A 143401-nucleotide genomic window follows, 5' to 3' on the forward strand; every position below is an offset into this window, starting at 1 on the left:
TCAGCAGCAGTGTATCACCCAGACATGGGGATATGTGAGCTTCTGTGTTGTTTTACCTCTTTGTTGAACTCCTGCAGCTGAATCTGAACACCGTTCTCATCCCCCTGCTTGATGCACTGGATAATCCCCTCCAGGTCCACGTCCATGCTTCCTGCGCACACATAAACACACACACACACACACAGGGACAGAAATAATCATTCAGGCCATAACAAAATTAAAGTTACACAACGACAATAATGAAGAGGATGGTCAGTGACAGCGGTTATGCATGATTACACTCATAGCTACAAAAAGACACATCCCGGTACGGTATATGCTTGGTCTGTTATTCACCCAGTGGAAATAAAAGCCAATAAATGTGACATTAAAGAGCAGAAATGATAGACTGTCAGTAAAATAGTCATCCTTCCATCTTATCTTCACTTTAACAATATACGTTGGATCACTGATAAATGCCTCCTAGCTAATGAAAGCGGAATCTTGTCCATACTAAGATGTATTTTTACACACACAAGAAAAGACTGCAAACAGATTACAAAAGTTTAACTCCATATGCTTTTATTAACTTACCTTAATCCGCCTGGTGATATAACTTAAGTCTAAGATAATATACCGTAGGTGGGCCAAAATGTCCTTAAGTGCTTCACCTTGCCTTCCAGTGTTTCTCAGTCCACGTATGCACAGTATAAAATGCTCTACCTTTGAATTTGCTCAATTTGCTTTCCAGTAACCCTCATGCACTCAGCATGTCCCTGCATCTCTATCTCTCTGTCTGTCTCTCTGTTATTCCCTCTCTCTCTCTTTAATCCAAGAGAGATGCAGGAGCCATGGCGTGGTTATGGTTATAATCCACTAATGGACTCTAAGCTTATATCTCTCAGTGCTGACCCTCTAACCTACAGGTTTCCAGACTTGTGCTGCACTGTGTGTGTGTGTGTGTGTGTGTGTGTGTGTGTGTGTCTCTCTCTCTGTGTCCAGCTTTAACACACTCTTTCACTCAAATCTCTTAATAGCTTGGGAATAGCTGACATAACCATTAAGGTTTTGTTTTTATCACGCCTCTCGAGCTGTTGCCTAACCACACTGGTGCTACTGATGGCTCAGCTGAACCTTGACAAAAACACTGCTGAGAAATGTATCTACAGAGTCAGCTAACATGACCTCAATATTTCTCAGCTGATAGCTTATAGGCCGGGAGCCAGGTCCAGCCCTTAGGATGTTTTCTGCTCCCTTTTTTTTTAAACTATTATTTCCTGTTTGCCTGTATCTTCCGCCATAATAACCAGTGGCAAACCCTTGATTCAAGTGCAAATTCAGTTATGGCTTTTGGTTTTAGTGTGCCCCCCTACCCACGATTTTCAGCAGAACCATCTGGTCACCCTGATGAAAACATTCTGGGGATGCCACTGATCACAAGTTAATAACGGACAGTTATTAAGGCAGTTCCAAAACCTCCTTTTTGGGACATGTTCCTGGCAAAATGATGTAAATGCAAATATGAAGGCACTACAGCATGAATATCGTACTATATAATGACAAAAACTCTGTGTGTGGGTGTGTCTGTTCCACGTTTTTCTCCTCACTGACTTGGTCAATCCATGTGAAATTTGGCACAGCGGTAGAGGATCATGGGAGGATGCGAATGAAGCAATATTACATCAATTGGCCAAAGGGGGGCGCTATAGCAACCGATTGAAATTGCAAACTTTGAATGGGCATATCTCATGACCCGTATGTCGTAGAGACATGAAACTTTGCACAGAGATGCCTCTCCTCATGAGGAACAAATTTGCCTCAAGAACCCATAGCTTCTGGTTATACAGATTTTCCGCCATTTTGAATTTTTCTGAAAAACACTTAAAATCGATCTCTTCCTAGGAAGTTTGACCGATCTGCATGAAACTCGGTGAAAATAATCTAGGGACCAATATCTAAAGTTCCCTCTTGGCAAAAGTTGGAAAACATACTAAAATTGAGCTTCTATAAGGCAATGAATATTGCGGAGGGCGTGGCTCATCACATAAAGGTGTATAACATCTCAAGGGTTTCACCGATCACCATGCAACTTTGTAGGCATATGACCACACATAATCTGAGGGGACCCCTCTATTATTGACCTCATCAAACAAAATGGGGGCGCTAGAGAGCTAATTTCTTATCTAGGCCTAACCGCCATATCGATTTTTTACTAAACGTGGTAGATATGTAGCACAGGACGCCTCAAGGTGACTGGAGAAATTTAAGCTATGTCCCATGTTTGACAAATGATACCATTCTACCACTATTGGCAATGGTACTACTGTACTTTCAATGAAGCAATCGTACTATCAAATTCACAAAAACTGTGTCTGAATACATTGCTCTTCTTAATGGGTTCAGTTGACTATTTAATCTGCAATTTCCTGTGACCTGTATCCCAAACACACACCATGTGAAACTGTACGTGGACAACTGTGCACTAAATGGGTATGGACTAGTTAATAGAAGTTTGAAAACTGGGAGGAAGTATCCTGAAACTAAGGGAGAGGAAGTGAAATAAGATTCTTGGGCTTTCTACTACGCTATCTTAAATAAATCACCAAGAAAATCCCCAAAGACCACTTGAAAAATTCTCATGAAAAATGATTTATAATCAAAAATGACTCGATCAGCAAGTGATCACATACAGCATGTCAGACCTTACATGACTATCGCTCATGCCCATCTGCCTAGGTGTGTGTGTGTCTAAGTAGGTGAATGTAATGAGCACTGTATCAGATTCAGGCTGATGATGAGGATATGGTTTATACCAGTAGTTTTCCAGTTGTAATGCATTGTGTAACCGGTGCACATAGAGTTTCCTGCTGTGGAAGTTTTGGGTATACTTGTGTTTTAAAACCTGTGTGCCAGGATTCATGTGTTCTACTTGTTAAACATTTTTTACTTGTATTACACAACCTTCTCTCTTTTTTGAGAATATTACTTAGCAATAGCCATATTATTTTAGTTTGGTATAACATTTGCCTTAAATTTGTCACCTCCAATACCCGGTTGTGAATTACCTCAGAGTGTAATGGTCTGTGAATTAAAATTACCATGTTGTGCATCGTTTAGATAATTGTGTTCATTAGTAAAATCCTACAATTTATTTTTAATTATTTTGAATACATAAGTTATTTGTCCAATTGAATCAGTTAGTGTCCTCTAAAACTTATAAATAGATTTAAAATTAATCAAAATTGACCCACTGGTAGTTAAAATACAGCATCAGGGGCGGACTGGGACTAAAAAACAGCCCTGGACTTTGACTCAGCCCAGCCCACAACAACCAGTGCGCATACAGTATGCGCTTCCTTCTTCTTCAATTTGATTGGCAGCCGGCCGGCTCATAGATATCTATGGGCCGGCTGGCATCCAATTTAAAGGCTGCCACCTAGCGGACTGGACGTGGAACAGTAGATTATCAGGGAGAAAAAGGAAAAAACAAACAAAAAAAAAGAAAAAAACAGTGATGACTGCGTGGCGGCCGTCGGGCGTCCTGGAGTACCAGCCATTCTGTGATTCTCCAGAACCTCCAGATGGCCAGTCTGCCCCTGTACAGCATCATCTGGTTTAAAAGGCCATTTTGAATTATAAAGACAGATTCAGCATGCTTAATAATCCCCCAAACCACTCCAATATTGTCCAAATCGGCCACACAGTTGCTGAATTATTATGCAAAAAGGTGGTTAAGCTAATTAATGCTAATTATGCACATTTCAAAATATATGCAGGACCATTTATAGCATTTTCTAAATGCTGTGGATCCATACTGTACATTTCCTACTTTGGGGTACACAACATTTGCAGGTACACAATGCTGGTAAGTAGACTATCTGGAAGGCCAGTAACTGAACATCCTGTTTTTAAGATAGAAAGGTCATATTGGGCTCAAATTAAAGCTTACGAACCAAGCAGTATCTTCCTGGGGTTAAAAATGAAGCCAACATTTACACACCAAAAACTGCGGTTTCTCTAATGGCCACTTGAGGTTGGCTCTAAACAAGTCGGTCTCCACAGACCCACATGTTACAATGCCCAACTTTACAGCGGAAATAAACATGTTTACAACCAGTTTTGGTCTCTATAGCTAATTCTAATATGCATGACAACTGTACAGGGGTGAATTTTATTTTTATTTATTTGTGTAATACAGCACTTTTATTTTATTTTTTTATTTTATAACCAATGGCTGATGTCATGGTAGCTTTGTGCATTCATTTATGCACCCTTTGTTATAATCTTGGGAGAGTTTTCTATAGACAAATGAGGCAGTTACATTCCCCATAACATACTGGGAAATAGTAGTTTCTGATGAGACTTTTCAAGCTGACAGTAATTTCTTTTGTCTTTTTGGGAATTTTCTCTGTGGTATTTCAAATGAAAACAACAGAAAGCCCCAGAATTCTTTTTTGCTACTTCCTTCTTTGTTTCTGGATACTCCCTGCCAGATTTCATATTTTTATGACTTTTTACACAACTGTAGTGCCTTTATATTTTCATCTACATCATTTTGCCAGAAATATATCCATAAAAGGGGTTACGGGCCCCTGAATCCAAACAGCCCCGAGGTGAGGGTGATTGTTATCAACTTGTGACGCCCAAGGTACAGGCTAACAGAAAATAGTGAAAATATATAATGGTGAAAGCGGAAAACATCTTGAGATCTGGACCTGGCTCCCAGCCTATTATAGCTTAAAATGTCTTTTTTTATTGGCCAAAATCATACTATCATGTAAATAAAAAAAGGTATAGTGAATTACACACTGTGTGAAAGTATTTTAATGCTGTTTTTGTTTGGTCCCACACGGAGGAGCTATTTTTATGTTATGACATACCAGCCATGAAGTCTGACAAGGTTATTTATCTCTTTCACAATATGTGCGCATCATGTTTACATTGCAAGTAAACTTTAAAATGTTACTTTATTCACAAACTACAGATGGTACCAATCTGTATGAAATCAGCTGCAACAGAAATCAATCTGCAGCAAAAATATTGCTCAAATTCAGATTTTATCCCAGTAAATCAGATGTTTTTGTTTTCAGCTTGGCTAACCTACTTCCACCTGCTATACACAACGTCCTGTAAAGATAAAGTTCAACTTGTTGCAAAGTGTCTTGACTGCCCTGAGAGACGACCTGTGTGAGAAGATGGCATATGAGTGAATGACAGGCTTTCCTGGCAGGATGCTCACTCTTGTGCCCGGTGGGTAGAGGAAACAGAGTCAGGAGGCTGAAGTGGTCGGCCGGTGGCTGCAGGCTTACAACAACAGGATGCGCACTACGTCAGCGAGAGCGGGAGAAAAGTCAGGAGGAGTCCTGACAAAGTGCTCGCATGGAAGCGGACGCATATTCCTTCAAGATGAATTAGACACTTGAGATGTGGGATATCAACAAGCGCGACAAGAGACCAATGACCCTCGGTGACCTTTCAGACCAGTGGGAGAAAACAAGCATATACTGACGTATGCATTCCGGGACTATCTGCTTTAATCATCCTGACACAGACTAACATCATGACTAGCCATCATTGCTGCTGGGACACAATATACCGCATGTAGCTTAAACTCTGCTGACCTCTGTCACTGGAATCTGTTTCAGACTGAGTAGGGGGATATCCATGTTTTTGTTATAGTGTGTGTTTGTATGTCATAAATCATTTATTGAATGCTTAATTGCTTATGAACGGTAAATGGAGGTTTAAGTTAAGTGTTTACAAATTGATAAATAAAAAATAATTGCATATTCATAGATTCTGGATGTATTTAAAAATGTCTACAGGAGATCTTGAGTTAAAGAAGTAGCTTATTTCACTGCTGGAAAGATGGTCTTTTCATAAACTAGGCTGAAGTAGAAAGATGCAAATACTGGTGCCATATGACCAGAGAGAACAGAAAAAAGGGCTGTGGCATTCACTTTTGCTAAAAAGGTAGAAAACCTACAACTACCAGAATGCACTATGACACACTGGACTAATAAGCGCTCCTGCTGGTGGGTGACGTACCGTTATTTGCTCGTATAGTTAAATGGTGAGCTAAAATTTGTCTCTGAAAACAATTTAGGTGAGAAATAGGCAACACAGTGACAGAATCTGGGTGCATATTGATCAGCACTGCTTAGTTTAACTGTTTGATCTAAGTTTGCTCTGAGTGTGGAAGAGAGAGAGGGGCATCTCTCGCTCTTGATCCGCTTCTTTACAGTTTATCTGACTGAAAATGAGGTACAAACTGTAGTTCGAGAAACAGCCCTCAAGCCAGCAAAAATCCGATGTCATGTTTCGCATCATCCTGGGGAGCAAATGAGCGGGCAGATCTGGGCGCTGACAAGATGGAGGGAAGATTTACCCACATACTACCCACATTGTTATGATAGAAAGCTGGTTGAAAATCGGCAAAGTATCCCTTTAACAAACAAATGTGGTCATTACACATATTCTCCAGGTGAATTCCAGATTTCATTGCAGGGGGCAGAAAAAGATCCTGAAACTCTCCAAGAGAAAAAAGAAACAACATTAATGTAGCACTGCAACTAATAATTATTTTTGATTGTTGATTAATCTGCCTGTCGTTTTCTCATTTAATCAAGTAATCATTTGGTGAATAAATGTGAGAAAATGGTGAAAACAAAATGGCAGCCACACTTTGCTGAAGCACAAGATGAGCAAATATCTTTTGCACATTGGTCCCTATCTGGTTACGTTGTATGTTTGTGTTGTTTAAAGCAGTAGTACCCTGCCTCCAATCCAAATTTCTCCCAAGGGAGACAAATAAATGGACTTTGACTTTGACTTTGAAGATGATATTATTGAATTAAACTTGGGAAAGCTACTTTGCTTGGAAAATTACTTAATTATCTGATTAATTTCTGTCTTTTGTTTTAGTCCTCATTAGTAACGTTTTCCTTCTATTGTAGTATGCATTTATTTGGGTTTAAAATGAGAGTGCTCATGTTTTTCTCACAAACCCCTGATTTGCTCACAGATAGGCTACAGCAGGTGCACAGGAACAAGTTTATTGTGAGAGCCAAGACTTTGCTTTCTTTTGGCACGTACTGTAGTCTCTGCCGTCATGCAAGTCGGTTGTAATCGTAAAACAACAACACTTAGTGTATTTCATTGCTTAATCGTGAAATCACAAGACTGACTCAATATTCCACCGCTAATGCTGTAGCATGCACGCGCGCCAGTGATGACTCAGTGCACTGCTCTGACAACACAACCTGCCCAGATGGCTGTCACAGGAAAGGTTCACAATAGAGCCGAGAGGGGAAGTTGTGATTAACAGAGAGGGTCGGAGGCTGGGAGAAACAGAGTGTGGAGCTTGGAAAAATGTGACACTGACTCCCTATGGATTTACAGTATTATTAAAAGATTAAAAATAATGGGATAATTTCCTAGAGAGATGATAGAATGTGGCTTTGTGCCAAACCTGAAAAGTTTATCGTTTCTTATTCTATGACCATTTATAAGTGGGCTAACGAAGCTTTGAACCACTCCTGTCTGCTGTTATTGCATCACATTATCTGTAAAATTAGACTTATTATGTTTGAGGAAAGGTATAAGATCAAGAAGTTGTTTTTGAAACTCTGCTTGTAGCGGGATGTGAGTGAAGGACATTTCAGGAATAAACATGCTGACGGCAAAAGTGACTCAAGGGAAAAAGGCACAGGAAAAATGGGGCGATAAAGAAAAGCCTGGAGGAGAATTGGGGTTATTTTGGGCTCTGCAGGCTTCCTGCAGGTGATGGAAATGAAAGAAAGATTTTCTGGAACAATTGCTCAGCAGCAAGTGGAGTGAAGAAGGAGAGGGATGGAGGAGGATGTGGAGGAGGAGGGGGGGAGGTCGGTGGAGCAAAGGGAGAACGCGGAGAATCAATGTAAACATCTCAAAAGGGACAAGGTCACCTCGAGATAAGTACAATGTTGTGCTTGGATGCTTAAAGGTTGTTTATGTAAGTATCACAGCCCATGTAAATAGACGATAAAACTGCCATCATAACTGATTAATTGCAAGTGTGGGAGTTGTCTGACAGTATAATGACTACGCTACAGACACACCCCCTCACCCTGCCATCAACCTATAAAGGACCAGGAGCACAGAGAGGTGGCAGACTTGGACACCCAACAATCAAGAGACCACGAATGGTTCACTCAAAAAGCCACAGCGGGTTTTGGAATTATCTTGGTGGTAAGTTTCATCCTGCATTCACGTTTATGATATTTTATACAGATCTCTACATCATAGTTGTCTAAACAATTATTTGTCTGTATCATTACGACTAATATCGATTTGTATAGACCATTTGACAGGATGTTTTCCTCAGTGTCACTCATGGTTTTTCTGCCACAGGCAACTGCGGTATGGAGATAGCTGTTTTGCTGCTGCTGACTGTGCCTTTGAGTGCTGCCACACCACTAAGACCAACTCACAGGTCAGTGAAAAACATCAGTAAATATACAGCTAATGATGTCGGGGAAAATACTTACAGTAACCATAAAAATGTGTCACCCACTGCCTGCTAATCTATAAATGGAATATCAACACTGCCTCAAAAAAAAAAGAGGAATTTAGGCAGAAAGAAGGGAAAAACTGGACTATATGTTAATTTATCTGTGTAATACAGTATTGACAATCAGAGTTGTTTGGTTCACGTGATGCCTATATTAATAAATACCTTTTTCTGATGGACCAACAGGTCAGACAACGTCCTCCCAGGGGACGCCATCCAGGTTTCAGAGGTGAAAACACCAGAGGACACACAGGAGCAGCATGCTAAAGCACTGAAGATCGTCCCATTTCATTCAGAAGACAAACACCTAGACCTGGAGGCTCTGAAAAACAGGTGCGAAAGAGCATATATATATTCAGAAATCAGGAATATTTTCCCCTGGGGGACAACTGTGATACGTTACAGTCAATCTGATGTATTGCATAGAGATATATAGGAGCAGAAATGAAAAACAATGAATAAAACTAGAATGTTACAGTTTAGAAATACAAAATATAATACAATATAGCATGAAGAAAGGCATGTATTTATATCGCTTAGACAACCTCTGTAGTGAGTTAATGATGCAGGATTACTGCAGCATAAATAGTATGGTGTTTATTTCAGTTCTACTAATTATGGCTGTTAGCAAAACCCAAATTTTACGTTTATTATTTAAGTGAAAACTGAATAACATTCTGTAAATATATGTGCTTAACTTCAATTTTGTCCCCCCCTTCTACAGCATGCCACTGAAGTTACGTCTACGGCGTGCACCTCAGCGTGGATGCCAGCTCGGGACATGCCAGGTTCACAACCTGGCCAGCGACTTATACCACATCAGCAAAACAAAAGACAAAGAGGAGTCAAAAAAGGCCAATGACCCGATGGGATTTGGTAGATAGGGGCCAAGAGGGATGGCGGCACTTAAGGACTAAGGAGGTGGAAAGTTCTCAACCCAGCCTCCATCTATTTACAACCAAATATTTCTGTATGATCTGACTGACTGGTACTTGTTATTGATTTATGCTCATTAAGCACATTGAATGTGGAAGTGTTAATACTATGTTACTTTTTAAAATATAAATTCTTCTATATTTAAATGCATTGTACAATAAATATTTAATATAAAGAAGTGTGTGGCGTTCTAGTTTATGCATATTTGGGTTAACCCGCAAGGGCCATTAGAAATGGACTCCTACAGGTTGAATGCTGCTTACACAAGCTCTTTCAATGGATTATTAGATTTAGCTTTTTAGGAAACGGCAGAGGGGCTTTGAAACATAATTCCTAGACTCAGAAACTGGCTTATATGCAGGTGCTCAGATTTTCCATTACTCCCCCCATTAAATAAAAACAGAAAAGTTGCAGTTGACTTTTGTTTTGGCAAAATTTAGAACATTTACACCATGAACTGATGCAGAAAACACACACATTGGTGCATGAAAATTCATCAGATGAAGGAAAGTAAGTCTTCAATGTTCAAGATTCCCCCCTCCCAAGTTTAAATGAAACCTTTGCTCTTGTTTATAAGGATTACATATTAAATGAAGTATATTTCTCTCACATGCTGATTAAAATGTGATGTTGGAAATGTTTCGGTGTGTAAAACAATCTGGCCTTTATCACTGTAGATGGTGTGGGGACTAATTGAGGCATCTGACCCACTTGCCATGGTGTAAATCCAGACCTGACTGTGTGATATTTTTAGGCAACCATGACAGTAACAAAATGGTCAGTGCACATTGCACAAGCTTCTGTCTTCAGTTGTCATGTCTGCTACAGCTGTGTTGAAATATGTGTCATCAATGACCAGGGGTATTTTCCTCCTAACTTCACCACATCAGATATTTCTCACCAGGAGATGGGCATCTAAATCTATGTTGTAAGGGGATCATAATCAGCATTGGCTCAGATCACACCCCAGGTATGAAATATCTGTGGTTTTGGGTGGCCCCTCCTATTTTCAGAGTTTGGAGGCCTCCTGTAAAAAACCACACCCTCACCTGTGTGGTGTCTCTGCTCTACACCTTGTTTCCTCTCTGGCTGGCTGGCTGCGGAGGAAAGTTTGGAAATGGCCTTTTCATTGATTAACGCTCATTCAAAAATGCAGCAATCCAGGAAATAAGCATTGTCACTGGAAAATGGTCAGGAAGAAATCCTGAAGTCGTTTCCCCTACTATCTCTTACTGAGTGGAAGAGAAAGGAAAAAAAGAACATGAGGGACACAGGAGGAGAAGGAGGCGGCGGAGACAAAATCTGTAAATCTGAGAAGGATCAGGTGGGTAGGCTTTTTATTTAAAAGTCTCCTGTTGTGATATCATTGTGGTGCTTTGTCAGACAATTTAATAAAAGGAAATTTACAAAGTGGAAGCGGTGAGGAAAGTTGCGGCTGGCAGTTATCCCGTGAGGTTCTGAGTCACCATGACGAGCGATGGTCAATCTGCTTTGGGCAGCACGTATCTAATAGTCCTTTGGGGGTTTAATACTCACTGTTAAAGAGTCTTGAATGACCGAAGCCACTATAGGGTTGCAACTGTGCGTGAACCGCCCCGCATTTGTCCTAGCTAAACCGAGCTACGGTCTGCTCGTATCTGTTGACACTGTGTGCTCGTCAAACCGGCGGAAGTTAAGCTAGCTTAAAAAGGCACTTTCGACCGTTTAACAACGTAACGTTATGCTTAATGGCTAACATTCCGGTCATTGTTAATTACTTAAGAAAGGCTTCGGTGACTCAATTTCTAACTTAGTCGTTGCTTAAACGTTTACTTGCGTTATCTCTGACGGTAAAAACAAAGGCAAGAGCACACCCATTGTATGTTCAGTAACAGTTCCCTAGCGTTTCATAAGCTAACGTTAACTATATTTAACGTTAAGCTAACCTAGTTAACTTTGTACGGTAAGGTTTATGCTTTAAGTTGAAGTTTTAACGTAAACAGACATGGCCACCCTTAATATTAACACCGGCATCCAAAAGATACAAACAAAATACGATATAATATAAGTAAAACATGTCTTAACTGCAAATACTTTAACTCGACAAGCACAGGTGTTGCTAATAATATTAATCACGGCTGCATTCCATTTAGGTGTGCCAGCCCCAGGGCTCTGGTGTTGTGCCGCTGGTTTACTGACGGCGCTCCCTGGCACAGCTAAATGGAACGCAGCCATCGTGTTAGCCGTTGATGTGCTTTTCCTGATTATACTCAGTGGCGTCCCCAAGGAGGACGTGCGGTGGGGCATGATACAATCACGGCCCCCTCTCCAGTGGCCCACCCTGGTGAAAATGATGAGAGGCTGATATCACTGCTTTAATTAAGAGGATTATTATGACGCACTTGAGGCATTCATAGCTTGACGGTAAGGAGGCTAACTAATGCGCTAAAGTTAGGCTAAATTTGGACAAGGGAGCAACTGGCATTTTCAAAGGGGCCCCTTGAACTCTCACCTCAAGATATTTGAATAAAAATGGGTTCTGTTGGTCTCCGGATACCCACGAGTCTCCACTAAACTTGATTAGTTTTGTTTCCAGTAAATGTTTTGTTCCTTACAGTCAGTGAACTTCAAACTAAAGCTGTAAATTTGTCTTTTTAAGGAAAAGGACAAGCCTATTTAAAGAACAATGAATCACCTGGCATGCATAGATATGAGGGATGAAATTGAATTGATCAAACAAAGATCAAACAAAGATGCATTTGAGCTATGGGATGGTGAACATGTTACTGAGCTTTAATTTAGGGAACAAGCACAGTTGGTATTTTTTCTTTAGAGGCCGTTTACACGTACACGGTGATTTTGATAAACGGAGACATCTTCCTTCGTTTGTGCCCTTCGTTTACACGCAAACGGAGATTTCTCCTCTGAAAACGAGTCTTTCTAAAAACTCCGGCCAGAGTGGAGATTTTGGAAAACTCCGGTTGCGCGTTTGCATGTAAACTGAGATAAACGCAGATAAACGGAATTATAGGCAGCCCACGTCACAGTATGCGCCGGAACTTGCGCCTGTGTAAAAAGTGCGACCTATGTTGCTATGGTGACAATGGATACATGGAAGGCTTGAGCTTCTCCTTACACTGCTACCTACAGGTTTGGCATGCTCTTGTGTATATATACACGGGTAAGTGTAAACGAAGATCTTTTTGAAAACGGAGACGGTGAAATGTCCGTTTATGAAAATAGCCGGCAACGTGTAAACGGCCTCTTATAAGCAATGTTTTTATGTGTATTCAAAATCATTATTAATTGATTAATTGATTGTTAATGTTACCAATATAGGATTAAGGAGAGTGCTTATAATTTGTAACCCTAACTGATATATCTTCCTGAGACCTGAACTTTTGTTTAGTATTCATTTTTAATTTCTCCTAGCTATTTGGGATTAGTAGGACCTGATAAGTATGAAAAAATAACATTGTCAACAATAATAAAGCCCCATTGTCCTCATATGAGATAATAATTAAGTCTCAATGTCCTTGAACGTGACAATAATTAAGTCTCACTGTCCTCGAACGCGACAATAATAAAGTCCCAGTGTCCTCAAACGAGACAATAATTAAGTCTCACTGTCCTTCAACGAGCTGATGAGAAATTCCCAGTGTCTTACAATGAGTACTTCCTAATTAACAGTGTCTTAGCTTGTTACTGTTGCTAAAATTGGTAAAAGTTGTTGCCATATCAAACTACAAACATTATTAATTATAAATAAACGTAAAAGATTTAACCATTAAATGTGATCAGGTTTTGGACCTTGCCGTCTTTGTGTCAGGATCGGCTGCAGACTGACTTGGCAGAGATGGCTGCCATCTTGCTTTTACATGGATTAGTGTATTGTGCTCTTACTGCCACTAGATGAGACAAAAAAGGACGAGGACAACAGGTGTAAGTTAAGCAGAATGGAGTTTAAAGTCCAGTAAATCCAAAATGTAATGTCCTCATATGAGGACACAGGGTCTCAGGAGGATATAATGTATTAAAACAAGATTGTTGTGGACCTCATGTTACCTGTACTGGTATTAGTCTATGCACATCAGATAATTACTAATATTAGCTGTAAAATAAGAAACCAAATCTGTATGTGATTCATTAACTCTCTATATTGACTTAGTTTTTAGCCAGCCTTTGTACTTCAACTTCATAAATAGATTCCTGACATTCAGTTACAGCGTTTTTGGTGTGCCACCTTAAGATTTTCAGTGGTCCCATCTGGCCCCTATGAAAAAATTCTGGGGGCACCACTGATTTTACCAGTCAAAATGTCCTGTGAAACACATGTATTCCCATTATCATATTTCTGTTGAGATGACAGTGGATTAGATATTAATATTTTGAATATATATTTTATAGTGTATCTTTAAATTCAAAGTTGTAAAGAGAGAACAGAGTCCCTTGAGGCTCCTTTGTTTGACAAGTAGGTTTGTATTTGTACTGCAAAATGTACTGTATGCACTAATGATACCTGCACAGGAGTAGCCTATGTGCCCACCACACACATGCACGCAAACTCGAGCTGAATCTACAGCACCGTGTCAGAAGTCACAGCCAGGTGTTCAGGCACTGCATATCTCACTAGCGTAACACCTCCTCCAAGCCAAAGTCAGTGTTTCTCATTTAACAGTTTCCTACACCATGAAGCAACATGAATTCCAAGCGCAAAAGGGTAGGGATGGAGTTAAACCTTTTAAACAGCGTGTCCGAAATTTCAGTGTGTTAACCTGTTGAAAATGTTTTCAGAGTTGGATCCCCAAAATCATCAAGAAAAGAGTGTGCACCACCTTCGTAGAAGATTCTTTCAGGTACTGTGAACTCTGTGGAGCACATTCCTCCGTGATAGTCACTCTCTGTTTACTGTTGTGATGCATCAAAGGATGATCGTGTTATCACATGTATTATCCTCTCACCTCTCTCTCAGTAATGGCGCGCTGTGTCAGTGTGGGGGTGCGAGAGATGCCCATGGCTCTGTGGCTCTCGGTGACTATTTCAGCACAGCGATTGTCAACCACTGGGACAGCGGCCAGCACTCCTCTGAATACCCGACTGATGCTTTCGGAGAATTGCAGTTCGCAGGAGCCAGCAAGAGGCATAGCTATGTGGGTGGCCTTTCTGTTTGCCTGATAAATGTTCTCTGAATGGCTAATTAAATGCTTCATCTCTTTTCTTTAACCGATTGCTACACCTGAACAAGCAAACATAATATACTGACAGTGAAGTTACATATCTGTACTGTGAAGCTCCTCTGCTTTATCGTAACTTAAGCATGTGTTTTGATACTAAAATGATCACAATTTATCATTTTTAAGTCAAAGTTTGTTGTAAAATGTGATCAAATATCCATTTTGTCTCTCATGGGGACCCTCAGTTCCTGCGTCTGTCATGGGACACCCCCGCGTCTATGGTCTACACCCTGATGACAGCCCACTGGGGTCTTTCTTCCCCCAACCTGGTGGTTTCTATAGTGGGCGGAGAAGGCAGGACAAAGGTGAAGACTTGGGTGCGGGAGGTACTCAGGCAGGGACTGGTGAAAGCCTCACAAAGCACAGGTAAACATAATGTAACTCTGAAGTAGCTAAACCACCACTTCAGACATGGCTACGAATGTGGGTCATAGGTTACATGCCAGTTGTGAAATCCATATACGCTTTTTACATTGTAACTGTTAGCTTTAAGTTGTGAATCACTTTGTTTGTGGTCAGCATGTGATGTCATGACTTTACAGACTGTTCCCCTTGACCTAAAATACATGCTTTGACTGGCATCTACAGAGCTTAAAAAGTCTTAAGAAACATGGGCGCAAATGCTTTGGTCTCTTTGAAGCTGTGTTTGCTGCCTCATACCAGTTTCTTTCTCTTTCTCTGATGTCAAATGAATTCCAGACACCTTTTAGAGCTGAAAAAAGCTGCTACTATAACTGGTTTGTTAGCCTCATATGAGCACATGCATTTCAGTTTTGCGTGTTTTTGCTCATGTAAAAATTTTCATGTAAAGTCCAAAGTTGCAGGCGTTTCCAAGTGACTAATAATGATAAATGTTGAATCAACACTTTCTTGGAAGATGCAGAACCTCGTGGTGGACTTTGCGGGAAAAACACAGCTGTTACAAACTCTAGTACCATTGCATGTTATGGCTCTCGGGGGTCCGATCCTAATTCGGTACTACAATGGCCATTTCCTCACGACTACCGTGCCAAGTGCAGGTGGCAGAGGATTATAGCGATCTCCTGTCATTTGAGGTCATTTAAACAAGCTGTACTCTCAAAGGCTACGGACCAAAGCAAAGGTAATTAGACTGGTGTAAAAACATGGAGGTGTGTTGTTGATACACGCTGTGGAAGGACAGTGCGTAATATTGCAGACTATTTGTAAATATTATGTAAAATGACATGCTTTCAGAAATTAAAATATAGATGTGTGAAATCATATTAACCTAATATGAAATAAAGAATATGTCAGCCATTCTACACACAGCTAGTACAGCGGTAATTTAACCATTTTCCAGGTGTTGAAGTTCAGCTTTGAACTGCGAAACTCTGCCATGACATTCCTCTTTGTCTCAAGAAACTACAAAAACCACGCAGTTTATCTTTTCGTCTCACATTCTGTGTTTGATTGTTGCACCCAGGTGCGTGGATCCTGACAGCAGGCTTGCGTGAAGGCGTCGGCAGGTGTGTTGGAGAGGCGGTGAGAGATCACGCCACTGCAGCCTCATCGGTGTCCCTCAACAAGGTGGTGGCGCTGGGCATTGCTCCCTGGGGCCTGGTGCACAACCGACAGCAGCTGATCAACCCTCAGGTTGTCACGTACTATAGTTACAAATATAACTGATTATTCCAAATAAAAACACAAACATACAGGGCCCTATCTAACACTCGCGGCGTACAGTGCAGTGCAACTATCATTGCTAGTTTCAGACCAATGCAAATGGAAAATGTACTTGCACCCATCTGTGTCCCCATGGGCATGTAGGCCTTAAAATTGGGAGTAAGAGATAGAGATTGAGCCATTGATTCAACAAAAACCTGCCGTTTAACCTGGATTCTTCCTCTTCCAGGGCAGCTTTCCTGCTAAGTACTACGTCCAGAACACGTCCCGGGACTCCTGCTGCCTGGACAACAACTACCAGGCCTTCCTCCTGGTGGATGATGGAAGTGTCGGACGCAGAGGAGGAGAGACGGGGTTCAGGGCCAAACTGGAGGACTACATCTCCCACCAGCGTACAGGCATCTGGGGTGAGAGATGGGATAATAAAATGAATTGTCTCGCATTGTATGTAGAATCGTAGAGGTGTAATTGCTCTCCGTGGACTCACTGAAAAATATGACAGGAAGTAGGCCTAAAAATTATTGTCTTGGTTGTTTTGTTGTTCCTTGGAATTTCTGGTAAAACTGGATATGCGAAACCAGTCATCATGCAGATAGAAGAATAACGCATCACTTTCGTTTGCTGCTATTGTCTCTGGTTGCCCATACTAATATTCCAAGGAATGTATCTATTTGTGTGAACTGTATGTAAAGAAAACTAAAGATGTCTCAACTGTACAATGCTCCCACAACTGTAAAATTGCTGTTTGGCCCTCTTGTGGTGATTTTTGGTTAGTGCATGTGACGATAAGATGAACCTCAGGTACGCCCTGGACGAGAGCCGCTGCATGCCACTGCAGGAATTTCAAACACGGCTCCTCAACATGTAAAATCAAGCAGAGATTTGTCAAAAATTTAGCAGGGTGCTCTGTCTGTGTCTTTGCCATCTGGAAGCTTTTGTGTCACAAGAAAAATATGCAGTTTGATTGTTGTCAGTGTATAAACATAATCAAAATACCTGCATTAAAGAGAAGTTGGTATAAGCAAAGATTTTACCAATGCACACTTGCGAATTAACTGTAAAAATGTTTAACTTGTTTTTTAGGCAGCGGCAGCATTGACATCCCTGTCCTTTGTATGCTGGTGTCTGGGGAAGCCAGCATGCTCGAGGTTTGTTGATTTCCACAAAAAAATAATTAAGTTAGTTTTTATATTATGCCTTTGATTTCCATAAAGAAATGCTTCGCTCTCTTTCCCTAATTTCTGTCAGAGAGTGGATCTGTCCCTGAAAAACTCCATGCCCTGGCTGGTGCTGGCTGGCTCAGGAGGCCTTGCCGACTTTTTGAGCGACGTCTTGGCGAGTCTGTCGTCAGCCACGGTCGTCCAGTCCTCTGGTGAGGGAGAGGGCGAGGCAGGCCCCAGCGTGGATCTGAAGGACAGAGTGGCAGATCGGATTAAGAAGCACTTCCCGTCTGAAGCGGACTCGGACAAACTAGTTGAACGGGTGAGTGGTGTGTGTGTCGTCATTGTGTGGCTTTTAACACGCTGAACAGGAAGAAGCTGTTTGTTCAACAGCTGCCAGCTTCGATTGCCATGCAATAGAACATTGATATTCATAGTCTCAGAGGCTTTCATATGTACTTTGTGGCATCTTGACCTTTCTTTGAATGCTCTAAGGTCAAGATTCCAACTTTACTCACGCAGGATATTTTGCAGTATCGTAATGGGCAGGTTGCCAACAAACTTGCTGTGTGTATTTCTGCCATCCCAAGTGGATGAAGCCTTTATTTCTTCTACCCTCAGGGCAAGCTCACATGTTAAGCCTTGCTGCTGCTGCTGAGGCTCTGAGAACAGCAGGATTTATCAGTATGCCGCTCATGTCACCCAACACTGTAATTGTTGCATGTAATGTAAACATTTATTGAGCCGCCACTGGGCCTGTAAACTTCAAGCTACTCCTTGTCCCAGCACATTCCTGAGAGCGCTGGCTGTTATTTAGCTGTTCCTGTTGCTGTTTACAATTACCTCACTCACAAGCTGTTGTTTGGAGGTCAGTTTCAGTTTTCCCATGGCGTAACAGGACTATTTTTGTAGCACAACAGACTGTGTGTAGCCAATTACAATTACATTTTAAAAAAAATGCCTTTATACTGATCCACATGATCTCCTAGGGACATATGTTGTCAAACAGCCTCCCCTAAACCACCCTTACAGAAACTACAGGGTTACAGAACTTCCAGCAGCAAGCCAGCATCAATGACTTATTGACCACATGCAATGGCGTATTGTGTTCGACATAGAGGACGCTCTGTACAAACGTAAACTGCTCAAACTAAGATAGATATTTAATATTGTCATCCAGACGTTAAAAAATGTAAAGGTTACATTGTGTTTAGTATCATATATACCCTTCTCTCATCCCTAGAAAACAGTAAATGTCATCATTTGATTGTAAAGCATTGTAAAACCAAGCAGATTTTATAACAGTATTGTGAAAAACAAGAAGATCTTTTACGAAGAAAAAAGAAATGAAAGAAGAAGTGAAAGAAATGCCACCAAAGCAGCTTGGGGTCAAGTTCTATTTTTAAGGTACACTATGCAGGATTTTGTAAACACACTGGTAAATCAAATTATAAGGAAAAGCCAACCCCCGATTCACGCTCGTTTGGCATTTCGCTTCACTATAACTGCATTTTTTTGCAGCGCTGTGTCTCTTGGATGCCCGCTGCTTACAGTCTGGCACCTGGTTGCTACCGCTTTATAAAGCCCTGACCTCACCTGAGCGCTGTGGGGGTACATGCCCATAGATGTGCCGAGCATAGACAGTAAGAAACCACAGGCAGAGGGCAGAATCAGGGCAGAAAAATACACTGCCACACACTGAGTGGGTCATAAGTAGTCATTGGCAACAGGATAATACACAAATATTCAGCTGAACAAAAGCAGCACATGCAGATCAAATGCAAGTGATAAAAATAAACATGAAGAACATAAAATGGAAGTAGGGTTTTCCTCCATGGTTACGAAAAGTTCCTGTTTCCTCTCGGGAGAGAGAGAGAGAGAGAGGGAAGTTCGTCCCGAAGCTTGGTGCTGCACTTATACCCTACATTTTAATGAAGGCGACTACAAACAGCTGCACTCTGCGATGGAGTTGGAGTCTCGGGGGTCCAGTTTGTGTGATGGAACATCATCAACACTGCATGCTGCCTTGAAAGAGTGTGGCGGGTTATTGACTCTTCTATCAGTGTCCTAATGATTATTAAATCTTTAATGTAATCAGTGGTGTGAATTGCTCTCTGTTGAACTAGGTGTGGCTGGATAAACACTTGTAATCTTATTCTTTTCTAGTCATGGGTCGTGTTGGTTCTTAGATTTAAATGCCCTGATACAATCTTGAAGTGTCAGACACACTGCTCACTCAGCATGAGGAGGCATCCACTTAACTATATCAGGGATATGACAGTACCCTTTGTTACCAAGTCTTTCTTTATCCTTATGCGTGTCCTTTTTAATCTCTTTATCAGCATCACCAAGTGCTAATACAGCTGAAATTCCTGCTTTTCTTGTCTTCAGGTCCTGAGCATCTACCAGAACAGAGACTTCATCACAGTCTACCACGGAGAGCAGGAGGGCCCAAATGAGTTTGATACAGTCCTGCTCAAAGCGCTGGTGGGAGGTACAACTCATTCCTGTTTTGAAGAGTGCTGTTTTAAGAGGCAATGGGTCTTTGTTTAAAGGGATAGTGTACCCAAACATGAATATTCAGCCATTATCTACTCACCCATATGCTGATGGAGGCTCGGGTGAAGTTTTAGAGTCCTCACAACACTTCCCGGAGATCCAAGGGGAGAGGGGGTAGCAGCACAACTCCACCTAATGGAGGCTTACGGCGCCCCAGATTCAAACGTCCAAAAACACATCATTGAAACCACAAAATATCTCCATACTCTAAAACTTCACCTGAGCCTCCCTCGGCATATGGGTGAGTAGATAATGGCTGAATTTTCATTTTTGGGTGCACTATCCCTTTAAGTTTGTGGTGTGATTTTTGTGTTTTCCCCCCTTTTTCACCAAATATTCCATACACATACTGACAAATACAAAAAAGTAGCAACAGATGTACAGAGGATACTAAAACACAAAAGGGTGCACTAAATTGGAAAAGTGGGAAAAAGATCAGCATCTCAATGATTTGGATCATTCCCTCATTCTTGTTTTTCTTGTTGCCTTATTCTCGTCTTCTTTATGTTCTATTTTTGTGTTCTTTAGCAAGTAAGCAGCGTGTGTCAGTGGATGCCAGCCCTTACAATGAAGAGCTGAAGCTAGCGGTCACGTGGAACAGGGTTGACATTGCCAAGAGTGAACTCTTCAATGGAGACATTCAGTGGAGGGTGAGGGGAAAGAGAGAGAGATACTACCACTGTAAAGTAGATGAATAATGTGTGGTGTATTGTGTTGGTATGAAATAAGTGAGAATGTCTTGACCCTATACTGACATGTTTATCCAATCCAACAGTATGAAGACTTGGAGGACTCCATGACAGACGCCCTGGTCAACGACAAACCTCAGTTTGTGCGTCTCTTCACTGAGAACGGCCTCAACATCCTGGACTACCTGACCTACGGCAGGTTGGAGAGCCTCTACCGCTCGGTGGCCGATGGGACGGTGCTTTATCAGCTCCTTCAGCGCCGTCTGGCGGAGCGGCTGGGAACTGCAGCCCCCGTGCCAACGTCAAACCTGTCGGACTCGCCTTCCAGAGTGGCAACAGAGAACATACAGAGTGGCCCGGTGACGGAGATCAGCCTTTTTGAGGTGTGTTGTGAGGGAGACCGCCATGCCTAACGTCTACTTTTACAATCAAAGAACCAAAGAAAACAAATTTTTACACGTACACTTTTGTTTGTTTGCTCCTCCACCCCTTTTCCTCAGGTTTCAGGGGTGCTGGAACTGTTGATGGGTGACGTCTGCCAGCCATTTTACTACGATGCTTTGGGCTTAGAGCAGATGACATCCAAGAGGAGAGCTCTGAGGGTACTTTTTTTTCAATATGTAGACATCTATTAAAGCTAGTGAACTGCTGTAGGGCTTGTGAAGACAACAGAGAATGACATGATCAAATTGAACCCTCCTTCCCTGCTTCTCTTCATCCCTCAGCGTGCCAGTAAGCTGCTGCGTGGAGACTGCTTGTATCGGGAGAAGCGCTGCCTCTTCCCCTGGGCTTCTCTCTTCATCTGGGCCGTCCTCCAGAACCGCAGCGAGATGGCCACTTTCTTCTGGGAGATGGTAAAAACCTCTGAGACTTACAGAAAGCCAAAATATGTTGCTGCTTTTTGAAACCAACAACAGGCCTTTGCTGTTTCTTCCAGGCAGGGGAGTCGGTGCTGAGTGCTCTGAGTGGCTGTAAGATGCTGAGGGAAATATCCAAGCTGGAGGTCGAGACTGAGACCAAACTGTCCATGAAGGAGCTGGCCCAGAGGTTTGAGAACCTGGCACACGGTGAGAGCATGAACGCACCATCCACCAAAGTTTAATTATACAAAATAGTTGATAAATAAAAGTGCAGGAATGATGACGAGGTATTAAACTTCACAGCCTAATTGCTCTAGTGTTATTTGGCCACTCCTTGTTTTAAAGTTGTGTAATGAACCAGTGTTTCAATGGGTAGGTATTTAAATTCTTTGTCAGATAAAGCGGTGCATGCATGCCCACTGTATAATGATTATAACTGATTTTCAGAAAAAAGACCAAACTTTCTCTGCACTTATCTCTCCTCAGACGTCTTCAGCTCTTGCTATCGGAGCAATGAGAGTCGATCGTTCACCCTGCTGATCAGGAAATCTCCAGTTTGGGGTGGCACCACTTGCCTCCAGATGGGCATGGGTGCTGATGCACGACTTTTCTTCAGCCACGACGGAGTACAGGTGTGTCACTGTTTTCACACCTGTGTGACTGTCACATGACAAGACAACAATGGAGCCAAGTAACTGACTTTATGTAGGCAGTATAACCAGTTCTGTTTATGCTTGGTCTTTTTTTAAATGTTTAAAAGTATATCTCATGTTTGATTTGCCAGATTTTCTGGCTGAAGCTTATTTCTTTCTTTAACTTAAAATAATTAAAGAAGTTAAAGCCTTCCTTTTTATTGAAGTACATTCTCTGCCAATAGGTAATTTGTAAATGGAGCTTAAATAGGCTACATTCACACTGCAAGCTTTAGTGCTCAATTCAGATTTATTGCTCAGATCTGATTTTATTTTTGTCTGTTCACATTATTTTTTAAATGTGGCCAATATCAGATTCCACTGTAAAGTGGTCATGCTCATGTGCACAAGGACAATAACATGCAGCAAGCTGTCTTATGAAAGTTAACATGGAGGCCACTGAAGTCAGCATTTGTGGTTTCATTCATAAGTTGATAATAATGGGGAGGTAGAGTGAGGAGTGGTGGGATTGTGACGTGAATGGTTTCACTGAAACAGATTTCATCCCAACTTTCAGGATGTCAAGGGCTGCTTTCAGCTTCATCTGTCCATCACAGCTGTTTTCCATGTTTGTATTAACAGTTTGACTCCGGCCAGCGCAGAATTGTGATGAATGTTGATCTTTACTTTTTATTTGTTTTTGTGTATTTTGCATTGTTTCTGTTATTGTATTTTTTGTATTTTATCTTGTGAAGCACTTTGTGAGTCCTCTCTGTGAGAAGTGCTATATAAATAAATAAATTTACTTACTTACTTACTTACTTACTTACTTACTTACTTACTAGAATGATAGACACATGAATTCCAAGGTTGCATTGCAAAAAATCAGACCTGTATGTGATTTAGGACCAAATATGAAAGTGGCCCAGATCAGATAGGATCAGATTCCATGTGATTTTGTGGTTCACATCGTTATGAAATAAGAAGATCTGAGTCGGTATGATTTGCCTGCAGTCTGATTGTAGCCTAAGTCTTTTCTTCTTTTACTCAAAATAGTTAGTGTGACTGCAAATAACAGCACTTGGGTATAATTAAGGAATAATTGTGTAAACACTACACATACAACAGAGCCGGCTTTCATAGAGAGCAAATTAATTACAGTTGGTGAAAATAGTCTAATGCTCTCTTTTCCTTCAGTCTTTGCTGTCCCAGATCTGGTGGGGGGACATGAAGAGGAACACAGAGGTGTGGAAGCTCCTGCTCACCTTCTTCTGCCCCATCCTCTGCTACACCAACCTCATCTCCTACAGGTAAAATCCACTTTAGTACTTATTTATTTTTTTTATGCTTCTGCGCCTGCAATAGCCATAGCTGGAGGCATTATGTTTTTGGGTTGTCCGTCCTTCCTTACATCTCTCCCACTTCTTGTGAAAGCGAGATCTCAAGAACGTCTTGATGGAATTTCTTCAAATTTGGCAAAAATGTCCGCTTGGACCCAACAATGAATCGGTGAGATTTTGGTGGTCAAAGGTCAAAGTCAGTGTGATCTTGCACCCGTCTCATTCTCGTAAACAGGATATCTCCAGAACACCTTAAGGGAATTTCTTTAAATTTGGCAAAAACGTCTGGACATGGATGTAAACTGTAAGAGAAACTTGCTGGTGTGCGACGGCGTACAACCTCATTAGCATTAGCTTTCAAAAGATTCAGATTTCAGGTCTGATACTTAACAACAAACTCCACCTCACAGGGAACAAGAGGACCATCACCAAGACGATGAGGGGAAGCCTAACGAGGACGGGATGGGCAGGGACAACGACAGTCTCTACGGCACCACTGTCTTCTCGTTCTCGGACATCAAGCACATGTAAAAAGTCTAAATAAATTCTTAAGTGATGTGGTTTCTGCCTTTCACTTATCATGCTAATGCAAGTGAACAGGATGCACTGGTGTCACAGTCTTGAATGAACATTACTTCAAAAATGCTTTTTCTATTGTGTTGATTGATTGAAAATATGTCATTGTTGTACCAGTGAAGCTGACGCACAAGGTCCAATCACTCCCAGAACAGCAACCATTAAAGGTGAGTCCTCTTTAAACGCAGCACCTTCTAAAAAATATGCATAAATGAATATTTTAAGCAGCCGTGACGAATGTAAGCAGCTCCTAATCCATGTCTGATAATCTTCCCTACAGGCATACCCCAGTCACGCAGGCCACCAAAGCGTCCGTTCATAGTGTCAAGATGGCGAGAGTTCTGGTTTGCACCCGTCACCTCATTTTTGGGCAACGTCCTGATGTACTTCCTCTTCCTCCTGCTGTTTGCGTACGTGCTGTTGGTGGACTTCAAGCCCCCGCCACCCGAAGGTCCGGCCATCACTGAGTATGTGCTGTACTTCTGGGTATTCACCATCGTGTGTGAGGAGATCCGGGAGGTAAGTGTGGAGACATCATGCTTGTTTCATGCATCTATGTCACATTTAACCACTGCAAAAGCAGATATGGCATAAAATCACTTCACATAAACAGCATTTATAAAGTATTTGGCTGTATTTAATGTTCTGTTTGTTTATGGGGTTTTTTTTCTTCTCAAAGACGTTCTTTCTGGGGACGATGAGTTGGCGTCAGAGAATGAGAGTGTACATTCAGGATGTGTGGAACAAGTGTGACCTCACCGCTATCTCGCTGTTCATCATCGGAGTAATCTGCAGGTACGGACAACAGCTACACACAGGGACTGTCTACAGTGTATATTACTACTGGATAATGCCAAAATCGTCCACAGTATTAGCTCAGCTGACAGCCTTTAAAGTGTAGTTATATCAAATGACCACTAGATGGCGGTGTTATCATACTGTATCTGCTTCCCTATGTGTTTTAGGATGTTCAAAGTGTCATACGGATTTGGCCGAGAGTTCCTGTGTTTGGACTACATGGTCTTCACCCTCCGTCTCATTCACATCTTTGCCATTCACAAACAGCTGGGACCAAAAATCATCATTGTCAGCAAGATGGTGAGAAACGTCACCACAAGTTCACATCATACCAGTGATTCTTAGCAGGATGTTTGTATTACAGTGATGGAAAGACAACTGTTTGCTCCTTTTCAGATGAAGGACGTCTTCTTCTTCCTGTTCTTCCTGATGGTGTGGCTCATGGCATACGGAGTAGCCAATCAGGCTTTGCTCTACGCCTACGACCCGAGCTTAGATCGCATCTTTCGCCGGGTTTTCTACAGACCGTACCTGCACATCTTTGGACAGATCCCTGTGGAGGAGATGGATGGTAAAAGGGCATCTTAAGAGAATAAAAGTTACAGTTTTAAATAATAATAATAAAAAAAAAGAATAATGTTGCAGCCTGTACTGGACATTTTTTTATATCCATTCCATTCCATCACTGTTATTGTGATGTGATAGCAGATTTATTTGATACCTAGACATGTACAATATTTAAGTTTATTTAAGTGCTGCACTTGGACAAGAAACTAGATTTTAGATTTACTGTGCTTTACCTGTACTGGGACTGATTCCTGTATATAATAGCAGAAAAAAAAGTTAAATCACAAATGATGAAATTAAAGTCAAACTAACAATGACAGTGAGAAACTAGTGAAAATAAAAATAAAATAAGAGCTGATTTATACCGTACCAAACTCACACATGTAACGGGAAAAAAATAAAATGAAAAGATGGGACATATTTTAATCTTCTCTATATTTTTGTGTCTGTTCCAGTTGGAAAGACATGGGACATGGAATGCACGCACAACATTACAATGATCGAGAACGGTGCAGAGCCGTGCAGGACGATGTATAGTAACTGGATAGTGGTCATTCTGCTGATTGTTTATCTGCTGGTCACCAATATCCTGCTCATCAACCTGCTCATTGCCATGTTTAGGTAAAGAATAAGATTAAAGTCAGTCCGTCTCTGTGACCTCACTGACACTATTGCTCACCTCAACTCTCTCTGTTGCCTTTGTGTCCACGCAGTTACACCTTCTCTGAAGTGCAGGCGAACAGCGACATCTACTGGAAGTTCCAGCGCTACAACCTGATCGTCCAGTACCACTCCCGCCCCTCCCTGGCTCCTCCTTTCATCATCCTCTCGCACATCAATCTCTTTATTAAGAGGCAGATCCGCAAGGTGCCCTCCGTCAAGATCCACCACTTTGGTCAGTAGCGAGTCGAATTATTGTAACATCAATTACATCGCCTTCAGCTCAGCTGTTGTGGTTCCTGCTTTGTTCAGGCTGACGTGAATGACAGCAGTGATAAAAAGCTTTTGCCTTCCTCTGTTAGTATTACAGTTAAAAGGGAAAGCAGCCAACAGGCTAATGACGTGGGAAACCATTCAGAAGGAGGACTTCCTGACCGCCCAGAATAAAATCCAGAAAAGCAGCGACTCAGAGAGGCTCAAACGGATGTCTGTCAAGTGAGCACATCTTCCCAAACTAACACTGCACTAGCAAATTACCTGTTTTCTACCTCCATCATACTGAGGTGAATGTGTCCTTTTTTTAGGGTGGATGGTGTGCTCAAACACGTGACTGAAAGCAGAGACTTTGAACACAGGCTGAGGGCTTTGGAGAACGAGGTAAAACTAAAGAACACTTTTCAAACTGAGCTCATCATCTGTGGCATTTGTGTCGCTCTTGATACAGACTGCTATAAAAGAGCCTGTCTGCTCAGGCAGCCCTTCCTGTGTAAGGGTTAAATAAATGTCATCCATCTCGATATAGCAGGGCTGGGTGCATCATGACAACTACAACACTATGTTCTGATACTGATATCACAATGTGTGTTTATGTATAGGAAAATCACATACTTGTTAGGACAATACGCTTATTTGTTCTGTTGGTGAGAGTCAGATAAGAAGAAAATTACCACTCTCGTCTGTACAGTAAATGTGGAGCTACTACACAGCCCACAGAAGGTTAGAGTAGCTTAGCTTAGCTTAGCTTAGCTTAGCATAGTGAGGGTAAACAGCTAGTCTAAAAACAACAATTGACCATTTCAGCAGGGGTTATGTGCCCGACTGCTTCTTGCTTAGGACCAATAACTTCCTGGAATCTCCGCTAGTTGCCTGGCAACTGTTCAGAGCCAAGAAATGTGCATTAAACATACATTTGTCTAAATAAACAGTATGGTTTTGGATGCAGAGAGCTGTAATTATCATGTCACTTCCTGAGAGCCTTGTAACCACAGTAACCTGGTAATTTAAAAACACTTTTGAAACTATATTCAACCAGCTAAGTGAAATCTCACATTTCGTGCATACTTAGGCTTAAACTGAAGCGGTATTGACATCACAGGGTGTCGTAGTTGCTGTCTGTTGTTCTCTATCACATTGCATTAAGGCAGTGGTTCCCAGCTGGTGGGCTGTGGTCCAAAAGCAGGTTGTGTGTTCATTCTGAATGGACCGCAAGTCACTTTCAAGTTTGTAAAAAAAAAACAAAAAAAACAAACACTTTATTCAGTGTTTAAGGTTGCTTTATTGTCATTCATCATGTACATGCTGAACGAAATACAGTACTCAATCCTCAGTGGAATAATGAATAAATAAATAAAAATAAATAAATAAATGCAGTATATACCTAGAGAATCTAGCAGCCCACCCTGAAATCCAATCTTATAATTTAAGTAGTACTATAAATATGTATATTAGGCTACAAAAACCCTTAAAAAAAAGTACTGAGGCAGGAGCCTGGTAATGTTAAACACGTAATACTAAAAAAATACACTAAAAAGCTCATGCTGAGGCAGCAGCAGGTATGTCTCTGGGGTACAGTGAGTTACTACAGTGAATTTTTGGCACATAGCTTTTATTTTAAAGTGCTGTTTCCTGCTGTAGAGTGACTAGGGGAAAGGTTGTGTACAGAGACAACAAACTAGCTCGTCGACATGGCTGTCGTCTGTGTGGACCTTCAACTAATGACTAAGGAGAAATCTGGACCGTGTGGCTGGACCAGTTGGGAACCACTGCGTTAAGGGATATAGCGTTGTGCCCAGTGTTTGCATACTGTAGTATTTAACCAGAAATAGTATAGTTAATATACTATGTGATATAATGTACAACTTCAAAATACTTACTTAAATACATATGTAAAAATCTCACATACTGTTTTAACATATTAAATAGTATGGAGCTACATTAGGGTCAAAAGTTTTGTACTTGAAAAAATAAAAGTTGAAACTGAAAATTCATGTGTTGATCTTGAATTTTGAAAAATACAACAATGTATTCAAAATAAAAATAAGTGTATGAAACGTTTTTTCAGGTTAAATATAATTTTGATTCACTTTGGTAATTCTTTTGAATGAAGAATTTATTTTCACTTTTCACTTCTATATATATTTTGACATTTGAGGTCTTATTTTTTTCAGTTGCATGTTTTATCTTTTCAGATTCAGATCTTATTTTTTTACAGTTTCAAATCTTATTTTTTCACTATCAAATCTTTTTTTCACTTTCAGATCTTTTTTTTTTTTTTTTTTTCACTTTCAAATCTGTTTTTTTTTTAGTTTCAGACTTTTGACCCTGATGTGGCGTGGGGGGCGTGGTATCAACTGAGAGCGGTGTGGAATCATGAGTGACAGTGCCTTCATGGAACGCAGGAACTAAAAAAATTCTGACTCAACACTTATATACACCATATTCATGTGACTGGCAGTGTAAAAATTGATGCCACTGACAAACTTCCATTTAGAAATCTGTTTTAGACAGTACTGAGCACCAATTGCGGTATAAGAGAGATAAATTATGCCAGATTTTGCAGTTCAACAGCCACATTTTAAGTGCTGATATGTCCGATTTCCACATAGCACTGTGAACACAGCGTAGTGTCCGTTTTGCTTGCCATGATGGCGTCCAGTCGGTTGGGTCAGTCTGCTGGAGCCCATACATCCAGCACACAGGTGAGAAATGTTAACTAGGTTTTGGGAAATCATAACAAATATTAAGGTGTCGTTTTTGTGACAACATACATTTTTTTTGTGACGTCTTTTAAGTGGCGAATTTGTCAAAGCTGGAAAGTGTGATTGTCCACAACTCCATCATCACGGCCCTGTGGATGCTTCCTCATCCAGTAAACGTGTCCCCTGGATGAAACCTTTGAGCTTGGGGAAAAGGAAACAATCCTAAAACACCTCCCTACTCACCTGACCTGGCTCCAGGTGATTTTTTGTGGCACCAGGTGAGTAGGGAGGTGTTTTAGGATTGTTTCCTTTTCCCCAAGCTCAAAGGTTTCATCCAGGGGACACGTCTGGATGTGGAAGCATCAACAGGGCCGTGACGATGGAGCTGTGGAAATGTATGTTGGATGTATGGGCTCCAGCAGATTGACCCAACCGACTGGACGCCATCATGGCAAGCAAAACGGACACTACGCTGTGTTCACAGTGCTATGTGGAAATCGGACATATCAGCACTTAAAATGTGGCTGTTGAACTGCAAAATCTGGCATAATTTATCGCTCTTATACCGCAATTGGTGCTCAGTACTGTCTAAAACAGATTTCTAAATGGAAGTTTGTCAGTGGCATCAATTTTACACTGCCAGTCACATGAATATGGTGTATATAAGTGTTGAGTCAGAATTTTTTTAGTTCCTACATTCCCTGAAGGCACTGTCACTCATGATTCTACACCCCTCTCAGATGATGCCACGCCCCCCACGCCACATCAGGGTCAAAAGTCTAAAACTCAAAAAACAGATCTGAAAGTGAAAAAAAGGATTTGAAAGTGAAAACAAGATTTAAAAGTGAAAAAAATAAGATTTGAAACTGTAAAAAATAAGATCTGAATCTGAAAAGATAAAACATGCAACTGAAAAACATAAGACCTCAAATGTTAAAATATATATATAGAAGTGAAAAGTGAAAATAAATTCTTCATTCAAAAGAATTACCAAAGTGAATCAAAATTATGTTTAACCTGAAAAAAATGTTTCATACACTTATTTTTATTTTGAATACATTGTTGTATTTTTCAAAATTCAAGATCAACACATGAATTTTCAGTTTCAGATTTTATTTTTTCAAGTACAAAACTTTTGACCCTAATGTAGCTCCATAAAATAGTATGTTAGTATGGAATTACTTATTTGGTTTTAGTATGGATTAAAAACAAGGTATAATATATGTTTCTCTTCTTGTTAAACTGATTCGGAGCTGCCATATGGATGTACATATGTAGCGCACAGCTTACGCCACTAGAGGTCAGTCTCTGTTCGTGCAACACAGCTGAGCTTAGAAAGAAGCCAACTGTGAGAGGTGAAAATAACATTACAGGACAAGTAAAGAAAAATGCCTCCTAGTTAATCAATTAAATATGACTCTATGGAATCATGAAAACATCGCCACATATAACTTTATCTTAAGATGACATCTTACAACTACAAAAGCAGTCTTATTAGCCACATGCTTTTATTCAGCTACTAGTCTGCCACCGCCACCTTAGACTGAGAGCCAGGTCCCGCCCTCATGGTGTTTCTGCTACCTTTTTATCATTACTATTTCCTGTTAGCCTGTATCGTGGGCCGTCACATGTTGATAATAAGCACCTCCAACTCGGGGCTGTTTGGTCTCAGGGGGCCTAAATTTTCTGGTAAAATTATGTGAATGCAAATATTAGGGTGCTACATCAGCATGAATAGTCATACAAGTATGAAATTTGGCAAGGAGTTTCCTGACACAAAGGGGAAAGTAGAAAAATAAGATTCTGGGGCTTGCTGCCATTTTATTTCAAAATATTGCACACAACATCCCCCCAAAAAAAACAAAATATGACTATCTGTTTGACAAATTTTCATCACTTTGTGTTTATATTACTAATTTCATTTTGAGCCAAGGTTGACCTTTCTGTCTTGAAAATTATACTTGCTTTTGCCTAAATTTGTCACTATATTTGTATTTATATCTATAAATGCATGATATTCTATGGGCCGTAAGTATTTAAAACCAGCAGGACTTCTCTAACTAGTTGCATGTTATACACACAGCAATATAGGCTTGACAATGTCATATATGCTACAATAACTTCTATCACCAGCAGCTCAGCTTTAAGTTTTTTTTTGGTTTGTTTTTTTTCTCAAAAACATCATATACCGCACACCCCAGTGACATGTAAGGACGGCATGAAGGTGTGAAAAAATAGCTACAGCCCAAGCCAAGTATAATGTGTAAAGTAGTAAGATGCAGAGGTGGTGATAGCTGGATTTGGTTACCGTTACACAGAGCAAGGCAAGCTGTTCCACCCTGGTACCAGTCCTTATGCTAAGTTAAGCTAACTGGCTGCTTGTGGTAGCCTCGTATTAACAGGCACACATGAGAGTCGATCTTCTTAGCCTGCTCCCTGCCATAAAGCAAATAAGTGTTCCCAATTGACAAACTTTTAAGGAAATGCATGATATTAATTGGCCATTTTCAGCTCCAAAAACCCTTCTGCTTGTAGCATTAAGACAAAATCCCACAACATGATTGCACTGATGTTCAAAGCTTGGGAAGTGTCAACACAAGGCCCCAGCCCGCTGCATGGTGATATTGTTACTGTATTTTAATATGCAGCTTTCTGCTCTTTTGATCCTCCTCCTCAGATGGAGTACTGCTCAAGTGCTCTCAGCTGGATCGTGGATACTTTGGCTCAAGGCAGCACATTCAAACCCCCTCGGCCTCCACCTACGCTTAAAGGTACAAAGTCAGATCATGCAAGTTTCTTTCCAGGAACAAGTGAAACTACATGCTCCAAGTCATGGGTTTATTTTCACCAAGCTTGCGTGACTAGTTTTCTCTTTATTTTTAGTGCCGTTAGCCTCAAGTCATTTATACTTAACATGCTTTGTAACACTTTCTTCCTCTTCACACAGATTCGTTCCCGTCCTCTTCCAATTCCACCTGATTCAGCCTCTGTGGTGCCTTTACTTGCTCAGGGTCGGTATACCTCGGCTGCTCCCCCAGTCGTACTGTTTGCCAGCCACGTTCATCACTGGACTCAGTTACGGAATAGTTTTAAATGTTCTCAACTACAAAAGCATGTAGCAGAGATCACTACTTGTTACAGTATTGATTACATGCCAAAGCTGATATTTTACAGGTGCAATCAATCTTATAAGAATGCCAAAGTCAAGTGTATATATTTATGATATGGCATGATATATTTTATGTTTTGTTTTCCAGTGCTATCATGTCTTTACTGCTGTTATTTTTAAGGTTTTTATAGAGGTTTTTACTGCGATACATGATATAGTTTACAGGGGTTACATTGAATGTCACTCATATGCATGTGCATATTGTGATACTGTTGTGTTCAGTTACTTTCTGGCAACCTTAAATGTTGAATCATGTATTTGTGTTGCTACATTACTTTATTCTGTTCAATAAATTGTATATACGGTGTAATGAATGAGTTATTTCTGTTACTGTTGTGTAGGGAAATTTGCTTATGCATTTTTGCTTATCCTGTTGGGGGTCGTGGGGGGGCTGGAGCCTATCCCAGCTGACATTGGGTGAGAGGCAGGGTACACCCTGGACAGGTTGGCAGACTATCACAGGGCTGACACATAGAAACAGACAACCATTCACACTCACGGCCAATTTAGAGTCACCAATTAACCTGCATGTCTTTGTACTGTGAGAGGAAGCCGGAGTACCTGGAGAAAATGCTGACATGGGGAGAACATGCAAACTCCGCACACAAGGGCTCCCTTTTGCTGTGAGGTGACAGTGCTAACCAGTACACCACTGTGACCATGGGTGCAGATCTGATGACAAGTTTGGGGGGGACACAATCAGTTGTGATTTTTTTTAATTGCACGCGTGCAAATCATGCCCACAGAGCGCTTGAGATTGCCAGCATATTTCACGATTTCATAGAGGCTCATCACCATCACCAAGTCATTCAAAAAGCACTACAAAGAGAATCATATGCTTACCTTTACTGTTTATTTCTCTTAAACAGCCAGTAGTACATGGAACCAGCCATCACCCTCCTTTTCACTGCTTCGCTGTTAGTTAATGCTACTTCTAGTTTCAGGGTCTCAGACATGTTATGTCCACTCACGTTTTCATCTCTCGCCTCTCACGGATTCCCATTTCTCCTCATCATCTTCCCTTTCTCCCAGTATATAGGACTACTGTATACATTTGTTCAATTTCAATCATTTAAGCTATTTAGAATTGGGGGGGGGGGGTGACATGTCCCCCCCCCCCAGGATCTGCACCCATGACTGTGAAGCCTGCCAAAGAACGGTATTATTTTTTTTCTAAATACAGCGATTTTGATAAAACAGAACAGTTTTTAAATTAATCTGTCACAGGAGAGATGGAGTGCTTTTTTGTATGATCCAGAGATACATTCTACCTAAAAGTCATGTGACTCTGAAAATACTGCTTGCATTTGCTCAAATTGTGCAACAACATTAGAGAGCGCCAAAGTTATCACCCTAAGACCTTGTCAGTCCCCAGAGGGTGAATGACGCACACCTAGGTGTAATCACTCACCTGATTCATGTGTGATCACTGAATGTTAGGAATGGCTCTTGCCTTGCCTCTGTAGGACACATTTCGGAAGGAGCCTTGACTTTGAGAAGCACTAACAGAGAATCAATAAGTTGCACACAGCTCTACAGTGAAATGAGATTTTGCCTCTTTTAAACAGTCAAATTTGCAGTTAAGTTGCACTTGATTGGACAAAATTGCAAGGTCACGCAGAATTCACAGGGCTGAATTTGCATTGAAATCCTAGAGTGACTGAATAATCAGTGTCAGTTACAGGTTAGTTAGTTACAGGTGCTGGTATTCGTCATGTATCCCCCTGTTCCCAGTCGGCATGCTAAGCTAAGCTAAGCTAACTAGCTGCTGGCTCCAGCCACGTATTCACTACACAAATATTAGAGTGGTATAGATCGTCTCATCTAACTCTTGGCAAGAAAGCAAATATGTGTCCTTCCCAAAACGCTGAACGAATCCTTTAATGATGAATAATCATGATTAATGTCTGGCCCTTCTTGTTTAGCTTATGAAACACTGCAGGCAAGAAAGAAATGAAACCTGGTGCTTTCGTGTCAGGAGTAACACACCCTATGTCTGTGAAAATCAAGTTGGTACAATGACAACTATTTAAATGCAAACTACATGTGGCACTAAATCATGCAAATTTAACAAGAGAATCACTGAAGCAAAGTGTGACTAGAACATAGGAGTGAGATAGTTGGGTGTACTGTAAAGAGAAGAGGATATGGATAGTTTAAAAGGTGCACCATGGTGCTGAGTTTCAGTTTGCCAGAGCTCTATTGAAGGTCACATAGTGGAGCAAGGCTATTGAAGGAGCCTTTACTGTAAATAGCCGGCTGGGCCACCTGTCAATCGCAGCAGCGGCTCACACCGAGAGAGGCGGTGTCATCACTTTTCTGCCTGGCTTGTCCTCTCGCTGCATGACGGCTGCATGTGCAAATATGTTCCCGTGTAAGTGAGCATGTGTGCAGTTTCTGAGTTTGATTTAAACTTGCCTCATTTCACACAACCTGCAACACCACTGTGTCAAACTCCCCCTCCTGTGTCTCTCACTGGTCTTCCTAATGAAATCCCTGTGATAAAAACATTCTGTGCCTCACATGTGAAGCATTTCTTTGCCGTGTCAGTTGCTGCACATGTGCACGTCGCCATCATCTCCATTTCCGTCTATTTACATCCATTCCATACATCATCCTGACATGTTCTCCTCTGCTTTGAGACTGGCAAGCAGATACTACCAGCACTGTTGAGACTGTGTCTGGGAGGTGTTGGTTTAACCTCATGGTTACTTTATAAGCCACTGTTAAAGGGTGCATTATTACTAATACTACTGTTTGTAATCATTTCTATTATTTTTTACCTCCAATGACCCCTTATTAAAATGTTCAGTAGAGTTGAGTGCACATGCAGTCCTGAGTTTCAGCCAGGTTTCATAATAGATTCAATTAAAGAGGAGAATGTATTGGTGCGCCTAATTACAACTCCAACGACTTTATTGGGCAGAGTAAACCGCAAAAGTCAGAGGTGTGGGAGCTGGTGAATACCATCGGTTCTTCCTCATGTGTCTCATTTAAAACTTCTCAAAGGTGCACTAATTGAGAAAAATCCTGTACCACCTACTTTGGTATGGAATAAGTTTGGAAATATTTAAAATGAAAAAACTGGGAAACAAAATCTTTAAAGTCTGGAATAAATGGATTGAATTTATAACCTCATTCTGAGCAGACTTTGTACAACTCCATTAATGTTTCATCTTCCTTTCCCCTCCTTGATAGGAATGGTAGAAATATACTCCCTTAGTACTAATGTAATGCTTTTTTTTAAGTAGGGGGAAAAAAATACAACTTTTCTGTCATTTATTTTAATTCTGCATTATTTTATTTTATTTCATATTATTTTATTAAAGTATTATATGCAGGCAAATATTATTGTAAGCATCCTTTCTGTATCTTTTTGTTTTATAAGACCAATATTTTTATTTTGTTTGTTTATTTATTTTTTAAATGATGCAGGTGCGATTCGGGAAAAAGACTGTTGATTCATTCGAAGGTCATCAAATAAAGCTGCTTTATGAGTGAACGGTCAACCAAACAAATCAGTATTTGACGACCAATCAGCTGTCTTTCTCCAGAATTGCATACTGCACCTTTAACTGTAAAATCATGTATTTTAATTTAATTTATTTAGTCTTTATTGGATCATTTCTTTTCTGGGGGATTCACAGGCCTGTTGAATTCACATGCAAGTAGGTAAAAAAAACAACATAATTAATAAATGAATAAATAAAACAAAAATAATGACAAGAGTAATAAATAATAGACATCATTGTATTATGTACCCACACCTTTATATAAAGTGTAGCACTATGTCAATTAAAACTTGCTCTGAAATTATTTAAAGTCAGTAATTAAATGTCTCCCTATGTTTTTTGACCTCCCCTCTCCCCTCCCTCCTGCAGTCTAACACCCCCCTCCTGTCTGCCCTAAGCACACACCCACCTCTCTAATACACTGGGTTAAGGGCATCAGGAGCATTCTTCCCGGACATGTGCCCCTGTCACTCATACACAGACAGGCACACAACCACACCACACACCCAGTTGTGTTTCCACTGTGTCCTCTGTGTTCCCAGCACAAGGCTGGCACTCTGCTCTGTTGGTCTTGTGAACGCAGCCCTCCTCCGCCCATCTGTCTCTGCAGCTTGGAGCAAAGACTTGAACAATATCACTGAATCACCTGCAGCTCTGTGACGTTTTCTGTGGATTTAATTTTTTTCAAGTGTTAAAAACCCACTGATTGTTTTTGTTTTTGGTGGAAGAAACAGAGCAGAGACAATCATCCAGTGTGGATTTGTAGTTTAGAAGAGGTCCTCTGTGTGGCTGTGTAAGTCTTCCAAAATGGCGCCCGTGAAAGGCTGGATGGTGGGGCTCCTGCTGGTCCTCCTGTGCCCGTCCCAGGTCCCGCTCCCTGGACTGGTGAGTGCCCAGGATGTGGCTGAAGCAGAGGAAGGCCTCCATGCCAGAGATGTTGAAGAGGTTGTGGCTGAGGAGGGTGAAACCGCTGAGGGTGATGATGACGCAGGTGAGGAAGTAGAACAGGTAGAAGAGGATGATGAAGGAGAAGCTGATGAACAAGAGGAAGAGGAGGGTGAGGAGAAGGAGGAAGAAGAGGATGCTGAGGAGGAAGAAGAGGATGCTGAGGAGGAGGAGGCTGCCGATGAGGAAGAGGAGGATGATGATGAGGGAGAGGAAGATGATGATGATGAGGAGAAGGAGGAAGCGGAGGCTGATGAGGCAGCAGCTGAGGATGATGATGATGATGATGAGGAGGAGGAGGAGGAGGAGGAGGAAGAGGCTGCTGAGGAGGAAGACGAGGAGGAGGAGGCTGCTGAGGAGGAGGAGGCTGCCGATGAGGAAGAGGATGATGATGAGGAGGAGGAGGAAGAGGAGGCTGGTGAGGCAGCAGCTGAGGATGATGACGATGAGGAGGAGGAGGAGGAGGAGGGAGAGGCTGCAGATGAGGAAGAGGACGATGATGATGATGATGAGGAGGAGGAGGAGGAGGGGGAGGCTGCAGATGAGGAAGAGGATGATGATGATGATGAGGAGGATGAGGCAGCAGAAGAGGAGGAAGAGGAGGCTTCTGAGGAGGATGACGAGGCAGCTGAAGGAGAGGAGGTAGCTGAGGAGGAGGAGGACGGTGATGATGAAGAGGAGAATGATGATGAGGATGGCGATGACTCTGAGGAAGAGGATGCAGCTGAGGCAGAGGAGGATGACGGTATACCCACTTTTTTATATGTGATTTTTCTATATATATATGAGTCATTGAAACACCAAACAAAACAGTTACTGAATATAAAGTATAACGGATGTGACTATTTCCTGGGCCCTCTGTGTATGTTCTGACTCCACACTAGCCTCCTGACATTGTCGGGTTTGTTGCAGCCGCTGTGGAAACCCTGTCACACATATCAGTCCTAAAATAGAGCGGCTTATCTGTGAGGTTGCAGGCACCCAGCAGTATCTAAACCATTCGTGCCTTTTGTTGAACCAATGTCGCTATTTTGAGACCCGGAACAGGTACTGTCGTGAAGGGAAGGTTCACATGAAGTAGAAACTGTGACGATATAAAAGTCAAAAGTGTTATTTTTTTGCAGTCTTGACACAAATTCTTTTAGATATATCATTTAAAAGATTGTGACCAAGTTCCACACCAAGCAGGACGTTTTACAGTGTAACAAGAGAGTCTACAGCCATGCTAGCGGCTCTGTGAGGCTGTAGCCAACAGCTAAATGCTCGGTAGCAGCATGCCCAGTCCCTTTACTAGCCCAGTGTGGCTACATATTTTGACAAATGAAGGCCTGTCTCAATTAGAGGCCTGGTCTGGTTGCCAAGAAGTTTTTCGGATGTATAACACCAGGCTGTTGGCTACCTCAAATTGACCTTTCCATAAGCCCCGCCCCTTTACGATGGCCCAGCAAGCTGTCGCAGTAAGCATGGAGTCCACACTGTAACTGTAACTGCACACCCTGAAGAAATATTATCATATTTTTGGAAAAATGAAAGAGTGATTCCAGAGAGAAGCAGACAGAGGGGTCTACAGTCTGTGTTTGAAGGATATATCCAGGATGTCAAAATGACTCAGCAGCAACAACAGGTTAAAAAGACAAAGATAGTTAGAAGCTAAAGCCGAACTATAGGCTACAGATCACAGTGTCAAAGTGAACCACCACATCACTGCTGATCGCCACAGAAGACAATGAATATAAAGGGAAACTCTGCTGATATTGAACCAGCTGTGTGGCATCGCAGTGTGTGCAGATAAACGGTATCTGGCTTTGCAAACTCCTGGACCTCAGCCGCTGGACGAATAGGGATCTCCAGGGGAAGTCAAACAACGTTCATCTGTGCACACTGCAATGACACACAGCTGGCTGAATATGAGCAAAGTTTCCCTGCTTCCCTTCACTGGTTCCTGTACAGCAGGGTCGGTCTTTCTTCACTGTTATAATCATTAAAAAGCAAAAGCAGCATGTGTATACATTCAGTAGGCTATATCTTCAGTAGCTAGCTAGCTAACCCTACACTTTTCAGGGTTTGATTTTGGTTTTGGAACAGGGAAGAAACGTATATCTTTTTATAACCTCTCCAGGTAACGAGTATCATTAATACACGACATGCCCCAGGCACAACATTTAGCTCCAAATCCACAACACCAGCCTGAAAATGAAGGAAATCTGAAACGACTGCATTAGAGTCAATGGAGCACAGCTGTGTTGTTGTCAGACCCTGGTCTTATTATTGGCCAGTCTGTGGGATATTTTGGCTTTATTTTTGTAGAGTGGAAATGCGTTGTCCTTCTTTACATACAGTCATATTCAGTGTGTTGGTTTTGTGTGTTTGCATGCTATTATTTGCTAATTAGCGCTAAATGCAAAGTTTAGCTGAGGCTGTCTCTAGTTTTGCTGGGATGTAGTCATAAACCAAAGTGATCAAGGTGATTAAGATTCATCCTCTGAGGACCATGAATGTCTAAATAAACCATCCCATAGTGGTTGTGATATTTCAGTCTTGACCAAAGTGGTGGACAAAATATTCAATGGTGGCATTGTTTCTAAATACGCAGTGATACTGATATATCTGCATCAAACTGATATTGGCAGGCTGATGTATCGGTCCAGCTCTAGAAGCCTCACTTGTTGTTAACTCTGTTAACTTTATAGATGAGCTTGAAGATGAGGACACAGCAAATGAGACAACTGAAGAGGAGCCTGCTGACGACATCCTGGAATACCGCTCTGGCTCTTTGTGTAGTGTGTGCTCCATCTGTGAGGTAAAAATTACGAGGACAAGACTCTTGCTGTAATGTGCTTTTCACAAATGGAGACTGATGATAACTGTACCTTGTGCTGACAAACTGTACCTTCCTCTCTTTCAGCACTGCTCTAAAAACTGCGACCAATGCCCCTGTGAAGACGGAGATGAGTCGGAACACTGTGAGATCTGCCAAGTGAGCATCTGTCCAAAAAACTGTCAATAATTTCAACATTTCAGTGAGTCTCCTCATTTTAACCCTTTTCAAAAAATGTCTTCCAGGAATGCTCATCCTGCTACATCTGCCCAATACTGTGTGACACAATTTGCACACCAGGTAAATGTTGGTGGCAATTAAGTATATTGTGCATGCACTGTTGTGTTGTTTTTCCTTTGTTTGTCAACTTTTGGTTAAATTTTGTATGCATTGCTTTTTTCCAGGTGGCCTTGTTGATGAGCTCAGTGGCTCTCTCTTTCAGTAAGACCTCTCACAACACTTCGATATTTACTTGTTTTCTTCTACAGTATTATTATTAAATTATACCACAGAAGGTAAGGATATATTGGGAAATGCTCTATAGGTTAGTGTTGGGTTTGCTCATGCCCTGACCTTTGTTTTGCAGGACTGTGGCTTCTTTTCTCTGAGCAACCCGGAGACTGCGCCCTTTAACACCACCCTGTGGTAGCATGAGGTACTGCGCCCAGGATTGGAGCTGTCCGGCTGTTCATACCTCTCCAGCAACATGAGGATTCCCACAAGAGCTTGTCATGAGTCTGACAGCTGACTGAAAAACAAAAACACATTTAGGTTTTAGCACATGTTTAGGTATGATTTTAATTTGTAATGAGAGCTGAAAAACAATTATAGAGTCTTTTATTTATTGAAAACAGCCTAGCTGAGGCTATTACATAATTTCTAAGGACTGTTTTTTTTTTGCAGGATCATTTTTGTAAAACAGTTTTTGTTGAGCTATAATTTTAGTAGGTCTATCTTGTTGGAGGGAATTTGTAGAAATGCACTGGAAAATCTGCTGCTCGTGCAAGAGCGTAACTTTGGTCTGAGAAGTGTTTGGTGGGAAGGCTGTAGGGTTCCTCTCCTTGGAAAAAATCAGCGATTTGCATCTCATTTTCGACATTTCTACATATATTTTAGGACTTCAAAATCTGGGAAATAATTATGTTGGTGTTATCATGCTAAAATCTGCCAGAATAGTGCTAAGTATATATGGCATTTTTTGAGTATATCAGAGCCAAATCAGAAGCCTAATACACACTTTCAGTCAGAATCTGACAGCTGGCCAAACAGTAGCATATTAAGCAAGATTTATGTTGTTAGAAAATAACGTGTTTTTTTTGGGATGGTATCACTTATTCTTTTTTTACAGCAAAATTTCACACATGTCAATTCAAAAACAGCTTCTACAATGCTCCCACTTCTCATCTGGTAATACATTTCTCCTTATCTGTAAAATTTGGTTCAATGTAGGCGGCATGTACATCACATGCACAGGTTATACCTGTCTCAAATTTGCTTCTAATTAGCTGTTTTTGCTATGTTTACTTTTAGTTTTCTATGACTTTGAAGGTATTTCTACGATTACTTTTGTGCATACGCTCGTGACGACGGCTCAGTTCTAAAACTGCAGTTGATGTCAAATAAAAAAAAATGTCAGTAACTTAAAATACAGCATATTTAACTCACAAATGTGCCTGTAAAATTAGGTATTTTGCTTTAGCCTTTGTGATATACATGTTGTAAATTCTAAATGGTGAATGATAATGAATTGGGTTTAGACAAAAGTTGTTCGGTGACTTTTAGTTTAGAGTATGAATACATTTTAGTGTAGAAAGAGCATAACAAGTGCAGTAAGCTACATGTATTGCTGTTTCTGGAATAAATAACATCTGTTCACCCTTTCACTGATTTTTCTTTTATTTTAGATTTAGATGTAAAATTTTGGGCTTTTTTGCTTCCATAACATGACTTCTTTCAGACTAGTGGATAAAAAAACGTCAAAAACACACACATTACTGTGTTCACTCTCGGTCAAATTTCTGTTCTGGAAAAAGCACCAAAAGCACATAGTTTATTAGATGATGCCTCATTTGCAACAGACTTGCAACACACACAAAAAAAACTGCTATACGTGATCAATTGTGGAAGTTTCATTGTGATATGTATTAGTTAAAAATTTTACCCTTTTTTTGGGCCTTAAAATGTATGGAATTTACTATATATATTTACAGGTGGCATGGTGGTGCAGTGGTTAGCATTGACACCTCAAAGCAAGAAGGTTCCTGGTTCAACCCCAGGGTGGGGAAGATTACATGTTCTCCCTGTGTCAGCATGGGTTTTCTCTGGGTACTCCAGCTTCCTCCCACAGTCCAAAGACATGCAGGTTAATTGGTGACTCTAAATTGGCCGTAGGTGTGAATGTGTGTCTGTCTCTATATGTTAGCATTGCAATAATCTGTCCAGGTGTGCCCCACCTCACACAAACCAAATTCTTTCCTATCTATATTCTGAAGGTTTTTACAGAGGGTTTTATTCAAATATTATTCAGAGCCTGATTTATATAACATTTATTTTCTAAAAACATGGTGAAAATGTTTGTTTTTTAATAGCAATGGGCAACATTTCTTGATTCATGGAGTAATAAAAACAGATATCCAAAAATACATCTGTCTTTGACTCAAAGTAAAACAAGGATGGTGAACCTGGCTTCATCAAAAGTTCAGATTTTTGTTCTGAAAATGTTTGCAAATCAGTGCATGATTATTGTGTCATTTGTTTATGTTAGAAAATATCCACACACAAGTGCCACTTGACACAAGATTTGTGACCACCACACCTTGATGGAAAGTGATGTCAAATCTCCAGCCAATCACATGCTGATTAATAAACGAGCTCCAGCTGCAGAGCACATGAAGCAAAGTGTGTGTGAGTGAACTCTCTGTGGCTCACTGGTACAGCGTGTCCTGCTGGGAGGTTTTCTGGTGAGTTTCTGTCCTGTGTCAAGATAAAACAAACTTGTTCTTCAGTGACTTGGTAAAAAAAAGGAGGAAAAATCAATTGAGCGTATCGTGAATCAACACAGACAGAGCCAGAGCTCTGTGCTGCGGAAGTTTTGACCTTTTGAGAGCAAAACATTGATACAGCCTTCTGACTTTTAGGTGTATTCCTTTTTGTTTCAAGGCCCAGCTGCCTCTCATTGGTAACCTTCTGAACTTTTGGAATATTGAAAATAAGACACACCCACAAAAAGGCTAAATACCAGGTCATCTTACTTTCGGTGTTATGGTTCATACTGATCTTGTCATCTACATATCTCTTGTGAATCCACCCATACACTTTGGATTCTTCTTTAACCACTGTCATTCCCTTGTTCCAAGTCACACTCCTTAAAACTCCCTGTACAGCCTGTCTTAGTTGTTTTGGAAAAGGTTTGGAGATGTCTGATAAGTATAAACAGAAAAAAAAGGCCGGCAGTCATGAGGTGTGGTGATGAGCGTGACAACGTGGTGAAGGGCAGGAAACTTGTTGTGTAGGTTCATTGGGGGCAGTTGTGTGTGTGTGTGTGTGTGTGTGTTTGTGTGTGCATAAACACACGGGCAATTACCATAAACACTGCCAAGTAAAAAAAAAAAAGATTTGACCCTGTCCAGGAAAAGTGATTGTCCTAAGTGTCAATGTTTTCATGGTAAACCTGCATCTGTCAGAAGATATAGTCAATAGAGACTTGAAGTCCTTCCCCTTCTGGAGATCACCATTGGACAATATTACGAAAAAAATGAATTTGCGGTTTGAACTGTCCCATATCTTACATGATTTTCAATTTATTAGATAACTTTGCAAGTCAAGAAAGTTGCAGTTTGTTATAGATTTGTCGTAGTACCATAGAATTTTGTGTAAAACCACTCAGTGAACAACATTTTGATCTCTTTGTCAACAATACCAACGAAGCTAACATTACCATGGGCCATGGCACCTTTCACTTTCTCTTACCTGATGTGATACATCAGCGATGCTTGTCTTCTTCAGCTGGGAGATGAAAGAACGAGCAAGACCCGTTGCTCTTGTCAGCACATCCTGGTGCAAAACACACAGGCATTATAGTTTCAGTGAGACAAAAAGTAATGATGTCACTAATGCAACTCTTGGGTGTTTCCACAGTCTAATCGCTCATACTTAAACAGTTTTAGGGCAAACTGACACTTTTTTTGTCTTGCAAAGTTAGCTTTTAAGCTGACAAATGTGTAATCTATGGCACAATTGATCTCATCCCTACTGGTCATGGTTTGACGTTTGCACAAAAGCCTCTGGCAGGCAGCTTTGTATCTTGATGCAAAAGGGGTCGGCGGAAAGTCTGACTAAGAGGGGGTCGGCAGTTAGGTTAAAGCAACAAAAGTACTTGTTTGGGGTCAGAAAAACACTAACAAGTGATTAACGACTCACGTGATTACTGGCTGTTGTGACAAAATAACTCAACATTGACTCTTGGTTTCACACGGGAAACAAACAACTGTCTCGTGGGTCAAAGTTCTGTGTCTCTTTGACCCATCCACCAAAGCAGGCTTTTGTGCTCTTTATACTACGACACCACAACAACGATAAAACTACAACATTAAGATATAACAAGATTCCATAAAGTTAGATCACATGTTTGACTTCATGTTTTCACCATTGACTACCAAATGTGAGTTTTTTGGCCCTACCCTGCTTACTCTGGCATTCTTATCTCTACCCTCACAAATCTCACCCCTCATACCTAAACCTAACCGACCCAGCCAACAAAGGCAACAAGTATGAGCAAATCGCATTACATTCTATGTGGACATAATAAGTTCCTATGGTGGTTTGTCAGGACTGTAATAGGATGCAAGACCACACAATTATCCAGATAAAGTGTACATTAATTGTCTCAGCCCTTCAAAGGATTTCACAAATTGGGCCGCTGAAATTTAATCACATCGCTAATGATACAAATGGCACCAAGCCAGCACACAGAAGGTATCTCGCATTACTGTGGTTGATAGTCAACGTTCCTTCGATGGCTTGTGACACTTGAAGCCTGGCATAATCCAGCGTGCTTTTTAGCTTCTACAGTGTTAGTTTGCACCCGTGAATTACAAGCTTAGTCTAGCTGTATCCTGTGTTTATAAGAAATGCAATGCAGATTGCTGTGCCATGTATTTATCTGGATCACACTTCTGTTCTATTGTTGCTGACAATCACAATAAAGGAAGTGTTGATTACTTCTTCCTTTTAACAAGGTTCAAACTGAAGACTTTAAGCGTATCCCTTGGACGCCAGCAATAATAATCATGTTTATCTTGTCGCCTCACAGCAAGAGGGTTCCTAGTTCGGACCTGGGGTGTGGCAGCCCCTCTGTGCAGAGTCTGCATGTTCTCCCCATGTCAGCGTGGGTTTTCTTCGAGTACTCCGGCTTCCTCCCACAGTCAAAAGACATGCAGGTTAATTGGTGACCCTAAATTGCCCGTAGGTGAGAATGTGAGTGTGAATGGTTGTCTGTCTGGTGACCTGTACAGGGTGTATCCTGCCTCTCCCCCATCTCGCCTGACTACATTTTCTAGCTTTCCAAGTTCACTTTACAGCCCACTGAATATGTACAGTCGCATTTCTCCACTGGCCCTGCCCACGAGTTCCCCCTCACCTCACAGAGGTCCTACGTCCTGTCAACAGTTTTACAGATGTGTCTTTTACAAAGGTGGCCTATGGGGAAAATGCTCTCTAGAAAGGAGAGAAAGGGGATTTTTTTCACTGCAATACCGCTAGTGGCTACAGGGAAAACTGTTCTGCAGCGCTGAGCAGCTTTCCCTCGGGGCCTGTGTGTGGCTAAAGGTTGTAGATTGATTGATGGGCTGATGGCGTGACTTTATTGGTTTAACCTGGGCATGTCATATTTTGTTTTATGTCTTACAGGAAGAAAGCATAATTGGATTTTGATTTTTGGTACAATATGACTAGGGATGAGATCTAAAAGGCATAAAAAAGAATTTGTTTCATCTTGACTTAAAGGCATTACTGATACTGTTTATTGAAATAAGGCTTAAGGCTAATGTTAAATTGTGGTTAACTATTACACCCGTATTTGGAGACAACATTGTGTTTGCTGTGTCATAGAACAGCAGTGACACAGCACCCCCCCCCCCCCCCCCCCCCCCCCCCCCCCCCCCCCCCCCCCACACACACACACACACACACACACATTTTACCAGATCATTGGCTTGCTCTAAACACCTGTATTTTGATTGCAGTGTCCTGTAAGAAGACCTTTAGACGTGTTACGTGCAGTTTAGCTTTAACATTGTACACACAGTGGGGGCCCCTCCCATCAAATGTCCCTCCCACTGTATATGACTGACCAGACGAATACTGGCACACTTTCTCACCTTCTCATCAATGAGGTGCCTGTTTGGACACTGACACATTTTTAGTGTGTCACCTTCACTCAGTTTGTTTTTTTAATCCTTAGGGACTTCAGGCTGGGATATTAAGGTAGGATGATTTGTCAAACTTTTAACACATGATTTTACTCTTCGACACATTTACTCCAGCATTATATAAGATGAGGTTTGCAACCAATCACAAATCACAAATCTCTTGATGCCTGCCTTTCAGCTGCTCCAGCAAGACTTGAGTTTATTTAGTGTCTTAGTGCACTTATATAGGATTCCAGTGCATTGATCAGTGGATATCAGTGTCCAGGCCTGAGGATGATGCAGCAAAAACACAACATTCCTATGGATATTTTTTGACTTATATATACAGTAGGGCTTGATCATGGAAGTATGCTAGCTAGACATCACAGAGGCAGTCTCAAAACGTGGTTACTTCAGACATGAAAAAGATGAAATGAATATTAAAATTCATGCAAATACTTGTGGTTAATAACCGGTTTCCCTTTTTGCTCCTGAAGATGCGTCTCCTCTCCTTTCTGCTGTGCCTGAGTTTGGTGGCTTCGGTAAAATGTGGTGAGTAAACACACAAATTTCTACTAAATTAAAATATTTGTATTAATGCTTTATCCATTTATGCTTCCTGTGGGATCATCTATAATTTGTGAGTTGATTATAAGGCAGGATGTGATTGAACAACCCTTTCCCAAATCCAAAAATGAGGGTGCTAAAAGTCAGATGTGTGATGTCATCAAGTAGAGAGCCCGGAGCTCTCCATAGACAATAAATTGGGAAAGGTGTTCTAGATGACACTGAGAGCACCCAGAGGAATTTCCTGAGTATATGGGTGTATTTTCTGTTTCAGAGCAGAGAACACTTTAATAGACTTAAACCCATTTCGGTTTTAAAAAGAAAGCAAACATTCTGTGGGTCCACAAAATCCGTCTCTCATTCACTGTCTATGGCGCAGCTCCAGACTTTATACTTGAGGGTATCGCAAGCTTGAGACTTTCCTCAGCCATGGAAGTAACATTGGAATTCTGAATTTAGGGCAGTGCAATATTATTTTGTTATATTTAATACCACACATCAAATGTTGGTGGCATTTTTACTGTGTAGCTGCTGAGGTTGTTGTCAGTTTTAACTACAGATGCTGTAGATCAGTGGTTCTCAGACAGTGTGCCGTGGAATTTTGAGATAACCACACATTATTATTGCAACATTCAACTGGGCCTATACGAAAAGTTATGAATGAATTTTTAATTGACTGTATTAGTATGTCGTGCACATCCATTCTCTAATATAGAGGTAAAACTTAGCTAAAAAATCTAATCTAATTTCACAAATCTTCACGGGGAACCAATTTGTCGCCGTTCGTGCGTGGGAATTGTAAATGTGTGACACATCAGAAGCCCTGATTGGCAGCCAGTGTGAGAGATGATAACAGTAAAAGGAGAAAGCTGTGAGTGGGGCAATGGATCGCTTTATCGTACGGAGCAAATTACAACAAAGCGTTGGCAAAAGCTACCTGTCTTCTTTTATCTGGTTTTTATTGTCTTATGTCGTGATAAGAGTGATAACACACACTATAAAAGCTACCATGCACAGATATAAATAAGATCAGATAAGATGAAATAAAACTTAATTGATCCCACACTGTGGAAGTTCACATGTTACAGCAGCTCAAATAGCACAGATAGAAAAGTAAGTTTAGAGGCAATAGAATACTGATAGAATAAAGATAAAATACAAAAAGATATATATTAGAATTAGAGAACTACAAAATATAAAGTACAAAATTTAGACACAAATATACACTTAATACTATTAACACTATATACACCTTCCACCGATGCACATATGGAAAAAAGAATATGTATATATGAATATATGTATGGGTATATATTGACAGCTGTACAGGATAATGTACAGGATAATTGTACACTGGATGTAACACATACATAGTGTGTAGTATTAAAATCAAAAACAATATAATGAATAAATAAGTATTGTGCCTTGAGATTTTGGCTTACATTCTGGTGTGTCTTTGGCACAAAAGTTTGAAAACCACTGCTGTAGATGTTGTACATCAGTGATTCCCAACCCAGGGGTCGGGGTCCCCTCAGAGGATCACAAGATAAAACTGACTGGTCTTCACATGATGACTGGGGTAGAAAAGAAAAAAAAGTTCTGTGTTTTGACTTCTCAAAATCTTTTGTGTGTGTGTGTGTGTGTGTGTGTGTGTGCGCGCGCAATATTTATTTAAAACTACATGCAAGGCAAGTTTATTTGCATAGCACATTTTGGCAACAAGGCAATTCATATTACTTTACATAAAACATCAGATGCATTGAGACAAAGTGCAAAAGATACACATTATAAAATGACATTTAAATACATTACATGCTTGAAAGGTTGGAAACCACGGGTTAAATATTTAGCAATGCATTGTATTTCATAATCTGTTTTGCAGTTGTATAGACCCTTTTAAGGTCGATGGCGCAATAGGAGTCTTAAAATGTTGTCTTGTTATGTTATGTTGGGAGGTAACAAGAGGAATACTGGATTTCTTTGTAATGCTAACTATTTAGCGCTTCAGCTAACATTAGCTTTGATTGCCAAACAAACCAACATAATACTCACTCTGAGTTTCCACGTCCAGGTTCGACTTGAAAGGTACCCTGGGTGCATTGGTTGTTGACACTCTGGGATGCCGTGTCAAGTAATTCCTGTTACATGCATCGTCTTCTTTCATCGGCATGATACACGGCTGGCCACCATTATAATCTACTGGCGCTCGGCGGTGTCAGGGGGGAACGCACTTCTGTTTTCACAGGAAATTTAACATTTACATAGTCTTTTTCAAAATAAACGCACTATGTCAGTAGTTGAATTGATGTTTTTTTCTTCCAACAACTAACATGTAGTTGGGTTTAGGCAACAAAGAACAGGGTTTGGCTTTATAATCTTATGGGGGATGCAAACACCCCTCTCCTGGGTGAAAGTAGGTGTTTGTTGGACCCATCCACCACCTTCGCCGCCTAACTTTCATTCTTGTCCTGCTGCATTCCCCCCTGACACCGCCGAGCGCCAGTAGATTATAATAGTGGCCAGCCGTGTATCATGCCAACGTAAAGGGGATGCTTTTTTCGTCAGTGTTTGATGCCACAAGTCACTGCCCAAGCGCTGGATTCCGATGACTTCAGAGCGAGACAGGGTTGAACAAACTGGAGGAACCGTTCAAGTGCCGTCTTCCTTTGTAAGATTGGCGTAGTAATCAACCACAAAGCTGGCCATCCTGTGACATCATCCATCCACTGAGTGAGAGCATACGTGTCGGCCAGTCTGGTCCTGTTGATCAATGTTTACTTATTCAAGAAACACTCGCAGTCCCGGAGAGTGACCTCACATGGTGCGTTGGTAAATTCAGTCTGATGCTCTACACTAAAATGAGAGACATGTTGGTCGGAGAAATGGAGCATTACATTTCTATATGAATTAATGAACATTTAAGTTAATCACACATTCACTCCGCTCAGCGCTTTGCTGCTTTGTTTCCCCAAACAATCTAAGAGTGCACTGCTCTGGATAACCGAATGGTACATTTAGACTGCGTTACAAATGTACAAATTGCCCAGTCTGTGCCACAGTGCGCTCCGGCACACGAAATGAGTATTTCTGGATGCACCACTTGCATCATCTTCCTCCATTGTCTAAAACAAGCCAACAGAACTTGCAAGCTAGAACTAGCTAATGTCTGTGGAGAATTGTTTTGCCTCCAGCTAAGCCCCGCCCACCAAAAAATGTCACACTGTTTACTAATAGTTAAAGGGTCTATAGCCTAACCTAAATCTGGTAGTTAAAGGGTTGATTGTTAGAATATGCTATCTTAAAAGGGGGCCACCCATCAGTCAGTACAGGTCAGTCATTTTGAAGGAGACACACACAGATACAGATTTCCCTGTGTGCTCTGTCGACGACCCTAAATGCTGCTCTTCACTGAGGTGTGATCATGTTCAAAGACAAACACATTTTAGAATTTAATTATAAAATGGATCAGTTCAAGAAAAACTCCACCTGTTGCTGTGGACGTCAAAAAAGTGTCACCTTTGCTCCCGAAACACAGAAAGAAAGGATGCAAATGTTCCTCCTGTCACGTACCAGTATCACCTGAGTGTAGCGCAAGCCAAATATGTGTTATAACTGCCTGTTTATTGTTTTATATGAACACCATTCATTTTGTATTCCATTTTAAATTACATTCATTCAACCTTTCTTTTGATATTGTCATACTGAGGCCAAGTTTCTATCTACTGTTTTATTGAAAGACATTTGAATGACTGTGTGTTTATTTCAATCATTTTATGACAAGGCCAAAGTGACCCTGGTTGGTTTTAGCATATCAGTTCAGTTCAGACAACTTTATTTATCCCAGAAGGGCCATGTGAAATTTGGCACAGTGGTAGAGGGTCATGGGAGGATGCGAATGAAGCAATATTACATCAATTGACCAAAGGGGGGCGCTATAGCAACGACTGAAATTGCAAACTTTGAATGGGCGTATCTCATGCCCCGTATGTCGTAGAGACATGAAACTTTGCACAGAGATGCCTCTCCTCATGAGGAACAAATTTGCCTCAAGAATCCATAACTTCTGGTTCTATAGATTTGCTGCCATTTTGAATTTTTTGAAAAACACTTAAATCGATCTCTTCCTAGGAAGTTTGACCGATCTGCATGAAACTCGGTGAACATAATCTAGGGACCAATATCTAAAGTTCCCTCTTGGCAAAAGTTGGAAAACTTACTAAAACTGAGCTCAACCTACCTCAACTACTAACGTACAGTTTTAGCCCACTAACTATCCCACTATTGGCAATGGTACTACTGTACTTTCAATAAAGCAATCGTACTATCAAATTCACAAAAACTCTGTCTGAATACATTGCTCTTCTTAATGGGTTCAGTTGACTATTTAATCTGCAATTTCCTATGACCTGTATCCCAAACACACACCATGTGAAACTGTACGTGGACAACTGTGCACTCAGTGGGTATGGACTAGTTGGTAATCTTTTGAGAAGAAATAAGTACAGCATAAACATTTTGCTATGATGGTTGTTTCATACAGTAGCCAGTTTTTTCTGGGGTCCTCGGTCAGTAGTCCTTGTATGTTAAACACTGTATGTTTGTAGGATGAAGGTTGAGCTTCAGCCTACACCTTTTTAGCCAGTATGTTTAGTTTTTCTTTTGGTTTAATGTGTTATTGTTTATTCTCCATTATGAGCATACATTTTGGAAAACTGTTAGTAAGCACATAGGTAAATTACTGCAGACTGCTATGATTGTTTAAATGTAAAATCTATAAAGTAGGTATAGCTGTCATAATGATTCTGAAATGTTGTGGGGTCAAAGCATAATACATCATCTACGTTATCCTACTCTGTGTACGTATGTGAGTCAACCAAAGTCCATTAATTCCTATGAGAGTCTCCATGATATCCAATGTGTTTGGGAAATTCCTCCTTCACTTTTTGTCTCTATACTGCTCCATGTGCATATAAAAAAGGAGCTTTCCATGTCTGTGGTAGAGTTTCAATTGGGGCTGTCAAACAATGAATTTTTTGAAATTGTGATTAATCACTGAATTACAGTAGTTAATCATGATTAGCCACATTTTTCATCACATGTATAAAATTCCATTATTTTCCATTTTCCATTACCATTTTCCATTAATTTCTAAACAGTTTTGAAGTCCATTTTAACAAAGTAAAGCAATTCTTACCAGACTCTACTGATTGCAAAATGCAAAAATGTACTTTATGATCTTGACTTTTAGACTCATTTCTTCTAAATCTGTGCTGCACTGCTACAACAACTTAGAGGTAGGAGACAACTTCAAAGACTAAAATACAGTGGGTTTTTTTTCTTTTGAAAGTATTACACTGTTCCACATTAAGAAACATGCAATGTACAAAATCTGCAGCACATTTCACTAAAGTGCTTAACAAAAAAAATAGTCCATTGCTCCGTTAACTTTGAGTTTATTTGAAAACCGCAAACAGTTTATGGTTCACAACAGAAAAACTGATGACTCAATCATCACTGTGCTACAGCTTGCTTGAACTAACAAAACAAAACAAAAAATATTTAGAATACTTGGTATGCAATTAGTTACCATACATTGTCATGTACTGTAGTAAACTTTTTTGATTTGGTCTCATCCACAGGTCTTTTGCAGTAAGCTCATTCATCCAAAATTGTGCTTTGCAGGCTTTGGCGTTATGGTTGGATGTGTATGCTCAGCTCATAGATGGTAGCTCAAACTTGAATTACTTTGATGTTTTTTTTATTCCACTTGACACAAGGTGCAAATTACTTTGGACTTGTAAACTGAGTTGTCTGGTTTTTAAAGTGAAATGAGACATTCAAAAGCACTGTGGCGTCATTATTTTCCATTACTGCTTCAACAGGAAGCTGCTGCAGCCGCTGTAAACATGATTACCTAACAGGATAAGCTGTAAATAAAATGAATGAATAAATTAGCCTAGCAGCTAGCGGAGTTTTCCTCTACTTATAGCTTAACAAATTGCATGTATCATTTATACTTTTTGTTATTCACCGTTGGTTTAAGTCACTGCATCAGCTGCATGCACATTCTGTCTGTCTAATTGAAACACAATTTAAAGTTACTACAGTGAGAAGTTAGCGGAGTGAGATGCGTGTCCTGGCAGGTCACTACATCCTGTTATATCTCATAATGGCGTGGTTTACATACGACATGTGTTTTGTCTGCTGACCCCTAATTTCTCCAAAATCGAAAATATTTATTCACAGCTGATTGATTCCAGTGTAATTAATGTTGTCTTCATCATTTTTCTTGGCTGCTTGCCCTTTTTGGCACCTCTGTGTTGGTTTCATTTTTCAGCTCTGGAGATGGCCACTTGGTAAAGCCATGGTTACCTTACTAACATTGTCGCTGTGGTAGAGACTTGTAAATTACTATATATATATATATATATATATATATATATATATATATATATATATATATATATATATATATATATATATATATATATATATATATAAATATATATAAATATATATAAATATATATATATATATATATATATATATATATATATATATATATATATATATATATATATATATAAAAATATATATAAATAAATATAACCTTAATAATATTTAGACAGGTGAATTATGTAAACATTCACCCCTCTTCAGTTGTCATGAACAAGAAAATTAGCCATGGAGACTAAACTGTCTTTTGTATCAGGCTGTAGACATGATTATTTTTGCTGTAAATTTGGGGATTTGAACGTGGGGGTCTATGGGGATTGACTGACTTCTGGAGCCAGCCTCAAGTGGCCATTCAAAGAACTGCAGTTCATTTTTTTTTAGCCCCTGAAGCCGCTGCAGTGGTTTAACTAGGGTGTGTAGAAGGAGCAAAAAGCAGCATGTGTTATGATCCGACCTTAATTGCATCGCAATTACCCGTAAAGATGCATTTCCTTGTTTTAACAGACTCTGTATTTTACACGGAAATATGGACACAAAGCAAAATTGTGGAAACAAGGCGTAAAGTAGCATAGAAGATGCCTTCAAGTACCTTTTTTTAAAAAAAAAAAAAAAAAAAAAAAAAAAAAAATATTTGAGTGCAGGTGACAATATTCCCCAGACAGAATATTTCATTACATAATGCTAGTAAATCCACATTTGGTACTTTTATATGAACAGTTGTATTCACAGTATGTTTGCTATGTTTCTGTTTCAGCTGCTGGAGGTGACTGGTGCTATGGTGGCTGCGGTAAGTACAGACAGATATCTCACGTATTGGATGAATTGGATCAAACTAACATCTGTCCACAGTAGCTGATGATATTAAGAGCTTCTCTTACTTTTACAGAGCACACCCCAAGCCACTGGGGAGATATCTCTGGTGCTTTCTGCGGAGGCCAAAGGCAGTCTCCTGTTAATATAATCCCCAGCCTTGCTCAGACTGACCCTCAACTGCATAACTTCACCTTCGTCAACTTCTCCTCTCCGCACACCCTCAAGTCCATCACAAACACTGGAAAAACAGGTACACCAACTGAGTATCCCAAGTGCTTTTTGTATGGTGTACTATGAACAGTAGCCTGTTTGTCACAGATGTTGGTACAGTTATACAAATTGTATGAAATATGCACGTAGCCACTGTGAAGTCATTCACTGGTTTGTGGACTCCATTTTGAAACCTCAAGTTTGGCAATTTGGCATCTTGGATTTTTGGAAATAGAAGAGGCCATATTCAGACGAGAGAATGGAAATAACCCTAACGCTAGCTGCTAGCTTGGTTAGCCTGGTGTATTTACAGCTAAGGTTAACAATGATAATGCTACTGCTAATTTTTGCTAGCGGAAAACAGTCTTTAAACTATTAAAACAAAATGTACTTACTGGAAAAGTTGAATGTCTGACTCCTCAAAAGGTCTTTTAGTACAACCAAATGGTGATAAGACTTTTTAGGTGACCAAAACGCATGGCCATGGGCATACTTGGTGAATCTGGGGTTATGCTCATAGACTACAATAATGGACATAGCTAGCCACTACCACTTCACTACCGAGCGTCACTCCAAATCAAGTTACACTCACAGCTGTGGAGGGCACTCCTGATTAAGGGGAAGTGTATGAAAGAGAAGCCAAACCATGGGACGCCCTCGCCACTCTACCGGAAGAAGGAAGCAGATGTAACCATGGATACCGGTAGATGCTTTGTGAAAGCAAAATAGAGCAACAGGCTATTAAAAAAACATTTAAATATTAATTAAAATGAGTTAAATTTAAAAAACAAACAAAAAAAACAAAAAACTTTAAGTCAGATAAGAGATACAGTGTATTCGAAGATTGATTAACTGCTTTGTTTTTTCTTCTGTCCCTGTGAACACATAATTATATACATTGTTTTAAATCATGAGAATGGGATGAGTGAGTTTTTATACAGTTTTGAATAGTTAATTTAAGCATATGGACGTGTAGGTTTTCATCTTTTGACACCAAACATTCTGTGAGTTTGTTTGAGACTGTAAAGTCAATGTGAGGAAAACAAATGTGAGTGTTTGATCTAAAATATTTTCCAAAGTAGAAAGATGGAACTCTTACAGTATGTTGTTTCCTCTATTGTGATGTTGCGCTTCCTGCTGGGCTCATCAGAAGCCTGCACTGATGCACACTCACTATCTAAGGGCTGAGCAGTCCACTCGCACTCAGCAATAATTGGTTTGGGACGGCCCTTAATATGGCGAAGCTTCGCGTGACCGCGCAAACAGAGGGGGAGTGAATAGGGCGAGGGGATAGGGGCCGGTTTGGGATTGGGCCTTGGGGTTCTGTGGGGATTGACTCATCCAGGAAGTCAGCCTCAAGTGGTCATTCAAAGAATTGCAGTTTTTGGCACCTGCATGTTGGCTTCCTGAGGTTACCACTGGGCACAAAGCCATTCACATGATAATTGATTGTGTACTTCAGTGAGATAGCCACCTTCAAAATCTGGTGTGAAAATAACTTCCTGGTGTTAAATACCAAAAAGACAAAAGAGATGATTTTTGATCCTAGAGAAATTGCAGCTCATGACCTGGTAATCATTGACAACTACGTTATTGAACAGGTGTCCTTGTATAAATACCTGGGCCTGATGGTGTCTAATAACCTAGGCTGGAGTGGTCATGTGGATTTCCTTTGTAACAGATTAGCTCAGAGACTACACTTTCTCAGAAGGCTGTTTGGGGTCCGAACCAAGATCATGCTACATTCTATAACGCTGTGTTAGCAAGTATCATAAGATACAGCATGGCAGCGTGGTTCGGCTCCCTCACAGTCCAGTGTAAGGCCAGACTTCAGAGAATGGTGACTACAGCTATGAAGATAGTGGGGAAACATGATCACTTCCAGTCCCTCCAGGCAATATATGAGGGAGCAGTTGTCAAGGGAGCAAATAAGATCCTGAGTGACCCTTCTCATGTTCTCTTTCAGGAGTATGAGCTGTTGATGTCAAGGAGGCGCTACAGAGCCAACAGGTGTAGGAGCAACCGGTTCAAATTGTCCTTTATTCCCACTTCCATTTTATTATTAAACAAACAAACAAACACCCCTCGTGGCAGAGCCCCTCCCTCCCCCCACTAGGGTAGTGGGGAGGCTTACTGCTGTGGATCCACTACCCTAGCCCCCCCTCCACCCCACCACCTGACCTCGGTCGGGTGGTGGGGAGGGCACACTGTGGTGGACCCACCTCCATTCTGGTAATTTTATATGGAACATATAACGTGGGCAAGAGGGGGGCTTATGGCTGCTGATCCCCTGCCCATCAAATTCCCCGTCAAATTCACTGTCAATTCACCGTTAATCACTGTTTACCATTGCTTATTACTGAATTCTCCTCAGTTATGCTAATAGGTGGTTGCCTGCTCACCTGCCGGCCCTGCAGTGCCCCCCTGGTTGAGCCGTATGTGCGCAGGGCTACTTATGCGTAAATGGTCTGGTTATTGTTGTTCTTATCTAGTGTTGTTCTTATTTGCACTATGGTCCCGCAACTGATTTAATATAATTTTAACTGGTTTACTGGTGTTTTTATTTGACCCCTGTATTTATTTGTTTTATATGCACTCACTTGCACTTTGAGACAGACCAGTGCAATACCTGTAGTTCCCTTGTTTGTAGCCTTACAAACTCTTGCAACAGGAGTCTGCAACTGTAACACACTCAGCGCACTATGTTGGCTGTATGTATGTGTGTCAGTAAAACTTATCTTAACTTCTGTATAAGCCGACTGTAACTATGTACACATGCTTCTTGATCTTTAGTGAAATGCATTTTGGAGGAAAATCAAGTTGAAGTGAGTGGAGGTGGACTCAATGGAACTTATTCTACAGTTCAGTTTCACTTTCACTGGGGCGACACAGAACATCATCCAGGTTCAGAGCACATGATTGATGGGCACAGATATCCAATGGAGGTACAGTATTGTTTGGCATTCATTATAAGCAAAATACTTCTCTTTATAAACAGATTTTTTTTATATATATACCTTGCTTTTGTCTCATCAATCCATGTAATCTTTTGCAGATGCACATTGTCAGTCTGAAGAAAGGTTTTTCTGTGGAGGATGCCACAGCCCACCCAGAGGGAATTGCTGTTCTTGGGTTTTTCATGAACGTATGTCCTACAGTTGGTATTATAATTATTCCAAAGACAAGTGTTACTTTACGCTAAACATTTAATAAGCAGGCATCGAAACCGCCACCAAAACATTTACAGTATAAAGTTTTCACTTGTAAAAATCTGGATCAAATTCATGTCTTTAGATCACAGGTCATGCATTGGCTCTCTGATAGCTCCATCTGAATGCAAACCATCCATTCAAATACTGATGACCTCCCTGAAACTAAGTTTACAAAACATACAGTGAAAAAAAAATTAAATTTCACTTTTATTTTTGCATCCATTTAAGTTAAAGATCTAAGCATGTTTTTTATACATGCAAAGGCTTATTTCTTTCAAATGTTGGTTGCAAATTTATTAAAAACTGTCATTGAGCACGTCTCATGCTGGTAAAACAGGACCATGACCGCACAGGTGTGGCTTGAAACAGTAAGAATGAAAAGCCACTCTTACTTTGCAGTTTCACATGACTAGTGCTACAGATGCCCCAAAGAATCAGTCAGTATCTGACTTGACACCATTTGTCTCATGCAGTGTGACACATCTCCTTCACACAGAGTTCGTCAGGTTGTTGATTGTGGCCTGTGGAATGCTGACCCGCATCACTTCAAAGGCTGCGTGAAGCTGCTGGATATTGACAGGAACTTTAGGCCGTGTAAGAACTGTGATATTTTCAGCTTCCAGGAATTGTGTACAGATCATTGCAAAATGGGGCCGTGAATAATTCTGCGACATGAGGTCATGGCGGTGGATGAATGGCATGACAACAGGTTTCGGAATCTCATCACGGTATCTCGGTGCATTCAAACTGCCATCAATAAAATACCCCTGTCTGTTGACCATAGTTGAAGCCATCCCGTACCACAGCATTTGTGAAAAGAGCGTTTCTCCAAAGCGCTAGATGCCATCGAAGGTGAGCATTGTTGGCTCTGTCAGTTATGACGACAAACTGCTGTCAAGGTGAGGACAGCAAGCATGCAGATGAGCTTCTCTGAGATGATTTGTGCAGAAAGTTTTCAGTTTTGCAAAGCAGTTGTTGCATCAGCTGTTTGTGTAAGTGGTAATATGCAGTTTAATCAGTGCCTTGATATGCAGCACCTGTCAGGTAGATTTATTTATCGTCTTGGAGGAGAAGTGCTCACAAACACAGATTTTACCAAATTTGTAACCACATTTTGAGAGAAATAAGTCTTCTGTGAAAGCAGAATAACTTAAAGCTGTGAGACAAAGGAGCAAACAAAGGTTTTGCATTAAAAATTTGTTCATTGTACATGCACAATGGAAAGAGTAAATTTACACATGATCAAACTAGTAATAAAAGTGTAATCATTATGTTCTCTTTCTTTCTCTAAGGCAACAGAAGATGGAGATATGCTGGGACCATGGGGCAATTTCACATCTCTCCTGACAAGGACCATATGTAGGTGTTTGTCTCTTGCATCATTATGGCAATCCAGCTAGTTGCCATAATTTGTATTGCTGTTCCTTTTATTACCTTGGCATGTGTTACATGTACACACCTTGGCACCTTGGTGCCAACAGCTGCCCTATCCAGTTTTGATGCATTTTCTCCATGCACAAAAACATCACAATGAGGGGTCACACCTTAGTGCTTGAAATATTTACCCTGTGGTTAACATAAGATGTCATGCAATTAAAAGTGTTGGCACTATGTGGAAGCACCTGAGGCAGGTTTAGTGCCAAACCAAAATATGGCTAATTGTTAGCTGTCTGTTACTTTCCTGTTCAACTGTTTTGAAATAGTTCCTCCTTCTGTATCTTATGACACATGTTTTCACAGGAGATCATACGTTCTGATTGTAAAGACATTCAGGTGACTAATTGGCGTAGGTGTTGTTGGGTTGAGATCTGCAATACTTTGACCATGACTGTTGATGGTGTGAAACTAAGCCACATCACTGCCATTTAATTACAGCCATTTTTGTTTCTCACATCTTTTTGCAGCCTCTGAAATTGAAATAAACTATACCATCTCCATCGATGACCTGATTGAAAATGTGAACCTCACAAAGTTCTATCGGTACAAGGGCTCCCTGACCACCCCCAACTGCAACGAAGCCGTCATGTGGACGGTCTTTCAAGAGCCAATCAACATCAACAAAAAACTGGTGAGTTGGCCATGTTTAGTCAACACATGCCCCTCCAGCACAAATGGAAATGTGAGAGCCTTTCAGACATTTGGAGTACTCGGATTTGTGGTGTCACAGCAGCCAAATCACACCACACACAAAGGCAAGGCAGCTTTATTTGTACAGCACAGTTCATACACAAGGGCAGTTCAAAGTGCTTTACAGAGCCATAAAATTAAAACATAAAAAAGATTTTAAAAAAAAAGGAAAAATTAATTACTGAATGATTTGCAATTTAAACAAAATCACAATTAAAGATAGGAAAAGTGCAGACAAGAGGAATAAAGATAAAAAGATTATTTAAAATGGTTTAAATTTGAGGTTAAAAATAAGAATGCAGACATTACAGGGTGGAGTAGGCTATTAAAAAGCAATGTTTTTAGCTTCGACTTAAAAGTGGTCAGAGTCAGGGCCTGTCTAACACCATCTGGGAGGTTATTTTAGGTTTGTGTTGCAACATAACAAAAATGCTGCTTCACCACGTTTTGTTCTGACTTTGGGACGTCAATAGGCCAGATCCAGATGTCCTCAGGGTCCTGTCATGTCACAAGCATGTCAGAGATATGTTTGGGTGCTGAGCCAGAGGGTGATTTATACACAAGCAGTGTAAGGATTTAAGAACTGGAGTGATGTGGTCATATTTCCTAGTTTTTGTCAGGACCCGAGCAGCAGCATTCTGAATGAGCTGGAGTTGCCGAACAGCTTGTTTTGAAAGTCCTACGAACAGACCATTGCAGTAATCTAATCTTCTGGAAATAAAGGCGTTATTCCTCTGACTCTAGCAACATTTTTAAAATAGTAGTAGGCAGATGACGTTTCGGATTTGATGTGGCTGTGGACATTTAAATCTAAGTCCAGGATAACACCAAGGTCTCTTGCTTGAGACTTAGTTATAAAAGAGAAGGGATTCGAGGTGAGAGCTGAACCTCTGTCTTCCTGTGTTCCAAACACAAGTATGTAAATACAGTGGAACCCGCTGATAGTGACAGTTACAGTGATCAGCTGCTTGGGACAGAATCATTCCCCTACAAATGCTGCCGACATTATCCTCTAATACTAATCTAGTAGCCCACTTACAGAGTTCATTTTAGGTCTTTCCATACTTGACAACATATAGAAAACACTTCAACGCAACTCTTTTTCTTTTCCCTTTACTCCCATGACAGTCTGCCTCGCAGTAACTCGCCTCCTTCCGGCTGTCTACCTGAGGTTGGTGTTGCGTCTCACTTAAGTTATGACAGGAGAATCATTTTCTCTCAAGGAAAAGCATAGTCTCCTCGAAGCTCGGGATTCAATGTCTTTATTATTCCTGAGGGGCAACTTATTGTGCAGTCAGCAGTATCGCAATATCACATGAAAGGCTCACGTCAGATAATTAAAGTAGCCCATGGCTTTTGGGACAAATCAGAGTTGTTTTTTTGCCTGTTTGTCCTGCAAGCTAGCATTTACCTGCTGCCACATGGAAGCAACCTGAACTCACTGAATGAGGTGTGACTGGGATCAGCCAGGACTGACTGGGCATTCTTCAGTGTTCTGATCACGGACACATTAGTCAAATCATTAGAAGTTGTGCCTACAATTTTGCTGCAAACCTTTACAATGCCCAGCAACATGTTTCTGTGCTTTAAATAAAAGCAGATAAAAAAAGGTGAGAAGTGATTCAATAAAACAGGAATAAAACATTTTCATGAAAGTACAATCAACATTAAAACATTAAAACTGAACGCACCCCTAATTATTTTATATTCATGTAATACATATACATATGTTAATAAGATAGTGATCAGGATGAGAAATAAAGCAAAAGAAAAACATAGAATTACCTGCCTGTATGCCTCCACTAACCAGTTTAGTTGCACTTACAGTTTATATCCATGTCCGTCCAGACTCATATGTAGCCAGACTCATATGTAGCTTCAAATATGGACGTTGCTGCAACCCCCGGCAGCACAGAAGATCTATACAATCAGCACAGACCCGAGATTAATGTCACCAATTCAGTATCTGACAAAATGTTTCCCCTTCTGTTCCTGAGTTATGATGTTTAGTAATGGCCAGAAAAGAGTGAAGCTGACCTTTTAAGATATAAAATGCCATCACTTCATTATTTTATCCTATTTGACATTTGTGTGAAATGTCATAACTAGTGCATGAATTTCTGAGTCATGGCCAAAAATGTGTTTTGTGAGGTCACAGTGAGTTTAGTTCAGTCCAAGGTGTGGTTTGTGCCTAATTCAAAGAAATTCCTTCACATCAGTCATTAGATTGTAGATTGTGATTGTGTTCATGAGAATGTGGTGGACAGACCTAAACCAGGCTGCAACCATGTGATTCAGTGTAGCTGCACCCAGTGGAACTGTCCCTCCCAGTTTCCTTGCCGTCAAGATGGCAGTGAAGATAACAAACAGGTGACTTATTCATCTGGTATTGTGTCTTACTTCAGTGGATCACAGCATATCAGGTATTAATCTGAGTCTGAACTGATAGAAATAAATAAATGGTACCAAAAAAAAAAACCCAACTAAAAATGAATATGTGGCTAAGGCGTCTATTGACAATCTCTCGCAGAGTGAGTGAATCTGAAAGCTCCACATTCCCATAAAAACACTTACAGAAAACAAAGATTTCTCGTCATTCACCTCTTGTACTGTAAATATATGTGTATGTGCAGGTGTGCCGTGAGAAATGTCCTGATAAAATAATCGAAAGGCATTGCAGAGGTGAATATGTATGGGGTTTTCCTTCGCGTTCTATGAGCAAACAAACACTAAGAAGCTGAAATCACCATCTTTATACAAGGCATTTTAGTGTTATCTCTGCAGTGCTTGTCTTGACTGGATTTGCAATAAAAGTTTTCTTTGTCTGAGACTGAGTAAAACTACTACTATTATGAGTAAACATGCAGTTAAAACAAACATTTTCATTATCATTGATATGTCATAACAATACATCTGTCAGCAGAGAGTGTGGAAGGTGGCAGTGGTTCCTGGCAGTCTCACTGCCTCACCGTTTCTACCCTAAGGCACTAACAATTACAACTATATTCTCATGCTGCCTTCAATAAACGTGTAACCAATCTGAGTTGGATGATAAAATACTGGACAGGATGTTTCCTATATCTGTACATTCCATTTTGTCTGGATATGACAAAAGAACACGGTACATACTGGTATATGCTGGTCGCTTGTTTCGATGATCGCGTTTGATAATCAGGATTGTTTTATTTTCCTGTAGACTCTTGACGGCAAAAGAAAACATAGGGCAAGCTCCATGTGACTGGAGAGACAAGAAACACGTTGGAGTCATATGTAGGTTGTGGAGTGAAACATGTTATCTCTCTTCATCTTATCTGCTGACAGCCATCAGCACTCTGCAGATAGTCAAGTGCACATTTCTCTGCGTGTCAGGTGGCTCAGCAGATGCATGACACTTTCACATCAGGTTCAGGAATACTACTAAAAATGTAGACAGTGAGCCAGAAGGAATGTAGTTGAATACATGATTAAGTAAAAGCTCAGAAACCACCATGGCTATCTTAAATCTTCCTTCCTTTTAAGTAGTGCTTATTGAAGTACTATTTTTATTGCCTTGTAATTTAATTTTTCATAGTGTGACCAAATAATCTTCAAGGATGAAAACATATGAAGCAGCTTGTAGAGGCTCATTTATGCTCAATGTTAGATTCAGACACGGGCCATGCCATTTATTTTGTCTGTACTTGTGCATGTTTTCTGAAAGCTTACGGATATGGATGAAATGGAGCAGTACCACTAGAGATCGTGGTGTCGGTTTATTGTAGTTGGAGCAAGATACAAACTTGGACACGATGAAGACATTTTTAAAATAGCAAAATTAATCAATTATATAGAGATTTTCTGTCAACATGTCGATGTATTTAATGGCTTCACAGACCAAAGAAGTGACCTTACCTGAACTCTGTAGACTGCTCATCATCTCTGTTTGAGGCAAGCAGCTCGAGGTCACATTGGCCTGTGCTAGCATAGCACACCCAGGTCTGACTGAATCGCAAGAATGCAACGTATAGGACACGTTATATCATTTCTTGATCTTTGGTTTTAAAAAATGTCCATCCTGAGTCCCACAGTGTCATAGGAGTGCAAAACTAAATCTATGGAGTACTCATTTAAAGGTACTCTTACCTTTCTTGCATTTCACACAGCACTTAGAAAAAATTTGAACATCCACAACTCCACCTCCCTCCAAAGGCCTACTCCCCCCTCCTCCATTACGTCTATGATAGACGTAGGTGTTGGCAAGGTAACGTTAGATACACGGAAGAGGAGATCGAGTGAAGCGTTACAACCAAGACAGTCGAACGCAACCCCAGAGTTTTAAAACTCAACCGGAGTCAGTGATGACTGATGAGTTTTAGAATAAAGTTACAGTGCTAACGTTAGATAGTAGCGTTAACGTTACTAGTAAGTGGAAATGCACAAGGAAGATAACGTTAATGTTTCAGAGGCTACGTTACAGTAGGCTAATGTTAGCCATTAGCAACTGGATGCTGTGTTGTCATATATAACGTTATAGCCTATGTTACATTAGAGGCAAACTAAAAATACCTGTCCAGCAGAAATTCTGCGACCATCTCGTCCCTTTTTAGCTCAAGATGAAGCTGCATAAGTCTTTGCCATCGCTCAAAAGCAGAGCCGATGAGTTTTGGCTCTTGCAGCATCGAGTTCTCGCTGTGGGGGGATGTTACGTCAGCAGTTACATCAGTCGGAGGGACCGAATGGATTGGATATGAGGGTTTTTTTTTTTTATCTCTGGTGGAATTCGCTTACATTTTAGTGTGCCATCAGCTCATTAATAGCATTTTACCCTAAACAAAGAGAAGCATAAAATTTACAGAAAAGTAAGTGTCGCTTTAAGCCACTGCCTCTCATGGAAATCTCACAGTAGAATCCCAGTGTGACAGTGCAAATATTTGTGAGAAACAATAGCCTAAAGCAGTCATAAGAACCCCAGACAATTTCAAAGGGAGTGTTAATTCCCTCAGGTTTTCTTTACAGTGATTAGAGCTCTGTGCTGACACCAAAGTATGTGCCCTTTTGCCTCATTTCAGTTCTCCACTGCAGATAGTATCCCCTCAGTGTAGGTGGGATTCTCAGGCGATTGCCATAGCAACACTGCATGAAACTGCCGCATCATCTTTCACAACACTCGCTGGGTCCTTTCATCTGCAACCAAACAGAGGAACATCTGATCTAAGGCAAATTGTGAGGCGTGGTTTTGCGAGATCCATTGTTTAAAATCTAGGTTGGGTAAATAAAAACATTGCAGTCACTATTGGCAGATGTTTGGCTATTTAAATGTTGGATTTGTGCAAGCTGTCCTGTGACACTTAAGTGACTGTTCTCTCTAACCGATCAGTTGTTAGCTCAATTGAATCCTCAGCTGAGGTGGTACCGAGAAAAGTACCCTGGCAACTCATGGCGTGTCTGTGTTGCCAAGAAACTCTGCCGCCCATTAATAACTTTAACACATATTTTTGCCAATAATGTTACTGTGGTGATCTGTATTAGAGAAATTTTTATTTTTATTTTGCTCTATTCTTAGCTTGAACGGTTTCCCGCAAAAGCAGGATACACCAATGTTTATCGGCCGACACAACCACTCAATGGACGTCGTGTATTTGCTTCCCCTGCAACTCCTTTACCTCCCAGTGAGTTGGAAAATCACTTGCATATATGACCCATAATATTCATGACACATTAAAGATGGCTGTTTTTCTACACTTTAGGTCCTCCATGGTGCTACGATGATCACTGCGGTATGTGTCAGTAGACTTGTACATACAAATCTGATGACTGGACAGTTTTAAATCAATAATGCTGTTGTAGGATTTGGTCCTCAACTTTGGTTTTCCTCTCTACCATCAGAGTATACGCCTTCTAACTGGCACCTTCTGCGTTACGCCCACTGCGATGGCGAACGCCAGTCACCTATCAACATTGAGGCGAAGAAGGCTGTGGAAGACAAGCATCTTGTAGAATTCACCTACACAAAGTTTGATGACAAACATTCCATGAAGTACATCATTAACACAGGCCACACAGGTTTGTTCTTTCATACTGTGGGCTGTTTCTGTCATACCTGGATTTTGGGTCTCTACGGCGGCATATTTACGCGCTTTAATGTTCAAAATGTCCGTGCTAGAACACTTGTATTCACCCTCTGTCTGAAACATTCTCTTTTAAGCCCATCTCCTGTAAAAGCCCAGTTTTCTTAGCTGTGGAATGACTGTAACAGAGTACAGTGGCACTTTCAACAGTGAAAAATCACTGATTGAAGCTTCTAAACTAAAATCTTCACGACCAGACAAGTTCCAGCAGGAATATCGTCCAAAACTAGGGAGAAATCATCATCGGCAACCAAGACTACTTGTTTCCCTGACATTAGCATGTGGCAAAATGAAGCATCTACTTGCAGCTGGGGAATGACAGTAATGCAGTACAGTGGCACTTTTTGTGCCAATAAAAGCTTCTAACCCCAACCAGACATGCTGCATGATGTGGGAGCATTCGATTTCTGTCAAGCGCCTCAGAAAAAATCAGGGTTGGCAAAAGTGCCAAACATTGAGTGGTTCGAGCCTTTTAAAGCTGAAAATTTGCTGCTTTTGTATGTATGTGTCATAGTAAACTACATATCATTTGGGTTTTAGACCGTCGGTTGGTTAAAATAAGTAAGTTAAAGAATCACTTTGGGTTGGGGAAATTTTAAGGAGCTATTTTCACCATTTTTTTCACACTTGTTTTTAGAAGATAGTAAAAGTAATTGTTGGCTGCAGCCCTGGTTATGATACATGTGGTTACTATTTGACGATGGTGTCCAAAATGACATGCAAAAAACTGTTGCCACTGAAAAGATAAGTCAGCAATGCAATTGTGAGATGACATTTCTGTTTGTTTGCCCTCTCCCTAGTTACTTTAACAGGCCCGTAAATAGCAATTTACATGTTTCCTTGTGCTCTCACTCAATTCCCAGTGAAGGTTGTACTGAAGGAGGATTTGGTCGAGGTCTCAGGGGGAGGTTTGGGACACGTCTACTCCACCCTTCAACTCCACTTCCATTGGGGCACTGAATCGCATGATGGCTCTGAGCACACAATGGATGCAAAAAGATACCCTATGGAGGTAGTTAAAAGAATTTAACTCCTGTGCTGCTGTATTAAGAGCATTGTTTCCAAATATATTTAGTTTTTGCCAGTGTGTGCTAGATGTCATTATTGTGTCTTATTCCAGATGCACATAGTGAACAAGAGGAAGGACTTAACTGTGGAGGAGGCAAAACAGACTCCCAATGGTCTGGCAGTGCTGGGATTCTTTATTGAGGTAAAATTTGGTGCATTTGTCTGTTTATGTAGTAAGACAGGAGTTGTGAACCAAATCCATACTATATGCTGACTGCAACAGTGCACTCAGTAGAGTGCAGGTCTCAAAAAGGTGTCCCAGAAGCTTTAAAAATAAGCCCCTTGCCTATTTTTGCCAAAGCTATGGCACGTTGTGCAAAACAGATCGAGTTTTTTTGCTAACAGGCACTGGATGTGGAACATAAAAACAATATAAGGATGAATTTACTTTTAACAACTAAAACAAAACCACAAATCTTTGATCCATGTTGTTCATAACTTGACATTGTCTGTAGGCGACAGCACAACAAAGTAGGAAATAAATAGCAATAATCAACACAACTAAGGCCCTAATCACAGAAAAGGCATTTTAGCAGGTGGAGGCAGCTTTTTGTAATTGTTTTTATTGAGAATTAAGGTTTTTGCTCCCTGTTTTTGTGTTGCTGCGTGCCTCATGTTTCTGCATTCTAGGCACCTGACATTTTGCCAGAGAGCTCTAAACTCCTTCAACTCTCAGGGTGGAAAGGCACCCTACGTCACCTCTTATTTCGTCATCTTTTTTTCCCATTGTCCATTCGGATGATTTAAGAGGCGGGCCTTCTGTGGTGGTCAGGACAACAAATTTACAGTTGGTTAACAATGAAGGAGATACTGGGGGTAGCGGTTGCTGGATACCCAGAGCTATACGGCCCGACGATAGACAGCAGGTTGTCAGAGTGCCTTGAGTCATCCTAAAATATGCCTGGGAACAGCCATCATGGAGGCAAAGCTCCTGGACCAACTGGTGGTACTCCCCGTGATCCACCCTCTTTTTTAGGGTCTCATGTACCTACACAGATCTGTTTCCCTGTGCCCAACGCACCATTTGCTGACAGCCTCTCACGCTCAACCAGAGCTACAGCAAGTACCCTCTGCCTGTCCATTTTAGTAACTGTCCACTAATAACTGTGAAATACAGAAAAATGAATTAATTACACAGGAAGGTTAGTGTGAGGAGATGGAGTGGTTGCCTTTCACTAGTGTCATTCAATTAAAAAAAAAAGGCAATGGGGTGCTGAAAAAAGAAACAATTTAACTATGAACGCTACTTACTTACATATGGTAGAAGCACAGATATTTATGGAAAATGACCAAATCAACAAAATTCACAAGTCTACAAAATCTGGCCAGCAAAACACACACTGGTTTGGAATGACACTGTGTGGCAGACTGGGTCACAGCTGCGTCCAGTGGAATTGTCCCTCCTGGCTCCCCTACAGTCAAAATAGCAGCGAAGATAACTAAAATAGGCATTTATTTGTCTTGTGTCGTGCCTTACCATACTGGATCTCAACATGTCAGGTATGGAATTAATCTGCGGATGCTCCGCTTCAAAATGAGACCAATCTTTACTATGGATGTCAGTTTTTGAGCCACAACGAAGGCCAAAATCTGGCCTGCAACAGACAGTAAGGCTTGTTGTGAGACGATTTGTGGGATACATAACGGCGCCTACCGGCCAGTTGAGAGTCAGCAATCAATGACAGCATTAAGTGTGAATCACTGTTACCATGACAGGTCCCTGAGGATACAGTCAGAAATGCACACACAAAACATACAGCTAATTGGTCCAGTAGTTTACGAGATTAGCTGCAGAAAGAGGCATACATACACACAACCTAGTTCACGATCCCCTTCAGGCTTACGCACGGCAGAGATAATTATAGAGTATACTAAGTTGATTACATAACTCATACAGTTAGTTTAGTTACTTGAAAAGTAGGTGTAAGTCATATTACATAACATCTTGTTAGTTTTCCATCTGTAATTCTGACTTTAATAATGAACTGGGCTAAACTCATTTCAGCTTTGTGTGGCAATTTTGTCAAGCAAGGCATCTGAAAGATGTAAAAGCCTGGAAAAAAAGTTGTGAAGATATTTTACCTTCCATCTGGTCTTGATGATGTGTAGGAATGCCCCCCCCCCCCCCCCCCCCAAACACAGAATACTATTTCACGCTTGGCAGACAGGAACCAAAGAAAAATCTACATTGTGCTGAGAACTGAAGTAGCACAGTTGTGGGGTGGGGGGGGGGTTGACAGGTGACAGTACATGCTGCAACATACCAGCCAACATACCTGGTATGTTGCAGGGTTGCTCTTAGTCATCACTAAGCATTTTAAGCATACAAAGTACCTGCACAGATGTATGTCTGTCATGCCTGACACCATGACAATGAAAATGCTACATCATTTTGCGAAATGTTGTACCATACATGTCAGATACAAAGCTGTTAAAAAAAAAACAATGAAAAATGCAGACTAAATGCAAATGTGGTGAATATGTATTACTATATAAACTGCAAAAAATCTGTCACATGTTCTATTGTTTGAGTTGTCTGAGTTTTCACGGCTTTTCTCAATGTCTATTTTCCAGCATAAGGGTACCCACAAAAGCAGTAGTGGCTCAGAACATTCTGAGGTAACTGATGTAGATTTCTTGGACCAGTAGATTATACTGCTTTATAGTCAAATGTTCCTAAATCCTTCACCATGTTTGTCTCTGTAGACATCTACCACGTCTGATACTGATCCCTGGAAAAAACTGACCGACCACTTTTCAGCTATTCAAAACATCAGTGAGTGCATACTTGTTTTGTTGTGAATAACATTAGAAACACAAATGGGCCACTAAATCTTGTGTGTTTTTGTGTCAATACAGGCTCAAAAGTTAATGTCACAGAGGAAATCTCGATTGATGACTTGCTGGGCGAAGTAAACCGAGGGGAATACTACCGCTACAATGGCTCCCTAACTACACCGACATGTGATGAAGCGGTGGTTTGGACAGTCTTTAAAGAGTCTATCAAGGTGGATGAAAAACTGGTACGTGCCTGTCATTATCTTGGTGTGTTTGGTGTGCCCCAGTAACCTTGTATTGAAATAATACACACTGGCACAACATTAAAACCACTGAGGGGTGAACTGAATAGCAATGATCATCTCATTACCATGCAATGTTCTGCTGTGAGACCTTGGGTCCTAACGTTCATGTTGATGCACAGCCCCTCATAGTAACGGCACTCCCTGATGGCAGTGGCCACCCAGCAGGACAATGCATTGTGCCATACCACAAAAACTGCTTAGGAATAACTTGAAGAACGTGACAAAGAGCTCAAGGCATTGATATGGCCTCCAAATGCCCCAGATCCCGATCTGATCGAGTATCCATGAAATGTGCCAATACCCCACCTCACCAACGCCCTCGTGCCAGACACCTCTTAGAGGTCCTGTGTCCATGTCTCGACAGGTCAGATCCTCACCACGAATAGGACTCAACTCTGACCTGTCGAGGTATGGACACAGGACCTCTAAGAGGTACAGGTGTGTCCCACGGAAGCTTGATCGTATTGGGGTCTGGGGAATTCGTAGGCCAGGTTGATGCCTTGAGTTCTTTGTCATGTTCCTCGTGACATTCCTGAGCAGTTTTTGCAGTGTGGCATTGGGTATTACCATACTGGGAGGGGGTGTACTTGGTCTGAAACAGTGTTTGGGTTAGTGGTGTGAGTCAAGAGGCATCCACGTGAATGCTGGGACCAGAAGTTTCACAGCAGAACATTTCATTGTAGCATGATGATCAATGTTATTAGCTTAAGCTGACAGGTTTTAATGTTGTGGCTGATCGGTGTAACTTAACTTGACTGCCAATGACTGCTGATGTCCATGAGTCAGATGTCACTGCCAGATACTTGGTATCTTCCCTGTTGATGCTATACTTGATCTGCGCTACCTTCACCTCTTGCTTGTGTCAAATGCTATGTTGTCTTCAGTCTGGTTGTTAGGAAGATAAACATACACTCGAATTGATTAACATCAGATGAATCTGGCAGGATTTCAAAGCAAGAACATTGAAACTTATCAGCCTCTATGTATCTTCGGAATAAGCAGGCAATTCCCCCGCTTTGATTGAAATAGCAGTTATCAGTTTAATCAGCTACTGCTGGCTCCCTGTATGATGTTTCAGTGTAGAGCAGGAAGAGATAAACATGTGACTGAGTGCTTTTTGAAAAAATGCAGGCCAATAACACATTGTGGGTTTACTTGCTTTCATATTATGTTGTGTTATTTAATCTATCCTGGAATTAATGAGCAGTGAATCATTTGATCTTATAATTACATGCTGGGAAAGGTGTTGACCCAGTTCTCACCTCCATCAGAGTCACTGACAGTAGTTATAATAGCAGGTAATCCTTGCCCAGTCTTTAAGTGATGATAGCACCCTGTTTTTTTCATATGTAAAAAAAAAACAAAAAACTGGTTTTGCCTAGTACAAAAGAAAAGGCAATTGTTAGTCTGTGGGGCTGTAAATTTTGTGACACTCACTAGTTTGAGAACTCTGTTTTGGCCTATCCCTACACCTATCTTCAGTATTAAACAGGAAAACACAACCCTACACCAATCTAGGGCTGCCCCCTGAAAGACAGATTTGTATCATCAGTCAGAGACCCCTCAGTCGATTCAGATTGCGTCAAATCAAGCAGGAGGATAGTTTTTTTCTTTTGGTTGTTTTTTGCCAGTCAGTGTGAATTGTACTTGTGGGGATGTTTTGGTCCAAGATTTTGCTGCAGCTGCCGCTTTCATGCTGCTCTTTGGTACAGGCAGCTGCGGACACCAGGCCTCCAAGAAGTGCGCCAGGCCTTGAAGCCTATGTCCGTAGTGGCCAAACCGTGGTACTGCAGTCTACAGGGTCTGTCACATTATGCCATGGGGCCCAAAAAGACCCTTTTCCATAGACTTACATTGGGAAATAGACATCTATAAATCAGTGGATAATATATATATATATATTTTTTTTTAACATAACAACCCCTGCGAAATGATTCATTTCACTATCAGGATTTAATCTGTTCGACCTGGTAACATTAATTTCATCCCGTTCAACTTGGAGGAGCACTTAACCATAAGTCAGCTGCTTGGCCGTGTTTGGCCATGCTCAGCAGCCACAATTCTCTAGGGCGCTTGCTCTATGGGGCCAGTGATGTGGAGGCAGTGCCGATCATCCTGGTAATTTCATACACCAGAAATAGAGCCCTTGGCTTCTTGCACCACTGAGCAACTTTATGGAAATCAATGGGGTGAGGAGGAGAGGCTTTGCCTTGTAAGGCTTCGAAATAATGTTTTCCTCTGACTTCATCTTAGAAGTGGTGAATTTACAGCTCACAGTAACTTAATATGATACAGTCTGATTTTTTTTTTAAATAGCTAGTGTCAGCAAAAATTGTTGTTGCACATTTTGAATAAACTGTATTACATGATTGTCACTTAACGTTCCGCAACAAATGTTGCAAATACACACAAAAAGATTTTCAATGGACCGCAAAGCTACAACATATGCTATATGCACATTATCAATGGATGAATGCACTGGTTGGCTTGAATGCAGCTCAACATCAGCGTGCAATCAACTTGAAAAGGCACCGATCAACAGGGTTCCTCATTATGACGAACTTCTGTTTATCCTGTCAAGACATAGTGTGTGCATGACTGACCCCACCATCAAAACAACTTATAGACCAATATACCATGACGTCGCAACCACTTGCGGGTAGAAAACTGGCAACTGATCACAATTGTAGAGATAGGTAAAATTGAGGAGCTTGTTAATATCTGTGTCATTTTCAGTTATACCTGTAACATTTAAAGATATGTAGATTAACACGGTGGTCCAACCTATCTGATGTTTCTATTCTAAATATATTGTACACTTAAATTGTTATGGGCTTTTTTTGGGGGTGGCTAAAACCAACTAATTCAGGCAACGTCTGACAATTGCTGTTAGATGTTTACTTAGGTGGCGCAAGGATTTTCTCCCCAGAAGTTATTACTGCTGGAACAGGGTAACTCGTATTGGATGTCCAAGTCAGAAGAATGGAACTAACTTAAGTCTGTTTAACAAAAGCTAATACTTTCTTTAACCTCACCAGATGACGAAGTTCTCAACTGAAGCCGGATATCACAACGTGTATCGGCCTACGCAGCTTCTTCATAACAGGAAAGTCTACTCCACCAAATCAGCATCCAGTGCCTCTGGTCCCATCACATTGCTTCTGCTGCTGGCATGTCTTTATACCTTTTCATATAACTTGCACATGTGAGAAGGTCAGTTAATTGAAACTGCTATAAAGAAGTATATTGCACTAATTGCTTATCTTGCACTTTTAAGTTTATTATTCCAATATTTCTTGCTTCACTGGGGATTTCAATTTAAATACATTTCAGTATTCAGTTATGTAATCTCATAATCAAGGCATTGGTAACTATAGGCTGACAAAAAAAGCTTCATTTTAATTTTTTTTTTTCTGTTTTATCAGACTCTAGGGTGCTGCAGTTCTAATAATGTTGTTTAATAATACTGTTTTGACCACTCATCCATTTTAAATTCAACTACAGTAGTAGTAATATTAATGGCATGATTTGTAAGTATGGTGGGTCATAATTGATCATGTACAGCAGTACCAATAAGAATCAACTAAATCTCAGGTAATTCAAGACTACTGTGTGATATGCTGAATGATTCAATGATTACAGTTGTTGACTGCGCAGAACACAGACAAAGAAAATTTAATATTGCAGTAAGTGTTCTTGTGTTTTCATCAATGGGCAATGCACTATACCATTGTAACCACTTAAAAAAATAAGAATTGAATTAAAAATAAATAAATATATCAGCGCCGTTTGGGTGTAAATGCTTCCATGAATTGCCATTTGTGTTATTGTTCTGCAGCATTATGTCATTGTGGATAAGAACAAATGTCAAGTAAGCAGCTACCTACATAACCTGTTGTTGTGCTATTAAAGCTGCTGCAAATATTATCAGTCAATTTCAGTCCTTTTAAAGTGTTGGAAATTTGAAACAGTACATTAATTCAAAATCAAACACTTTAAGAACAATACAAGCTGATAAAATGGTACCACACCTTTCAAGAGTCAAAATATAATTGAATCATTTTCTGTAGCCACTTATCCTGGTAGGGGTTGCGGGAGCCTATCCCAGCTGACATTGGGCCAGAGGCAGGGTACACCCTGGACAGGTCACCAGGGCCCAGTATTTCAAAGTTATCTGATAGGATTATCCTGGCCGGATTGGATTAAATCCTGATCTGATCTGAAAACTGGGTATTTCAACACAGATCAAGAGGATCCTGATCCTGAGGATCAGGATTCAGTTCTGGTAATCCAATCCTCCCTTTAATCCAGATAAAGGCTGCATTTGGGTATTTCAAAAGTTAAGGCAGAGATCTGTATCAATTTGATACCAAATTTCAGGATTATTTGGATCCCACCTCAGAGGTGGATTTGACAAAGCCTCAGCTCCACTTCTCCTAGATATTGATACTCAAGATGTTCATTACACTTCATCTAAATTAGTGTTTTAGTTGTAAGTAATTTCAAGCATAGAAAAATATTGTTTGGCCATACTTCCTGAAACTGCTGTAAATAAGAGTAACAAATACAGACCTATTTCTCAACGTCTAGTTTCACCTAACATTATAACCTGTTTGTACCAAAACATCCAACATATGTTTGTGGTCAGACAAAGGCAAGGAAATGCAGTGCAAAGCAAATTTATTTGTATAGCACATTCTTTTCTTTACATAGCGTGCAAGAAACAACACAGGGATTAACATAATAAGCACATGGCAATTCAAACAAAGTACTAAAAAGCAATTAGAAACAAATATGTGTGCACTTGCATTTTTCCAATGTTACATCACATGTTTGAGGGGGGGGGGAAGTAATAGCTCAACTATGTCCTGAAAAAACATTGCTGTATGTCTCAATTTAAATCACATTTAAGCACTTTCAATGTATATTTTCGTGCTTCTGATTTAATGAAGATAAATTTTACTTAATTCAGATAAGCTTGAAAATGCACCTTTTAAAATGCCTGGGAAGTGCTTGACTGTGATTTTATAACATGCAGCAATGTATTTCAGGAAGTGTTTGTGATTATTTTACTTCATCAAATCAGATGCTATAGTGCTATATGTTTAGTGGGAGCCTTCTACAAAAGGGGATACATTTCCAGGGATTTCCAGCATTCGACCTGTTGTCTTCATTAGCAGTGGCATTGCTGAGTGGTCCATGGGTGTGAGTGTATTCTGAAAGTAGAAGTAGAGTGTGTATGAGCATATCTTTATCATTGTCAGGAATCCACAATAGTCAGAGAAATTGTTTAAGTAACGTTACAGAAAAGCATATCATCAGCATTACTGTAGCATACCCAAACTCAATCCTCTGACACTTCTGAATGAACCGCAAAATTCATATTAGTACCGTGTATTTTTCCAATACTGCAGCAGTCTGCTCTGCACACATGTAAAAAAAAATAAATAAATAAATAAAAAAGTCCGCTGTGTTGGCAATAACATAACGTTAAACTCTGGACAGGCTGGTGTTTAAAGAGTTGATGTAGAACGTACTTCAGATTAATTACCTTTTAAATTAAACCGTAGACCGCAAAATACATCAACAAAGCCAGCTACCTCGCTAGCCTACTGGCTACTTAACATGCAAGTCAATGGTGCCGCGTTAGCTACCGTTAGCATGACCTCGGCTCAATTTGAGAACGGTACGCCTACGTTTTAAGTAGGTGAAAATTCAAATAGCTGGCTCACATCAGATGGTGAGTGGCCTTCGTATGGTCTTAAAAACGCTACACATTAGACAACGGTATACTTACATTTTGATGCGAAAGCTGTGCTACCAACTGCTCCTTTCGTGGAGACAGAGCACAGCGGGTCATAATCTGAAAGCCACGCCCCCAAAGGGGAAACGTTTCAGATCCGGGGGCGGAGTCGTGAGATTTGGAAATCCATATCCAGTCAGACTGGGATCAAGGTGATCCACCCTGCCAATGTTTTGAAATACCCAGATACCCCCGCTGACAGGGGGAGAACATGCTGTGACTGCATCACTGTGCCACCCTGAATACAATAATTAACAATGATCCAGATCATCAAACACAAAGGGTCAATGCCATCACTTAACGGTATGGACCTGCTATCATTTACAAATCAGTGGATATTCTCATTTATCCAGGTCATAGTTATCTGACAGATGGTTTGAAAAAGGTATAAAATAAGCCACCCATGTGAAATTGGAAAAACCATCTCTCAATAGAGGAGGAGGTCTGCGACACCACCTATCCCCCACCTATAATGCTGTCCTTTCATCCTTGCCCAGGAGATTTAATAGCTTAACCTCTAAAAACAATGGTCGTTCACAAATGGCCTCATGTGACTCTAACGACTCCGACAACCGGTGCAGCAGGAGTTTCAACGACCGTTGTTGATACACCATTGGAGCACTAACAGACCAATGACATCATTGGCCTTGTGAAGACCTCCCCAGAGGTTAAATACCTGGGTGCTTCCACACCAGTTTGTCAGACTAGTTCCAGCCTAGTCCGACAAGCATGAACTGATGAAGCCTCTTGGATAAGAGGTGAAACGTCTTCTAAGACAAAACTAAGTCCAGTTGCGTTCGATTCAGTTGCCTTGAAATATCCAGTATGAATGCATTTATCATTTTAGATAAAAGCCACATTAATGTAAAATCATCAGGTTTACACTGCTCGAGCCACATGACGTGGATTCGAGTCACAAACTTGACAACTTTAGATTCAACAAAATCCAAAAAAATACATGGCGACTTGGATGTGAACACCAATGACTTGTGACTTCACTTGGACTTGAGCCTTTTGACATGAAAATACTTGATAACTTGATACCCCAAGCCCAAAGTTGTGAAAAGTATGTTAAGGTTGGTGATGCTGCATACCACATTGCAGTACTCTATTTACTGTTCAACATTTACTTTTATATTAAATGACAAGAGAGACACATTACATTTGATGAAGAGCGCATTATGGTTTGCTCACGACTTAACTTGAGACTTGAGTGCAAAGACTTACTTGTGACTTGAGACCTGGTCCCACCTGTGGACCAGTCTCCAATGCCATCCTGAATGTTCAAGAAGCCCAGCTATATACCACCTAACCAGCAATAACCATTTTGTTAAGTTAGCAGCTTGCTAGCTAAAAAAAAATAAACAGGCATCTGCTGTAACAAGCTGAAAGAGAATAAACTATTGGATATTGGACTCAAATTAGGTGTCCAGAAACTATAAATAAATCTAAACGTTGCTTTATATCCACTGGTTGTGACTGTGTTAGCTGACGTGTTCACTATAACAATTTAACAAGCATGTGAAATAGTGGTAGGTTTTTATCTGCCACCTTGTGTTGTTATTCTGACTCTATGAATCAAAATTGGGTCAGCTCAACAAGATTAAATCTAAAGACTGACATGACTTTGGATGCCACCTGTGACCTGAGGTAACTTGGGGTAAGAACTGAATTGGGAAAACAACATGAAAACATCTGATGCTCCAGCAGGCAGATGAGATGCCAATTTTGGCACTGTGACGCATACTTCCTTAAGGTTTGTACCAACCAGACACGCCAGTTCAACAAAGCTATTTCCTCCTAACTACTATTTGACGCACAAAGCTGTTCATGACATTGTTTGTGTGGCACCAACTGGGTGTTTTCACCCCCTCCCTGCTATTATTGTGACGTGTGCTGCTCCCTCAGAATCAACTAATGGAATAAAGATGCTTTATAATGAGACACCATGGAGCTCATTCTCTCTGGTGAGACATGATCTGCTCCATACATATTGTGACACCTCGGCAGCCTTTTGCATTGTATCTTTATGTAGGGGGTTGGCGGTTAGGTTTAGGTACCAAAAGTCCTTGGTTAGGAAAAGATTGGGGATGATGTTAGTCATGCCATTTGACTCTTGTGACTTACAACTCATTTAACAAAATAAGTTTCACATGGAACACAAACACCGTTCTCCCGGGTCAAAGGTCTGTCCTTGTTTAATGTACCCTTATTCAGCGGTTCATATGCTATCATGCTATGTAAAGTTAAGTACTTAACTAAAGTTACATAAGCTAGCTTTAGGCAAAGTGCATCACAGGTTTAGGAAGAGAAACATGGTGACAATGTACCTTAAAATGACACAAAGCACACATGGTTTCACATGGTTCAGAACACTGGTCTCGAGGGGGAAGTCTGGTGTTGGAAAGTCCTGTGTTTTGTGACCCATCCACTACCCCAACCTGTCTCCTAATGCATACATCTTCCTTCGTGACTGCTGCCTTCCTGATTAGGTGGGTTATACACAAATTACTGGCCCACAATTACATAGGTTATATACGAATTGTTGTGAATTACTTTTTATAGGTATACATATGAACAGGGCATTAGAACAGCCTGGCATGTTTGATCCATCCAATTCCCCCTCCCACTTCTCAAAAAATACACACTCCATGCAGTTAGTTACAGTTTTAAAGCGGCATTTGAGCCACCAAACGTGGGTGTCTCTCATTGACCTGTTCCTGCTTTTCCAGCAGTTTTTATGCAACCAAATGTTGGTGTTTTAACCAAAACATGATTTTTTTCCTAACCATATTGATTTTTGTGCCTAAACCTAACCAAACATTCCCCACAGCCTTGTTTAGAAAGATAAAGTTTCTGCTATGAAATAAATGTACAAATGTAACACATCTGTGATTTGCAGGAACTGGTGATGGGGATGTCTAACTGCTGGGAATCTGTATTTTCAGAGAAACAAGACTTCAGACAGGTTTTTGGTACAGTGGGTCTTTTTTTTAGACAAACGTTTTGGTTGTTTGAACAAAGGCACTCCACACCTTAGGTGCTTTCCATTTCTAGTGCCTCCTGAGAGAGCAGCAGTATTTCACAAGTCAAAAGTCAAACAGCATATGTCTGGGAAGAGTTGGTGACATTCTTCAACATTGAGTCATTACTTTTTTTCCCTCAGGAAGTAATTATCATACTTACTTTTGTGTTTACTTACCTTTTGTGTGGTGAAACACCAAAAGCTAGTTTGTAAGGATGCCAACAGGAGGAAAAAGCTAAGCTAATGGACCTTGGACGTCTGAACCACTCAAAAGAGCATTTTGCTTCCAGAAATACATTCTTGAATTCATCATATGGGTTTTAACAGAATCAGATCTCAGTGTTTTTGTTCTCACACACCCTGCATCTGGCCTCATATTAATGTAACAGTATTTGGGTGACACTGGGTCATAAATTTGTAATTAAACTGTCACAGGTTTGGTTTGCTATTTGTATGCTGCCAGGGCATAGCCATCACTTCAGAAGTGAGGTAGACAAATTGTTCAGAGGTCTATTGAGCGATTTATCATCCTCTCACATTCAGTTGCACCTCACCTTAGTGGCTAGAGAACCATTATATCGTATTATTTATTTGTTATGGCACAAACACAATGACATCCAGAAACAGCCTATAAACAGCCAATTAATCAAATAATTATCTAAAAACTGTGCCTGTGCACTAAAAAGTTTCTCATTTACTAACCCATTAATCACAACAATTAGTCATAATTAGTTCAAAACAATAAGGTAAACAGATGTTTACCGTGTTTTCTACTTTGGAGACAAGCTGACGTCAGCTCATAACAGATTTCTTATATGATCATGTACCCCAGACACGCCACTGCAAGTGTTTACATCACATAGCTTAGACTACTACATGCAGCTCCATGCTATCATTCTGTTGGGGAATAACTCCTGACATGTAACAGACTTATGTAACTGACCTTTCACTAAGCCCCGCCCCTTTATAAGCATGGAGCCCACACTGTAACTAATTGTACTCCCTGAAGAAACATGATCATATTTTGGGAAAAATGAAAGAATGATTCCAGAGAGAAGCAGACAGAGGGGTCTACAGTCTGTGTTTGAAGGATATATCCAGGATGTCAAAATGACTCAGCAGCAACAACAGGTTAAAAAGACAAAGATAGTTAGAAGCTAAAGCCGAACTATAGGCTACAGATCACAGTGTAAAAGTGAACCACCACATCACTGCTGATCGCCACAGAAGACAATGAATATAAAGGGAAACTCTGCTGATACTGAACCAGCTGTGTGGCATCACAGTGTGTGCAGATGAACAGTGTTTGGCTTTGTCTCCATGCTGCTGCCAGCACCTGGACCTCCAGCACTGGACGGGCAGGGATCTCCAGGGGAAGTCAAACAACATTCATCTGCGCACAATGTGATGACACAGAGCTGGTTGAATATCAGCAAAGTTTCCCTGCTTCCCTTCACTGGTTCCTGTACAGCAGGGTCGGTCTTTTTTTCACTGTTATAATCATTAAAAAGCAAAAGCAGCATGTGTATACATTCAGTAGGCTATATCTTCAGTAGCTAGCTAGCTAACCCTACACTTTTCAGGGTTTGATTTTGGTTTTGGAACAGGGAAGAATCTTTTTCTAACCTCTCCAGGTAACGAGTATCATTAATACACGACATGCCCCAGGCACAACATTTAGCTCCAAATCAACAACACCAGCCTGAAAATGAAGAAAATCTGAAACGACTGCATTAGAGTCAATGGAGCACAGCTGTGGTGTTGATGGACCCTGGTCTGAGGTGGTCCATTGTTACACTATGATTGGCCAGTCTGCATCTGGGGACGGGACTTAGTGAAGGGTCAATTAAGATACAAAATAAAGGTAACTGCAACGGTTACTGAGAAAAATATCTAATTAAATTACAGTTACTTAGCAAAATGTTGCTGATTACAAAGGGATTGCATCTGAATATATATTCCTTTCGGTAAAAAACTTGTATGGAAAATGTAACAGTCATTCTGTTGCTTTGCATCTTTTCACTGTGCAGAAATGCCTTCTTTGGGCATATTTCTAGACAACGCAAGTCAGCAAAGCAGTGTGAGTGCAACAGTTGCACACTTTTAAGACTTTTCAGGTTAATTACCCTTTTTTAAAACATTTGTAAAAAGGGTAATCAAAAAGTAATCAAATTTGGGGGATAGGACAGGCTCCAGCTCCCCCGCAACCCTTAACAGGATAAGCAGTTACTTAAAATGAATGAATGAATACTCGTCTACCATATTGCACATGTCTCCACGTAGCAGCATACTTTCATGCTGCTGCAGCTTCTGGTATCCAGCTTGATCAAACCACTCTATGAATTGAGTATTCACTGTGTCCAAGGTGCTTAGAAATGGGCTCCCTCAACACATTCTTCAATCATTCTTCTTACAATCTTTTACTGGTGGAGAGGCTACACTGGCAGCCTGCGTAACTAAGTTCATGCAGTTTTGGCCACAGTGACAGGACAGAGCCAGTGGTTGTTCTTTCTTTATAATGGCTTGCACCTCTTGCAATCACCCAGCCATATTTGCAGCAACATCATAGCTTTGTCGGGACAGAGGAAGACCTATGGTGTGTCTCAAATCACATACTTCCGTAAATACACTTCCATGTAGTATACTATGTGCACTATGTACTTATTGGCGTAGTGCGCGAATTTCGACGGGGTAGTGTTGTCTCAAACCAAACGCGGCCGTTGTGCACTTCCCGGAAATGACAACCGCAAATTTCGACCTCTTCTTCTTCTTTTAATGCCTAATTTTAACTGGCCAGTGGAGCTTTACCGCCACCATTTGCCCACAATGTCAAAATGTGCAGCTGTTAGCTAGTTAGCAAACTAGCATTAGCATTCACGTTATCGTTCGCAGTACCAAATCATTACAGACTGCTAAATTAACCCAATAAGCACTGCTGGCTTATACCCGACAACAGTATAGTGGTGCTTAGTGCAAAAAACACATGTATTTGTACAATGTAGCGACGTTCACAGTCGCACAGTCCTCACCCGCCATTTCCAGTTTGAAAAGTGGTCCCTCTCCTTCCTACGTAGCCAAGATGGCGACCATTGAGGGCGAGGAGTGTCCATAGTTCTACACTCAACTTCTTGACCGTTTTGAGTGCACCATCCGGGTACTCATCGTGCACTGCATTTTTCCATACTTCTCAGTGTGAACGCACTTATGCACTCAAAATATTAAGTGTAAGTACAGGGGATTGGGATACTGGGATTGTTTTGCCCCTGTGGTAGATTTGCATCTGCATAAATAAATAAATATTTATTACAACTAAAACATTTATTACAAGCTAAGGGTTGCCAAGTTTCCTCACACCGCTTCTCCGTTTTCTCTGCCTTCTGTTATTTCAAGAGCTTGTTCTGCATCTCACACGACAGGTTTAGCAGAACAGTGCACAGATGATGATTACTGCTCTCTGACTGCATGTTATGCACATCTCTCCCTCCAATCCAAACCAACTCTTGCCATCTACGCATGTGAGCTGCCAGTTTCATGTGTCCCCCTAACCCTACGGTTTGTCAGTTTCAGTGTAATTTAAATCTCATTTAGCACCACAGAAACAGAGGAACCCCTTTAAGAAGTGGCTTTAATGGAGCCAAGAACAATCTTTAAACCATTTTTCCTGAGAGTAGGTAGGGGTGGACAGGTATGGCATTCATAACTGGCCAATTTAGGCGTGGTCCAATCTCCTCCCCTCCCTCACCTGTGGCTTCATTTTCACCTGCCTGTCTGGTCTGTCTGTCATTCTCTTAAACCCACTCTCCCTGCTTGACTGTATCACATGAAATACACATGCTTGCGAGAAAACATGCTTAGAGGAATATGTCATCTTAAATTAATGTCAGAATTTGACTGTTGTGATGTCATTATTCGGTCTTAACCATCAACATGTGCTCCTTCTCTCACCCACCTTCATGTCACCTGCTCTCCCCGCCCTCCTCTACCTCTTGCTGTGCCACGATGTCCAGGAATGGATTATGAACCATTTCTGATCTGAAAGGCAATGATTACTTTCCCAAGAAACATTGACTCATTTCTCATCTTGTCACTCCCACACCTACTTTTGTTTCCGGTGACACCAAGTGTGAACAGCTATACAGTCTATGAACACACGAGGAATAAAAGCTGCCACTGTCTACATTAATTACATATAATACACATGCATGGGGCGTCGGTGGCTTAGTGGTAGAGCAGGTGCCCCATGTACAAGGCTGTTGCCGCAGTGGCCTGGGTTCAACTCCAGCCTGTGGCCCTTTGCTGCATGTCTCCCCCCAGCATACCAAGTCCAACATAGGACTCTAGCTGTAGAAATGTGATTGTAGAAATGTGATCGGAATGGCATTTCAAACCACCTTCTAATGTAGTTTGGATCCCATTCCATCACATTTCATGTGTTGTCTGCTGCCCAGACTTTCTAAAATCAATCTTGATATCGCAGCAATCTAGATTTGCTCAAAAATTAATCTGGGCTGGCAGTCTGAACATGGCCTCAGCTATGATTGCTAACATTAGTGATGGTTGATAAGTTCAAGACTTTCTTTATGCTCTATCCATTCACAATTCTCTCTCTGTCCCACTCCCACCACTTCCACCAATCAGCTGACTAGGGGTGTTAGCCAGTCAGATTTTGCCACAATGTCCCTCAGCCGTTCATGTTGCTGCTGCCAAACTTGAAATCTGTTCTCCTCTGTGCTCCTGTCAGCTTTAATTTTAGGCAGAGTCTTCATGCCCTCCTCCACCCCATTCACCTCCAGAACCCAGGACAAGCTTATCAAGAGTCGATTCCTCTTCACATGCTGATCCTCAGCTCCCTCTTCATCTTATCTCATCACCACCATTATCACCACCAGCATCTAGACTCCATAGGGAGGGGGTTCCCTTACATACTATGTCTTTACCACCCTCCTGGAAAAGATGACATTACAATGGGGTCTAAGACTTTTTACATTTCTTATACTTATGTGCACATGTAGATATTCTTTTCTCTCAGAATGAGTCTCTGTCGCACGCCACATGTCAATTTTCTCATACAGAGAAAAACAAATTTCTAACTGATAAACAGGCCTAACTGCTTGTGCATATAAATGTCTAGAAATAGTACAGGCTTGTTACCACACTTACTTTGAGGTGTTTTATTCAACAAATTATTAATGATGTATCATGTTTTAGATATCCATCCAGTTAGACCTCAGAATCAGCAGCTGTCAGAGCACTTGTTTTATCTCTTTTATGTCTTTATCTCCACAAGTCGATGGTTCATTGCTGCTCTGTGCGCACAAGAGGACACCGGTGCAGCTAGATTGGAATCCGGCGCGCCCTGCCAAAGACATGCTAAATGCACCGTTGGCAAACTGGTGGTGCTGGTGCTGGCACACCTTTGCCACACTTAATGCCAAAAGAGGTGCCCTGAGGCAGTAACAAGCGGAGTCAGAAGTTTTAAGAAATGTACAATGTTTTTGTGGAGCTGTGTGAAAAGTTTTTAATGTGTCAGTCTCCAACACACGTTTTCATGTACGTCTTGGCACTACTTTTTTTTGTTTGTTTTTAAAGATATTTTTTGGGCCATTTTGCCTTTAATGGACAGGCAGGTGGGCGTTTGGGGGGGGGGGGGGTGACATGCAGCAGGTGGCCACAGGCTGGATTTGAACCTGGGCCGCTGCGGCAACAGCCTTGTATATGGGGCGCACACTCTATCACTAAGCCACCGACACCCCCTTGGCACTACTTTTATATTCTAATGATTTTTTTTACACAGAAATAAAAAGCTTAAGTTATAAACTACATCATGGTCTCATGATTACAACGTCACCACCACAACAAGCCTGTAAGGCTGTGTTGGGCGCCTTCTGAAGACATGAAAAAGCTTCAGTGTTCAAGAGCAGTGTATTTACTTAAGTATTTTATGTCACACCACAGACCTTATTTCAGGCATCTAACCAAGAACCTACTCAAAAACCCATTGATGCTGGTTGGGTTTGTGGTGGGTGTGGCAGATCCATGCCCATTTTCTCACATTTTCTCGAGCCACTCTACCACATGTCGATGTCGTTACATGTTTCTCTGCCAGAGATCATTGTGGCTGTGCAATCTGGCAGGTGAATGCTCAAGATCTGCAACAGGTAGCTGTTGATTATTGTTTTTACCTGCGTCATTGTAGTCACAGCCTACAGATGGCTTATTGTTCTTCTTATCTTATTTATGCTAATCCATTAAATCCCTTATTTATCTTTGCTGCCTGCATTAGCAAAACTGTAATTATTATGCAGAATCAGGACATTTTCATCTTTTATTTTTACTAAAATTATCCCGTGCAAAGCTGTGATTTCAACTGAAAGTCGTCTGTGTTTACTGTAAAATATGATATTTATGGAGAGTCACACTGAAAATACTTCCTTTAAAATTTATGCAAACTGATGATCTGAACAAAAATAAATATAATCAAATTAGCCTACTTGTGTTTCTGGTTACAGACTCACAAAACCTGAATGCTCGTCTTTTGGCTTCTCACGGTTGAACTGTCAAGTGAATAGGTTTCATAAATGAATAGTTGCGGCAGGATACCTTAACAAAAATACCTAGAGATGGAGGTGCTAGCCTGGGGTAGCATAGGGAAAAAAAGGTATGACATCTTGACATGCAATTATGCAGGAGTGAAAAAAAAATGAAGAAGAAGAAGAAGCATGCCATTCGAATGACATCAAAGATTCTCTATCTGGTCAAGAGGTGTCTCTCTGGTTTCTGCCAGCCTGACTATCCGCAGATCCATCAGCCTGTTTGTTCTTGTGTACATTTATATAATCATTTCAAATAACTACGTCACATGCTTTGAACACCGCAATCTCCTCCTTAAGAAATCCTTTGCTACTGAGAGAAACAGTCATTATGCAAACATCCTCAAGAGGTTGCTTGTTGAATGAAGCATATTGAAGCATTCGCGTAAATGACAGATGCTGGTTTTTGGTGAAGACAGTCTCCTGAGAGAGTCTTTGTATGGATTTTTTTCCCAATTTGGTCTTTGCAGTTTGACCCATGTTCCCAGACTACATTTTTTATTGAATGCAAAGCTATCAGGGAACTTGTAAGTAATGTACAATATCAATGATGGTGGGTCCTGCTATATTAGTTCTCTGTGGCCCTGTCTTACAGCGGGACTCTGTGAAAATCTATTTTGAACAGCTTTATTATTTCAATTTACAAGCTCACATTCTTAACACAGTTGTGTTAAATGATGAAATAACCACAGACAAACTAAGCATTTATTCCGGAGTACTGCATGGTTGCAGTTATTAGAAACTTAAAGGTGAAAAGGTATGTACGCATTACGCAGACAGAGATAAGGGGCGTGGCAGTAGGGGCCCAACAGCAAATTTGTGTCTGGCAGTGATGCAGTAAGGGATTAGGAGGAAAACAATATACAAACTGAAATGTATTTAGATAGCCAGAGCGACAGAGCCATGTGTCACAGTTTATGCAAGTGATGGGATTTCCTACCTTGTATAGTTGAGAACAGAGCTTTGAGTAAAAGAGCACACATGGCATTCAGTAAAATAAATTTGCAACTGTTTCTGTAAGTTGAACATCTTGGTTTGACTGAACATGTGACTGAAACATATCACAAATAATTAGCTTCAGGTACTATGAAACTACGGGACAATACTCAGGAATTAAAGGTCCTTTGATGCCAACTCACGATCGGACAGGGTCTTTTTTTGGTACCGGGAAGAGAGGCAGTAAACAATAGCATCACATCACCTGACTACCCTGTTTCCTAGATATTACATTTCTGTTACCAAACTGCTGTCTTATTTGATGGATGTGGCAACGTGAACGCTGCCTGGGTTATGTTCAAGGACGTTTCTTTCAGGAAACAAAACATTCATGTACCACCTCAGCTTTGCAAGGAGGTGTGTGGGAAGGATGGTGGGTGTACAAAGTGCAGGACCATGACACCATAACCCTGGGTTTGTGTCCAGACTCCTGTCTTAGGTTTATACAACAACAGCTTTTTGGTTAAGGTCAGGGAGATGTCATGCAGTAGCTACAGCTAAGCCTATGCTCTGTAATCTGGGGCCATGGTTACGTTACCTGACCAACACTGTTGTTGTGGTGGCGACTTAATAAGGGGCAGCACCCAGATGTCAGTCAAAGCGGCCATGCCCTTAGCTGACCCTTTGCTACGCTCGCCCTTTGTGATGATCTGTCAAGCTGTTGGAGTGAGCATGGAGCGACACGGTCACACTCCCTGAGGAACCACCACATCATTGGTGATCGAGACATAAGACAATGAATGTAAATGTAAACTTCCCTGATTTTCAACCAGCTATGTGTCATTGCCGTGTGTGCAGATAAATAGTGTCTTGCTCTCCCCCTGTGCTGTAAACGAATATTAGGTTATAAGGCTTTACCTTCAGTAGCTAGCTAGTTAGCCAACACGGGGCAGGACTCAGCAAAGGGTCAATTCTGCATACCTTTAAGCTTTGATGACATTTAAAGTGAATTACATAAAAATTCACCCCCCTACAGTTGTCATGAACGTGGATATTAGCTACAGAGACCGAAACTATTTTGTGCCAGGCTGTAAACATGTTTATTTCAGCTTATAAATTGGATATTTTAACATGGGGGTCTGTTGGGATTGATTTTGGAGCCAATCCCTTCAATGAACCGCAGTTTTTGGCTTAATTTTTCAGTCCCGGAGGCATCTTCAAAGCCTTTTATGGCTAATATCATTTCCTCTTGGTACATAAAGTAACAATATATTTTTATCCGGGAGAAATACTTTTTTATTGTACTACACACTTAACTGAGATGCTTATGCTTCTGAAAATGCTTGAGCTTTATTTCAGGTGTTCCTATTTTTAAATTGGCTGCAATTTCATTTTCCAATATGCATTTACCAGCAATACTTAAGAGTTCCTGTTCATGAATCCAACCGGTTTCCTACATAACTCTTTGAAAAAAAAAAAAAAACCTCCCTCTGAACGCACAGTCCTCTGCTTATCTATCAGCCCCTGTGCATTCTTCGAGGGAGGTAAAGCCCTAAGGCCCACTGAGATGTCACATAGAGGCGGTGTCAGTGCAGCAGCCTGATGGGTTGAGCTAATAAAAAGAGGGAGCATGAAACTCCACAGCTGTTTTCACACACACAGGAGGTCCAGGTGCGTCAAAAGGTAAGACACTCCCCTGCTCTGGTCAACTGGATTCAGCTGCGGCCGGACTTGATTGTCTGAGACGGGCTCTGTGCTTTTTGGCGCAGTTTAAGGGTCCCTGTCGTCTTCTTTATGGGGGTTGGCATTTTTAAATTCTGCATTAAATTGTGATTATTTTAATGATTTATTATTATTATTATTATTATTATTATTATTAAAAAAAAAAAAAAAAGCTGATCTGATATATAAGATTTGTGCGTAATTGTAGAATTGGTTTTGCCAAATTGCCAATTTGAAACCCAACACAATAAGGCAATTATTCAGATATTTGCATGGTCATGGGTGCATTTTCTTGTCGAGGATTTAATGTTGGTGCACATTTGTTTTGGTGAGGAAAAAACTTGAGGGGTTTTATTTTGGCATCTTACATGAAGTGATGCTCTCTCTCTGTGCGCCCTCGCGTAATTGGCGAATTGATTGCATTGCGCATGCTGAGCCAATTTGAAACCCAGGTTATGTGATGCTATTTGAAACCCACAAATTGTGCATTAAATTGTTTTTATTTTAATGATTTTAAAAAAAGCGGATGAGATGTTTAAAATGTGTGCGTAATTGTGGAATTGGCGGCATTTGACAATTTGAAACCCATAATCACTTACATTAGAGGATTTATTCTCTTATGAAGAAATATGCATGGTTATAGTTGCATTTTGTTGTCGATGATTTAATGTGGGTGCTCGATTGTTTTGCTGAAAAGCTTTTTTTTTTTTTTTTTTTTTTTTTTTTTGTCTGTTAATTTAGATGAACTGGTTTGTGGCTGCTCTCACTCTGTGCGCCCTCGTGGTCAGCACCCACGGTGCTACAGGCACCATCGGTAGGTACCCACCCCTCATTTTTAAATCGAGTCTTTGAGTAAACGTTGCATTTCCGACTGTCATAAGGGACTTATGCATTTTCCCCTCTCCTCCAGCCTGGTGTTATCACGAGCCAGCCTGCAGTGAGTAATTTCCATCCATCACTAAACGGTCACAGTACCACCTCAAAACAACTGCTCCTCTTCGGCTACTAAAAGTCTTTCTCCTTTTTTTCTAGATGACACTCAGTGGCCAACCATTGCTCCTCAATTTTGCAACGGCAGCCGCCAGTCTCCCATTGACATCGTCACAGCATCTGCCACAGCTAACGCCAACCTGACTGCGTTCACCTTTCACAACTACAGTAGCACGTCAGCTATGCAAAAGATCTCAAACACTGGCAAAACAGGTAAGCAGAGGGTGGAGACAGACAACCTCTTTTAAGTGGTGTCAGATGCTTTGTCTGTATTTGGCTATGTGAGGAGGAAGTGTTGAGTTTTGAAAGAATTTATGATTTTCTCCAGGCTTTAAAAATGCAGTTAGATTTCTTCCTGTCACAAGCCAGGATTGTAGGCTACACACAAAAAATGGATAATTTTCCCATTTCCAACCAATTGATTCTCTTCCAGTCAAAGTCACCCTCAGCAATGTTGGTGTATCAGGAGGAAACCTGCCTGAGGCCTATGACAGCCTGCAGTTCCACTTGCACTGGGGTAATGGCAGCGCCGTCCCTGGCTCCGAGCACACAGTGAATGGCAAGCGCTACCCCATGGAGGTAACGTACAGTCTTCATTTCATGTTCAGCTACAAGTTTTGCCATTAAATTCATATTCTAATATTTTCTTTACTTCACTTCCCCAGCTACACATTGTGAACAGCAGGTCGTCCTTTAATGGGAACACAACTCTAGCTATTGCAAATTCAACCGGACTTGCTGCTCTTGGTTTCCTAATTGAGGTGAGAACATTTTAATTACAAGTTTTCACATCCAGTTTCTGTTCTGTGCAGAAATTGTTTCATAAGCGTTGGAAAATAAAACAACTGAGCCTAGTTAAACCAGTGTTTTCACTTTATAGGAAATGTCAGGTGACGCAACTGGCCAACCTGCAAGCTGGCACAACTTGACCTCCTACCTGACCAGCATCACTAACGCCGGTAGGGAGATATTTTGCTCTTTATTGTGGAGAATTTAATCTAATATTTTTGAATAAAAATGCACCGGCTACAGTTAAGAGATTGTGTTTCTGCACTCAGGTGACAGTGCTACATTGGCACCGGGATTTTCATTGAATGATCTTCTGGTCGGAGTGGACACCACCAAGTACTTCCGCTATCTTGGCTCTTTGACCACTCCCACTTGCAACGAGGCTGTGATTTGGACTGTGTTCAAAGACACGATCAAAGTCAGCAGGGATATAGTGAGTGTTATTTGACTGAGCCTGAGCTGGGAAGCTATGAGTTTTCGATTCCAGAACAGCTGATCAGAATCAGCTCAATCAACTCTGGGTATCTTTTTTTAATGATTATTTTTTTGGGCTTTTGTTGCCTTTAATGGCAGGAGAGAGAGGGAACGACATGCAATAAAGGACTGCGGGCTGAACTTGAATAGAGAACATGACACGCCATGTTTCGGTGGGCGATTAGCCTCAAGCTTAGATGAGTCAAACCCACCTACCTTCATGGAGTATGTTGTCATAGTAAGTGACTCAGGGTTACGCTTAACTGGCTTTATGAAACGGAAAACTCAGTTTCCTCATCTCCGGCTGAACATACTCAGAGTTTTCGCTAATCCTACTTTCTGAAATAGAGCCCAGGATGGTCAACACAAATGCTCTAACAGCCTTTTAACATTCTATTTCCAGATTAACCTCTTCAACTCCACCGTACGCGTCGGCAACGCCTCATCACCTTACCAGGTCAATGTCTACAGGAACATCCAGCCAGCCCTGCCTGTGCAGACACAACCCTCGACCTCCGGCGCTTCCAAAACCTGCTACTCTCTGGGGCTGATGGCGCTGAGCCTTATTTTTGGCAAGAGTTAGAGCCATGAAAGTTTGTGGTGTTGTTGTGGCGTCTCAGTCACTGAAAGCTGTTTGCAATGAGAATACACCCTTTTTTTACCATCATTTGTCACCTTTCCTTGTATGGAGCTAGAACAGGAAGTTTTGGCATCAAGAATAAGATTTGGCATTGGTTCAAGGAAACATGGGCAATTAAGAAAATCCACTGAAAAATAGAACAAGCATTAAAGAATATTTATGTTGATGGGGGGAAAAAAATGAAATGGGGGGAAAAAAAAACAGTGCATCAGAATATCATTTTAATGTCTGCTTTATTTTTCAGTGTCAGTTTTCAATGCTAGATTTTATTTTCACTCCCAAAACTCACTGTCACTGTTCTATCTCCACACCCTTCCCCTTTTCCTATGGTTTGTCTGACTTTACCATCGTCCATACTGTTACTACATAAAGTACACACTTATAAATGCCTCAAATTCAGCGTGTAGGACGCAGTATGCACTTGAGATCACATTCAAGCAAAACTCAGCCTTGCCACCACAAGAACCTTGTTGCTTTCCAACGTAGCTCTATGCATTATTAATACTGTTATCAGGAAAATAATAATATATATGATGACTGCCTTCCTCTTAGCGGTAGTTCATATTGTTTCCAGCTGTAAGCAATTATTTATCTGTAGTCAGATTTTAATCTGTTGTGTATGTTTGCACCTCTTGGTTAATACATGTTAAATGTGATGAAGAATTCAGCATGTTCTGCTGAGATGTCAGGCATAGCTCAGTCTGTTTCTAAGCTGCCAAAGCTACATTCAGGCACCTGACAAAGGGATGCACTATCTATACAAGTTTACCGGGAAGATGTAGTAATGGTACTTTACAAATCCTGCAGTGTAATCAGTGTGTGTCAGTATTTAGTTACTCTAAAATCTGCTAGCCTTTATCTGCCTAGGGTTAAAACTGAAGTCTGTGTTAATTAGATTTTAATTTGAGATTTTTCCTTTTATTTATTCCCTTTTTTTTTGTTACCTTGATTTTATTTTGTCCTCACTGGTGCAGATACTGTCAGCAGATGAGATGTAGCCACATTGCCGAGCTGAACACTAAACGAGACCATGCTGCTTCCATAGTGGGTGTAATGAAGGATTGAGGAGTCGCTCAGTCGAGTGAACACCGTTATTTATCACAACGATTTGTCTATGTTCCATTTTTCCCTTCAGCCTCACACTATTTGCACGTGACAGAACTGTGAGCTCTTGATCTTATGCATCTCTAAATTAAAATGATTTGATGTCAATCTGTTGTCATTTTGTTTTTATTTTAATAATGTGGAACATTTCCAGTGAGTATTCTTTTCAATGGCATTGTGTAACGGCATCAAATTTAATCCCTATTGTTGTTCTTGGCCTGAACTTGGTTCAGACACTTGAGACGTGGCTTTTTGGGAGAGTTCAACTTAAATTTCCCAAAACAGATGACATAAAAGGCTGCTGCTCTTATCAAAGAGGGTGTACTTTTACTTCAACGATCACACTTTGATATTAAGTCACTTTGCTTCCTCATAACTGACGTCTGTGAGGAAGCAAGTGTGGCGCTTTTGCCCTTATCAAATGACCCAAGCCACTACACAGCTTACCTAAACATTTGAAGAACAGAGTAAATATGTCTGTCCAAACTTCCTTGAATAACTTGAATGTTGACTAGACTTTTATGTCAGCATGAAGTCATATTTATCATTTGAAAAATCAAGGGCACAGACAGGGCAGTTGGAGATTCTTATCCCTGCGCGTTATTTGTGACCTGATGCACTCTCAGATTCGATGTCACAGGGCTAAGTATGTCACCCCCCAGACATAGGGGCATTCCTAGTGATGCTGCACGTCACTGATCTAGGATGACCCATACTGGACTGTCACTGGAGAATGATCAGCATGCCATCTATTGTTAAAAAAAAGAAAAGATCATTTCATGCAGGTCTTAAGGCTGCACCATGACATATGCGGGTGACAAGAATGCAACTTCTGAGATCCAGAGATAAAGTGCAAAGACACAACACAACAAGGCAACTAATATTCAAAACTTCAACATTTTAATGATGATATCTTTTTAATAATCACATCAGAATGGTCCCATTTGTTGATTTCTTGCCACAGTCAAACAAAGCCAATTCAGTGTAACCCTAAGTCAGTTACTATGGCAACACACTCCATGAAGTAAACCTGCTGGCTGGTAGGTTTGCTTCATCTAAGCTTGAGGCTAATCGCCCGCTGAGCGTGTAGCAAGGCTATTCAAGAGAAGGCTGAGACATGGGGTCAAACATGGGGGGATTGCACATGCGCAGTAAAATCTGGTCTGCACTTCCTCAAAGGCTCAGTAGATGGCGTGAGACTGCGGAATAAGGGGGATGTTTGTTTCATGGTCAATTTGTGTTTTTGGTTACATTTGGGAATTTATGAATGATTTGAAAATGTTTGTTTTTGCAATAGAATTTAACTATTATGGCAAAACTGATAATCTGTGCTCTGGCTTAACAGCAAAATATATTGTGATAATATCTACTGTTACGCTGAAGGATGATTCTCAGAAACAAAACCAATGACAACAGCCCTAGTTCTTTACCAGAGGCATTAGTTAAGGTTAGCTACTTTATTAAGGAAGAAAGACAAATTAAAATGATATTAAAAAAAAGACCTTATTGACACATTTTGACATATTCCAGTATTCAAATATTTGCTGTCACCCTCCAGTATCGCAGCTCAAGTTACACTGCGCATGTGCAATCCCCCATGTTTGACCCCGTGTCTCAGCCTTCTCTTGAACAAGGGAAGGCTGAGACACGGGGTCAAACATGGGGGGACTGCACATGCGCAGTGTAACTTGAGCTGCGATGCTGGAGGGTGACAGCAGGGGCGCTAGATAAAAAGCGCAGGATCCACTCAGGCGATCAAGGAGTGCGCTTGGTGCGGTCTGCTTGGACTTTTGGACAGCGGCTGCCTGAAGTTGTCAGAATTGCATCTCTGTCATTCTCACCCACAACGCAGGCCACCAGTGACAGTCCAGTAATAAACTGTGAAAATGACATGCATGCACACATAGACATGCACATCCCCCTTATTCCGCGGCCTCACGCCATCTACTGAGCCTTTGAGGAAGTGCAGACCAGATTTTACTGCGCATGTGCAATCCCTCCATGTTTGACCCCGTGTCTCAGCCTTCTCTTGAATAGCCTTGCTCTTGAATAGCCTTGGCGAGTAGCAAGGCTATTCAAGAGAAGGCTGAGACACGGGGTCAAACATGCGGAACAAGGGGGATGTGCATGTCTATGTGTGCATGCATATCATGCCGTCCAAAAGTCCAAGCAGATCGCACCAAGCGCACTCCTTGATCGCCTGAGCGGATCCTGCGCTTTTTATCTAGCGCCCCTGCTGTCACCCTCCAGCATTGCAGCTCAAGTTACACTGCGCATGTGCAATCCCCCCATGTTTGACCCCGTGTCTCAGCCTTCTCTTGAATAGCCTTGGCGTGTAGCAGGAAGGAGAAACACCATGTGTCCTTTTGTGAATAGAGTCTTGGACACTGGGGCACAAATGATTCAGAGACTGTTGTGTAAAGAGATGGTGATTAGACCCCGTTTGGACATGTTATCATTCCTGGATGAGTGTGTATATGAAAGATACAATTTTGCCTCACACTCTATAATTTATCTAACGATCTGTTCCATACACATATATCAAATATAACACATTGTAGATCTGCATCATCACCGCAGCGAATTTCATGCAATGCCCTTTGATTCTTCGGCAGCGGCATAAGATTTGGCATCAAAAATAAGATTTGGCATTGAAGGAAATCCACTGAAATATAGTTCACTTACTTTACAGTGACAGAAAGTTGATACTGAAAAAAAATGCTTTATTTTTCGGTGGATTTTTGCCCAATGTTAGTTCATTAGAGACAGTGAACGCATCATTAGGGCAACTGTTTGTCAGGCTGTGAAAAAACTTTTGCCTGTGTTTGTGGTTTTCCCTGGGTATAAATCAGACAGGATCATAAAAGAGAAATTCCACAGAACTGCAGGGTTTTAATGAATCCATGTAGATAAATTGTGCAGTGATTTATGAATACTTTTCATATATTCAAGTATTCCGCGCTGCATTTATGGGACTCACATCCCATCATAGCTCCATCTGAGCGTAAAGGAAATAATGTGAATTGGAAGCGATTCAAGAGGCTTTATTTACAGCAGTAGAAACTTTTAATTGAGTTTTTGTCTGCACCCACAGAAGTTATATATACATATATAATAATAAAGATACACATACAGTTATCACATAATGTTATGCACCCCCTCCCAGTGGCAACAATGCACCTTGATGGCAGTGGCCCATGCAGAGCAGTGCCTCACTGCAATAACTGGTCAGTAGTAGCCCGAAGAATGTGACAGAGAACTCAACGCATCAACCTGGCCTCCAAATTCCCCTGATCCCAATCTGATCAAGTATTCATGTGACGTACTGGTACCCTAGAGGTACCCCAGATCCACTATGGGGCCTCCCTGGATTGGACCTGTCTCTGACATGTCAAGGCATGGACACAGGACCTCTGGAAGGTGTCCTGTGGTGTCTGGCACCGAGCGTTGGCTGCAGATCATTTGAGACCCGTGGGTTGTGAGGTGGGGTACCAGCATGTCCCAAGATGCTCAGTTAGATTGGTGTGTGGAAGATTTGGAGGCCAGGTTGACGCCTTGAGCTCTTTGTCATGTTCCTCTGGCCGTTCCTGAGCAGTTTTTGTGGTGTGGCATTATTTGCATGTGTATTTATTGATACTCTGATTGTGAGTTCATCATTGAATAACCCAGAGAATGATCACGGTGTTATTGAACACTGGAAATAATTTAATAGGTCAAAGTGACTGAATGAAAACAACGGTCAGTGATGTTGAAGTGTTTCTTGCTGACAGACCAATTCTCTGACTTTCATCGTACTCATAATTAAAGTTGATGAGGGAAATAACAGGTCGTGAAGAGAAACATCTTTCTAAGAAACGTGGCAGTGATACATTTGAGTTTCTCTTATCTGTCTTCACTCTGTATAAAACTCCAGTGATGTTGGGATGTATCAGATCAGTCCGATCAGCTGTGTAATCATTAACTTAGGGGTGTGTGTCGGTTGGTTAAAGACTTCTGCGAAGACTTGTGCGTCCCCGCTTCCCTCCCTGCTGAAAGCCTCCCCTCTCCTCGACTCCTCTGAGTGCATTTAACATATTGAAGCATCCTACAAGATGGCGAGTCTCAATCGATTTCCGGGTCAAGTGATCAAGGATAGAGGAGTCGAGGAGGGATATTGGGATGAACCCAGAGTGTCCCAGCTCAGGCTCAGTCAACTCAGAGATCGGGATTAGGCTCAGAGTTTACTGCATTACATCTGCAGAGTTCAGCTCCACCTCAATGGATCACAGTGACAGTGAATTTAAATAATCAAATACAAGAATAAAATCATTTTTCAAGTCAAGATATTTAATGTTCAAACTGATAAACTTTATGGTTTTTCTGTAAATAAACAATCAATCTGAATTTGATGCCTGCAACACATTTAAAAAAAAAAAAGTTGTGACAGCAGCGTGTGTGACATCACCTTTCATTTTAACAACACTCAGTAAGCATTTGGGACCTGAGGACGATAAATGTTGAAGTTTTTAAAGTGAAATTCTTTCCCATTTGTGCTTGATATACGGCTTCACTTGCTCAACAGTCCACTGTCTCTGCTGTCGTATTTGTGCTTCATATTGCGCCACACATTTTCAGTGGGAGACAGGTGTGCACTGCAGGCAGGCCAGTCTGGTACCCACATTCTTTACTGCGAAGCCACGCTGTCGTAATAAGTGTAGAATGTCCTGTCTTGCTGGAATAAACAGGGACGAACCTGAAAAAGACCTCATCTGGATGCTCTAAAACCTGTATGTACCTTTCAGTATGCATGATGCCTTCACAGATATGCAGGTGACCCATGATGCCATCGGCACTAGCATACCTCCATACCATCACAGATGCTGACTGTGAACTTTAAGATGGTTAGAACATAGATAGCTCTTTTCCCCTTTAGCCCAGAGAACATGATGTCCATGGTTTCCAAAAAACTATTTGAAATGTGACATCAAACTCAGAATAAGTGTATATTTTACAAAAAGTTTGAACATGAAATATCTCGTCTTTGTATTTTATTCAATTTGATATACGTTGAAAAGGATTTGCAAAGCATTGCCTTCTGTTTCTATGTACATTTTACACAGCGTCCCAACATTTTTTGGATTGCATGATAGTTACATCATTGTAAAATAACTACAATATGAAAAAGCAATCCCATTCCCATCCCAGAAACCTGTTCGCTCCTTGCCAGTGGTGCCCCAAGAAATCTGTCATAGGGGTGGCCAAATAGGGCAATTGAAAACGATGGGGTGGGGCATGAAAACCAAAAGCCATAACTAACATTTGGGAATTATTAATGCTGTTGAAGTATATAGTCAAAACTATGTTAATAAGGAGCAATAAGGAATCCCATACTGATAACTGTGTGATGTGCATAGACTAATACAGTTAACACTCTGAATTCCTCAGCAATCCTGTTTTGATTTGTTACGTAATTGTGTACACATGTTAGGTGATTAATTGCTTTTCAAATAGGCTGGTTGTCCCTTTGTCCTCAAATATAAAGCTTTCGTTTGAAGGAGTACATTGATTGCAAGGAACAAAACATTTCCTGGGAACAAGCCTCCTCAAGTTTAAGGGAGACTCTTGGGTAGCCACAGAACCGATCTTCATTCAGATATCCTGAAATGAGAATTCAAGGGAGCCTTTTGAAAATGGCCACGTCCGTTGTGCCCTCGCCAAAATGTTGCCTGTTTTGAGAGCATAGTTTAGCCCCGTCCCCTAAAAGCTATGTCAACATGGCTGGTACCAGTGTTTCACACGATGCCACCTTTGTGCTAGCTTAAAAAATGAGCACGCCACAGCCTCTTGAATACAGTTATTATCAGCCTCCAGTTATTTTCAATAGGTGGGGCCACTTTGTTTGCCCCAACTGATTGAGTACCAGTTGATAAACTCTGCTGTGAACATTTGCCAAGTAAACAATTGGTTTCTTTCAACCTCACTGAGTCCACATCTCTGTTTGCAGGACCATTGCGTTAATACTGTCAGTGAGCATAATAATATAAGCGTAATGTCAACAAAAAGGTAATTTCTCCTCTTGATCATTCCAAAGTCTGTGAGCGAAAATCATTCACATGTACAAAATCAAACTCGAAAACACAAAAATGGGGCGACGACAAACCGCATTGCAATCTGCACATTCAATTTGCCCGATTTCTGTTTGCACTGTGTAAATGCATGTGCACAAATGTGCTCTGAATTTCAAAAAATGTTGCACTTCAGTGTGGGTGTGTTGACTGTTAACTGTCCAAACAAAAGGTGGTTGCATAAGACCTCATTATGAGGAAATAGCCCATGTGCTGCATTTCAGTGTCAGATTTCCAGGCATTCTCTAATACAGGCTCCACATGATCCATTACTCTCTAAACAGGAAGGGGTTGAAATTATATGGCAGGATGACAGACACAAAATAAACTGTTTTCACAGGTCAGCAATATGCTCTGATAAGGCAAGGTATTTACAGTAACGTGCCTTATGCTAAAGTAAAAGGCAGATATTAACATTTTTATGACAGTAGTATGTAATTTGAAACCAGCTTGTGGGTTGTAATGTACTGTGAGTGTGTGGTGATTTGAGGAGCCTCTTTAACCCTCCATTAGAATAAGGGAAGTGGTAAAAAGCAGCCTGCAGCCACTGCTGGATACTCAGGTGTCTATTTTCTAATAAATTCCTGAATGACCAATAAAACAGAGATCAGGAGGAGCCAGTTGCTCCTTACAAACGAAGCTGATCCCTTCAAGTCACAGTTGCACTTCCCTGGGTGTTGAGGAGCGGAGGTCGCAGGCGGAGCTGGACATCTGAGCCAGTCTACAGCGATGGATTTCGGAGTGACGACTTCTTGGTTCAGGCCTCCGTTCTTCAGCACCCAGTAATGGTTGTCCTTGAAGAAGTAGGCATCTCCTAAAGAGAAGCAGCAGCAGTGTGACTCTCATTCATTTTCCCCTTATCACACAATGTATTAAACAGCCTGGTAACCCGAAGAGCTCACTGCCTTTGTTGCAACATTTGTTGATATATTTCTGCCACCCAGAGATGCGTGAAGATAAAAGTCACGCTGTCTGTGTATACAAACAGGAAGCCACTTGTAAAAACACATTGCTACATACCGCTGCCAGTGAAACAAAAAATCTGCAGGGTCACTTATTTATCTTGACTCTCTGTTCTTTTCCATTGCTTTGATGGCGTCTCATACCATCCATATCAAAATGTCATCACCCTTAAACAACCATCTCTATGGTTTTGTTTATATAGCCAGCATGGATGTCAGAAACTTTTGAAGTGCTGGGAAGTATTGAACCCTGTCAAGTCAAACAATACCTTAATTTAGTCCTTTTTGTATACAGATCTAGAAAACAAAAGACTACTGGTGCTGTTTCGCTTCAGGCCAATTATTGGGTTCTTCAGTTTAATGCCACATATGATTGGCCCACTACCCCAGCAGCTACAACCCATACGCTCTGTAATGTGGTGAAGTCAAGCATGGTGTGCAGTTCAGCTGTGGCATCTAGTGGCATCTTAAGCAACTGACTGCTTCCATTCACATGATGGGTAACTACGGAAGCCAAGAACTTTTTTAATGTCTTACTCCGACAGCTTGTCGGGTCATTGGCTTAGCGAAAGGTCAATTGTAGCAACCGGTTTAAGCTGAAAATGTCAGATCAAGGAGTATCCATATCATTGATCACATCAAATGATGATGGTTATGGAAGTCATGACTCAGTGGTTCCTTTTCTTGAGATAAACGAATAAATCAACTTATTGTCTTGAAACAGCATAGAAAATTTAAGTGGTAGGACGGCCACTCTCAGCTTCCATAGACAAGGTATGAAAAGAAGTATTCTATTGGTATCAGTATCACAGTAAGGGTGCTGGTATCATTTTTTCTAAAACAATAGCCAACCCTACTCTGAACACAAGGTTACCTTCTCCCCAGCTGATGATGTCATCCATGTCGGGGGGCACTCCTCCCCAGAGGCTGTTGTCTCGCGGGTAGCCCTGATCTGGCTGTCTGATCACCTGTTCACCCTTACGGCTTTCGTCAAACCTCCAAAACTCCCCACCGCTGAACAGGTAGGTCTTGCCGTTGTGGGCCCAGACGAAGGCTGCGTCCACCCTGTTCACCAGCGCCCCGCTCTTTGTCCTCATGCCCCATTCAGAGAGGGGCCGAGGGTAGCCGCTCATGGCCACCGTGTCCTTGAAGACCCAGTACTGAGGTCCTGGACAGATGGGGGGGAAGTGAGAGAATTAAGAATTCATTCGTCCAAACTGGAGCCAAAAAGAAGTTTGCAATGTTTAGAAATGTCTGTAAAAGGATCATGTACAGTGGATGGGTCACTGGATCAACATGATTAATGAATACCAGGTTTTTATTTGTCCAATTTGTTAATCAGGCAACCTAACTTTAGATAAAACCTCTGGCTACATACATAACTTTATTTCCTGCCCTAAGCTGACTTCCTCAAAACCACCTGTCATGATCCTGGGTTTTGGCTTCACATTCTGTTATCTTGTGGACTTTGTCTCTGAGTTTTTCTGTTTGTGTTCCTTGTTCCATGTTGTTTTACTTCCTGTCTTTGTGTATTTTCCCGCCTGTTTTCTGCCACACCTGTCTCATTAATCCTTGCCTGTTCTCCAGCTGTGTCTCGTCCTTGTGATTAGTCTTCCGTGTATATATACCTGTGTGTTTCCCTTTGTCCTTTGTCCTTGGTCAGTCCGTCTGCATAACTTCTGAGTTCGTCATCCTGCTTTCGGCCTACATCCATCCCTGGTCATTGTGTCTTTTACTGGTAGTTTTTTTAGTTTGGATTTTTGTTTCTGCTCCCTGTTGGATTTTGAGTCACCTGCCTTTTTGGAAATCCTTGAACAGCTACATTAAAGCTCGCCTTTGGTTGCATACCTGCCTGTTGAACCTGCATTTGTGTCCTCCTCTGAACTGAAAACCTTAACACCACCACCTTAAAAATAACATCTAAGATGTGTGGGAAAAATAAACCACATTCACACCTTCAACCCTGACTCAAATGTGACATTTCCAAAATTAGATTCAGCAAAGCCACACGTGGGTGAAAGAATATGTTTCTCACCAATAAAGAAGATGATGCTGCTGTCGCTCTTCCTCTCGTACACGGCGTCGATCTTGTTTGTTCCTGGCGGAAGGCCGATCCAGAAGTTTTTAATCTGAGCCGGATTGAGTGAAATCAACTCCCCGTCTCTCTTAGTTCTCCAGAAGTGTGCACCTGTCCGAGAAAGAGATGACGTGTCACTGTATATTCTGACGCATGGAGTCTGATATCTTTTTGTTACATGAGCAATGTAGATGTTGTGGTGATGTTGCCCTTTTTTATTGGTGCAGTCATTTTGTGTCTTTTAAAGTCACCATGTGTCTCGTGGTTGTTTTGTGTCTCTTTGTAGTCATTTTGTGTTTCCCTTTGGTTGTTTTGCCCCTTTTTGCAGTTATTTTGTGTCCTTTGTAGTTTTGCTTGTGTCTCTTTGGGGTCATTTTGTGTCCTCTCTGGTCGCTTGGTTTCCTTTTGGAGTCATTATGCATCTCTTTGTATTTGTTTTGCCTCCTTTTGTAGTTATTTGTGTCATTCCAATTGTTTTGTGTGTCTTTGGGGTAACTTTGTGTCTTTTCTGGTTGTTTTGTGTCTCTCTTTTTGTTTTGCCCCTTTTGTAGTTTTGTTTGTGTCTCTTAGTGGTCATTTTGTGTTTCTCTTTGGTTATTTTGCCCCTTTTTGTAGTTATTTTGTGTCCTTATAGTTGTTTTGTTTCTCTTTTAGGTAAATTTGTGTTTCTTTGACATGATTGTGTCTCTTATGGCCATTTTGTGTCTTTTCTGGTCATTTTGTGTGTCTGTGTTTGTTTTGCCCCTCTTGTAGTTTTGCTTGTGTCCCTTTGGGATCATTTTGTGTCTTCTCTGGTTGTTTGGTGTCACTTTGGAGTCATTATGCATCTCTTTGTATTTGTTTTGCCTCTTTTGTAGTTTTTTTTGTGTCACTCTAATTGTTTTGAGTCACTGAGGTCATTTTGTGTCCCTTTGGGATAATTCTGTTTCTTTTTGAGGTAATTTTTGTATCTTTTCTGGTTGCTTTGTGTCTCTTAGTGGTCATTTTGTGTTTCTCTTTGGTTGTTTTGCCCCTGTTTGTAGTTATTTGGTGTCCTTAGTCAGTTTGTCTCTTTGAGGTAACTTTTACGTCTCTTAGAAATAATTGTGTCTTTTAAGGTCATTTTGTGTCTCTTTGTGTTTGTTTTGTGTTTCTTTTTGCTTGTTTCCCCCCTTTTTATAGTTGTATTGTGTCTCTTTGAGGTCAGTTTTGTCTTTTCTGGTTGTTTTGTGTCTCTTTGGGGTAATTTTGTGTCTTCTGGTCATTTTTATGTCTCTTTGCAGACATTAGGTGTCTCTTTGTGTTTGTTTTGAGTGGTTATTTTGTGTCTCCTTATAATCATTTTGTGTCACTTTGGGGTAATTTTGTAACTCAAATCATTTTGTGTCTTTTGGAGGTAATGTTGTATCTCTTCGAGGTAATGTAACTGGTCATTTTGTGTCTCTTTGTGTTTGTTTTGCCACTTTTGTAGTTTTGTTTGTGTCTCTTTGCATCTTTTTGTGGTCTTTGTGTATCTTTTCATGATTAGTATGTGTTCATTTAAATTACATTTTACAGGTGAGGGTTAGGGGGGGCCTGGGCCTGTGCCCGGTAGGCCTGTTCAGTAATCCATCCATAAATGTAGACATGCTTTTGGGAGATTTTGTGATATTTTTGTGTTGTGCATTTGTGATGTTTTCTTCTTACCTTTGAAAAAGAAGACCTCTCCCCTGATGTTTGCTACTGCGTCAAAGCCCCCTTTGCAGCGCTCGTGGGATGAGGGGTCAGCGCTGGGACAGAACAAGTCACATTATATTTTACAGGATGCAGTTTGACAAAAAATTCACTAGAGGGTGCAACAAGACCAAACACTGTCACAATGAGGCTCGATCAGAAGGCTTTTACTGCATCCATCTAGATCTAAAATTACTCATCATCACTCACGAGTAAACTGACTGCATGGAGAGGATATTCATAGTTTGTAAATGTTAAGTGCTTATTGTCTGGATGGATGTACAGTGGTTTTCATTGTCTAATCTGGCTCTACTCACGGCTGTGTTGGTCTTGGTGGAGGTGGGCTGGGCAGGCGTGGGACGTCAGGATCAACACCTCCTGGTGGTCTGCCGTCCTTCACACCTATAACAGAATGGTGACAATGTTAAAGCAGTGAAAGCTGATGACAGCATTGAAAAAAATGTGCATGCAACCCACGTTCTTCTCAGTAGCCAGGGGAGTTTTACACACAGGATGCAAATGCTTTTTTTGAAACACAAGGAAGGAAATGGTTGAAATCCCCTCTGTGTGCGTGCACCTTTACATGCACCATTACCTCGCTAATAAATGATTTCATCAGAGGTAATGCCAAAGTATAGTATCATCGCCGCAGCATGATTATAAACAACTAGGTAAATTTAGGTCAATCATGGTACCAAGAGCTGGGTCAATCTAGCACCCAGTCACCTGTGTATGGGTTCAACAAGGTCAGCTATAACTTTTGCCTCCTTCCTCTTTCATGTGTTCCTTGTGGGTTTACTTCTGTGTCAGTTTCATTAGCTGAAATAAAACCCTGACCTAAAGCAGTTAGAGGACTGCAACATCTTGTACAACTGGGAAAATATACTGTAAGCCTTTCCAAGCAATACACAGGGACTTACTGATCCCTCAGGGTTCATCTTTAAACTGTGATGATGATTTCATATCAGAAAAACACCACACATGCTGTAAGTGTGATTCAGTGAATATCATAGACTGATACTCTGGTTACTGACCATAAAGCTGCTGGATGGCCAGCCTGTCGTCCAGATCCAGCTGATAGTTGGTAATGTCTCCCACAGGACCCTGGTAATACGGTCTCATGATGGATGGATCAGTGGAGGAATGGGACAGACCCAGCGCGTGGCCAAACTCATGCACTGCGACTGTGAACAAGTCTGTGCTGCTGCTGTGACCTGAGGAGGTGTGAGGAAAGTGTTACTGGAGCACATAAACAACTGTGATTTGATGTTACTGTCTAAGTAGTCTTTTGCTCCTTTTTTCAATTACTGAGGATCATTTTTTCATTACAGTTTGTGTGTCAGTAGACAGACACATCGTCCAGCCATCACAAATCTATCCATCATCAATCAGTAAGTAGCCTACCTCCGTAGCTCCAGATCTCGTGATCATCAAAGTGTGTGTCACCCGCCACTTCTTCCCTGCCGGGGAAGAAGGCGTGGGCCAGGGTGCCACCCTGCCCGTCAAAAGGGTACCCATCGTCGTGAAGCAAGCGGGCAAAAGTCACTCTGATGTCCCCTCCAGCTTCTGCCCTCCTGCTGTCAATCCTTTGCTGATGGAAAGTCAAGGGGGCCGCGTCACTCCAGGCTTTGAAGGCGTGAGTCAGGATGTTGTCCACCAGATCGTTCGACATGCCGGGTGAGGTGGAGGGCGATGGGTAGCTGTGGACACTGCAGACAAGGAGAGATTCTGTATTAACTGTTATGTTTTAACCATCCTCTAAATCTGTTCACTGTGTATTGTGTGTACTCTTTGATACCCTTTTAGTGTTTTGTTTTAAATTCTATATATCATTTTAATAAAAACTACATTTTCCACAGTTCATGAGTTAAAATTTTCAGGGCCAGAATCTGGGGTTGGCTTTTACTGTCCCTTTCACTGGTGAGCGTGCTTATATATAGTAACCTACAATCCTGCATATTATACCTTTAAAAAGATGTTTTGTTTTTCAAGAATCTCACTATTCTGCCTGCTTAATTCAAAGTTTATGTCTGGCAATGATCTGCATTTTTCTTACTGTCAGCTAATGATCAACAAGCATGGTTGGTTAGCAATGGATTACATGTTTATTATTTATAGATTCCTTTATTCTACTGAACTCCTTGGCACATTTTTTATTTCTGATTTTTATTTATTACTCATCTACATGTTACTGTATGCGTGCAAGGTGAGCTATTCAAACAAATTACCCCTGGTGGGATTAATATAGTTGTCTGAATCTGAATCTGAATCTGACTCTGAAAATCGGGATTACATGATAAGATTACAAAAAATTAAGTTACTATAATCAACCCAGATAGATTAAAAAAAAAAAAAAAGTGTAATTAGATTCAATTTAAAATGGCAAGGGTTACTTGATAATCTTAAAAACTAGTCCATACCCACTGAGTACAGCATACCATACCATGACTTAGTCATACCAAAAATAAGAAAAAACAAACAAACATTGGGCCACAGGGGGAGCCACAGCGATTGGTCGCATTTTAGCCGTGTTTAAGCATTTTTCTGTTGATATAGCGCCACCCAGTTGCCAATTAGAGTTACATTTCTCCAGTCACCTTAAGTGTTCTGTTCTACATATCTACCAAGTTTAGTAAAAATCGATATAGCGGTTTGGCCTAGATAAGAAATTAGTTCTCTAGCGCCTCCATTTTGTTTGATGGGGTCAATAATGGAGGGGTCCCCTCAGATTATGTGTGGTCATATGCCTACAAAGTTGCGTGGTGATCGGTGAAACCCTTGAGATGTTATAGACCTTTATGTGATGAGCCACACCCTCCGCAATATTCATTGCCTTATAGAAGCTCAGTTTTCCAACTTTTGCCAAGAGGGAACTTTAGATATTGGTCCCTAGATTATGTTCACCGAGTTTCATGCAGATCAGTCAAACTTCCTAGGAAGAGACTGATTTGAAGTGTTTTTCAAAAAATTCAAAATGGCGGAAAATCTATATAACCGGAAGTTATGGGTTCTTGAGGCAAATTTGTTCCTCATGAGGAGAGGTTTGTTTAATGTTTGTTTGTTTAATGTTTAAAATATGGAACATATTTTCATGACAACCAATCTCAGTTTACTCATGAAAATTGTGTCTGACATACGGGGTTTCTTTGACAAGTGCTCCAGTTTGTGGCAGACCAGCCCGTGCTCATTACCAGTGCATCAAATACTAACACTTTGTCACTCCCCTCGGCGTGTGATATTGACACCTACAGCAGCCCTTAGCGTCTTTTTAAGACGCACCACTGTAAACCCAATGCTTGACACTGACAGCAGGTGACAATGTGTAGAGAGCAAGAAAGTCCACATGGGGTCAACAGGAGGGGAGGTGGGTGAGTCCAAGGAAACCAAACTTTCCTGTCCGCAGATGGCTGTCCAGTGTGTTTTTTATTATCATTAATATTTTTTAACAATTATTTTTTTGGCTTTTACTGGAAAGGAAAGGACAGATTAAGTGTAAAAGGGGAAGTGACATGCAACAAAAGGTCATGGCCTGGAAACAAGCCTGCGGCTGCTGCAGCAATGACACTGCCTCTGTACATGGGACGCCCACTCTACCCACTGAGCTACTGGGTGCCCCAAGTGGGTTTTATTTTTTTCCTAACGTAATGTTAAGCGATTTATGAATGGTCATCACCACATTAACATTACTCATGTAATCTATTTATGTCATGTGATGCATGTGTTTTAACCCCAAACATCTTTTTTTTGGAAACTTAACAAGAAGTTTTGTTGTCTAAACCTAACCAGGACTTTTTCGCAGCATTGATCACATGTTACATTCTGTTGGTGTTGGACAACCGGAGATGAGAGCATGTTGAGCAGCGGTGCAGCAGCAGCAGTCTTTGTATTTGAATTTGTTTTGTGGAACTCAAATTTTTGGGGCTGCATCCATTTTCTTTTAATTTTGTAAAAGGTGCATTATTTATGTGTTTTTATTTCTGAGAAATCAAAGTATTCAGATAATGTTTTTTGTTTTGTTTTTTTGTAATCCAATAGATAACATTACCAATTACAATAAACCCCATGTAATTTGTCTTTAGTAACTGACTGCATTTCACCGTAATCTGACCCAGACTGTGACTCAGGAGATGGTTCCCCGACTTCTCCAGTCTGCATGTTGAAGTATCCTTATGTATATGTCTGTGCCATCAGTGTGTGAGTGCATGTAAATGGTTAGCTGAGTAACTGGTAGCATCTGTATGGCAGCCTTGGCAACTAGTGTACGATGGTGTGGGTGAATGGGTAAAGTCCATTCACTTGTTATGTCAGCAATTTATTGTCCATGTAGTGAAAACCTGATACTGTAGCTCATTCGTCTGTGCTGCAGAGCTGCATTGTTTAAATTAAATCTATTAAAAGCACATCAGTGACTGAACTGCACAGTGTGACAGGCACTTTTCATCACACTGTAGTTTATTTGGAATCAACCCCACAGTCACTGCCGCTTTGCTTTTGTGCATAATTTCTGTATCATTCCGCAGCTGAAAATAGCCCCTCCCCAAAAATGTACTATTTACTCTAGTTTGAGTGACATTTGGTAAAAACCAAAGTGCCCAGCTGCTTTGGAAACGAAGCAAGCCTTTCTTAAAAATGAAACTATACTTTTCTGACCAAAATTTTTTAGGTCTTTAGTTGGAACTAAGCGACATAAACAGGATGGGGAAGTTAGACAGCACTGATAGATGGACTAATACATCTGGTCATTTCATGGGTCTTTTTAACCACAAGAATATTGAAATATGTCGTTTGATATTACCTCATGCTTCTCTCCTAATGCCTTTTATGGGCCTCTGTGGAGCACTTTGAATTGCCTTGTTCTTGAAAGGTGCCATACAAATAAACTTGCCTTGGTTTGCATTGTCCTATAACGTGTATGCGATCAGCAGGTAATCTTTCTAATTTTTCGTAGTGGTAATTTACAGAAATCTCAAATGTTCAGTGGACATACAGCTTTCTCACAGCCACAATGGTGGAAGCAATAGCTCCAAACAGTTTTTATGGGCTTGTGTGAAAGATGGTTGGACTAACGCACAGATTTACAGGTTTTGATCTGATCTTCAGATTGTAATCAGAGACACAAAACAAGCTGAAACGCTACTGATAAGCTTGTGTGAAAAACTGTACACTTCCTCAAAACCCTTTCTTCCTCTATTATGGTATCTTTAATCCTGACATAGATGACTTTAAAACTAAACATACTATTGGTATAATTCAAATCTTGTTTGGCATCCAAACCTTAAATGAAACCTAAAGCAGCTGAGGGCGACACACACGTCTCTATGATTCATACAGGGATGAGATAAAGCCACAGTGTAACATGACAGGAAACACACCTCCATGTGAGGTCTGTCTTATGCCACTTAAGGCCTGACAGGGCGTATCTCTTCCTCCTCCTCCTCCTCTTCAGCATGTCCTCACTCCCAACAATATCAGGGAGGGAGCATCGCGGCGTAGCCATGAGCTTGAGAGTTTCGCTGTCTGGAAGAGAAGTTGATCACACAAGTGTATGGTGAAACTACAGGTTACGGGAAGTTCAAGACCTCATGTGAATCCGGACATGTGAAACCTCACATGTAGAAATATCTATAATATATCGTCCCAGTGAATCAGAGTGGAGAGGTTGTTACCGAGTTCCCCAGTTTCTGGGACCCCGCCGAATCTCTGCATGACACGGATGGCTTTCTCAATCCCCTCTTTGGTCTGCAGTTTACTCGTGCGGGGGTCAGGGGGAGGAAGGTAGCCATACCTGCTCAACCAATCCTGCACGGAGAAAAGGGAAACCAGAGGACATTTGGTAATCTGTTGTTTCTCAAAAAACAATTACCACAGCACAGGATGGAGGGCCAGAAAAAACACACATTAATTTCCTCTTGTGGTGAATTACTTCTCTGTTAAAGCTACTGTTGGTAACTTTTAAGAAATTAACTTTTTGCCACATTTGCTGAAAGAAGTACACGAGACAAAAAAATCATGTCCCTCCTCCTCATAGTGCGTCTAATGACATTTGCTAGAATCAAATCATCAGTTTGACAGTTTGACCGCAGTTCACAAGCAGTGATTGACAGCTCTGCCCTACAAATCCTAAGTGCAGTAACTATGCAGAGGGTAAAACTGAGAAAAAATGGCTTTAAAGTTTTTTAACCAGCCAGCCAAATGGGTTATAGCTATAGGAGTGATATTACACTAATTATACATGTATTCATAGGATAATTTTTATGCCCAAAAACCATGATTGCTGATTCAACCTTTGACCCCAAAATGTAGTTACTGCACTCTGCCTTTGCATTGCCTTAAATGATTCTAATAGCAATACAAAAGCCAAGTGCAGTAACTACAATGTTGTTGTTTTCTTTCAGTTTTTATGTTGTGTTTTCATTGAACAAAACCTATTTTGACATTGATTTTGCTATAATTGTATTTAACAACTCTTATGGATCATGTTTAATTAAGTCTGGACAAATTAAGAATTTTAGACAATATTATAAAGTAATGTCATATTTTACTCTTAATTTCATCATTTAATTTCACTTTTTTACTTGTTTACCCCTATCTAGATAATAATTTTCCTATCAATTAAACTTTGCATCACCATTTTCATCATCGTTTTCACCATTACCACTGTTTGTTGCCTTTATGACAATCACATTGATAATTTCCATTGTCCTTGTTTTTACATAAGTATGATTCTCTGGGTATTTTCTTTTCAACGTCAGTTCCACCATCTTCTTTCCCCTGGATAGTGCCATCTCAGATTTCTTGTCTTAAGTTAGATGCTTAGAGGATGAAATTGGCTGTCAGAATTCCAAAGCAGACTGCAGTAACTTCACTTACTGTGGTCTGCCTTGTTTTTGAGACAGATTTTGTAGTTACTGCAAATTTTATACCATTTTTTCTCTAAAACTAAGCAAAATTGAACTCTGAAACTTTGTCACAAGATAAAACAGATACCAAGGAGTTAATTTTAATTCAATTTTGACCAAAAATGTAGTTACTGCACTTAGGCTTTGTAGGGCAGAGCTGCGTTAGAGACTCCTCAGCTCTGATTGGTTGTTTTCATTCACGCATAGTAGGCCATTAGAAGCACTCCAAGGCAGTAGAGTAGGCAGAGGAGTATGATTTTTTCTTACAGATAATTTGTCTCATATAGTGCTGTTATTGGGATTCAGTGGACTACAGATGATTTGTCATTTGTGCAGATCTAAACTGGACATGCGAAGGCTTTTCCTCTGGGTCTGGCCATCTGACATGTTGACCGAGACTGCATGTTCTTTGTTCATCAAACAAAGGACAGCCATTTGGCACTCATCTCCACAGGATCATTGTCACACCTCAGTGATAGTCCATCCCATGGACCCAGTTTTCAAACTTGCTTGGGCACTACTTCCACAGTCAGTACTTTTACATGCACAGAGTAGTCGAGCTAAGCTCATAGCTTGGCTAATCAGTCAAGTCGGACTTCTTGTCTTGTCTGAGTATACATGGAGAAGAGAAAATCGAATTTCTGAACAAGTACGTCTGACAGTCCTTTTTAATATGGTGCATATTGAACTAGTTCCGGTGGACCCGTAGAGGAAGCTAACAAGGAATGAAGATGTTAAGCTCCTTTAGCTGTCGGAGCATGAATGTAGTTTGCCCGTCTGTCCAGAAGTGCGTCTTCTGCTTCTCTGTCGCCATGGTTTTTGTTTGTTTGTTTTTCCGGGAGTTACTGCACTGCTATGTACTGAACTGCTACTACGTCATCTCCTTCTTCTTCATGGATACATACAGCAATAGTTCCATTTTCAATCAAATTATCTAGGTGTGTAGTCGAGCTACAGATAGTCAAATTTCAGTAGGACTAAGCTGTTTACATGCATCTAAAAGTCCAGTTTCAGTCGGACTAAGCCAATAATTTGATTTTCTCAAGTGGCATGTAAACGTACTGAGTGACATGTGACCCCCTGATGTCACCAAGCCATCTTAGGGAGATGCTTATACTCTTCATTGCTCTTATTCTCCTGAACCTCGACAGAGATAGGACGTAGGCACGAAGACCTGATACGCCCTTCCCCCATTCTCTCACCTCTGCATGATCACAACAGAAGCTGCAGCTTTACTCTGAATAATTTTAATCAGTAATTATTAATTATTTCTAGTAGCCATTTTGATACTTTGAACCACAAGTTCCCAATAACTGGAGACCGTTTACGAGGTCGGGTCCAATTTTATTTTTTCTTACAAAAGTAACCAATCGTAGCTTTAAATGTTATACTTCACCCACAACATGACCTATTTGTATATTAGTTAGTCATGTTGTGTTGCCTTAAATTCGTGAAGGAAACATTTTTCTCACATGCCTCCATGGAAAACGGAGAACATATCGATATATTGATTGATTGGAGACTACGTTTAATGCCAGCAAAACTAAATCAAACATCTATTATCAAGCTCTCACACAACAAGTTCAGTATAATCCAAGTCTCATTTATCCAGTCATATGCTCAGTACTTCCCAAATATGTGCATTTTCACTAAAACCTTTAGTTGAAACTGAACTGAAAATGAAATTTGCTATATTTCGATTTTTCAGGAACATGCATGTGTTTGGGAAATACTGAGCATACGAATGGATAAATGAAACTTAGAGTATACTGCATGAGTTGTGTGAGTGATTATCTTTTGATATAGTTTTGCTGTTGTTAAACGTGACACCAAATCAATGAGTAAATCAATAGCCACTTTTACACTGCCTGTTAAAGGCTTGGACGTCACGCTGTTATTCTCCCTTTTTTTTAAAGGCATGATTGTGAACAGGAGGACAGAGATGTCTTGCCCTTAAGCTGGCTGCAGAGGTAGAACAATGCAAAAGGGACAGGACCACAGACGGGATGTTTTGACGACATGTTATGTGTGCGACCCATAGGAGATTAGAAAAGCAGTTAGCAGCTAACTCAAAGAGAAGAACAGCAGTCAAAATGCCTAGAAATTGGGAAAACAATGAGGTCCAGGAGCTCTTTACCATTTGAGCAGAGGACAAGATCAGCTGCCATATAGCAGAGGCAGTAAATAATTGTTACTGCCATGTTATTGCTTCCCATATGCCACAGTTATTGTTTGGTTTGTGTAAAAAAGCAAAGGTGGTGTAATGAAGGGACTTCCTAGCGGTCTTCTTACAGGATCTCTGTGTAAAAAAGGTTAATATCTTTGCGACAAAAACAAACTTTTTTCATGAATAGAGGTAACACTGCATGACTAATTGATTCACAAAATAATTTGCTGGGTGAAGTGTCCCTTTAATGCTCCACTGACATGCTCCCAACCTCAGTGACCCAACAATATCACTGAAATCCATCTCTGCCATGACTCAACTTCAAGATTACGGGCAAACGCTGATGTCACAGAGGATATTTGTTACTACAGATCAGGCCGAGCACGTTCCTCGCAACGCAGTGTATCGGCCTTTTTTACTCATTAATATTATATCATCCTGTCTGTGTTGACTGAGCTGCTTGACGGGATAACGGCAGAGTGCTATTGACAGTTTGCAAACCGCAAGTCCTATTCAGAGCAAGAAGAGTAAGAATAGAGGATGCAGGTGAAATGAGATGATAAATCTGGCGTGGCATTTTACTGTTGAGCGAGTATCTCTGTCAAAGCAAGCGAAATCTGTTTCTTAAAGCTGATTGTGAAACCAGCACTTCCTCCTGTTTCGCCTCCACCCTTCCACTGTAGTTGCAGTTCAAAGGAAAAGGTGTTGCCTCACTTGCCAACAGTTGTCTCTCTGTGGGTTTTACACTGCAAAAAATACCCACCTCAAGTACTCAATCCTTACATTGTATTTGATCATTTCCAGCTAATTGTGGTATTTTACTTTTTCATTTTTTCTTTTTTTGTCTGACACTATTTCATAGCAGTCAAACCACCTTATTTCAAACAAGATGTTTGACTCCATGCACCCTTGCTGGAGCCCCAGACGTTGGCAGCATCGCGCAGGATGCAGACCAAACATGATGACTTTATGGTGAAGAGAAGTGAAACTTATGTCTCGTACATATGACACACTGACGTTCATTCATGCAAAATTGTGCAAAAATAAGCAGTATTTATGTTTTTGAGGAAGTGTTTAAGTGAACTGGATATAGGAAGCTCACAGATTTCCACATTGTGTTGCCTTTCATGATTTAAAACACTCAATAATCACTGAATTTGGATATTGTAATATTTGAATACAGTATTTAGTACACTGGAAAACAACAACAACAACAAAACAATAAAAACCAAACCATGTAGGGTTGTATTTTTTCTTCCAAACCAACTTTTTCTGAAGAAGTGTCTTTTCTTTTGTCTTTTATAACCCTCATGAGTCATATAGACACTTCCTGTGCACCTCCTTGTCATTTGTTCTATATGACACCCAGCTCATATCGACCACAGAGAAGACTGTGTAAGCCTGATGCAAAGATAAGCCCCACAGATACTAACAGCTGAACAGAATAACTCATGTAGGCAAGTATGCAAAGTGATTTCCCCCCCTTTAAAACCTGCTAATTGTTGGGAGAAATTCTCCTCATTGTGTGTATAAATATATTTTATTAAACTGACATGAGAAGAGTTTAAATGTGTCTTTGGTTCATAAGTCAAAATCTAATCAATAAAGTTTTACATATTCTCGACTAACACATCATCACTGACAAAAAAAGCCTGTTATATAGAAAAACATGTTTTACCCATAGAAAATTAGACAGTTATGATGTCAGGCAACACTCAATCACACAACAGGCTTACATAATTAATCAGTAATCGAAGGGCAACCACACACGCACACACACACACACACACACACACACACATATTTAGTTTAGATGGCAACAACTAATGTTCTTTCTCTCTGTAATACTACTCACCACTGCTCTGCTGTACTGCTCAGGCGCCGCTGATGTCTTTCCCACTAAGGTGAGAAGCATCCACAGCAGAAGACCCCACTCCATTCCAGTCACTGCAAAAAAAAAAAACAACAAAAAAAAACACCCCATAATTTTCACGACATTTGGAGGAAATCAGAGACATTTCTCGTTTCTAACTGCATCAGCTTCTCTCAAAGCATCCCATCACACAAGAGCAAGTGAAACAAAGCTCACCGTTGTTTCTCCTCTGAAGCTTCAGACTCTCTTGGGACTAGGCTGGGCTGATCGATCAATGACTCTCTCCGGCTCTGCCCTCCTTCCTCCTTCCCTCACTCACTCATACACTCACTCACTCACTCACCCACTCACAGCACAGAGAGTCGCTGCATGTGGCTTTTTTTTTTTTTTTTTTTTTTTTTTTTAAATCCGCGCGCATCATGCAGATGTTGGATCCAATTGGGAGCAGTGGCGCGTGTCGCTACAGGTACATGTGGATGATCAGTTTCTCTTTCAGTCTTTAAACTGCATAACACTAATATGCTGCCATATCCTCCTGAGACCCTGCGTCCTCATATGTGGACATCACATTTTGGGTTTCCTGCCAGTGCCATAGATGTATGACGCACATTGTTGGCACGATGTTAACTTCAGTAGGCCTACATGTGTTTGTGCTTTAGATATTCTTTGCACTACTTTGCAGAGTCAGATAAATAAAACAAAAATACAATCAACAAATAAATAACGATGTATGGATAAAGATAAAACTTTATTTATGCCTTGGATAAAATTCAATGGAATAAAAAGCTCCACCTTTACCAGCTGCAATGCTGAAGTAATACACACATTAATGCATCAATAATTCTGATTAAAAAATATGACATAATTATTCTGAAATGGGCCAACCCGCATAATGAGTATGTTTACTTTTTGTACCCTGAGTATATTTTGGTGCTGATACTTTTTTTAACTTTGAAATGCAGGCTTCTCTCAGTAACCTACAAAGACTTCATTTGTAGATATTAATCAGTTGTAAATTAATAAATGACAAATGGATTTTGGTCCAGATGCTCTGCAGCCCTTTTCCAGAAGGTATGGATGTTTCTGATTACATAAAGAGCTAGAATACAACCTCATGCTGGATTTCGCTAGATCAGTTAATTGGTCTGGTATGGTTGAATTTATCTGTTTAGAGACCCGGGGCAAAAATGTGTTGCCTCCAAGATGACACCTTCACTATATTTGAGACCCAGAAACAGAACAGTATACTCCCATACTGGATTTCTGTGTGTAAGTTGGTTTGTGATCATTTAAAGAAACACAAAACCACTATGTGTGTCACATTCTGCCTCTTTCCTCCAGTCACATTCCCCCTTCCCAAACCTGTTCATTGCCATTCTCTACCTCTCCACCAGATGCCCTCAGCGTTTCCATCTGCTCCAATCACCTGACTCCCTCATCCACCTGCTCAGCTGTTCCCACTCTCCATCAGCCCTAAGCGGCTCATTTCCGCTCATTCCCTGATTTGTTTGCAGTTTCGATTACCTTCCTGGTTTCAACCCTTCCCAGCCTCATGATTCCTGTACCTGCCTGCCTGTGAGCCTAAAGATACATTTACTGTGGTATGAAAGCACTTAACTGATCCTCCATGTCTGCACTGTCTGTGTTTGGGTCTAATCCTCCCTTTTCCTGAGTTGTGACAATGTAAGTTCAGTAAAAACTAAAAACTAAAACTAAAATTGTTTTTGACACAGGGGCCCCTCTACAGGAAACGGAACCAAGTCATGTGACACTGCAGGACCCAGTTGATACTGTGTTAACGTTAATGGTGCAAATTACCAAACAGCAACTGGCAGGTAAGCTGATAAGTAACTAGGAATGTTTGATGTCCTACTCATCAGCTATCTAGTTCATAATTCGTAAAAAAAGACACAAATGGGATCCTTAACAAAATAACTAATGTTTTAATAGAACAATTTTAATAGAACAATAGACCATACATTCCCATTAAAATGAGTTTCCCCATATCTGTTGCCGTCCTTCCCCCAGATCACATGGCTTCATGTCTGGTGAATCACCTGCATCAGATACATTTGAGCCATCATGCACTGCAACCACAATATCCTGCCTTCCGCTTGTGACTCTTAAGACCTGTTTGTCTCACACTGTCTCTCAGATCCTCTCCCACATTGGGGTTTTTTGGCTCCTGCTATCACCGCAGTTGCGTGCTTTGTTTTATTCCTTATTTTTGGCCTGCTGATGCCTCCATGAGTCAAAAGTCACCATATGTCAGACGGCCTCACCCACCTCTGGTGCAACAGATAGTTAAGTTGCCATTTAAAGCACTCAGTGACACACAGTAATGTAATCTTACTGACATTTTGAGCGTAAAGCCCTTTAAACAGGGCTCTAAATGAATGTAAATGGGCTTTCTTAGAATAAGACATGGTTCTACTTCTGCAAAATTCAACTGTCTTGTCAGATAATTACCTAGCTTGTAAAAATAATGGCATTGCATTTGGTGTTTTTGTCCTGTTAAACGACATACTATTATGCAGCTGTCATCAGTGTTTTGCTAATATGGAAGTTTGTCAGTGTGAACTCACGTTTTTTTATACTGTGCGTTCCAATACCCATACTACCATACTAAAAATACCTGCATATTCAATTCCTTGCACTTTGCAAGCCAGCCTGCTTTTCTTTTTATTGTAAACCACCATCCTCTGTGCAGCGAAAGATACATCACGTTGACTGAGACGTAAATGGATGAAAGCTTGTTGACAGCTGTTGGAGGCTGCAATGATGGATGACAGCACATTCAAGTGACTGTGTAGCTCAGGTCTGACCAAATTATGTATTAAAATTTAAAACTGTAAACATTCACTCACCTTTATTTTCAAACAACTTCCTGGAAAAAAAAGGCTCAAATTTGCCTGTACTATACCAAACAGACATGGCAACCCTGAACCAGAGCAGTAAAATGTGTTGTCCAATTGGTGCGTTTCAGTCAATAGGATGTTATATCCAGTTTAGAGGGTTTAATGGATGACTTTTACAATTTCACAAAAGAAGATTGTGAAAATCCAGCCCAGTTTTTAAGGACATTTTCAAGATAAGGTTGTACATCGTCTGCCAATTGGAAGTCGAAAATTAAGTTTCACCCAGGAGTTAATATTCACTTATATAATCATGATAGTATACTGTTGTGCTTTTGGAATAAACAGAAAAATTGTAATTGTGAATTTTCAGGCATGACAACCAACATGAACATGTGACTTTGCATTGATTTTTTTAATTGAATAAAGTTGAAAATGAGATTCAATTTGATTAAATAAAGTTGCGGCATGGCACAGTGGTGCAGCGGTTAGCATTGTTGACTCACAGCAAGAGAGTTCCTAGTTCGAACTCAGGGTGAGGAAGCCCTTCTGTGTGGAGTTTGCATGTTCTCCCCTTGTCAGTATGGGTTTTCTCTGGGTACTCCAGCTTCCTCCCACAGTCCAAAGACATGCAGGTTAATTGGTGACTCTAAATTGCCTGTAGGTGTGAATGTGAGTGTGAATGGTTGTCTGTCTCTATGTGTCAGCCCTGTGATAGTCTGGCGACCTGTTCAGGGTGTACCCCGCCCCTTGCCCAATGTCAGCTGGGATAGGCTCCACCCCCCACATGACTACTAACAGGTTAAGTGGTTACGGAAAATGAATGAATAAATAAAGTCATTTTAATATTGGCATCTTTGACTTTCATACTTATCATCGTGGAGGGGAAATACAGAGTGAGTCTATGACACCTGTCCTCTTTTTCCTTTCTTTTTTAAATGAAGTGTGACATGTAGTTATCATTTTCAACAAGAACTACTTTGCCATTGTTATTCAACACAAAGTACTCATAATACATTCGGGGGAAAGTGATGACACAGCATTAAGCCGGAGTGCACTGGCATCTTACCTCTCATCTTATAGTCCCATTATGTTCATGGGTCTGCGTGTTCCTTCTCTCTGCAGAGCGTATTGTCTTTCACCCTTCCTCCTCTCCCGTCTTTAATTTCTATCCATCCTCCAGGGCCCCAAGTGAGTCATGCCATTAGCACAAAATGCTGCCCTGCTAATGGTTGGCCAGTTTCCGCCATGTCCACTTCATGACAGACGCCCCATTTGTGCTGTTGCCCCTTTGAAGCCATGTGGATAACTTACTCCTCCACACTGACCCTCAGTTCCAACCCAGAAAGACTGCCATTGTAAGCCTACATTATATTGACTGAATTTTTCCCTCTGCTGATCCTACACAAATAAAATATCTTAAACCTGCATGAACTGATTTTTAGCCACTTGGCGGCAGCGGACAGAGGCTGTAGAAACATCACTGACGTCCCTTTTTAAAGCTGATATAGAAGAGTTGTTAGCAAATACTTACCCATTCACACATCTGGCCGACAAGGAGCAAAGTAAACATGAATTTGGAGTTGTGTTTCTGGCCACCTGATTAAGGAAAGCCTTATATGTTTTGCCCTTTATCAATGCCCAAGATTAATATCTGACTCTTTAGCTGCTAAATGCTTCACTATGTTCAACAGCTAGTCGCTAACTTTATCTATTGTTTGGTGTTGGACAGGTGGTGTACAGTGTGTTCTTAGAGCTTGAGAGCACAGATAAGAAAAAATAAATTGTGAAGACAATAAATCCTCCACAAAATATTGTTTTAAGGCTTGTGTGTGATTTATCCTAAGGGGATTTTACTTCAGGATTATCCTGGCTTCATATGAGCAGAGGAATTTATACAATGTAAAATGTCATAGGCCTGTGCTAATAACGTTAGCATGTTATATTTGTTTGGAAAACGTGTTTAGTATAAGACAGTTGTTTTGTCAGTGAACCCTGTCAGTTGTAATGGAGCCAAATTTTGTAACATCTTTGTTAAATGTTGCTGTTGTCCCTGGCTTTATATGAATAGAGGAAAAGTCCACTAGCTGCTAGGCTAATTTATACAATGTAAAATGCCATAGGCTTGTGCTAAAAACATTAGCATGTTGTATTTGTTGGGAAAATGTGTCCAGATAAAGACAAGTGCATTGTCTGTGAATGCTATGAGTAGTGAAGCTAATTTGTGTACTCGTGTTTTAAATTTTCGCTATTAAGCCATGTTTAAAGTGTGTTTTGCCATGTTAAATCATCAGCCTATTTTTTATATTATCTGAAACCACACATGAGAAATAAAGACCTTTGAATATATATTCATTACACACAGTTTTATTTTCATTAAAGGGATCCAAGGCCTTCACAAAAGGGTTGACTCTTGGTAGCTATACAGTACTAACACAACACACAACGACAACAGAAACAACACAGAGGACTTGTGTGAACGAGTGAAAAGACAAATAAATAAGAGTTTAAGTAGACATTTCATATGAGATCAAACCGAGATGCATCAACAAAACCAACAGCCAGAGGGAAGTGAGCAGAGGCTTAAAACCCTGCAAAGTACAGTAACGCTTTTGTACAATACTCGATTCATTTCTGCAAGTAGCTGATTGTCTATAGGCGTTATTTTTGGTCATGCACAGATGATGTCATTGCTATTGTATTGACAGTGTTGCAATAATTTCACAGTTCTTCCATGTTTTATCTCCTCTGCCTCCAGCTTTGATTGTCAGTCTCTTAAGTGTTTGCATTTGATTGTTTGAAGGCTTTTTGTTTGCTGTGTAATGATGCTTGATTGTCACTGGCTGATGGTTCTTTACAAAAAGGTCTCTGCCAATCCAACGTATGTATCACTGCTAAATCTGTAACTGAATTGCTAATGTTCTTCTTTTGATAGATCCGATAAAATATATATATGTATATAAAACAAACAGAAAAACTAATTGATTTACTGTAGTTTTTTGGCAAACTCACCTGTAATTATGTATATTTTTATGTTCAGTTTTGCATCAGACATATCTAATACAAAGCTGAGACAGGGAGCATCCCTAATGATATTGTTTTTGTGCTTTGAGGATGATTTGAGTCCACAACGTGCTACATTCTTCCCTCCAATAACATCTGACAATATTCCATACTTATCTTCATCATACACGGATGTCTGTACAAAAATATGCAATATCAGTCTTAGTGTAATGTTGCTGGCAGGGGAGGCAGGATGTACTTTGTTTTTGTTTTTTATGGTATGTTTTTTTTAAGTTTTAATAAAAGTGATTGCCATAAGCAAGTCTAAAATCTTCACAGTAGCCTCACACAGCTTAGGGAACAAGCTTGCTATCACAATATCATTGAGCTGCTCAAGTAACAAGAAACTGTGGTTACACTTCACAATACAGACATCTGCTGGCATTTACTTAGTAATACTCAATCACTTACTGAAGCAGTTGTGTGTGGTAAAATTCTAGTGATAACCGTGCCATTTGTTCTGCATGTATGAGCAAAAAAAAATCCTACATTTAAAGGAGCAGTGTGCAGGATTTAGTGCCATCTAGTGGTGCAGCCAGCTGAAACTTTTCCTGTGTTCCAAGTGTGAACTCCAACTTAGGATTCCTTCAGTGTTCATTGCGCGGGAGGTTTTTACTGAGAGCCGATGTATCCGCAGAGGTCTCTTCCCTTCTAAAACAAACTGAACCAGTGATTTAAACTGGTAAAACGCTGAATAAAGCAGTTTCATGTTAAAAATCAGTGTTTCTCCAATGCTATCTGGCACATGGTGGACTTCTTTCTCTGATAACGTAAGATTCGAAGCTGGAAAATCCGCAGAGGTCTCTTCCTCTCAAAAACAAAAGTGAATTAAAACCGGTAAAGACACTGAATAAATCAGTGTTCCCAGCAAGCAATCATCATTTAAACGTATTGGCTATATTTAGCTCCGATTTAGTCTAGCTACATGTAACCCAAATCTAGCCGATTTAATTTTGAAATTGATTAAATGTAATTTTCGCCATTGCAGATGGCGTACGGTATGATGTTCAATCACGTATGGAGAGTCAACAGTAATTAAAATATGTTTATCTCCATTTTTTGGACATGGTATCTACATAGCTGTATAATTGATGATGTCTACACTTTGGCTATGGTTAGATGTCTACCAAATTTTCACTGACAGCCCAAATTCAGCCGTGATTTAGCCTAGACGTCAGGTCTTCATGTAGACGGCTATTAGACGTTTTTTAAACCAAAAAATGCTTGCTGGGTTGTGTTACAAATCAGTGTTTCTCCAACACAGATGGGCTGCTAGACCAACACCTGCTAATGTGTGCTCACACAAATCTGTGTTTCTCGGATGCTATTCGGCACGTCGCAGACCCAGCTGAATGTTTAGGTTTTTACTAGAAGCTGAAATATCCGCAGAGGTCTCTTCCTCTGCAAAACAAAGGTGATCAAAAACCAGTAAAAACTCTGAAAGAGGCAGTTTCACGTTACAAATCAGTGTTTTTCCAACGCTACTCGACACATTGCAGATGGGCTGCTAGACCAACACCTGCTAATGCCTCTAATAATTTATAATCCAAACCTTCAGGAGGTTTTTACCGGGAGCTGAATTATCCGCAGAGGTCTCTTCCTCTCCAAAACAAACACACCCAGTGATTTAAACGAATAAAAACACTGAAAAAAGCCGTTTCATGTTAAAAATCAGTGTTTTTCCAATGCTATTCGGCTTGTCACAGAGGGGCTGCTAAGTATGGTGGCCAACGCAAAAACACAAATGGCCCTCTGTAGAGTCAGTGTTTGGTTTGTCCCTTCTGGGCTGCTGTAGAAACATGGCCGTGCAACATGGCGGACTCCGTGGATGACGACCTGCTCCCTATGTAGATACAAATGGCTCATTCTAAGGTAACGAAACCATGACGATTCTTATTTTCAGGTCATTATTCACTAAAGAAAACATACTTATTATATTATATTCCATTTCTACAAATAAATCCCCCTGAATCTTACACACTGCACCTTTAAATTTATGGGCCGAGAGCTTGTAGTAACATCAGGCCGACTTTCTGACCTCTTTATAATTCAAACCTCAAAGCAGTCCTCTGCCACCTCTATCGATAAAAGTTGTTAAAACATACGTAACAAGTGCTCAAAAGTCTGCTTACTGGCTCTCCAGAGCTTTCAACCACATCTCATGGTGTATTTAAAGGTTTAGGCAGACACGTTTTCAGTCTAAATGAAAGCCAAAATGTTTAAAACAATAACATATCGTAAAACTTTTGAAGGCTCCAGTGCTTATTCTCAACTACCAAGCGATAAAAAGCACCGTTAAATGTTGCAACTCTGCACAGTGTGACCTAAACCCTAAGTAAAGCCTGAATCTAATCCTGACTCTAATTTAATCCTGAACACACCTCAGACTAATCCTATTTCTAATCCTGACCTCAGCCCTATGATTTAACACACTATGCAAACAAAAAGCTCAACCCTATAATACTAAGCAAATACCAGTATGACCCGAGTACTGTCAAGTGCAACCAAAGCTGCTCTTGGCTGAATTTGTAAACATTTAATGCATTTCGGGGTCTGCAACTCATTGAGGCCCCCCTCTATAGCTCAGTCCTGTGCTTCTTTAAAACCCGTGAGTCCCCATATTGTTTTCTCAACACTTTTTTGTTACATGCCCTTTTTTTTCCTCCTCCTTTAGCTTTCGCCGGTCTGCAGCGATTGTCTGTTGTTCACTGTAATCTGGCCCAGTACTGACCCAGGTTATGACTCATGCTCTGCTGCTCAGTTCCTGGAACCTGGACCGGCACTGAAACGCCGGGCGATATGAGCCCTGGGTGGAAGAGAGGCAGAAGACAAACAAAGACAGTTAGCAGAGTTTCATTTACTGTGCATTGCAGCAAGCAAACATAACAGACACACACAGAGTAAATGTCTCCACCCCTGTTGAATAAACCTATATCTACCTCAGATACACTCACCGGTGTTGGAGTTGGCTGAAGACGGAGTCTGCAGATGAGGGGAGGAGTACGCCGATGAGTCAAAGCTGCGCGGAGCAGAGGGGGATGGAGGTAACATGCAGGAGTAGGAGGAGGCCGACTGGGGAGGAATAGACTGAAAGAGTGGAGGAGAGAGGGGGGAAGATTTAGGTTAGATTTATATTGAAATAACAAACTATATTATCTAAGAAAACCTCTTTCAAAAGTTGTACATAGCCATTGCTGTCCACTGCACCATGTACTGTAAAGGCAGTTTAAAGTAATGACAGCAGTTTAACCACATGGAGGCGCTAAAGTAGTGTTGTATGGTCGGAGTAAAGCAGAGCAGTAGCCCAAAGTCTTTGCATTACACATGCAGATTTATTTCACTTCCTTTCTGATCTTTATGTTCGGCTGCTCTTTCTTCCTCCATTGAAACTTTTAATTATAATCAATTAATCAATATTTCTATATTATTGTTACTATTTTGTGCAGACCACTGGAAGACTAATAACTGTCTGGGTAGTCAAATAAGGAAGAAAGGATAACTAAACAAGAATCAAGAGACAAACTGAAAAGTCCGTACATGGTGATTTATGCAGAAAACAATATTTAATGCATAGATGTTGAATTATATTTTTAATTTAATGGATCAGTTTTGAACTCCTGCACCTGAGCACAGGGGCTGCCCATTAGGGGGAAAACCTGGAGCAGTGATCATGTTCATCCTAAATATAAGCAGTGATTTTTTTTCTTCACCAAAATATTCACCATTACCTCATTAAAACAACAAATTTATTGTTGCCTCAGTAAAAACATAGCCTCTTTCATAATGAAGCCCCCCTTTCCTGAAAATAATATATGAGTCATTTTTGGTGTGCAACGTGGGAGGCCCGCCACATGACCTGAGAAATTTACTGATCTAAGCTAAAAGAGAACAAGCACGTGCATGCCTAGTTTATATGTAACAGATTTGTAGTGGGCCAATTTACTGGAGCTTGTCAAGGGCCGAGCCATTTCAGTGGGCAGACCTGCCCGTGCATGAACATGTGAAATAAAGAAATAAAACACTGCGTATTTCATACTGCATACCGGGCTGATAAATTTGATGCATTCAAAGCAATATAGATGATGAATAATGTGATTTGTCCTCCCTAGTGTCTGAAGCTTTAATAAATCTGTCTGGATAAGGCAGTTTTGTAACTTTGGTCAAAAAACATATCTGATTTAATTCCTGATGATCTTCAAACAATGGCTAGAGCTTTATATTCTTTGTGCTCCTCACACAGTGAAGCTTTAACACCAAAATGTTGCTTAGACAGTTGAAAATCTGCTTTTTTTTTTCAAATAATATTATAAATGTAAGTTATTTTGCTTGCATAACAATAGTACGATATATTAAGAGTTTTGATAGGAGGAAGAATAAATTATGTTCATAATACTAGAAGTAGTAGCTGTGGGAGTGGTATTTATATCTGCAGTAATCTTCATTTATGTATTTATTTTGGCTATTGTGTGTTTTATAATCCTGATATAAAGGAGTTAACGAACGCTCTCTGCTCTGTGGTGATGACCTGCTTTGCTAAAGTTTGGAAGGTGCTGATGAATGATGAATGATGAATAGTCCAACCTGGACTCCCGATGAGAAAACTGACAGGGAGCTGTAGCTGGGCAGGGACGACTCAGCCTGACTCAACATGGACCCTGGAGAGAGACACACACACACAGAGCGAGATGGTGAGCGCACACACACACATTTATACACAAGTGACGGGAACATCTCGCAGTGGAAACGTTGTAATATAGATGCGCTCTAATGGAGAAACTCTAATGGTTTGCCTGCCTGCAAATGTCACTCTGAGGTTTGTAATTATAAACTGGTTATATATGTCTGTCGGCACATGTATAAATCATACACAGCAGATGTAAACTCTTACTTAAGGTATTGCTGATGTGCTACATGAATGAATCTATGAAGACGTATATAATGAGAGAGATTATAATGAATGTGTTGCAGTGTGGTGACCTGGTGTTTACCTGAACTGCTGCCGTGCTGCTGATGATAGACGGATGTGTTGAAGGAAGTGGTCAGCGGGGCTTGGCTCTGTGAACAGGAAGTCACCCCCCCTGACCTCCTTTGATTGCGCAGCTTCTCCTCCCTCCTCCACTTGGCTCTTCGGTTTGAGAACCACACCTGTCAGTCAGAAAGTCAGAGAGTCAGACTTCCTTATCACGACAAGCTGCATGCTGCTACAGGGTGAGCGTCAGACGCATAAAAACGACAAGAGTTCCTTTACCTGTATCCTCGCCTCTGGTAAATCAATCTTGTTTGCCAGTCTCTCCCTTGCAAAGACATCTGGGTAATGTGTCCTTTCAAACTCTGTGGATGATATTAACTAATGTCAAACACACAGTGAGAGTCTTAATCAAGGGTGACAGGACTATTGGGGAGCAGCTCGGCTAAGAAACCCTTGCTGTGTGGTGTTAACATGTTTTAATTTATCGGTTTATGTGAAAACAAAGCACAAGCTTCACATCCATTCAAAAGCAAATTAATTTAGTTTAACAGTCATTTATTGCAGTCCTTGTTAGCAATTTTCCAAAAGGGATGCACATAATGAAGAATTAATGGCATTAAATTAAATTTACACCTTCCCCTTTTTACTTAAATTAAATCACCTATTAATTATCACATTATTTGGACAGATATTAACCCGCGTGTCAGATAATTACAGCTTAAAATCGTCATCACTAATTATCTTGTCATGGAATACACACAAATCCAGGACGCTGAGATGTATCCTTACAACCAGATTTGAAATATTTATCTGTTGCACTTTGTATAAATTATTTAACATTATGGAACACGCAGAAAGTTCAAACGAAAGGATTCATGTCGAGAAGCTGCCTAAGCACTTTATTTCAAAGTAGGCTGACTAAAATTAAGCTGAAGAGAAACCCTCATAGGCTCTCATTTGTCATTGTTTATTCTATAGATCTAAATTTGGCGTTGTGTCTCTTATATATAACAGACACAGAGTAAGTTGTGAGTACGTATCAATAAAACTTTTCTCTATAAAAGAATCATTCCTCATTGTGGGAGTTCATTAAAAAGTTGACAAACGACTGACATTTTTGTTGTTGACAAGTCAGAACGAGAATATGCCTCACCCTCTAACTGACAGCCTGAATCATCCTAATGAACTCTGAATTTTCAGGTCTGGTAATGGAGCGATCTTTATGGATTTTGCTGCCTGCACTTATGATGCTTAACATTAGTTTAGCATGTCGATAAAATGGCAGCAGAGGAAACAAATCAGTTGAGTTGATTACATCTGAAATGCTCATTATGTTGTCATTTTAACACATATATTATTGTGCCTATAATATTAACTGGTTACCAGTGTTGTAAATAACTGCAGATTAAAGTTCCCACTGGTAACACATGGTTAATAAACCCATATTGCCCAGAGATTACAACACTGGCTCTATAAATTAAGTCTGTCTCACAAATTGTTCTAATTGGCTTGGTTATAATTGGCGTCTGTGTCAACACATGATTGTTATTGTGCCTTGGCCGCGCACTGAGGTCAGTGTACCTCATTAATGTCATTTGCACAGAGTGACCACAGTGATACATTTCCACTCGGCTGCACAGTGGACATTGCGTCCTTATTTAGCTCAAGGGCCCCGCTGCAGCCATATCCAGTCAAGGGTGGCTTTCTGATCCCTCTCAGCGGATATCGGGCCACGAGGGCCGGATCTCGCTGCATAACACAACCACAGTAATGATGCATTATCAAAACTCTGCTGTGCACGCTGCCCGAGGCTTTTTTGGAGCAGATAAGGAATATTTGTGGAGTTAAGATTGTGGATGATTTGCATCTTTAAGGGATCATGGGTGGCTCTCTCATGATAAAAATCCTGTCCTGCCCCAAAAAAATGTCTCATATTTACGCCCCTTGCCATTTACCAAGAAGCTGTAAACAAGGTGTAAAGGCTATAATCCAGTAACAAAGGTGTTGGCAGGGGAAAAAAGCAGCAGGGCAAGCTGCGTCATGACACACTCCAGTCTGGCTTGTGCTCATGGAGGGCGGCGATTGGCTGTGAGAGAAGGGAGAGAGCTGTGCGTGCTTGCATTGGCCTGACCTTTCTCCAGAGCCTCGATCTGCTCCTGCGTGAAGCTGGTCCGGTTCCTCTGCAGCTTCCTCTTGAGCTGCAGCCTCAGCTGAGACTCCTCGCCCTCGTCCCTCTCCACGGGGACTCCTCCCCCTCTGCCCGTCCCTCCTCCCCCTGCCTCCCCACCCAGGCTGCCCTCCGTGTCCAGCAGACAACCCTCAGACACTGGTCAAAGAGGAAGGCGACAAAAGAGTATTACGAAAATGGAGCAACGACACATTTTTTTAGAATAACAGGATGTGCAGAAGTTGGTGAGTGAAGCCACAAGTGACCCTTTAATGCGGTTTAAATCTGGGGACACTGAACTGATGATCTGTGAGAAGCTGCTCCCTCACCTGTGCTGTGTTGCGTCTGAACGCCGGTGGGGTCATGGTACCAGTTGTTAGGCCCGCTCCAGTTTGAGCCGCTCTGCAGGTTCAGCATGGTTAACTTCTCATACATACTACGAGTGTCAAAACCACCATGAAGAGAAATAAAGGAGTCCTGTCCTGTGCGTGTCCACCCCTGTTTACTGTCACCTTTTGGCTCCTCTTTCCCCCCTTCAGTCCTCCAGTCCTTCCTCCTGGAGGGGTGGTGGTGGGGGTTAGAGGGAGAGGAGAAGAAGGAGGGGTTGAGATCGCATGAGTTCACACATGGTCGGCATTGTGGCGAATTAGCCTCATGATGACAGACAGAAATGGAGTTAGTTACAAGCCCGCTGTCGTAACGTGTGTGTGTTATACATTGGTACGCTGGTATACCATGGGGAGCGAAGGTACATTAGAACCCACTCTGAAAGCCATGACATTTATTATGCTACTTGCTTTTAGCTCTATCTTTTTGCATGCGCACACACACACACACACACACACGTATGCATGGAAAGACACCGCATTTACATGTAGCCACGAACTGGCATTGCGCGGCAGCTTTATGAGCAAGATCCCATTTAAACCAAGTCCATGTTTAACTTTCACTGCAAGACATCGTGTGCACAAGTGTGTCCACAAATATCATTATCTGCCTGGTCTGACATAAATAAAAGCTTTCTTTTCTCCTCTTATCTTATTTACATTCCCCCTTTTTTTTAAATGTCCTCTTTGCAGAGTGAAAAAGGAATGCAAAGGTATGTCAATACTGAGCCAAATCTGCAGTGGCACAATGTCAAAGGTCAAATTTCATTCATTCGGACGAGGCAGCTCCGTAACAACAGTGCATTCATCTGACTTTCAATTACAATCTAGAGGTTATTCTGTGATGGTGAAGTAACTTGATCCTGAAGCCTCCACCTCAGCCCGCATTGAAAAAGTGACCTTACACACATAAAAGCACTAGAAAGACTAGTTTTTTTTGTGTTTTGCAAACTTACCAAGTGTCCAGGTGAAATGATGCGCCGCGTCCTGTGCGTTACTTTCCTCCTCCGTGGACCTTTATTCCCCTGTTCCCCCTGTGTCCCTAGTTCTCCAGCTTTGTTGACAATAACTGTGTGTGTGTGTGTGTAAAGCCGAGAGTGTAGCGGAGAGAGATGGAGAGAGTTAGACAGGGTGAGAGAGAGTGAAAGAGGGAGAGGGGGGGCTCTGGAGAGAAATGCGTCTGCGGGCACTCTTGTCCTCCAAGCGATGGAGAGAGAGAGGGAGAGAGAAAGAGAGGGAGGGAAAGAGAGGGAGAGAGAGAGAGAGGGAGCCACCGAGGGGTGACAAAGTGAGTCAACATCAGTGTCAAGTTTGAACTTAATGCCAGCAAGAGGAGGAGGGGAGGCTGAGAGAGTGGAGCATAAAGCACAGATAATGGAGAGATAGTGGATGATAAATAGATGATGGAGCTCAATTTTGACCATAAATTTCACATTAATACGAAGAATAATCAGCAGATGAGTGTGTTACTTTTTTTTTTAACCCAAACACACCTGCAACCAGATGACTGATACTGTTAGATGAATATATGAATGAATAAATAATTCTTATTTCGATTACATACATCTGGAAAAACAAAGATTATTTACACAAATTTTCTCACAGTCAGTAACCGAAAAAAGGAACAGGCTGAAACCCCAGGCTAATTATTGCCTATCCTATATCAACCAAAAAATAACCCAGAATATCAACTATACCAAAAACAGGAAATAAATAAATTAATAAATAAATTATACTCTAAATTATAATCCACACATTTTAAGGCTTTTTAAAAACTCAGCAGAGAGCTACATAGTTTCAAATCAGCACTGAGTCCATTCCATTACTTGACTCCCAAAAAAACACATCTGTATTTTACATTCTCACTTTACATGTTTCATGAATAAACAATCCTTTTAAATTATAATTTCCTTCTCTTAATCTAAAAAAAAATACATGCATACAGACAGGAAGGTTTCTGTTCCCACAAGCATGGACTCATTTTTATTGATCCTCATTTAGATGCTTTAAAACTTTGATAAAGCTCTGACGTGTCCATGTGCACCTGCTATCATAAAATACTGCATTCAGCAACTGCACACAGAAGCAGATATTTTAGGCAAGAATTAAGAGATAGATGATTAGTAGGGAATGAATATTAGGCTTAACAACATGTTGATATGTTGATTTTTCTTATCTTGTCAACATACATTTTATTTATTTTTTATTTATTTCTGTGTTGTGTCATTTGGCCCATCCCTCATGGGATTACAAGACACCACTTTTTACAAAACGTACATCTTCTGGTCTTGCATACAAAACATGTGGAAAAAGAAAAAGAAACACAGACAATACATAGGTATATATATATAACATAACTATCATATATCTATACATTATCTTGATAAAGAGCTTTTTTCCTCTTCTCCCAGGCTTTCACAAAATGAAACTCATTTTCTGTATCATTTACACAACACATTGGACAAATCCGCCTTTCTTCTTCTAAATTAACATACCATCCAGTTTCCACAGTCAAAGGTAAAATACCAGATCTCCGCTGGACACATAAAGATCTCTGCTTTTTAGACAAATTATATTCAACATAATTCTCTTTTCCATATTCAGTTTTTATCCTCGTACAAGTGCGCAATTTTGGTTTAGTCCATATAACCTCAGCCCACTGTCCTTTTTCCTTAGCAAACACAGAGTCTTTAAACAAATTAGTGTTAAAGTTTTCGTAATTTAAAAGGTATTGACAAACCCAGAGCTACAAAATAATGTACGCACATGCTTAGACCAGGAACCAATAGTTTGTTTATCCCAAATAAATACTTGCTTCATCAGCCTGCTTTCCTCCATATCAAGTAACCGATTCCGTAACTGAACTATACATATCTTACAGCGTTGGAATATATTTGTGCACAGCCAGGAAATATCTTACAGCACTATTTTGTACTGATTCACACACAGAAATATTTCTGAGGCCCCTAACCCCAGCAGTATAATCGAGCACTGGACATACACAAACAGCTTTGAATATGTTTGGAAGCTCATATCTTTCAAATTTTTTACTCTTACCAATGATTCCTCCCAGAGAGAACTTTAACAACTTCTATAAAATTCATGTGTTCATCAACATAGAAACTGAGATATTTATGAGAATCTGCGTAATTCATTTATGTGATCCAACTTTAAACTGGTAAGTACTGCGGATAATTGAAGGTTTTCTAAAATGAATTATTTCAGTCTTCTTTTGGTTAATAGACAGTCTCCATTTTTTACACCACTCATTAGTGTAAGAAAGCGTCTGCTGCATTTTTTCTTCAGATGGAGACAGTAAAACTATGTCATCTGCATACAGAAGAATACTTAACATCTCCCTTCCTCACATTACACCACTATTTAAAGTTTTGATTTCTTTAGCCAAATCATTTATGTTTATGTTATCAACATATAATTAACAAATAAATGTAGTGAGAGATATTTCTCCAATTATACATAGCAATATTAAGTATAAAATACCTTATTTGGTTGATTTTTTTTTAATTATAATGATTATAATGATAGCTTAATAACAGATCATATTATTGTCTGTTAGAGACACTGATAAAGATAAAAAAGATCATGTTTCAGTCTGTATCATTCATCATTAAAACATATTACAACTTCTCTGTGACCACATATAGTGAAAGAGGAGTATGTTCAGATTATTGACAACTTGTTTCATTGAATTATTTAATGTTATCGGATATACTAATGTGATAAAGATGTTAATGTCTAGCAAGATAATATTTAACCATAATGGATGAAGATATTTGTTCAATAAATTTAAGTAATATCTGTTTGATTTTTAGCTAATTTTGAAACATTAAAAAACTAAATCATTTCATAATATAAATTATTATTGATTAAAAAAAACCCTCACAAAATTGTTCATTTATTTTATTTGTTCATTTCATTTATTTGACTCACAACCATATCACATGGTATGGACTGCAAATATTAAATATAATAAAAAAACAATGGCACATGGCGTGGCAAACCAATGCTACTTAAACAAAATTAATTTAAAGATAGATGGACGGTTTGATAATACTTTGGTGAAAACCTTTCTCTGTAAGTTATCAAGCTTCCATTCTGACATTTAAACAAAATATAATACTCATCTCCCACACAGTTATCATCACAAAGGTTGCAGATCCTCTGGTTTTTGTTGTTATGGACAGTATTAAGTTTTACGAAAGCATGCTCTGTGTTTGTTTGTCTCCGAGTGAGGGCTACAATTAAGTGTTTTCATTATCTGCAGATTTATTTCTTGATTAACTTGTTAATTGTTTGTTCCATAAAATGTCAAAAAATACAGAAAAATGTCAACAATTGTCTTAAAAATTTTCTTTTTCAGCGATCAGTCCTAGACCCAAAGATAGCCAAAATTTATTTCATAAATAAGTAAGAAAAAGCAGCAAATGATCAAATTTGTCAAGCTGAAAATGTTTGGTGTTTCTGTTTGAAAAATTACTCCACTTTAAATTGTAGCTTTTTTTCTTAATCAGCTATTGTTCTGCCCCTGCTATGTTAATCCTTTAACACCAGTGTTTGAGGCCTACAGTGCTGTAAAGGAGTTGGAGATATGCAGATAGTTCCCACCAGTTATTCTTTAACAAAAGGCCTAAAAATGCAGACATTGAATAACAGCTGTTCCCAGAGCACCTGTGTATTGTTCCCTGACTACAGAGATATTGTTCTCCTGCTATAACACTGTGCTTAAAGCCACGGGACAATAAACAAAGGCATCGTCTGGCCCCAGAGCAGGTTAAAGGAGCACCATACAGAAACCCTTGACGGCAGACACACAAGGTCTGATGTGAGGCGTAAGTAATGACGCAGGTATGACGGTATGTATGGTGGAGTCAAAGAGCCGGAGCAGAGTAGAACTGGGGGTTTAAATATATCCCTTTGCAGCGGAGAGGGAGAGAAGAAGAGAGAGATGGAAGATGGGAGCAGGGAGGCAGAGGGGAGAGATAGAGAGAGTGAAGAGGAAGTATGTGACTTTGGGGTGGGTGTTGGGGCTCGGGGATGGGGAGGGTGCCAGCTTGTTTTATTTCCGGTTGACAAGACTTTGCGCTCCCTTTCTCTCTGTCGCTCCCTCTCTCTTTCATACTATGCTATTCTTTCTCCGCTGCCCCCATTGCTCTGTCCCCCCCCCCCCCCCCACCCTCTCCTCCTCCGCCTCCTCTCTTTCTCTGTTACTTTCCTCCGAGACGTGCCTCGGAGAAAGGAAAGGACTTGACAAGTTCAAAGGTAAAAAGGAGTAAGAACAGTGGTGGAAGAAGCATTAAGATCTTTTAGTTAAGTACTAATAACACGCTATAACATCTCTCCACTACAAGTTAAAGCCCTAAATTCAACATTTTACTAAAGCAGAAGTGCAAACATCTCATCATCAAGTATAAAATTTGTGCTCACTTTGCAGAATGACTACATATCATTACATATATTACATTATTGCGTTGCTATACTGATTCACAAACACAGGCAGCATTTTAATGTTTGTAGCTGGTGGAGGTGGAGCTCATTTAAGCCACTTTACCTTATGTCGGGTAGCTTCATCTACTACAATTAGGGCTGCATGATAAAAAAAAATCAGATTGTGATAATTTTGACAGCTGTTGCGATATAACATGCGATTTAAGTGAGAACAATTTTTTAAAATTCATTTTCACTGGAAAAAAAAAAAAACATATGTATATATAGTTGGGATTTGTACCAACCAAGCATGTTCCCTTATGTCTAAAATATGATTTGTAGGCTGTGGCATCTCTGTAGCACCACAATACTTCATTAATTTTATCAAAAATTGCAGCTCCTGTGATTTGGATATTCACCTGACCATACTGCAATTTTTAATTTCAATATTTTTTACTGAGCAGATGGATTCCACATATAATCAACATCTACATTTGAGGCTCATTTTTCTGAATTTAACAATTATGCGCAATATACTGAGATCCAAAAGGGATCAGATGTTAAAGTGGGCACAGAGGTAGGATCAAATAAGGTCGTAAAATAAAGTGCAAATACATCAACATAAAATAATATGATAGAAAAAAAAAAAAGAAAAATAACAGTAACAAGAACAAGCTGACCATTATCTCCAAAGTCGCAGGGCTGACCATACTGCAATTTTGATAATGTTTTGATTTAATGGTGCTGCCTGAATTATAATGCTTCATATTTTACAAAATCATCATATGTTTTGTGTGAAATAATAATGTGCATATGCTATAATCTGTGAAATCAATGTAGTGGAGTAAAAAAATGCAATATCTGCCTCTAATATTTCGTTTAGTAGAAGAGTAAAGTAGCAAAGAAAGTGGAAATACTCATGTGCAAGTTCTTTTTTAATGGTATTTGAGCGAATATACTTTGAAGTAACTGAGGGAAAGCTGAGGAACAAAACAGTTTGGTTCATTTAAAACTTTTTTGTGTAATAAAGTGATTAAGTGAAGACAAGTACAGGGACATAAACAGCTGGAAGACATTATATAAAGTGAGACATAGGATCAAAATGAAAGGGGACACAGTAAAAATGTGGTATTAACACCCTTCCACACACACACACACACACACACACACACCCCTGTGTTTTTTAGCTGGTCTGTTTTTTCTTTATTGTGAAATCATTGTTACATCTTATTGTGTTCCAGTTGTTGGAATGTGGCTTAACCTATGTGATCCCTATGCGCTGAGTGCAATAACGTGTGTGTGTGTGTGCGTGTGTGTGTGTGTGTGTGTGAGTGTCTGTGTGGTTTTTGCGTGTGTGTGTGTGAGTGAGGCGGCGCGTGCTTCACTGCAAAGATTCATGTAGCTCCAGGACATGCATTTTTTTTAGTGCATCTTGTTAGTTCATTCCTGTCACCTCTCTCTCTCTCTCTCCCTCTCTCTCACCATCCCTTGCTTTTTCAGCGCTGAAGGGGGGATGGGGAAGGGGTGGTGGACGGGCCTGCAAGGGGAGGGGAGGGGGAGGCGGCGGCGGTGGAGGCAGTCGCCATGGTTACAATGCCATGACAAATATTCATCAAGTCGTTAAAATAAAAACAAACTGGAGTGCATTATAATTGCTCTTACTGACTGGATCCTGTAATGCGTTCATATATTATGAGTGAGAGGAGCGGAGTGGAAGGGGCGCGCACACAAAAACACACTGTTGGTGATTAAAATAAAAAAGTGAGTATCGGCTGACCCGAGGGCATATGTGACACACACACACACACACACACTCACACACACACACACACACACACACACACACAGCAACTCTTTGTGTATAACTTTATATTTCCATTACCTGTTTATGGAATTCCCTATGAGTACTTTCGTGAGTCTCTCCTCTCTTTTCTCTTTGTCCCTCCATCTCTCGCTCTTCCTCTACTGTTGTGTAGCCTGAGGCGATACTGTGATGTGTCCTCCCTCTGTCCCTCCCTCCCTCTCCCTCTCTCTCTGTCCCTGTCACCTTCAATTGCTCTGTGAAACTAGACACACTGCCTGGGGCGGGGAGGCAGGGAGGGAGGGAAGAGAGGAAAAGAGAGAAGGAAAAAGAGAGACAGACAGACAGCTTTATAGACAGACAGACAGACAGACAGACAGACAGAAGGAATAAACATTTGGTGTCATGTAAAAAAAAAAAAACATGGTAACCACAGCCCACATGTGTGGCACACAAGTTATCTTAATCTTTACAATCCAGCCAAAACACTCAAATAATTTAGTGTCAGAAACACACAATGAAATACATACACACATCTACCCAATTTAGGACAGCATTTGACCTTTCACCTGGGTGAATTATGCTACCGCCTAATCCAACATGGATGCTTCAGGATGCTGTTTATTTTGTGTGTTGTTATAACCCAGTTGCTTCTACTTGAACTGATACCTGTTAAACTGGTTTCTACTTCCCACTGAGAGCAAGGAACATGAGTACTCCTTACAAACACTCCTGTTTGTACTCCTAGAGTCCCTACAAATACAAACAGTGAAGCTTCAGCGCAACCTCAAAACAGTTCAAGCAACTTCTAAAGAACAGAGTTTAATACCTGGAATCAATGTAAGGCCTATTATAGGAGGTATAATATCAAATAATAACTTTTAAGGAGGACGTAAAACACATGACCTACAGTAACTGCAGGGTTTTACACTGGGGGTTGTTTTTCAGCCATAACTAATAATCATACTGCAACTGGCAGTCAAGTGTCTTTACACACAGAGAAACTTCATTGGGCCTATGAGATTAAACTAAATGTTTACATTTGAAGAGGCTCATCATCTTTGATCCTCACTGACATTACTAAAACATAAGATATGATATGATACGATATGATACGATACGATACGATACGATACAATACAATGTGCTTTCATACCATTCCATGCGATGTGATATGATCCGATATGGCGTGATACGATACAGTACAATGCGATATGATACCATGCGATATGATACCATATGATGTGATACCATACCATTCCATGCGATATGATACGATGCAATACAATGAGATAAGGGAAATACAGTTGTTACCACAGCACAAGGACAGCAATAGAACAGATCAATAGAGAAAATAGAAGAATAAATAAGAGGTGTATGAAAAACTAAATGTAAATAAGTATATAATGAAAAAAAAAGTTGTCTGTTTAAATGTGATGAAGCTTTGGCATGTTCACATGTACGTAAATATTTAGGAAAGATAATAATATGCTATATTTTTTAATAAGGTAAAAATAAATTATAATATTAGGTTTAACAAGACAGTATTATATTCATTACCTGCTCGTCACTGATATGATAAATGTGTCAAATGTCAAAAAGCATTATCCATCATAGTAAAACATCCATCCATCCATTTTCGTAACTGCTTATCCTCTTGAGGGTCGTGGGGGCGCTGGAGCCTATCCCAGCTGACATTGGGCGAGAGGCAGGGTACACCCTGGACAGGTCACCAGACTATCACAGGGCTGACACATAGAGACACCACAGCATCACGCCATGCGCCTGCGCTGAAGCGCCTTCCTCTACAACACAGTGATTACAAACCAAAACAAAGAAGACACAATGGCGAAAGCATGCACGGATAACTTTGTCTGGATAGACGACGAGGTGGAGTTGCTACAGTAACAGATCTACACTTCACTTCAAATCAACAGGGTGAGCAGCGCAAACAGAGCTCAGCATTGTTGTTGTGACGGTCGGCATGCCTAGTGACTGGAACCGTAATGCGCATGTGCGAAAAGTCTTCAGAGGAACTGCATATTGCAAGTTTACATGACAACGGAGACGCTACCATTTCCAAAAAGTTGCACTCTGGAACCCGTTTTCGAATCGTTGCGTTTTCAGGCACCCAAAACACCACTGTCGTGTAAACGATTGGCCAAAACGCAACTAAAGTTTACCGTTTTCAGTTGAAATCGTTGTCGTATAAATGGGGCCTTTGGACTGTGGGAGGAAGCCGGAGTACCCGAAAACCCAGGCTGACACGGGGAGAACATGCAAACTCCACACAGAAGGGCTCCCTATAGTAAAACATGTATACCTCAAATAAAACATCCCATGTAGCAGGGTCGTAATCACATATCTAACATTAGGCGGGACCATTGTCAATCTACAACCTCTGTGACCCAACTTTTGTGGGGAGTCTGGGGAGAATTAACCCCTGGAGACATTTTTAGAAACTTAACAGCTGAGCTGACCATTTTTGAGACAAAAACCTTTGATCAGGAGCTCTTAAAGTTTGGATGACTGGGTGCTATTTTAGGAAACTAGGATATGATTATGGCCTGAGAGCTACGTGAGAAAAAGCACACACACTATGACTTTTTATGATCTTTTTTTATGCCATATATTATACACTATGAAAATTTTAGTGACTTTTTTCATGACATACTAAACTATGACCCTTTATGACATTGTTTATGACACACTAACACTTTACATACTTTGTATGTAATCCCTTGAGTTTTCAATGACAGCATGACCACAGTATGAATTTCTGAGTAGGATGTCAGTCTGCATGAATCTACAAATTTAGATGGCTACACTGGTATGTTGTGTACCCCCAACCATGCCCATGAGCTGTTCTGGGACTTCAGCATACACACTTGATGAGAGGCCATTGGTTGATCTTCATCTACCTGTAACTGTCCAGACACCATGATGAGGACACAACTATCTATCATGAGATGGAAGTCTTGTTCAATGATGATGTGCTTAATATGCTGGAAAACCAAGCTTACTAATTTTCCAGTGATGGCTGCTCTCCCCTGAAAAGCGGATCCTTCCCATTGTCAAACAGGCCTCAGCAGAATAGAGGTTACCCAGTCCTGTCCTGTTGTACTGTCAAACTGGTTGTAATATTCTTGGACAAGAATCTTTTGCCATATTTCTTTCTCACAAGCCATCTGTGAAGCTTTGGATTTTTTCTAAATAGTGGGCGAGCCAGCATGGAGCTACAGAGATCCAGTCAAGGATGATGGGGTTCCTGCTTCCTCCGAGTTATGACAATCCACTTGACAAAAACTCTAACAATCAACAGCTATATATACCCTACGTAACACTCAAATGTAACACACTAAATGTGCTGCCCTTTATAACTGTGTTTTGAAAGGTGCTATCTTACGATATAATGACGAAAACTCTGTCTGTCTGTGGGTGTGTCTGTTCCAAGTTTTTCTCATCACTGACTTCATCAATCCATGTGAAATTTGGCACAGTGGTAGAGGGTCATGGGAGGATGCAAATGAAGCAATATTGCATCAATTGGCCAAAGGGAGGGGCGCTATAGCAACTGACTGAAATTGTAAACTTTGAATGGGCATATATCATGCCCCGTATGTCGTAGAGACATGAAACTTTGCACAGAGATGCCTCTCCTCATGAGGAACAAATTTGCATCAAGAGCCCATAACTTCCGGTTATATAGATTTGTCTGCCATTTTGAATTTTTTGAAACTTACAATCGATCTCTTCGATTTGGTGAACATAATCTAGGGACCAATATCTAAAGTTCCCTCTTGGCAAAAGTTGGAAAACTTACTAAAACTGAGCTTCTATAAGGCAATGAATATTGCAGAGGGTGTGGCTCATCACATAAAGGTGTATAACATCTCAAGGGTTTCACCGATCACCATGCAACTTTGTAGACATATGACCACACATAATCTGAGGGGACCCCTCCATTATTGACCCCATCAAACAAAATGGGGGCGCTAGAGAGCTAATTTATTATCTAGGCCAAACCGCCATATCGATTTTTACTAAACTTGGTAGATATGTAGAACAGGACACCTCAAGGTGACTGGAGAAATTTAACTCTAATTGGCAACTGGGTGGCGCTATAACAACAGAAAAATGCTTAAAAATGGTTAAAATGCGACCATGGCTCCCCCTGTGCCCCAATGTTGGGTTTTTTTTCTTCTTATTTTTGGTATGACTAAGTCATGGTATGGTATGCTGTACATAATCACGGAAACTGTCAGTGTGTCATTCTGCCTGTCCCATGTTTTGGTCAATTTATGTGAAACTGTACATGGGCAACTGTGTACTCAGTGGGTATGTGGGACTAGTATAACTAAATCAATCAACAGCTTCTGCTCGGGTAAGGCAGTCTGGTTTGCAGGTGGTTTGCACAAACCACAGACTGAACTGCATCACACTCTAACACTAGACCCAGTGGTAATAATAATAATGGCAATTTGTTACATTTATTAATAAATATGATTACATTTGCTCATGATAACTGCAGACAGTAGTTGTGTGGTTGCCTGCTGTAGCAAACTTTTTTTTTTTTTATAGTTTTTATTATTATATTGAGAGGGAGGGACATTGTAAACATAATGAATATGAGATGACCCCCCAACATATATTATACATGCCTAGCCAAATAGCATGTCACATGGGAGCACTGGTCGTTCTACACACCAGGTAAATGCTCAAAATGCGTCATAAAAAGTCATATGATATATAGGCTTATTATAACAAAACACATGGACTAACTGCATTTTATCACTTACCAATAACTGGGATTGAGACCTGTGTGACCGAATACACATATTTTCTTGGACGGAGCAGTGAAAAGGTAATTTTATTCAGAAAAACAGTTTACCTGTGACCAAATCAGGAGGACCAAATCAGGCGGAGGATCTGGTTTGTCCGCGGTTGCATAACTTTAATTTGATTGGCTCAGGTGGGAGAGGAGGGCGGCCCTGGGCGGGACAATAGTTTTGATTGGGTGTGGTTGAGAGCACAGGTAGCCATCTGTTTGAGATCCAGGCGTTTACTTGGAATTCACTCAAAAGCATTATTGGGAAGGCTGGATCTGTTGTCGACGGTTAGACGCACAGAAAAGCGAGTTTAACGAAGGAAATGTAACTTTTTTAAACACTTCCGTTACCTGTTGTGAGAGTTTCAGTTAGAGTAGAGGAAGCAGAAGTGGGAGGTGGATGTAACGTTATTTGGGGAACAAAAAGAAGAAAAAGGGGATTTTCGCGGCTTAAGAGATTTGTTGGCTCTGTGACAGTTATTGCTGTAACACAATTTGTTGCGCGAAACTTCACAAAATGTCGCCGAGATTAGAGTTTCATGTCATTTTTTGGTGCGTAGCAGGTGAGTACCGACCGTTGTGTGCCCCCTCCATCCCCTCCCTGCTCTCGCCATGTCTGTTGTTTCTTTGTCCACCTGTAGACACAGCCTGTATGCGCACTTTCAGCTACTTCAGTGAAACTGAATTTTGTATCCTAATGTTAAATAAAGGTCAGAGTGGATCTCAATTGTATGTTATGTTTACATTCAGGTGTTTTGGCTTCCTACGCCCAAGAGTGTGGTCGACCGACCATAGTGGAGAACAGGATTGTGGGAGGGAATGACGCCACAGATGGGGCCTGGCCGTGGCAGGTGGCTATCCAGGTAGGTCCCTCTGAAACACCTATTTTAATGTTCTGAAGTATCAGTTTTGCCTGGGGGTAGTTAGATGTGTGGTTTAGTCTGGGTCTTGGACCTGCTGAGAGAGGGATTTGCTTGTGATGCTGAGGTGACTCACTCTTTCTCCCCCCCCCTTCGACCTCCAGTCAGGCACTGTTCATATCTGTGGAGGCTCCATCATCACAAAGGACTGGATCCTCTCAGCTGCTCATTGTTTCCCCAAGTAAGAACTCTCCTCAGACAATTCATGGGTTCTCAACCTCAGTTTGTGAGATCAAGATTAAGATTGCCCTACGCCCATAGTGCAGCCCTAGAAATACAACATACAACATAGTAGGCCTACATAGACAGATCGACATTATACCCAATGTAGCAATAGGAAACACAAGAAGATAAATAACATCATACACTAAAAATACCTCTATAAAGATGTAAATTGGCATAATCCAGTGCCAGATCATTTTGTGGGAATTCTTAGCTGCCTCAGTTTTGTTAAAGACCTTAAGGAAAATCTTGTGTTTAATGTCATTCAGGAAACTTACCTACATCATATTCAGCATCAAATTGATTCTTTCAAATTTTCAATTTCAATTTCTAGAGAGTAGAAAGTCTTCAAGACAAGAACTATCCAGGGTCCATGCAGACAATGGTGTAAGGTAGTTACGACGGGCCCCAGTGCTTGCTAGTTACTAGTTAGAAGGCGCACACACACACACACACACACACCACTGGCACCTGTTTTTATAAATGCCAAAGGAATCTAATTTAGGGAGCTTTGCTTCTTTTTTCTCCTGTTAGTTTCTCTTTTGTCCTTTCTTACTGCCACTTTTCTGTTTAAGAGGACTCGCTGGACTGACAGATATTATGCCTAAACTAGCTACTGAATTGTATCGTCTTGCCACATGATCAAAAAGAGAGTTGACATTAGGCAACATCAACATACATGTTACCCAACAATCATCATTGCATACCTGTATGTGCAACTGCACTGCCCGCACTGTCTATATTTATGCCCCTGCCTGTGGATCCATAAAAAGTCTGAAAAGGCATTGAATTCATAGATCGAAAAGTAAGGTGTTGGTATTAAAATGCCTTAAATCAATCTTTCAAAAGTCCTGAAAATTGCAAAAAGTTTTTCAAACAGCACAATGAAAATCAAGGCATTGGAATCCTGCATGCAGAGCGAGAAATATAAAATCGCCAAGAAAACGTGCCAGTAAATGTCAGGTATTTCCTAGTTCTGTTAAACCCTGGATGCCGCCACGAAACCTTAAACTCATTTTTAATGTTAAAATAAACAATTTGGCAAATGTAATCCACCTCAGGGCTTTATTTAAAAGTAGCAACCAGGTGCCAGATCGTAAGCAGCAGACTTCCAAGAGACACAGTGCTAAAAAAAAAAAACATACAGTGCCCTCCAAAAGTATTGGAACAGTGAGACCAATTCCTTTATTTTTGTTGTAGACTGAAAATATTTGGGTTTGACATCAAAAGATGAATATGGGACAAGAGATCAACATTTCAGCTTTTATTTCCAGGTATTTACATCTGGATCTGATACACAACTTAGAAGATAGCACCTTTTGTTTGAACCCACCCATTTTTCACGAGAGCAAAAGTATTGGAACATGTGACTGACAGGTGTGTTTTGTTGCCTAGGTGTCTCCCAATTACATTGATTATTCAAACAATAAATAGCACTGAATGTCTGAGCTCAGTTTCAGATTGGGTACGATAGGTTTTGCCTGTGCAGACTGCATTTAGAGGTGGAACCAACATGAAAACCAGAGAGCTGTCTATGGGTGAAAAAGAAGCAATTGTGAATCTGAGAGAAGATGGACAATCAATCAGAGCCATTGCACAAACATTGGCCATAGCCAGTACAACCATTTGGAATGTCCTGAAGAAGAAAGAAACCACTGGTGTACTAAGCAACAGACGTCGAACAGGTAGACCAAGGAAAACATCAGCAGTTGATGACAGAAACATTGTGAGAGCTGTAAAGAAAGACCCTAAAACAATTGTTAGTGACATCAGCAACAACCTCCAGAGGGCAGGAGTGAAGGTATCACAATCTACTGTTCGCAGAAGACTTCATGAACAAAAGTACAGAGGCTACACCAGAAGATGCAAACCACTCATTAGCAAGAAGAATAGGAAGGCCAGGCTGGAATTTGCCAAAAGGTACAGAGATGAACCTCAAAAATTCTGGGAAAAAGTTTTATGGACTGATGAGACAAAGATTAACTTTTTCCAAAGTGATGGAAAGGCGAAAGTTTGGAGAAAGAAAGGATCTGCTCATGATCCCAAACATACAAGCTCATCTGTGAAACACGGTGGAGGTAATGTCATGGCTTGGGCTTGCATGGCTTCTTCTGGGACGGGCTCTTTCATCTTCATTGATGATGTAACACATGATGGCAGCAGCAAAATGAACTCAGAAGTCTACAGAAACATTTTGTCTGCTAATTTAAAGAAAGATGCAACCAAACTGATTGGGAGATCCTTCATCATGCAGCAAGATAACGACCCAAAACACACTGCCAAAACAACAAAGGAGTTCATCAGCGGCAAGAAGTGGAAGGTTTTAGACTGGCCAAGTCAGTCTCCAGACTTGAACCCAATAGAGCATGCATTTTACCTGCTGAAGAGGAGACTGAAGGGAGTAACCCCCCAAAACAAACAACAACTGAAAGAGGCTGCGGTGAAAGCCTGGAAAAGCATCACAAAAGAAGAATGCAAAAGTTTGGTGATGTCAGTGGGTCACAGGCTTGATGCAGTTATTGAAAGCAAAGGATTTGCAACTAAATATTAAGTCTCATTCACTTTAATCTATTTTAAGTTTATATGTTCCAATACTTTTGCTCACCTAAAAATTTTGTGTTCCATTACAAATAATGCTATCTTCTAAGTTGTGTATCAGATCCAGATGTAAATACCTGGAAATAAAAGCTGAAATGTTGATCTCTTGTCTCATATTCATCTTTTGATGTCAAACCCAAATGTTTTCAGTCTACAACAAAAGTAAACGAATTGGACTCACTGTTCCAATACTTTTGGAGGGCACTGTATATAGCGAGGTGAAATGTCAGAAGAGAGTGAAACTGGGGTTGGCTTTTATTTTTACTGTCACTTTTACAATTATTACTTTACAATCCTGCATAGTACACCTGTGAGTTTTACTTGATGACTGTCTAAGGGCCAAAATGTTTCACATTTTAAACCCCACTTGATTTCCAGTCTAGCAGGTGTCATTCAGTGACCCTCTCTCTTCTTTCAGTCCATCTGACGTGAGCGGTTACATTATCTACACTGGCCGGTACCAGCTGAATGGCTTCAACCTGCACCAGACATTGCATCACGTGAGCGAAGTGGTGGTCCCATCCGGTTACACTGACCCCAACCAGGGCAAGGATTTGGCGTTGGTGCGACTCTCCAACTCAATAACCTTTTCGGATTATGTCCGTCCCATCTGCTTGCCTGCCTCTAGCACGCTGTTTCCAAGTGGCATGATGTGCTATGTCAC

General features: G+C 40.7%; 8 protein-coding genes and 1 long non-coding RNA gene across 16 annotated transcripts in view; 7 read left to right on the forward strand and 2 right to left on the reverse strand.

Annotated features, from left to right (window-relative positions):
• The window catches only part of LOC117247070 (chaperone Ric-8A), a 7550-nt gene extending 6641 nt beyond the window's left edge, over positions 1-909 (reverse strand). For both annotated transcript variants that reach the window (XM_078163164.1, XM_033611216.2), the window contains exons 1-2: positions 574-909; positions 57-151 (exon numbers count right to left, since the gene is read on the reverse strand). In XM_078163164.1, the coding sequence (XP_078019290.1) occupies positions 57-146 (90 nt within the window). In that variant the 5' untranslated portion in view covers positions 147-151; positions 574-909. The remainder of the gene's footprint in view (positions 1-56; positions 152-573) is intronic.
• Positions 910-7955: 7046 nt separating this feature from the next.
• Positions 7956-9636, forward strand: LOC144459369 (uncharacterized). Of its 2 annotated transcripts, XM_078163166.1 has the most exons (5): positions 7956-7972; positions 8073-8208; positions 8371-8452; positions 8717-8863; positions 9255-9636. In XM_078163166.1, exons 2-5 carry the CDS (start codon positions 8163-8165, stop codon positions 9412-9414), a joined length of 435 nt encoding a protein of 144 aa, XP_078019292.1. In that variant the 5' UTR covers positions 7956-7972; positions 8073-8162; the 3' UTR covers positions 9415-9636. The 2 variants fall into 2 exon arrangements, with proteins under 2 accessions (XP_078019292.1, XP_078019291.1); XM_078163165.1 differs by lacking the exon at positions 7956-7972 and having other exon boundaries at positions 8058-8208.
• An 890-nt stretch (positions 9637-10526) lies between these two features.
• LOC117247069 (transient receptor potential cation channel subfamily M member 4-like) lies at positions 10527-32621 on the forward strand. The gene is made up of 28 exons (XM_033611215.2): positions 10527-10790; positions 14240-14301; positions 14418-14595; positions 14865-15045; positions 16124-16293; positions 16553-16730; positions 17407-17471; positions 17572-17805; positions 19875-19977; positions 20571-20692; positions 20818-21114; positions 21232-21333; positions 21457-21585; positions 21669-21798; positions 22078-22223; positions 23421-23533; positions 23974-24090; positions 24257-24306; positions 24420-24658; positions 24819-24934; positions 25105-25237; positions 25334-25508; positions 25960-26125; positions 26218-26399; positions 26527-26659; positions 26749-26821; positions 31820-31913; positions 32090-32621. The coding sequence occupies exons 1-28, from the start codon at positions 10728-10730 to the stop codon at positions 32119-32121; spliced, it is 3783 nt and encodes a 1260-aa protein (XP_033467106.2). The 5' UTR covers positions 10527-10727; the 3' UTR covers positions 32122-32621.
• A 3657-nt stretch (positions 32622-36278) lies between these two features.
• LOC117246779 (uncharacterized) lies at positions 36279-41469 on the forward strand. Its single transcript, XM_078163203.1, has 6 exons — positions 36279-37513; positions 39459-39568; positions 39674-39745; positions 39832-39886; positions 39991-40027; positions 40173-41469. The coding sequence occupies exons 1-6, from the start codon at positions 36631-36633 to the stop codon at positions 40192-40194; spliced, it is 1179 nt and encodes a 392-aa protein (XP_078019329.1). The 5' UTR covers positions 36279-36630; the 3' UTR covers positions 40195-41469.
• A 994-nt stretch (positions 41470-42463) lies between these two features.
• On the forward strand, positions 42464-73423 carry LOC117246865 (uncharacterized). Of its 3 annotated transcripts, XM_033610871.2 has the most exons (18): positions 42464-42546; positions 46047-46069; positions 46491-46545; positions 53771-53803; positions 53903-54079; positions 56833-56984; positions 57095-57184; positions 58544-58610; positions 59156-59319; positions 64921-65026; positions 65105-65134; positions 65244-65420; positions 66349-66497; positions 66606-66695; positions 69128-69172; positions 69260-69329; positions 69413-69576; positions 72675-73423. In XM_033610871.2, exons 3-18 carry the CDS (start codon positions 46491-46493, stop codon positions 72843-72845), a joined length of 1740 nt encoding a protein of 579 aa, XP_033466762.1. In that variant the 5' UTR covers positions 42464-42546; positions 46047-46069; the 3' UTR covers positions 72846-73423. The 3 variants fall into 3 exon arrangements, with proteins under 3 accessions (XP_033466762.1, XP_033466763.1, XP_078019328.1); XM_033610872.2 differs by lacking the exon at positions 46047-46069 and having other exon boundaries at positions 42495-42546; XM_078163202.1 differs by lacking the exon at positions 42464-42546 and having other exon boundaries at positions 45950-46069.
• A 14113-nt stretch (positions 73424-87536) lies between these two features.
• LOC117246754 (carbonic anhydrase 4-like) lies at positions 87537-91817 on the forward strand. Of its 3 annotated transcripts, none has more exons than XM_033610703.2 (9): positions 87537-87673; positions 88454-88526; positions 88623-88649; positions 88745-88915; positions 89136-89281; positions 89368-89463; positions 89583-89661; positions 89761-89924; positions 90369-91817. In XM_033610703.2, the coding sequence occupies exons 2-9, from the start codon at positions 88454-88456 to the stop codon at positions 90546-90548; spliced, it is 936 nt and encodes a 311-aa protein (XP_033466594.1). In that variant the 5' UTR covers positions 87537-87673; the 3' UTR covers positions 90549-91817. The 3 variants fall into 3 exon arrangements, with proteins under 3 accessions (XP_033466594.1, XP_033466593.1, XP_033466595.1); XM_033610702.1 differs by lacking the exon at positions 87537-87673 and adding an exon at positions 87676-87790; XM_033610704.2 differs by lacking the exon at positions 87537-87673 and adding an exon at positions 87773-87819.
• A 2920-nt stretch (positions 91818-94737) lies between these two features.
• mmp25b (matrix metallopeptidase 25b) lies at positions 94738-128165 on the reverse strand. 2 transcript variants are annotated; one of them, XM_078163217.1, is made up of 17 exons: positions 127880-128077; positions 126867-127093; positions 126502-126696; positions 124650-124732; positions 124390-124546; positions 123983-124056; positions 122356-122488; positions 113466-113557; positions 108211-108343; positions 107917-108061; positions 103949-104253; positions 103579-103758; positions 102862-102946; positions 102518-102600; positions 100811-100963; positions 99650-99943; positions 94738-98627 (listed from the first exon to the last, which is right to left on the reverse strand). In XM_078163217.1, exons 2-17 carry the CDS (start codon positions 126970-126972, stop codon positions 98380-98382), a joined length of 2466 nt encoding a protein of 821 aa, XP_078019343.1. In that variant the 5' UTR covers positions 126973-127093; positions 127880-128077; the 3' UTR covers positions 94738-98379. The 2 variants fall into 2 exon arrangements, with proteins under 2 accessions (XP_078019343.1, XP_033466650.1); XM_033610759.2 differs by lacking the exons at positions 94738-98627; positions 99650-99943; positions 100811-100963; ... (5 more) ...; positions 108211-108343; positions 113466-113557 and adding an exon at positions 118684-122207 and having other exon boundaries at positions 127880-128165.
• LOC117246788 (uncharacterized) lies at positions 114981-118134 on the forward strand. The gene is made up of 3 exons (XR_004500761.2): positions 114981-115084; positions 115217-115318; positions 117522-118134. It is a non-coding gene; the product is annotated as an uncharacterized LOC117246788 (long non-coding RNA).
• Positions 128166-139202: 11037 nt separating the features above from the next.
• LOC117246707 (serine protease 33) overlaps positions 139203-143401 on the forward strand; it is a 7118-nt gene continuing 2919 nt past the window's right edge. Inside the window, exons 1-4 of the mRNA XM_033610637.2 lie at positions 139203-139560; positions 139748-139860; positions 140022-140098; positions 143156-143401. The exon at positions 143156-143401 is cut by the window's right edge and continues 26 nt beyond it. Of these exons, the coding sequence (XP_033466528.2) occupies positions 139515-139560; positions 139748-139860; positions 140022-140098; positions 143156-143401 (482 nt within the window). The 5' untranslated portion in view covers positions 139203-139514. The remainder of the gene's footprint in view (positions 139561-139747; positions 139861-140021; positions 140099-143155) is intronic.

This window comes from Epinephelus lanceolatus, chromosome 21, assembly GCF_041903045.1.
Source record: "Epinephelus lanceolatus isolate andai-2023 chromosome 21, ASM4190304v1, whole genome shotgun sequence".
In the NCBI taxonomy this organism is placed as follows: domain Eukaryota; kingdom Metazoa; phylum Chordata; class Actinopteri; order Perciformes; family Serranidae; genus Epinephelus; species Epinephelus lanceolatus.

What these genes read in the sequence shown, in the direction of transcription:
- LOC144459369 (XM_078163165.1), top strand. Translation starts at nt 8,058, where the DNA reads ATGACTACGCTACAGACACACCCCCTCACCCTGCCATCAACCTATAAA. An exon ending in GTTTTGGAATTATCTTGGTG is followed by an intron (nt 8,209 to 8,370) that starts GTAAGTTTCATC and finishes TTTCTGCCACAG; the next exon opens with GCAACTGCGGTATGGAGATA. An exon ending in CCACTAAGACCAACTCACAG is followed by an intron (nt 8,453 to 8,716) that starts GTCAGTGAAAAA and finishes ATGGACCAACAG; the next exon opens with GTCAGACAACGTCCTCCCAG.
- mmp25b (XM_078163217.1), bottom strand. Translation starts at nt 126,972, where the DNA reads ATGTATGAGAAGTTAACCATGCTGAACCTGCAGAGCGGCTCAAACTGG. An exon ending in AGCAGTACAGCAGAGCAGTG is followed by an intron (nt 108,344 to 113,465) that starts GTGAGTAGTATT and finishes TTCTCCGTGCAG; the next exon opens with GATTGGTTGAGCAGGTATGG. An exon ending in AGAGGTCTTCTTTTTCAAAG is followed by an intron (nt 100,964 to 102,517) that starts GTAAGAAGAAAA and finishes TTTCTCGGACAG; the next exon opens with GTGCACACTTCTGGAGAACT.
- LOC117246865 (XM_033610871.2), top strand. Translation starts at nt 46,491, where the DNA reads ATGCGTCTCCTCTCCTTTCTGCTGTGCCTGAGTTTGGTGGCTTCGGTA. An exon ending in CTGGTGCTATGGTGGCTGCG is followed by an intron (nt 53,804 to 53,902) that starts GTAAGTACAGAC and finishes TTACTTTTACAG; the next exon opens with AGCACACCCCAAGCCACTGG. An exon ending in GTGGCTCAGAACATTCTGAG is followed by an intron (nt 69,173 to 69,259) that starts GTAACTGATGTA and finishes TTGTCTCTGTAG; the next exon opens with ACATCTACCACGTCTGATAC.
- LOC117247069 (XM_033611215.2), top strand. Translation starts at nt 10,728, where the DNA reads ATGAGGGACACAGGAGGAGAAGGAGGCGGCGGAGACAAAATCTGTAAA. An exon ending in TTCTCGGACATCAAGCACAT is followed by an intron (nt 24,091 to 24,256) that starts GTAAAAAGTCTA and finishes TTGTTGTACCAG; the next exon opens with TGAAGCTGACGCACAAGGTC. An exon ending in CGTCAAGATCCACCACTTTG is followed by an intron (nt 26,400 to 26,526) that starts GTCAGTAGCGAG and finishes TTCCTCTGTTAG; the next exon opens with TATTACAGTTAAAAGGGAAA.
- LOC117246754 (XM_033610702.1), top strand. An exon ending in CGGTGCTACAGGCACCATCG is followed by an intron (nt 88,527 to 88,622) that starts GTAGGTACCCAC and finishes CCTCTCCTCCAG; the next exon opens with CCTGGTGTTATCACGAGCCA. An exon ending in CTCAAACACTGGCAAAACAG is followed by an intron (nt 88,916 to 89,135) that starts GTAAGCAGAGGG and finishes ATTCTCTTCCAG; the next exon opens with TCAAAGTCACCCTCAGCAAT.
- LOC117246779 (XM_078163203.1), top strand. Translation starts at nt 36,631, where the DNA reads ATGGCGCCCGTGAAAGGCTGGATGGTGGGGCTCCTGCTGGTCCTCCTG. An exon ending in TGAGGCAGAGGAGGATGACG is followed by an intron (nt 37,514 to 39,458) that starts GTATACCCACTT and finishes TTAACTTTATAG; the next exon opens with ATGAGCTTGAAGATGAGGAC. An exon ending in AACACTGTGAGATCTGCCAA is followed by an intron (nt 39,746 to 39,831) that starts GTGAGCATCTGT and finishes AATGTCTTCCAG; the next exon opens with GAATGCTCATCCTGCTACAT.